General features: G+C 50.1%; 3 protein-coding genes and 1 pseudogene across 13 annotated transcripts; 1 reads left to right on the plus strand and 3 right to left on the minus strand.

Annotated features, from left to right (window-relative positions):
* Window positions 1-34,414: 34,414 nt before the first annotated feature.
* On the plus strand, window positions 34,415-35,250 carry LOC115897679 (annotated as a pseudogene).
* A 13,526-nt stretch (window positions 35,251-48,776) lies between these two features.
* Window positions 48,777-50,980, minus strand: CHST14 (carbohydrate sulfotransferase 14). The gene has a single exon (XM_010359768.1). It carries the CDS (start codon window positions 50,724-50,726, stop codon window positions 49,596-49,598), a length of 1,131 nt encoding a protein of 376 aa, XP_010358070.1. The 5' UTR covers window positions 50,727-50,980; the 3' UTR covers window positions 48,777-49,595.
* A 2,715-nt stretch (window positions 50,981-53,695) lies between these two features.
* Window positions 53,696-84,126, minus strand: BAHD1 (bromo adjacent homology domain containing 1). 6 transcript variants are annotated; one of them, XM_030930011.1, is made up of 8 exons: window positions 82,711-83,067; window positions 78,197-78,288; window positions 62,679-64,124; window positions 60,245-60,627; window positions 57,932-58,091; window positions 57,397-57,473; window positions 56,514-56,614; window positions 53,696-56,001 (listed from the first exon to the last, which is right to left on the minus strand). In XM_030930011.1, exons 3-8 carry the CDS (start codon window positions 64,108-64,110, stop codon window positions 55,812-55,814), a joined length of 2,343 nt encoding a protein of 780 aa, XP_030785871.1. In that variant the 5' UTR covers window positions 64,111-64,124; window positions 78,197-78,288; window positions 82,711-83,067; the 3' UTR covers window positions 53,696-55,811. The 6 variants fall into 6 exon arrangements, with proteins under 6 accessions (XP_030785871.1, XP_030785875.1, XP_030785872.1 ...); XM_030930015.1 differs by lacking the exons at window positions 78,197-78,288; window positions 82,711-83,067 and adding an exon at window positions 84,012-84,126 and having other exon boundaries at window positions 60,245-60,624; XM_030930012.1 differs by lacking the exons at window positions 78,197-78,288; window positions 82,711-83,067 and adding an exon at window positions 84,012-84,126.
* Window positions 84,127-85,200: 1,074 nt separating this feature from the next.
* IVD (isovaleryl-CoA dehydrogenase) lies at window positions 85,201-119,340 on the minus strand. 6 transcript variants are annotated; one of them, XM_030930018.1, is made up of 14 exons: window positions 119,087-119,340; window positions 117,357-117,446; window positions 117,097-117,148; window positions 113,996-114,165; window positions 113,448-113,541; window positions 113,110-113,246; window positions 111,467-111,563; window positions 109,631-109,724; window positions 109,134-109,215; window positions 108,434-108,538; window positions 108,255-108,327; window positions 88,521-88,586; window positions 87,975-88,037; window positions 85,331-87,422 (listed from the first exon to the last, which is right to left on the minus strand). In XM_030930018.1, exons 1-14 carry the CDS (start codon window positions 119,228-119,230, stop codon window positions 87,370-87,372), a joined length of 1,320 nt encoding a protein of 439 aa, XP_030785878.1. In that variant the 5' UTR covers window positions 119,231-119,340; the 3' UTR covers window positions 85,331-87,369. The 6 variants fall into 6 exon arrangements, with proteins under 6 accessions (XP_030785880.1, XP_030785878.1, XP_030785877.1 ...); XM_030930017.1 differs by having other exon boundaries at window positions 88,521-88,590; XM_030930021.1 differs by lacking the exons at window positions 85,331-87,422; window positions 87,975-88,037 and adding exons at window position 99,136; window positions 99,628-99,709 and having other exon boundaries at window positions 88,061-88,590.
* Between the last annotated feature and the right edge of the window lie 9,817 nt (window positions 119,341-129,157).

The raw sequence follows: 129,157 nt of genomic DNA on the forward strand, positions 1-129,157 counted from the left end.
TAGGCATGGTGGTATACACCTGTAATCCCAGCTACTTGGGAGGCTGAAGCAGAATTGCTTGAACTCGGGAGACAGAGGTGGCAGTGAGCCGAGATCGAGCCACTGCACTCCAGCCTGGGTGACAGAGTGCGACTCTGTCTCAAAGAAAATTAAAAAAAACCCAGAAACTCACAAACCTAATATAGCAAAACATTAGCAATTGGTGAATCTGGGTGAAGAGTATATAGGAGTTCATGGTACTATTGTAGCAAATTTTATGTGTGAAATTATTCTAAAACAAAAAGTTAAAAAAAGTAAATTAATCCTAAAATGATGTCATTTCCATATTTTTGGAATTAGAAAGTCTGTTTATTTATTAACTGATGGGATAGTAGATGGTGGTTTTTTGTTTTGTTTTGTTTTGTTTGAGATGGAGTCTCGCTCTGTTGCCCAGGCTAGAGTGCAGTGGCAGGATCTCAGCTCAATGCAACCTCCTTCTCCCCAGTTCAAACAATTCTTGGTGCCTCAGCCTCCCGAGTAGCTGGGATTTCAGGCACGTGACACCACGTCCAGCTAACTTTTGTATTTTTAGTAGAGAAAGGGTTTCACCATGTTGCCCAGGCTGGTCTTGAACTCCTGACCTCAAGTGATCCGCCCACCTTGGCCTCCCAAAGTGCTGGGATTATAGGCATGAGCCACCACACCCAGCCAACAGTAATTATTTTGAATGAACTTGCTTGGCAAAGTAAAAAGTTAGCCATCCCCTGTTGGCCCCTCCCTCCAAAGTCTTTCATGGTGCAAAAAATCCTCAAATGTGGGAAGCAGTATTTTTGTGTGAATTCCCAACACGATGGACTCCTGCTCTCATCCAGAATCCAGAGGCAGGACACAGCATGTCCTCAGTGATGGGCCAAGAACAACTGCAGAGGCCTCCTGGGGCAGGAGAGACCCATGAACACACACTTTCTTGGGCACATATCCACAACACACACCCTGAGAGCCCCTGGGAAGGGGAGACCAGCCTCCCTTGGCAAGTGATTAGCTGTCCAGCTTAAGATGTGGCGGGTACTCCAGAGCTGACCAGAGGGAGAGAGTTGATATCACTGTCTCTTTCTGGAAACAGCAATGACAGAGAAGACCACAGCGAGTGATAAAGGCAGGCTCTAATTAAGCCCTCACTGTGTAGGACTTGGGCCTTGATGGAAGGGGTAGGATTTAGTTAAGCCAAGAGAGAGGACAATGCTTTCTCCTTCTGGGAGTCCCTTAATATACTCAGTAGGTACTCAGACAGTGACGATGTAGTCACTATCAATTTTAGGAAACAGGAGCAGCCAAGACTCCGAAGATCAAACCAGCCTTTGTTTCCTTTACCAATTCTTGGCGGTATGTTTGGCTGACCCAATAGCATCCCTGGGTGTGCCAGGAGGAAGGATGAGGCTAAGTGCTGCTCCTCCTTCACCATGAAGGCTAGTAAAACTTCTGTCCCAGGAGGATCCAGGAGGATGCAGGACCCTTAATGGCAGATGAGATTAAGAAATGGGGTTCCAGCTAGGCGCGGTGGCTCACACCTGTAATCCTAGCACTTTGGGGGGCTGAGGTGGGCTGATCACTTGAGGCCAGGAGTTTGAGACCAGCCTGGCCAACATGGTGAAACCTCGTCTCTAGTAAAAATACAAAAAAAATTTAGCTGGGCATGGTGGCACCCACCTGTAATTCCAGCTACTTGGGAGGCTGAGGCATGAGAATTGCTTGAACCCAGCAGGCAGAGGTTGCAGTGAGCCGGGATGGTACCACTGTACTCCAGCTTGGGTGTCAGAGCAAGACTATGTCTAAAAAAAAAAAAAAAAAAAAAAAAAAAACAGAAGAAAAAAAGAAATGGGATTCCAATTCCTTCGGCAGAAGCAGCAGGAGCTGGAATTTGTTCTGTGGACTGTGGCTGGCAGGTTTGGGAGCACACATGAGGATGTAGGCCAGGGTTGGGGCCTGGAGCAGGGCAGCAGCTGGAGTCTCAACATGCGGACACCAGCAGGACACACAAACTCCCATCAGGCCAACATCAGAAGATTCTGTGCTGGGCTGGGCCAGTGATCCCAGATTCAAGTCAAGTGGGGGCCCCACTCAGGAGGGAAGGTCTGAGTCAGGGACCATGAAGACAAAAAAGTTGGAGGGCAGCATGTGGGGGCATGTTAAGGATGGAGATTAGTGAGCATGGGGAATAGAGAGCCAGAAATAACCACAGAATTGTGAAGTCTAAGAAATGACGGCAAGGATGGCTGTGAGAGTTGAATTCTAGGGTTACAGCTGAAGGAGCTGAGTGATCCTGGGCTGATGGTGGATGGTAGTTACTTTTTTTTTTTTTTTTTTTTTTTGAGACGGAGTCTCGCTCTGTCGCCCAGGCTGGAGTGCAGTGGCCGGATCTCAGCTCACTGCAAGCTCCGCCTCCCGGGTTCACGCCATTCTCCTGCCTCAGCCTCCGGAGTAGCTGGGACCACAGGCGCCCGCCACCTCGCCCGGCTAGTTTTTTGTATTTTTTTAGTAGAGACGGGGTTTCACCGTGTTAGCCAGGATGGTCTCGATCTCCTGACCTCGTGATCCGCCCGTCTCGGCCTCCCAAAGTGCTGGGATTACAGGCTTGAGCCACTGCGCCTGGCCCGGATGGTAGTTACTTTTAATGAAGTTGCTCAGGCATCAGGATTGGGGCTGATGAAGGGACAGGGGCGTTGGAAGGAGACTGGGTCACAGGGAAAACAGGGTGATGGTGAGGTGGAGGAGAAAGTAGGACAAAGACCAAGGTCTACGGCTAAAGCCAGAAGCCCGAAAAAAGAGGGCCCAAACACGTGTAGGGCAACCCCAGATCCTTGCAGAGGGACATTCATCAGGTGGGATGAGTTACAGCCAGGAGAGTTAATACTTATCCCCAAAGTAGAGGTTTGGGGAGCAGAGAGGAGGGCAGAGGCGGGTGGGATGCAGACATGGGAAGGGGTCGCGCTCCTCTGTGGGTTTGGAGGGCTGCCTGCCCGGGCGTCGCCTGCCGGAGGCTTGGCGCTCACCCACAGTTGCATCACCACTAAACGCACTGAGTCTGTGACCCTGTTTTTACACACGCCTGTACCCAGTTCAAGCGGCATCGGGAGAGTCGTCTTAAAACTCCAATCTAAAACGTTCTTTTCCGTCCGATCAGGCAGAGCGCAGGCTCCACGGGCCGAGGTGGAAAGCACATACAAGCCCGCACCGCGCGGCCGCCCAGCCCGAGGCCTCCGCTCCACCCTGCCGCCGGGTCCAAGCGGGCAGCCAGTCTCCGCCCTGGCGGCAGCGGCGGAACCGGCTGCGCGAGGTCGGCGCTGGGGCGGCCCGCACGTTCCCGTGGGCTCTGCGCCAGGGGGCGGCGCTGCGGACGGGCAGAGCCGAGACCTTGACCCGGACCGGGGCCCTGGGGAGGGAGCGTCCGGCCAGGGAACCTGCCCTTGCGCGCTCCTCGGCTCTCACGCGGCGGCTTGAGGCGTGAGGCCAGAGCCATGAGCAGAGGACGCACAGTGAGGACGCCCCCGGCCCGCCTGGGAGCTTGGGGCCGCGCTGGAGTCAAGCGGAGCGCACAGAGGCCTGTTATCGGCCGGGGTGAGAAGCCACCGTGGCCAGGTCCTCTGGAGCGGGCCCTGGACCCGTGCGGCCGCTGCGGGACAGGAGAGCGGAGACACGGTTCACTGCCCGGCGCCTACGACCAGCGTGAAGCTAAGTGGCAAGTGGAAGAGAATAATTTGCTTCCAAAAGAGGGAGGATTTGCTGGTCTACTGGCGAGGCGGAACTCGAACCCACTATACCCACATTCCCATTCACGAGCGCCCACCTTGAAGGCGCAGAGACGCCATGGTTGTCATAGAAACACTCGTGCTGGGCCGCTGACATGAGCCTGCGGCGTGGAGTGAGGCAAGTTTTTACCAGAATGTGTGCACACATATAACACGACGTAAAATGTCTGTCACTTATTACGCACATACCCTGAACCTAGGACTGTGCAAGGCACATTATAGAAGTAACTCAGATGTGGGTGTTTTGCAACCTACATTCCTCCCTGTGGTACCCTCGAAGCAGGGTTTACCAATTCTCTCACCCCTCCCAAAAGAATCCACTTGCACAGGTGGATTTTATTGAAGGCTTATAGCGGAAACCAAGGAAAGGAGATTTTACATACATATACAGCAATAGGGTGAAGCATTTCTTTACATTAAACATCTCTTCCCTTGTTTTCCTTTTTGGCTGTTTCTCATGGACCCTTTCTCTGATCAATCTCTGAATCTTGCGCAGCCCCGGGTGCTCCTTCCCGGAGCTTCCTCTGAACTCTCTCTCTCCCCTTTCCCTAAGATCACCCGGTCCTGCCTTTCCAAGACTGCTCGTGGGAATACACACTCTCACCCACACGAGACAGCCTGCTCAACAAGTACTTGCATCGCCAGCATCCACAGTCTGCAGAGGTCGGCAACAGTTTTTATTTCTGAAACACATAGCTTTTCTCATCCAACTTGCCCAGAAATCCAGGAGGTAGATATCAGTCCCATTTTACAGATGAGGAAACAGGAGCCTGGGGAGGTTAAGTAACTCCCCCAGTATCACATGTAATAAGTGACAGAACCAGCATTCAAACCCAGGGGGTCAAGATCTTTCCCCTCCCCAAGGAATCTCACAGAGCAGCAGTTTAAAGAACCATGTCTGGGTGGTATCTTCTGGTGCATCTATAAGCATTCATGGAATTGTTGCATATGTGATGTGCAGGTCATGAGAATGTGTGATGTGCTTGCATCATTTTATGCTGCTTTGGACTTGAAGCAGCATTTCTCAGATATAGAAATTATGTTGGCAAGTTAAGTTGGATGACCACTATCTACACTTGTATTTTCTTTTATTAATCAAATACAAATGTAGCTGAGATATATGGCCTCATTTGATCCTCACAACCCCTTATGAGACTGAAACAGTGGTAAAGTGATACCTCCTTCCAAATTGTGAATTTCCTTCATGGAAAATTCTGAACATAGAGTACTTCAAAATGTAAATCTTTTCCACAATGTCACAGATTTCAGACTAATTATAAATACTGTATGTAAATGCTGTGTAAATACTATATACACACACAATAAATCTATATGACTATTTATACGGTAACATCTATATGCCAGGTACTGCTCTAAACACTTTCCATAGTAACTCATTTAATAATTACAACCACCCTATGCAGTATAAATTATTTTTTTCAGATATTTTTAAATTATTAATTTTATGGCTGCATAGGTGTATCTATTTAGGGGTACATGAGATATTTTGATACAGGCATATAAGGCATAATAATCACATCAGAGACTGGGCGCGGTGGCTCATGCCTGTAAACTCAGTACTTCGGGAGGCCGAGGCAAGTAGATCACTAGGTCAAGAGATCGAGAACATCCTGGCCAACATGGTGAAACCTCATTTCTACTAAAAATATAAAAAGTAGCTGGGCGTGGTGGCGTGCACCTATAGTCCCAGCTACTCAGGAGGCTGAGGCAGGAGAATCGCTTGAACCTGGGAGGCGGAGGTTGCAGTGAGCCAAGATCATGCCACTGCACTCCAGCCTGGTGACAGATCAAGACTCTGTCTCAAAAGTAAAATAAAATAAAAATGACATCAGGGTAAGTGGGTTATCTACCACCTCGAACGTTTATCATTTCTTTGTGTTAAAAACATTCCAATTATACTCTTTTAGCTTTTTTTTTTTTTTTTTAATGGAGTTTCGCTATGTTGCCCAGGCTGAAGTACAGTAGCATGATCTCAGCTTACTGCAACCCCTGTCTCCAGGTTCAAGCAATTCTCCTGCCTCAGCCTCCCAAGTAGCTGAGATTACAGGCATGTGCCACCCCACTAGGCTATTTTTTTTTTTTTTTTTTGAGATGGAGTCTCACTCTGTTGTCCAGGCTGGAGTGCAGTGGCGCGATCTTGGCTCACTGCAAGCTCCGCCTCCTGGATTCACACCATTCTCCTGCCTCAGCCTCCCAAGTAGCTGGGACTACAGGCACCCACCACCACACCCAGCTAATTTTTTTTTGTATTTTTAGTAGAGACGGGGTTTTACCATGTTAGCCAGGATGGTCTCGATCTCCTGACCTCCTGATCTGCCCGCCTCGGCCTCCCAAAGTGCTAGGATTATAGGCGTGAGCCACCGCGCCCGGCCTAATTTTTGTATTTTTTGTAGAAATGGGGTTTCACCATGTTGGCCAGGCTGGTCTTGAACTCCTGACCTCAGGTGATCCACTCGCCTCGGTCTCCCAAAGTGCTGGGATTACAGGTGTGAGCCACTGCGCCCAGCCTCTTTTAGCTATTTTTAAATGTATAATAACTTATTGCTGACTGTAGTTACCCTGCTGTACTATCAAATGCTAGATCTTATCCATTCTATCTGAGTATATTGTTATACTCATTAACCCCACTACCCTCCCCACTACCCTTCCTAGCCTCTCATACCATGGTTCTACTCTTTAGCTCCATGAGTTGTTCAGTTGTTTTAACTTTTAGCTCCCACAAATGAGAACATGCAAAGTATGTGTTTTTGTGCCTGGCTTATAAAGGTATTTTAAGCTTATCTCTACAACAAATGAAAAAAGTAGCTGGCTGTGGTGACACATACCTGTAGTCCCAGCTACTCTCAGGAGGCTGAGGCAGGAAGATTGCTTGAGCCTAGGAGGTAGAGGCTGCAGTGAGCCATGATTGTGCCACTGCATTCCTGCCTGGGCAGCAGAGCAAGACTCTGCCATAAATAAATAAATAAATAAATAAATAAATAAATAAATAAAGGTACTTTAAATTTGAGGCTTAATTTACATACAGTAAAATGTACAAATTTTAAAGTACAATTCTGAGTTTTGACAAATGTATGTACTCATGTAACCATCACCTCAGTCAAGATATAGAACATTTCCATCACTCCAGAAAGTTCCCTGTGCTCTTCTCAGTCTGTACTATGCAAAGAAGCCACTGTTCTGATTTCTAATACAACAGATTAGCTTAGTGTTTTCAGACCTTCATACGGAACTGTACAGCGGTTTATTTAATTCAGTGCTTTTGAAATTCGTTCATGCTGTAGTACATATCAGTAGTTTGTTCCTCTTATTGCTAGTAGTATTCCATCATATGAACACATGACAACGTATTATGACTTTACTTGCTTATGGACATTTGGTTGTTTGTAGTCTTTGGCTATTATGAATAAACCTGCTATGAACATTTGTGGGCAAGTGTTTCGGTGGACATAGATTTTAATTTATTTCTCTCTCTTTCCCTCTCTTTCTCTGGTCTCCAACTCCTGGGATCAAGCGATTCTCCTGCCTCGGCCTCCCAAAGTGCTGGGATTACAGGCGTGAGCCACAGCACCCAGCCTAACTTTATAAGAAACTACCAAATAGTTTTCTAAAGGGATTGTCAATTTGGTATTACTACACAGAAAAAAGGAAACTGAGACCCAGCCACGTTAACTGCCCCAGAATAATTCGCCCAAGCATATGTGTTCTGGGGTCTCTCTAGGTGGGGAAAAGCGGAAATTTGGGGCTGGGAAAAGAAAAGGTTGTGAGGTGGGAGGGAAGAGATGCCAACCCGGGAGAGCCAGCCTTTACCTGTTCTGTGTGCTGGGGGAGGAGCCCCGGGTACAGGCAGGAGACAGGGCTGTCCCGGCTGAGCTCTGGGGTCCTGCCTGAGGTGGGCTGACATCACTCCTCACCAGCTTCTCGGGCCCCCTGGCTTGCCATGGCTCACCCAAATTCTCCCACTGGGAAGCAGTGAGCGGGGGGTGGGGGGGGTGGCGCACAGCACTAAGCTGTCTTCACACCGAGGCGCACGGGAAACGCGAGGCCCGAACAGAAAGCCCAGGAGGCGTCTGCAGATCCTGCAGGGGGAGCTGCTCCCACCGCCAGAGGCTGGCGGAGGGCGGGTTTCCACCGCTTGGAGGGGAGGCGGGAGCCCCCTTGGCCTTGGCGGGAGTGTTCCAGACTCCTGCTCCGCTGACACAGCCCCCGCGGTCTACACAGCGCGCTGGACTGTTAGGTCTTTTTCTCTTTTCTCCAGTAAGTGATTTTGTTGGAAGCTGCTTACATGGAGAAGTGAGATCACATCGAATCGTAAAATCAAACATCTCAGCTGAATTATCCTTTGGTTCCAAAGACACCAACTAGCAGATTCTACCAACAGAGTTGTCGACATTGAAACAGGAGTGGAAGAGAAAGATTTTTAAAGGTTGGCATTTTATACACACAGCCATTTGAACCACGAAATACCATCTAATATACAATGGGTAATTGAATAGAAAGCAAACACATTTTCATCAATAAGATGGAAACTGCCTTTTGTTAAAAACCTGAAGATACACTCTGAGGAGCCCCAATTTACCTGGCAACTATGTGCCTGTCTGACTTGTTCTTGTGCATTAATATTTTGATTTACTTGAAAAGAAAAGTTGAAAATATATGGTAAGTGTTATGATGAAATGGAATGAAAGTCTGAGAGCCCTAATCAACCAACCAGTTGTCCTTAGATATTCACTGCGTACCCAGGTTAAACACTGCAGAGGTTCCAAAAGAGGTGAGGAGGGCTAGCGACTGATTTCACTGGGAAGACAACACTTAGGCACAAGAAGCAATTAGCTATACAGGATGGTCTGTACCAAGTAATTATGTCACTAATCGTGAAGATTCAAATTTTCCTAAGACCACCATCATCCTACCAAAGTAGAATTAAAAGTTCACTGAGCCAGGCACGGTGGCTCATGCCTGTAATCCCAGCATTTTGGGAGGCCAAGGTGGGTGGATCACGAGGTCAAGAGATCGAGACCAAGTTGGCCAACATGGTGAAACCCCATCTCTACTAAAAATACAAAAATTAGCTGTACGTGGTGGCACATGCCTGTAATCTCAGCTACCCGGGAGGCTGAGGCAGGAGAATGGCTTGAACCCTGGAGGCGGAGGTTGCAGTGAGCCGAGATTGCACCACTGCAATCTCGCCTGGCTACAAGAGTAAGACTCCATCTCAAAAAAAAAAAAAAAAAAAAAAAAAAAAAAAGTTCACTGAAATCATGTGAATTTTTTACTTTTAACTTTTTGCATAGGCAATATGTTAACAAGATTCAATCGTCAGGAGATATTTAAAACATTTTCACAAAGTCTCCCTCCTATGGCATCTCTTAGCCACCCTTCCCATCTGTTTTCCTTCTACTTTATTAATCTGATCCCAGAGTTGCTTTATGCACCAACACACACATAGGAATAAGCTCCCCTCCTTTTTACACAAAATATAGCATACTCTTCACACTGTTCTATATGTTGCTTTTTCCCCTTAATATACTTTGAAGACTTTTTCATTTATTTATTTTTAAAATGTGTTTATCTAGAGACAAGGTCTCACTCTGTCGCCCAGGCTGGAGTGCAGGGGTGCAATCATAGCTCACCTAAACCTTAAACTCCTGGACTCCAGAGATCCTCTCATCTCAACCTCCTGAGTAGCTGAGACTACAGGAATGTGCCACCATGCCCAGCTATTTTTATTTTTTTGTAGAGATGGGGCTCACTTTGTTGCCCAGGCTGGTCTCGAACTCCTGGGTTCAAGCAGTCCTCTCGCCTCGGTCTCCCAAAATGCTGAGATTATAGGTGTTAGCCACCTTGCCCAGCTGAAAATATTTACTTATCAGCTTACAGAGAGCTTTCTCATTAAAAAATACTTTTCTCATAATACAATATTATCTCAGTGTATGAATGTACCATAAATGAATTATCCAGTCCTTTTATCTGTGGGCATTTAGATTGTTTCCAATGTTTTGCCATTACAAACAATAATGCAGTGAATAACCTATTATACATGTCATTTTACACATAAGTTTACCTTTGAGGTAAATTTCTAAAGTGGAGTCTGCTGGATGGAAGGAAGTGCATTTTCAGTTTTGACAGATATTGTCAAATTGCTCTCTGCAGAGGCTGTCCCACCTCGCCCTCCTATGCCCTCACCTACAGAGTGTGTTATCAAAGGTTTGGATGTTTGCCAAACTTTTCGTGAAGAAGGTTTTCAGTGTAGTTTTAATTTACATATATCTTACAAATGAGGTTGAACATCTTTTCATATATTTAAAGCTCATTGTGTTTTTCCTGTTTATAGATTCTTATACCCTTTGCTCATTTTTTAATGGGTTATTAGTTTCAGGGTTTTTTTTTTTTTTTTTTTGAGACGGAGTCTCGCTCTGTCGCCCAGGCTGGAGTGCAGTGGCGCGATCTCGTCTCACTGCCATCTCCACCTCCCAGGTTCACGCCATTCTCTTGCCTCAGCCTCCCGAGTAGCTGGGACTGCAGGCACCCACCACCGCACCAGGCTAATTTTTTGTATTTTTAGTAGAGACGGGGTTTCACGGTGTTAGCCAGGATGGTCTCAATCTCTTGACCTTGTGATCTGCCCGCCTCAGCCTCCCAAAGTGCTGGGATTATAGGCGTGAGCCACCGCGCCCAGCCTCGGGTTTTTATTTCTAAGAATTCCCATGTAACAGATAAATTAAGTTTTTTTGTTTGTTTGTTTTGAGATAGTCTCACTCTGTCGCCCAGGCTGGAGTGCAGTGGCGTGATCTTGGCTCACTGCAACCTCTGCCTCCCAGGTTCAAGTGATTATCCTGCCTCAGCCTCCCAAGTAGCTGGGACTGCAGGCATGCACCACCACACCGGGCTAATTTTTGTATTTTTAGTAGGGATGGGGTTTCACCATATTAGCCAGGCTGGTCTCGAACTCCTGACCTTGTGATCTGCCCGCCTCGGCCTCACAATGTTGATCCCTACTCCTGCCCTACATTAGTACATAAAATAAATAAGCATATGATATGATAAAATGATCCAAGGTGACTTTTTTTTGAGATAGGGTCTTACTCCGTCACTCAGGCTGTAGTACAGTGGCACGATCACGGCTTACTGCTGTCTTGACCTTCCCAGGCTCAGGTGATCTTCCTGCCTCAGCCTCCCAAGTAGGTGGAGTAGCTGGAACTATAGGCACATGGCACCACGCCTGGCTAATTTTTTTTTTTTGTAGAGATGGAGTTTTGTCATGTTGCCCAGGTTGGTCTCAAACTCCTGTGCCCAAAGTAATCTGCCCACCTCAGCCTCCCAAAGTGTTGCGATTACAGGCATGAGCCACCATGCCTGGCTGTGACTGCCTTTTTAAATAAATATCCATCTTCAGATTTTTAAAAGATAATTTTCTTTGTTATGTTCTAATTAACATAAAAACCAAATTTAATTCCTTAGCCAATCACCAGATTCAGAGCTGGAGAGCAGATTCAGAACTAAAGACATGGTGACACCTCAATTTAGAGGACATTTTTATAGAATGAACTCATTTCACATCAAAGAAAGAAGTATCCATGAAGAGAATTGATGCCTATAACATATGTAAAACTTAAATATTTTAGAACAGAAGACTCAGATAAAGCACAATCATAACAAACTGGATCCACTTACATCCACCAAAAATCAACACACATCTAGCAGGTGCCTGCTGTGGTAAGGCACTGCTAGGCACTGTGGGGAATATAAAGAAACGAGGGGTCATTGTTCATGTTTACCCTTTCATAGTTTACATAAATGTGCACATAATTATATGACATATGACAATGTGGGTGTTAAGCCATCTTTCCAAGGTTTTCAGCTAGCAAGTCATCTAGAAACTTTGGCCAGGAGAGAGCAAATACGAATAACCATATGATTTTTGTTAATAAAATTGAGAGGAAAAGTTAATACTTCTTTACTAATTTAAGAGCAATAAGGAGACCAGACTACAGCCTCCCTCATATGGAATCTTCTTGCCCTGTCTTTGCATCTGCCCCCAATTCAGTGAATGGATGTGAAGATTGGTCACCCTGCCACTCCTTTATCCTCCTATGCCTCCTCATTCCATCTTGGTGGTACACTTTTATGACCACTGCCTTTGGTGCAATAAATGATTACACAGTCTTTTATTATCCCTATTTTATGCAATGCATTTTAAGGGTTATTTAATGTGTTTAGGGGCAGTGATGATAGGTAATTTGGATGGTGAAGTCTGGAACACATCTCAACATTTTGCATTCATCCTTATAGAAATAATTTCCATGTATAAGTTGTAGCAGAGGACAGACATGGCGGCTCACACCTGCAATGCCAGCACTTTGGGAGGCCGAGGCGGGCGGATCACCTGAGGTCAAGACCAGCCTGGCCAACATGGTGAAACCCTGTCTCTACTAAAAACACAAAAAATTAGCTGGATGCAGTGGCACATACCTGTGGTCCTAGCTGCTCAGAAGGCTGAGGCAGGAGAAGTGCTTGAACCCGGGAGAAGGAGGCTGCGGTGAGCCAAGATCGTGCCACTGTACTCCAGCATGGGTGACAGAGTGAGGCTTCAAGTAAAAAAAAAAAAAAAAAAAAGCGGGCCGGGCGTGGTGGCTCACGCCTGTAATCCCAGCACTTTGGGAGGCCGAGGCGGGCGGATCACGAGGTCAGGAGATGGAGACCATCCTGGCGAACACGGTGAAACCCCGTCTCTACTAAAAAATACAAAAAATTAGCCGGGTGCGGTGGTGGGCGCCTGTAGTCCCTACTACACAGGAGACTGAGGCAGGAGAATGACGTGAACCCGGGAGGCGGGGCTTGCAGTGAGCCGAGATTGCTCCACTGCACTCCACCCTGGGCGACAGAGCGAGACTTCGTCTCGGAAAAAAAAAAAAAAAGGTTGTAGTAGGGATGGAGAACTGTTTACCAGACTTTATGCTCCTCTTTGTAGTGTAGTGTGTTGCTAGGAAAAAGCTTCCCATCCAGGAACTGTCTTTCCGCTCCCCTTGTGGCTAGGTGGGGTCAAGTACTAAATTCACATGATAGAACATAAATAATTGTGTACAACTTGCAGGCCAGTTTAAAGAAACATGGGCTGTGCATGGTGGGTCACGGCTATAATCCCAGCATTTCGGGAGGCCGAGGCGGGCGGATCACAGGGTCAGGAGTTCGAGACCAACCTGGCCAATATGGTGAAATCCCGTCTTTTACTAAAAACACAAAAATTAGCTGGGCGTGGTAGCAGGCGCCTGTAGTCCCAGCTACTTGGGAGACTGAGGCAGGAAAATCCTGTGAACCCAGAGGCAGAGGTTGCAGTGAGCCGAGATCATGCCACTGCACCCCAGCCTGGGCGACAGAGCAAGACTCCATCTAAAAAAAAAAAGGAATATGTGTGCCCTCTCCAAGTTCTCTCTTTGGTGACTGGCTGCATGGATGACAAAGCCAAGGAGATAATGAAGCTATGTGATGAGGAATTACCTGGGCCTGCATCACCAGAGGAAAGGTACCCAACTGACCAGGAATGTTAGCACTGGATTGTTACGGGAAGTAGAAATAAACTTGTTATATTAAACTTGTTATATGTTGGGATTATGTGTTACAATAGCTAGTGTTACCCTAAAGAAAACAAAAGTAAACAAAAAATCCTTTCATTGTTAATTGCATTTTCTTGGAATTTAACTTCAATATGGAATGTAGACCAGTCCTCTATTTCAGGTATATAAATTTGGGCCCTCTGTCCTTATGGAGATTATAATTTAGTTAACTAGTCTATCTTTAGTCATGTCTTCTTTTATCATTTAGTGTCCTGAAGGAATTACAGAAAGTATAAAATGAAATTTGCATAAAAACGTAAGGTAGAAAGGGATAGTATGATGTTCATTGAGAAAATCAGGATCCAAAAGTATCCAGGCTGGAATGATGGGTAAAAGTAAGAACACAAACTTTAGGCATGCCTTAAAATGATATGCTTTCACAGATGGTGGTTTGAAACAGTAAGGATTCAGGCATTATTCTGAATTGGAATATGCAACATTTGATAAGTAATGTGGCGGGTGGGAGGGAATGATTTCCACCATGTGCAAGGGAAAAGTGATTCTGTGCTCAAGATGAAGGTTACTCCCCAGTTACCTGAATAAAGTATGTGGGTCAGAATGTTTTAAATTGTCATTTATATATTTGAGTGTGTTAATTTCTCCAGACATAGGGACTTCTGTCTCCTTGGAAGACTCTGTGTATTTGAAAAATGACAATAAAATACATATGAGAAGGACTGGATTCAAAAGATGAATCCTTACAATTTTTTTATATACTAAAACTCACATTTATAGAAAAATGGGGACACATTCTAAGGCAGACTCAGCCTAGGTGCTGACCTCAGTGACGAAATGGAATACTGTTCTGAGTGAAATTACCGTAACAATAATAAATCATATTTACAGGGCTCCAGAGCAGTGCTGTACAATAGAAATGTAATGTGAGTCACATATGTAATTTTAAATTTCTAGTAATCACATTTAAAAGTAAAAAGGAATAGGTGAAATTAATTTTAGTAATATATTTTATTTAACCCAGTATATCCGAAATATTATCATTTCAACATGTACTCAATATAGAAAAATTATTGAGATATTTTACATTTTTTCCCACTAAGGATGCAAAACCCAGTGTATTTTTTACACTTATAAAACATCTCAATTCAGACTAGCCACATTCCAAGTTCAAAAGCTACACATGGTTAATGGCTGCTGTATCAGACAGTGCAGTTCTAAAGCATTCATCCACACCGTCTCATTTAATCTTTGCAGAAATATTCTGCCATAAGTGTTATTATTCACATTTTACACATAATGTTTTCACAGAAATAAGGTAAAGACACACAGCCATAATGGAAGAGCCAGGGCTTGAACCCAACTTACCTGAAAACCAGTGTATCCCAAGGTTAAGTGGCTTGATGTCGAGTCCAACAGAACTAGCTTCAAATCCTGGCTCTGACATTTATTAGCTGTGTTACCTCAGGCACATTTTTTCACTCTGACACTTGGTTTCATTACGGAAAATGTTGATAATAAGAACCCTAGTTGGCCAGGAGAGTGGCTCTCATCTGTAATCCCAGGGACTCAGAAGGCTGAAGGAGGAGGATTGCTTGTCCCAGGAGTTTGAGACCAGCCTGGGCAACATAGCAAGACCTGTGTCTACAAGAATTAAAAAAAAAAAAAGGCCAGGCGTGGTGGCTCACGCCTGTAATCCCAGCACTTTGGGAGGCCGAGGCGGGCAGATCACCTGAGGTCAGGAGTTTGAGATCAGCCTGGCCAACACGGTGAAACCCTGTCTCTACCAAAAATTAAAAAATTAGCCAGGTGGGGTGGTGCACACCTGTAATTCCAGCTTCTTGTGAGGCTGAGACAGGAGAATCGCTTGAACCCAGGAGGCGGAGGTTGAAGTGGGCCGAGATCACACCACTTCACTCCAGCCTGGGTGACAGAGTAAGTCTCTGTCTCAGGAAAACAAAAAACAAACAAACAAATCTTAGCTGGACATGATGACATACACATGTAGTCCCAGTTACTCAGGAGGCTGAGGTGGGAGGATGATTTGAGCCCAGGAGTTTGAGACTACATGAGCTATCATCACACCACCGCATTCCAGCTTGGGTGACAAAGACCCTGTCTCTAAAAAAGAAAAAAGAGAAAGAAAGAAAGAAAAAAAAAACCTCATAGATTACTGTGGGGTTAAATGAGACCATGCATGCAAAGTGCTCAGCACAGCACCTGCCCCTGGCCAGTGTTCCATGGAAGTGAATGGTTATTGCCTTGGCAACAAGACCCTTTCCACCTTCACACACTGCTTCCCAGGAGCTTCTCCTTCCATTCCACAAGGGTTCATTCTCAATCTGTGCCAAGAACCAATGAACTGGATGATGTTTCTGACTCCAAGTCTAGCCTCATCCATCACATCACAACCGCTTTGTTGTCGTTTTTGGTTAACATATTATCATTGGCCAGTAGCATCCAGTACGATGACTTGACAAACTACAAAGCAAACCCGGAAATATCCAAAGTCAAACCATACACTCCCATTCTGAGACCCCCTCCAAAGAGCCCCCTCATGACTTTGGGGATTGCAGGAATCCGTGCCACTCAGTGCTCAAACTGCCTATATCCCTTCTTCAAGCCCTCTGCAATCTGCAAAACTGAAGGCAGGGAAGTAGTATTCTCCAAGCAGGAGCTGGGCATCCTCACAGCCTCCTCCCTGCCTGGCACTGGTATCCTCACCTGTCTGCAGTGTGATAACATGACCCCTTTCCCCCAGAGCCAGGTTGCCCGCAAGCCAGTAATGAAGTGTTTTTTTACAACCCTGAAAGAAATACTTTAATAAAGTATGTGGCTGGATTATCAAACCCACAAGTATAAAAATATTGTGGTGCTCACACATGCAATGCATGCTGGTTAGTGACTGCCTCCAAAAATGTTTTACTTGACATCACAGAGAAATGGGTTTATTGAAGATAAACGTTTTTAAAAGACCAACACATAATGAAGTGAATCATAGTTCATTCACACCTTCAACAAATACTGAGCCCTACCATGGACCATATGAGCAGCATGCTGGTGATGCAGTGGTAGGCAAGAAAGACAGAACTGCTGCCTCTGATGACCTCACCTTATTGAGGGGGATACAGATATGCATCAAATATAGAATTACAAGCTGTTGTAAGAGCTACAGAGGAGAGGGACACAGTGATCAGGGAGCAAACCACGGAGATCTGATCTGGTCTGCAGATCAAAAGAGGCTGCCCAGAAAAGTAATGACTGAGCTGAGGGGGCATAGACTATGTGATAGAATGGGGGTCTAGGAGAGGAGCCTCAGCATAGGCAAGAGTGTCCAGGGATTATGCTAGGGTCATCTCGGGGTCTGGGATAACAGAACTGTCTATCAAAAATGTCTTTTATCCAGAGGCCCACTGGGGTGTCTTGGGAAGTGGCAGAGAGGATGCTGAGATCAAGGCTGGGTTCTGGGGGCCAGGCACGGTGGCTCACTTTGGGAGGCTGAGGCAGGTGCATCACCTGAGGTCAGGAGTTCAAGACCAGCCTGGCCAACATGGTGAAACCCCGTCTCTACTGAAAATACAAAAATTAGCCAGGCATGGTACCGCACGCCTGGAGTCCTAGCTACTTGTGAGGCTGAGGCAGGAGAATCGCTTGAACCCGGGAGGCAGAGGTTCCAGTGAGCCAAGATCGTGCCACTGCACTCCAGCCTGGGTGACAGAGCGAGACTCCGTCTCAAAACAAAGGTTGGGCTCCTAAATAAGAAAGGTAGAAAAATGCTGCCCCAAACTTCTAAGGGAAGCAAACTGGGTGGGCAGGAACTCATCCTAAGGTAGGAGAGTGCTGGGCCACATGAACGCCATCTGGAAGAGCTAGCTGGTGTCTTGTTCACAAGCCAGACTATTCAAGGTCTGGCCCAGACTCAAGAGAGCTGGGCTTGATGACAGTGGAGAAACCATCCCTCCCCTCGCATTAGCAGAGATGGCAGCTGCAGTTGAATGTCACAAGGGCCAGGGTAGTGGCCCTGTCTCTTTTTGGCAGCCAGTGGCTAGAGCAGTTAAGAAAAGGGCAGCTATACAGAGTGGTAGACATGAGAGAGGCAGGAGGAGTAAGGGCAGCTTCAGCTGAGAGTGAGCTGGCAGAGTCAGCCAGGGAGAGGAGGGGCCCATGGTGCTGAGGTCTTACCCAGTGACTTCAATGTGCTTAGAGATCACGGAATTGTTTTATGTCATTAACTGAGCTGTAGGTTGTTAGATTATGAAAACATGATGATACAGCTTAGAAAATGTCCAGAATTGGGAGGTAACATGGCTCATGGTCCCTCGAAACAAGTGGCAGTCTCTTGGGGAACATTTTCAGCAGCAGTGATGAGTCAGAAGTGCAACAACACCTGTGACATTCAGGGTTTAAGTAAGACCTGGGACATCAAAAACCTCATATACCGCAGGCTCTGGCTCTTTGGGTGCCTACCACTTCCTCCCTTTTTGTAGATCCATTCACGATTAAGAAATGTATCAAAAGGGGCAAGTAGAAAATCTTTATATTTATTGTTATTTAAGGAAATGCAAATACAAACCCACTAAAACATTTATTATTATTATTTTTTTTAGAGACAAGATCTTGCTCTGTCACCCAGGCTGGAGTGCAGTGGTGCGATCATAGCTCACTGCAGCCTCTAACTCCTGGGCTCAAGCGATCCTCCCTCCTCAGCCTTCCAAGTAGCCAGGACTACAAGTACATGCCATCACACCTGGCTAATTTTTAAATTTTTTTTTGTAGAGAGGAGGGCTCACTATGTTGCCCAGGCTGATCTTGAACTCCTGAACTCAAGCGATCCTCCTACCTTGCCTCCCAAAGCGCTGAGATTAGAGGCATGAGCCACCTTGCACAGCCACTAAAATACTTTAAAGCAAAATTGAAAAACCGCTTTTATTGTTCAACAGTTAACATTCTTAGTATTTGCAATAGCTAAGCTGAAGGCACAAAGGTAAGCAGAATTAGATATATGGTGTCTATCTGCTTCAAATTCATTGGCTAACTGGGAGCCAGCCATTAATTAAATAATTGCCCTAGGAGATATATAATCACACATAGACAGGAGGGCCATAAAGAAGAGGCACATCTCACTGTGAAAGCTTATGGCAGGCCAACTTATCTACTGGAGGGGGTCAAGGAGGCTCCCCTGAGAAAGTGACAATTGGGAAGGTCTGAAGGATGACAGGCAATGAGGCAGATGAGGGAAAGCATCAGAGGGAACAGCATGTGCAGAGGCTCTGTGGTAGGCAGGGAAGCAGGTGTAACTGAGCACCTGAAAGGCCTATGTGGCTAGAGAAAGTGTCCTAGGAAGTGGAGGTCAGAAAGGAAGACAGGGTGGACCATGCAGGGTCTATGGCTGTGCTGAGTATATAGGTCTTTATCCTAAGAGTGGAGGGAAGCTATTGAAGGATGTAAGCAGAATTGGGCTGGAATGGGACAATGGAGATTTCGGAAGATAGAAAGGAGGCTACTGCAATAGTTCAGACACAAGACAATATTAGTCCTTACCTTAATTGTGGCACTAGAGATGAAGTAGAGATATAGAGAAGTGGAAGCATCTTGAAGATAAAACAAGATTGACGACCGACTGGAACATGGGGAGAAAAAGGGGTTAAGCAAGATTCGCAGGTGTGTGGCCTGTGGAACTGGATGAATAGAGGTCTTGTTCATCATGATAGGAACAGAGTACAAAAGCAAGACTTGGGCTGTGTGCAGTGGCTCATGCCTATAATCCCAGCACTTTGGGAGGCCGAGGTGGGTGGATCATGAAGTTAGGAGATCCTGGCCAACATGGTGAAACCCCGTCTCTAGTAAAATACAAAAATTAGCCAGGTATGGCGGCGCATGCCTGTAGTCCCAGCTACTCGGGAGGCTGAAGCAGGAGAATCGCTTGAACCCAGGAGGTGGAGGTTGCAGTGAGCCGAGATTGTGCCACTGTACTCTGACCTGGTGACAGAATAAGACTCTGTCTAAAAGAAAAAAAAAAAAAAAAAAAAAAAACAGAATCTGGCACCTTCTCTCTCTCTTGCTCCCTCTCACCATGTGATGCACGTGCTCCCCCTCCTCCTTCTACTCTGAGTAAAACCTTCCTGAGATCTCACCAGAAGCTGAGCAGATTCTGGTGCCATGCTTGTAGAGCCTGCAGAACTGTAACCCAAATAAAACTCCTTCCTTTGTAAATTACCCAGTGTCAGGTACTCCTTTATAAGCAATGCAAAACAGAATAACATACTTCCTCCTCTCCTCCTTTCTCTTGGGGAGAAAAGCATGAATTTTGAACATGTCTAATTGTAAGTACCTTTGAGATGCCTAAGTGGTGGTGCTAATTAATTAGCATCTGGATACACGACTCTGTAACATAGAGGGTGAGCCCTGGGCTAAGGATCTGTATTTGGGATCACTGGCATATACGCTACTTGAAACATGAGGCATTTGGCCAGGAATGGTGGCTCACACCTGTACTTCCAACACTTTGTGGGAGGCTGAGGCAGGAGGATTGGTTGAAGCCTGTAGTTTGACACCAGTCTGGGAAACAAAGCATGACTCCATTTCTAAAAGAAGAAAAAAAGAAAATTAGCCTGGTGTGGTGATGCACACCTGTGGTACAAGTACTCAGGAAGCTGAGGAAGGACTGCTTGAGGCCAGGAGTTGGAGACTCCAGTGAGCTAATTGTACCTCTGCACTCCAGCCTGGGTGACAAAGTGAGACCCCATCTCTAAAAAAGAGAAGAAAAAGGAAACACTGGGCAAGAATGAGAGAGCTGGGAGAAAACATACAGTAAGAGAAAGAGGACTGGGGAAGACCTTGACAAGCCTCAACATTCAGTGACTGAATGTAGGAAATAACCCACAAAAGAGCCACAGGAGTAGGAAGCGGTCAGAGAGTGAAGAGCAACACTAGCAGAGGGAGCTGCCCAGAAAGCTAAGGGAGGAGGGTGTTTCAGCAGGGAGAGTGTGATTCTCAGGATTGAATACTGCTGGGAGGTCAAGAAAGAAGCCTGAGGATGCCCACCGAATCTAGTAAGACAGAGGTCACTGGTGACCATGAGGAAAATGATTCTATGGAGTGATGGGGGCTGGAGTCGAGGAATGAATAGGAAGTTCAGAAATGGAGACAATGCATATAAACAACTCTTTCTAGAAGCTTGGGTATTCTATTAGCACATGCAATTGTGACGTTGAAACCACTGTATTAGGATTCACTGAGGCGAATAACATATTTCAATGGAAAGAGAGCCACTGTTAGTCAATGGGAAACCCACATACTAAAACAGAATTGGTGCGCCTCCTGATGAATCTGTGGAGCACTGATTCTGGTAGGATTGCTACATATATCCTGACAGCAACAAGACAGATGTTCTTCATTTTGGGTATGCACCTGTAAACCTAAACAGCATGATCTATACGTACAGATGGTTTGGTAGACAATTACTGATACAGGGCATTTTTAGCCCTTTGATCTACTAGGAACAGGAAGTGGCAGAAAAAGAGACTAATCACAGCGATGGATGTTTCATCAGAACTACTGACTCACAGTACATATCAGCACCCAGTTCTCGCCACCATTGCCTGTGGCACTTCAAACAGCATGGAGACCACTTCAAAACCACGAGGCAAGGTCTGCTATGGAAACACAAGCATGCGGCATTCATTCAGTCCACAACTACGAGGGAATGGGAGATTTGGGGACCGAAACATACACTAAAACCCACACTTTGACACCTGATCATGTCAGAAGCAGGAGATTATTTCAGTCATTCTGGATCTCAATACTTGACACATTTTGACCCACTTGAAGACACTGACAACATTCACTTGGTACCGAACAGGAATCGGCACACTTTTCTGATCTGTGTTCATATACCAAAAATCTCCTAACCCTAATTTCTGATATCTGAAGTTTCTGTTTCGGTGGCAGGCAGCCCTCCTTTTATTTTATCCTTTTTACCTAAAAAGCAGATCCTGAAAAGCTGAAATACATGTCAGGAGCATAGAGTGTTTGAAACTTTCAAACTGGTGTTCATTAACGCAAGTATCTCACTGGCACATCATACTGACAGCAGCAATGCCTCGCACAAAGAGCGTTGGTACTTAAAAACGGCTTTGGGCACACTTGAAACATATTTACTCATAAGCTGAGCATGTATTAAAGGGAAGGGTTTTCAGAGACAGTTATTTGACAGTCACAGTTAACTATATTCATACATCAGGTATTTGCTTCTCCCCATCTGTTAGCTCCTCCCTGGGTTTAAGAAACACACCAGGGGTGTTTCACACATGTAATGTCAACTTTGGGAGGCCGAGGTAGGAGGATACTTGAACCCAGGAGTTCGAGACCCACCCAAGAAACACAGCAAGACCTTTACTCTACAAAAAAAAAAAAAAAAAAAAAAAATTTTTTTTTTTGAGCAAAGGTCTGTTACCCAGGCTGGAGTACAACGGTGTGATCTTGGCTCACTGGAACCTCCACCACCCAGGCTCAAACAATCCTCCCACCTCAGTCTCCTTAGTAGCTGGGACCACATATTCAAGCCAACACGTCTGAATTTTTTTTTTTTTTTGGTAGACACCAGGTTTTGCCATATTTCCTGGGCTGGTCTCAAACTCCTGGACTCAAGCGATCTGCCTGCCTCAGCCTCCCAAAGTGCTGGGATTACAGGCATGAGCCACCGTGCCTGGCCTCAAATTAAAAAAATAATAATAATAAGCCAGGCATGGTAGCATGTACCTGTGATCCAAGCTACTTGGGAGGATGAGGTGGGAGGATTGCTTGAGCCTAGGAGGTCAGGGATACAGTGAGTCGAGTCTGTGTCACTGCACTCCAGCATGGGTGACAGAGTGAGACCCTGTCTAAAAAAATTTTTTAAAGAATATCTGTTAACGTTTATTTTAGTCAGAGTTCTCCAAAGAAACAGGACAAATGGAATATATACATAACATAGAAAGATTTATCCTAATGACAAGTCCCAAGCTCTGTAGTTGGCAAGCTGGGGACCCAGGAGCATCAAAGGTATAGCTCCAGCTGGAGTCCAAAAGCCTGAGAAGCAGGAGAGGCAACAGTGTAAATTCTAGTCTGAAAGCTGGCAGGTTTAAGACCTATAAGAGGGCCGGGCGCAGTGGCTCAAGCCTGTAATCCCAGCACTTTGGGAGGCCGAGACGGGCGGATCACGAGGTCAGGAGATCGAGACCATCCTGGCTAACATGGTGAAACCCCGTCTCTACTAAAAATACAAAAACTAGCCGGGCGAGGTGGCGGGCGCCTGTAGTCCCAGCTACTGGGGAGGCTGAGGCAGGAGAATGGCGTAAACCCAGGAGGCGGAGCTTGCAGTGAGCTGAGATTCAGCCACTGCACTCCAGCCTGGGCGACAGAGCGAGACTCTGTCTCAAAAAAAAAAAAAAAAAAAAAAAGACCTATAAGAGCTTATGTTTCAGTTCAAGTGTGAGGCAGGAAAAGACCAGGATCCCACTCAAGGCAGTCAGGCTGAAGGAGTTACCCCTTTACTCTAGAGGAAAGGTTAGCATTTTGGTTTTATTGAGGCCCTACACTGATTGAATGAGATCCACTCACGTTAGGAAAGGCAATCAGCTGTACTTAGTCTACTCATTCAAACGTTAGCCTCTTCTCAAAACATTCTCACAGACACACCCAGAATAATGTTTGGCCAAATATTTGGGCATCTTGTGGCCCAGCCAAGTGGACATTCAAAATTAACCATTACAAAAGTAGAGCACAGGAAGACCTGCTGCTGCACCTAAAACCAACAGTCACTCATTCTACCTGCCAGTTCACAAGATTACATTCAACAATGGTGCTGGTAAGTACTTTATAAAAATGGCTGCAATTTATAGAGTATTACATGCATTATCCCAATCTAAGTCTCCAAACCCCGTTCTACACATTCAGAAACCAAGGCTGCAAGAAGTGAAGCAATTTACCCAATGTCATACTGACAAGTCATGAACTGTGAATCTGAACACAAGTCTGCCTGATTTCCCACTCTGTGCTCTTAACCACTATGCCAGACACCCCAAGGAGATTATGTCTTTACAAGGATAGAGGAGGAAATGTTCTATTACGTGGTATACAGTTAAACTGAATAATATTTACAGGCATTCCAAGCATCAAACTCTTCTTATGCATAGTTTGAAAAAAGAAATTTAAATAGGTAAGTGAAAAAAGAATTTTTTTTTTTTAGCACAAACCAAAAATGGTCAATGTTTATTATAATTTAAAACTTGAGGCCAGGTGCAGTGGCTCACGCCTGTAATCCCAACACTTTGGGAGTCCAAGGAAGGCAGATCACCTGAGGTCGGGAGTTCGAGACCAGCTTGACCAACATGGAGAAACACCTCTCTACTAAAAATACAAAATTAGCCAGGAATGGTGGCACATGCCTGTAATCCCAGCTACTCGGGAGGCTGAGGCAGGAGAATCGCTTGAACCCGGGAGGTGGAGGTTGTGGTGAGCAGATATCATGCCATTGCACTCCAGGCTGGGCAACAAGAGTGAAACTCCGTCTCAAAACAACAACAACAACAAAAACAAACTTCAGGAAGTTCATTCTCCATTTCTATTTATTTATTTATTTATTTATTTATTTATTTATTTATTTATTTATTTTCAGATATGGTCATGCTCTGTCGCCCAGGCTGGAGTGCAGCGGCACGATCATGGCTCCCTACAGCCTCGACCTCCTGGGCTGAAGAAATCCTCCCATCTCAGCCTCCTGAGTTGCTGGGACTACAAGTCCCGCCACTACTCCCTGCTAATTTTTGTATTTTTTTGTAGAGATGGGGTTTTGCCATGTTTCTACAAAAAACGAGACTTCTGGGGTCCAAGAAGACTTCCGCCCGCCTCGGCCTCTCAAAGTGTTGGGATTACAGGCATTAGAACCAGGCGCCCTCCTGGTTCTACATTTTTGAAGTCAACAAATAAAGCATGTGTATTGTAAAAGCTCCGGTGATTAATATTAAAGCAAGAGAAAAACAAAACCTTTTTTTTTTTCTTTATTAAGGTGATGTCTTGCTTTGTCGCCCGGGCTGGGGTATGGTGGTGCAATCTCGGCTCACTGCAACCTCCGCCTCCCAGGTTCAAGCGATTCTCCCGCCCCAGGCTCCTGAGTAGCTGGGATTACAGGTGCCCACCACCAGGCCCGGCTAATTTTTGTATTTTTAGTAGAGACGGGTTTTCGCCATCTTGGCCAGGCTAGTCTCGAACTCCTGACCTCAGGTGATCACCAGCCTCAGCCTCCCAAAGCACTGGGATTACAGGTGTGAGTCACCGTGCCCAGCCTAAAAACCCAACTTTTGGGGAAAAAAATCCATTCAAAGGAGTACACATAAAATATACGCACAGTTGGAAGAATAATACAATAAAGGTATTATTTCAGGTAGAGGTAAAGGTACCCCCTCTGTCTACCTGGGCGGGAAGGCTGCCTAGAGGTTGGCACTCAATCACCTGGGGACCGGCTTCCTCCAGCGAGGCGCTAGTGAGTACCTGCTCTGATTGAGCCTCTCCGCAGGCTGGTCTCGAACTCCTGCCCTCGGGCGATCCTCCCTGGAGCCTCTCCTGGAAACAAGGAAGTTTCCAGGGCCGGGGATAGCAGTCCACCCACCGCCCCCTTTGTCTCTGCCAGTCCTGGGGATGTGGCTCCTCTCAGCAGGCACCACGTTTTCCATGGCTGAGGCAAGGACAGGCCTCCTGCCAGGAAACCCAACATGGCGGGAAACCTGGTTGACACTTGGGCCTCACTTTTCTCACCACGGAACCCAGCACTTTTCTCACCACAGAACCCAAGCGCCGGGGGAAGTTTCCCCGTGCCTGGTTCCTGGTGCAGGGCTCAGTGGCGGAGAGGGGCGTGGCGGCTGCGGCGGATGTTGCGGCTGTGGAAGCCCGATTTTCCTACCGCCTGCTCGGAAGATTTTCACTTCTCCGTGTCCCCGGGATCTGTCTCATCCTCTAATCTGAGCTCTAGGTTGTCACTGGGAAAATCTCGGGGTCGCATACTTGTTTTTGGCTTTCCGGAGGGCGGGGAAGTCAAGCCACCATTTTAAAACCGGAAATCCTTTCTCCCTGAATCATCTGGCTCAGCCAGAAGTTAGAAGATGGAGGCGCTCACTGGGTTCACGCCTGGAATCCCAGCGATGTGGGCTGCTCAGGCGGGAGGATCGCCTGAGGGCAGGAGTTCGAGAACAGCCCCGGCAACATGGAGAGACACCCTCCCCCTGCCCGCCATTGCACCCCGTCTCTACAAAAAATACAAAAATTAGTCGGATGGTGGCGCGCGTCTGTAATCCCAGCTACTCGGGAGGCTGAGGTGGGAGGATCGATTGAGCCCAGAAGTTCGAGCCCAGCCCAAACAACAGCAAGCCCTCACCTCTACAAAAACAAATTTGTTTTGGAGACAAGGTCTCACTCCGTCACCCTGGCTGTCGCCCAAGCCGCAGTGCAGTGGCATGATCTCGGCTTACTGCACCCTCCGCCTTGCGGGCTCAACTAATCTTCCCTCCTCCTGAGTAGCTGGGACCACAGATGTGGGCAGCCACGCCTAGCTAATTTTTTTGTTTTGGGTTGTTGTTGGGATTTTTTTTTCCGTTTTTTTTCTTTTTTTTTATGGGGGCGGGTAGAGACAGGGTTTCACCAGGTTGTTCAGGCTGGCCTTTGTAGTCCTGGACTCAAGCGATCCGCTAGTCTTGGCCTCCCAAAGTGCAAGGATTACTGGCGTGAACCACGGTGCCCAGCAAATTTTTGTATTTTTAGTAGAGACGGAGGTTGCACCATGTTGGTCAGGCTGGTCTCGAACTCCTGACCTCAGACGATCCTCGCGCCTCAGCCTCCCAAAGTGCTGGGATTATAGGTGTGAGTAACCGTGCCCGGCCGAAAAATACAACTTTTGGGGAAAAAATATATTCAAAGGGGCACACATAAAATATACCCACAGTTCGAAGAGTAATACAATAAATGCTCAGGTGCCCACCCCCTCCGTCTACCTGGGCGGTGCAGGGCTCAGTGGTGGGGAGGGGCGTGGCGGATATGAAAGCCCGATTTTCCTACCGCTTGCTCGGAAGATTTTCACTTCTCTGTGTTCCCGGGATCTGTCTCATCCTGAAATTTGAGCTGTAGATCGTCGCTGGGGAAAATCTCGGGGCTGCATATTTGTTTTTGGCTTTCCGGAGGGCGGGGAAGTCAAGCCGCCATTTTAAAACCGGAAATCCTTTCTCCCTGAATCATCTGGCTCAGCTAGAAGTTAGAAGATGGAGGCGCTCACTGGGTTCACGCCTGGAATCCCAGCGATGTGGGCTGCTCAGGCGGGAGGATCGCCTGAGGGCAGGAGTTCGAGAACAGCCCCGGCAACATGGAGAGACACCCTCCCCCTGCCCGCCATTGCACCCCGTCTCTACAAAAAATACAAAAATTAGTCGGATGGTGGCGCGCGTCTGTAATCCCAGCTACTCGGGAGGCTGAGATGGGAGTTATCACTTGAGCCCAGGAGTTCCAGACCAGCCCGAACAACATAGCGAGACCTCACCTCTACAAAAACAATTTTTTTTAGACGAGTTCACACTCTTGTCACCCAGGCTGGAATGCAGTGGCGTGATCTCAGCTCACTGCACCCTCCGCCTTGTGGGCCCAAATTATCTTCCTTCCTCCCGAGTAGCTGGGACCACAGGTGTGGGCAGCCACGCCTGGCTGATTTTTTAGTTTTGGGTTGTTGTTGTTGGGATGATGACAATTTTTTTTTTTTTTCGTAGAGATGGGGTTTCGCCATGTTGCCCAAGCTGGTCTTTGTAGTCCTGGACTCAAGCGATCTGCTAGCCTTGGCCTCCCAAAGTGCAAGGATTACAAGCGTGAGTGGCGGTGCCCAGCGAATTTTTGTATTTTTAGTAGGAACGGGGTTGCACCATGTTGGCCAGGCTGCTCTGTAACTCCTGACCTCAGGTGATCCGCCGGACACAGCCTCCCAAAGTGCTGGGTTTATAGGCGTGAGTCACCGTGCCCGACCGAAAAACCTAACTTTTGGGGAAAAAAAATACATTCAAAGGAGTACACATAAAATATACCCACAGTTCGAAGAGTAATACAGTAAATGCTCAGGTACCCACGCCCTCCGTCTACCTGGGCGGGAAGGTTGACTAGGGGTTGGCGCCCAAGCACCTGGGGACCGGCCTCCTCCAGCGAGGCGCTGCTGAGTACCCGCTCTGATTGGCTACAGAGCAGTTTCCAGGGCCGAGGATGGCGGTCCGCCCACCGCTCCGTTTGTCTCCGCCAGTCCTGGGGATGTGGTTCCCCTCAGCAGGCGCCGCGTTTTCCATGACTGAGGCGAGGACAGGCCTCCTGCCAGGAAATCCAACATGGTGGCAAACCTGGTTGACACTTTTGCCACCACTGAACCCGCGCACAGAGGGAAAGTTTCCCGGTGCCTGGTGTGGGGCTCAGTGGTGGGGCGGGGCGCGGCGGATGTGGAAGGCTGATTTTCCTACCGCCTGCTTGGAAGATTTTCACTTCTCCATTCTCTCGGGATCTGTCTCATCCTCAAATCTGAGCTCCAGGTTGTCGCCGAGGAAAATCTCAGGGCTGCATATTTGTTTTTGGCTTTCTGGAGGTGGAGGGCGGGGAAGTCAAGCCGCCATTTTTTTTTTTTTTTTTTTTTTTTGAGACGGAGTCTCTCTCTAGCCCAGGCTGGCGTGCAGTGACGCCCTGTGGGGCTCACTGCAAGCTCCGCCTCCCGGGTTCACGCCATTCTCCTGCCCCAGCCTCCTGAGTAGCTAGGACTACAGGCGCCCACCTCCACGCCTGGCTAATTTTTTGTATTTCTTTTAGTAGACATGAGGGTTCACCGTGTTAGCCAGGATGGTCTCGATTTGCTGACCTTGTGATCCGCCCTCCTCGGCCTTCCAAAGTGCTGGGATTACAGGCGTCAGCCACTGCGCCCGGCCCAAGCCGCCATTTTAAAACCGGAAGTCCCCTTTCTCCCTGAATCATCTTCTCGCTCAGCCAGAAGTTAGAAGATGGAGGCGCCCACGGGGTTCCTGCCTGGAATCCCAGCAATGTGGGAGGCCTAGGAGGGAGGATCGCTTGAAGGCAGGAGTTCGAGACCAGCCTGGTCAACATGGAGTGACCCCCTCCTCCAGCGCCCCCCTCCCGTCTCCACAAAAGTTAACCAGACGGTGGCCCGCATCTGTAATCCCAACGCTCGGGAGGCTGAGATGGGAGTATCGCTTGAGCCCGGGGGGTCGAAGCTGCAGTGAGCAGTGATTGCGCCACTGCACTCTAGTCTGGGTGGCAGAGAGGGACCTTGTCTCACCACAAAAAGAAAAAAAAAGTATGTGAGAACAGTTATTACATGTATTTATCTATAGGAAACAATAAAAATGGCAAAGCTGGTTTAGGAGACGATGTGAGTCTCCTAGAAACTTGTCTTTCCCAAGGCGGATTCAGAGGAACTCCACATTTGTGAAAAAGGGATTACCTGGTCAAACAAGTTGAGAAGAAGAACCGTGTATGTTCTGTTGTCTACACCTCTCATGCAAATATAGGAGACACATTAACGTATTAGGAAAAAGAAACATTCTGCAGTCATCTTTTAAATGTTGTGTAACTCTGGATTTCCCAAACATATTTGACCCCCAAAACTTCTCTTTTCACGAGGCCTGTCACCAGAATGCAACTTGTATTGTTCCTCCGGGGAAATGCTAGTGCCTGGCTCAAGGTAAGCACTCACCAATGACCCTGGCATGCATGAATGGTTTTCTGACCAGTGATGCTCGTGACAGCACACTCTGAATGGTAAGGTAGCTCTAGACCCCTGAGAAAAGTTGTGGCTCTGGAGGGAAAAGGAATGAGGACAGAACAACAGCCACTGTAGTCAGAGAGAGGGGCAGAGGGGGAAAACCAACACAAGATCGGCAAATTTGCTTTGTGGGTACAAGGAGGCATCATTCTAATGTTTGCAACATTATCCTAATGTTTCAGGTGGTGCTTTCCAGGAGCAAAGGAATGTCTTGAATTATGAAAAATAAAGCATAAGATCTTATTTCACTTGTGTTTTAACTAACAAGAGTCTCATTAACAATTAAATTAACAATTATTTTAAAAATGTTACTGTTCCAATAGCAGTTTAAGAATACAAGCTATTGGCCGGGCGCGGTGGCTCAAGCCTGTAATCCCAGCACTTTGGGAGGCTGAGACGGGCGGATCACGAGGTCAGGAGATCGAGACCATCCTGGCTGATACGGTGAAACCCCGTCTCTACTAAAAAATACAAAAAACTAGCCGGGCGACGAGGCGGGCGCCTGTAGTCCCAGCTACTGGGGAGGCCGAGACAGGAGAATGGCGTGAACCCGGGAGGCGGAGCTTGCAGTGAGCTGAGATCCGGCCACTGCGCCCCAGTCTGGGCAGCAGAGCAAGACTCCGTCTCAAAAAAAAAAAAAAAAGAATACAAGCTATTGAGCAAAATGTGTAAACACATTGTGAAGCTGCTTCCTAACCTGCTGGACATGGCCAGGGAACATACACACAAGAAACATTTTCATCACAAAAACCTACACTTAACAAGATTAGAGCAAGGACAATTAAAACTGATACTGTAGGCCGGGCGCGGTGGCTCAAGCCTGTAATCCCAGCACTTTGGGAGGCCGAGGCAGGCGGATCACGAGGTCAGGAGATCGAGACCATCCTGGCTAATATGGTGAAACCCCGTCTCTACTAAAAAAATACAAAAAACTAGCCGGGCGAGGTGGCGGGCGCCTGTAGTCCCAGCTACTCCGGAGGCTGAGGCAGGAGAATGGTGTAAACCCGGGAGGCGGAGCTTGCAGTGAGCTGAGATCTGGCCACTGCACTCCAGCCTGGGCGACAGAGCGAGACTCCGTCTCAAAAAAAAAAAAAAAAAAAACTGATACTGTTAGGCCAGGTGCAGTGGCTCATGCCTGTAATCCTAGCACTTTGGGAGGCCGAGGTGGGCGGCTCGTGAGATCAGGAGATCGAGACCATCCTGGCTAACACTGTGAAACCCCGTCTCTACTAAAAAATACAAAACATTAGCTAGGCGTGGGGGCACACACCTGTAGTCCTAGCTACTCAGGAGGCTGAGGCAGGAGAATTACTTGAACTTGGGAGGTGGAGGTTGCACCACTGAACTCCAGCCTGGGAGACAGAGCGAGACTCCATCTCAAAAAAAAAAAAAAAAAAAAGATACTGTCAGGGCTAGGCGCAGTGGCTTATGTCTGTAAATGTCTGTAATCCCAGCACTTTAGGAGGCCAAGGCAGGCAGATACACTTGAGTTCAGGAGTTCAAGACCAACCTGGCCAATATGGTGAAACCCTGTCTCTACTGAAAATACAAAAATTAGCTGGACGTGGTGATGCACGCCTGTAATCCCAGTTACTCCGGAGGTTGAGGCACGAGAATCTCTTGAACCTGCGAGGCAGAGGTTGCAGTGAGCTGAGATCGTGCCACTGCACTCTAGCTTGAGCAACAGAGCGAGACTCTGTCTCAAAAAAAAAAAAAAAAAAAAATACTAGCGGTCCAGAGAGGTGGCTCACCTGTAATCCCAGTGCTCTGGGAGGCCAAGGCACGTGGATTGTTTCAGTCCAGGAGTTCAAGACCAGCTTGGGTAACATAGCAAGAGCACGCCTCTACAAAAAATACAAAAATTAGCCTGGTGTGGTGGTGCATGCCTGTCGTACCAGCTACTTGGGAGGCTGTGGGAGGATTGCTTGAGCCTGGGAGATTGAGGCTGCAGTGAGGGGTGATTGTGCCACTGCACTCCAGCCTGGGCTTTTAACAGAGCAAGATCCTATCTCAAAAACAAACACAAAAAAAATAAAATTGATACTGTCCAGTTCCTGTGGGACTTACAGCCTAAGACGATACACCACTAGAGAGCCAAACAGAAAAGGGACAGGTTTTGAGAAAAGTGGACATCCATTTTAGGGCAAAATACTATCCATTGCAATAATCAGTTAATGTTCCCTATGTAATAAACTCTTATATGAGTGTATAGATTAAGACAGCAATATTTTCCCCAGAGTGTCACAATGCTAACTGAACAAATCCAACAGCAACAATAGTAAGTAATAATAAAGTCAGATTGGCTGGGCATGGTGGCTCACACCTGTAATCCCAACACTTTGTAACTGAGGTGGGAGGAATACTTAAGGCCAGGAGTTCAAGACCAGCCTGTACAACACAGTGAGACCCCCCCCATCTCTACAAAACAATTTTTTAAAATTAGCCAAGCACGAGCCAGACACGGTGGCTCGTGCCTGTAATCCCAGCACTTTGGGAGGCCAAGGCAAGTGGATCACAAGGTCAGGAGATGGAGACCACCCTGGCCAACATGGTGAAACCCCGTCTCTACTAAAAATACAAAAATTAGCTGGGCGTGGTAGCACGTGCCTGTAATCCCAGCTTCTCGGGAGGCTGAAGCAGGAGAATTGCTTGAACCAGGGAGTCAGAGGTTGCAGTAAGCCAAGATCGCACCACTGCACTCCAGCCTGGCAACAGAGCAAGACTCCATCTCAAAAAAAAGAAAAAGAAAAAAAAAATTAGCCAAGTGTGGTGGTGTGCACCTGTAGGCTTAGCTACTCAGGAGGGTGAGGGAGAAGAATCACTTGAGCCTAGGAGTCTGAGGCTGCAGTGAGCTATGATTGTATCACTGTACTCCAGCACAGGTGACCGAGAGACCCTGTCTCAAAAAAAAAAAAAAAAAAAAAAAAAAAAAAAAAAAAAAAAAGCCGGATTTGTATTCCATGAGCTTCTTTGAATTTGATGCTTATATGTGATTTCCCCTTGCATCATGACAAATCCACTGCCCATGGCCATTACTCTTGACTTTGTGAAGTGTGGAATTAGGAGCCTAGACTGTAGGCTCCTGGGAACCTACATGTCTCAGCAGCGACCAGATAAAAATGCTTATCAGCAGAAACACAAAGTGTCAGGGGCCCTCAGCACCCTCAATGCCATCCAGGGATTCTGAGACCACAGGTTAAGGAACCCTGGTCTACCAATGGCATGTTTTGCAGAAATAGAAAATATCATCTTCAAATTCATATAGAATCTAAGAAGACCCCAAATAGTAAAAAAAACAATCTGAGAGAGAAGAACAAAGCTAGAGGCCTCCCACTTCTGGATTTCAAAACATGACAAAGCTATAGTAAACAAAATAGTATGGTGCTGGCATAAAGATAGTCATATAGACCAATGGAACAAAATAGGGAGCCCAGAAATAAACCCACACATATATGGTCAAATGATATTCAGCAAAGATGCCAAGACTACACGATGGGGAAAGGGGAGTCTTTTCAACAAATGGTGCTGAGAAACAACATCCACATGTAAAAGAATGTAGATGGACTCTTACCTTATGTCATATACAAAAATTAACTCAAAATGGATTAAAGCCCTAAACATAAGATCTTAAACTATAAAACTACAAGAAGAAAACATAGGGGGAAGGCTTCATGACATTGGAACGGGCACTGGTTTCTTAGATGTAACACCAAAAGCACAGGCAACAAAAGTAAAAATGAGACTACATCAAACTTAAAGACCTCTGCACAGCAAAAGAAACAATAGTGTGAAGCGGCAACCTATGGAATGGGAGAAAATATTTGCAAAGCATATATCTGATAATGGGCTAATACCCAGAATATATAATTTCTACAATTCAGTAGCAAACAAACAAACAAAAAACCCTGATTAAAAAGTGGGCAAAGGTCTTGAATAGACATTTCTCCAAAGAAGATATACAAATGGTCTACGAGCCTATAAAAGGCTAATTAGGGAAATGCAAATCATAAGCCACAGTGAATTATCACCTCACATCCGTTAGGATGTCCACCATAAAAAACAAAACAAAACCAAAAAACAATGTTAGTCAGGGACAGTGGCACATGCCTGTAGTTCCAGCTACTCAGGAGGCTGAGGCAGGAGGATTGCTTGAGCCCAGGAATATGAGTCAAGCCTGAGCAACCTAAGGAAACCTCATCACAAACAAGTGTTGATGAGAATGGAGAGAAATTGAAAACCTTGCACACTGTTGGTAGGATTGTAAATAGTGCATCTATTACGGAAAACACTACGGAGGTTCCTCAAAAACTTAAAAATAGAGCTACCATATGATCCAATAATCCCACTTCTGGGAATATATCCAAAAGACTTGAAATAAAGATCTCAAAGAAATATTTGCATGCCCACATTCATTGCCGCATTATTCGCAATAACCAAGATGTGAAAACAACCTAATGTCCATTGTTGGATGAAAGAAAGAAAATGTGGTGTAATAATGGAATATTATTCAGCCTTAGAAAGAAGGAAATTCAGGTACGTATTACAACATGGATGAACCTTGAGGATATTATGCTAAGCAAATAAGCCAGTCAAAAAGGACAAATACTGTATGATTCCACTTAGATGAGGTATCTAAAGTAATCATACTCATAGAAACAGAAAGTAGAGTGGTGGTTGCTAGGGGATGGTGGGGAGGGAGGGGAAATGGGGAATTAGGGTTTCGGTCATGCAAAATGAAAAGGTTATGGAGCTCTACTGTACAACAGTGTGTACGTAGTTAATACCGTGCTGTACTTTTTTTTTTTTTTTTTTTTTGAGACGGAATCTGGCTCTGTGTCCCAGGCTGCAGTGCAGTGGCCGGATCTCAGCTCATTGCAAGCTCCGCCTCCCGGGTTTACACCATTCTCCTGCCTCAGCCTCCGGAGTAGCTGGGACTACAGGCGCCCGCCACCTCGCCCGGCTAGTTTTTTGTATTTTTAGTAGAGACGGGGTTTCACCGTGTTAGCCAGGATGGTCTCGATCTCCTGACCTCGTGATGCGCCCGTCTCGGCCTCCCAAAGTGCTGGGATTACAGGCTGGAGCCACTGCGCCCGGCCCGTGCTGTACATTTTTAAATTGTTAAGAGGGTAAATTGATGTTACATGTTTTTTTATCACAAAACAAAAACAAAACCATGGTCTAGAAACATCCTGTCTTTCTTTGCCACGTCTACTGTGAGAATGAAGACCATTTTCAGCAATCAGACTATCGACATTCCAGAAAATGTCGACATTACTCTAAAGGGACACACAGTTATCGTGAAAGGCCCCAGAGCGGCCGGGCGCGGTGGCTCAAGCCTGTAATCCCAGCACTTTGGGAGGCCGAGACGGGCGGATCACGAGGTCAGGAGATCGAGACCATCCTGGCTAACATGGTGAAACCCCGTCTCTACTAAAAAATACAAAAAACTAGCCGGGCGAGGTGGCGGGCACCTGTAGTCCCAGCTACTCGGGAGGCTGAGGCAGGAAAATGGCGTGAACCCAGGAGGCGGAGCTTTCAGTGAGCTGAGAACCGGCCATTGCACTCCAGCCGGGGCAACAGAGCGAGACTCTGTCTCAAAAAAAAAAAAAAAAGGCCCCAGAGCAACCCTGTGGAGGAACTTCAATCACATCAATGTAGAACTCAGTCTTATTGGAAAGAAAAAAAAAAGAGGCTCTGGCTTGACATATTTGTAGTCATGTACAGAACATGATCAAGGGTGTTACACTGGGCTTCTGTTACAAGATGAGGTCTGTGTATGTTCACTTCCCCATCAACATCATTATCCAGGAGAATGGGTCTCTTGTGGAAATCCGAAATTTCTTGGGTGAAAAATACATCTGCAGGGTTCAGATGAGACCAGGTGTTGCTTGTTCAGTATCTCGAGCCCAGAAAGATAAATTAATCCTTGAAGGAAATGACACTCAGCTTGTTTCAAATTCAGCAAGCCACAACAGTTAAAAACAAGGATATCAGGAAATTTTTGGATGGCATCTATGTCTCTGAAAAAGTAACTGTTAGGCAGGCTGATGACTAAGATCTAAGAGTTGTCCAGCTACAGAAACAAGATGGCAGATGGCTCCTAAAACCTACTTGTGATATTTAAATGATGCAATAAAAGACCTATTGATTTGGGAAAAAAAAAAAAAAGAAACATCCTTTAATGCTCTTCTGGGTGATGTTCCTCAAGCTGTATCCTCCAGCCAGGTCCTGGAAGACTTATTTTCCAGGTTGCTTCTAGAAAAGGAATGTAAAACTGAACTTTCTAGACACTTCAAGAACTGGAATGATAGAAGAGAAACCACCCGATATCAAGGAGTCAGGTGTGGTGATACAGGGACTTGTATTTTTGAGTAAGGACACGACACCACAGAGAAAGATGGCAGAGAAGAGAGTGTCTCCTGAGGGCAGGGAGGAGGCAATGCCAAGAGGAAGCTACCCGCAAAGAAGGGCACAGTCATGGGACTAGAGCACTGTCCAAGACTGGCCACCACTCCACAGACTGTTGAGTAGCACAGAAACATACAGTGAGGTCACCAGAACAATTGGAAAAGCTACCATGTTGTCGGGGGGCAATGTGAGCAGCTGGGATGTTCAAAAGATTAGTGGGGGAGCAGGACAGAGAGGAGTCTGCACTTCTGGGAATGACAATGCCATCTTATTGGTCTTAGAGTCCGCTAAGGGCTACACACCATTTAAAAACACTAACTGGTAAATTGCTTGATATTTGATCTTTGAGGGGGTCAAAGTGAATCACTACTTTCTGAGTCCTTTGAGACAGACTTTAAAGTTGAATCCTCTGACATTTCGTAGGTTTTCTAATTTTCATTATGACAATTATAGGCCTGGCCACAGATTTAAGAAAGAATATATCGGCTGGGTGCAGAGGCTCATGCCTGTAATCCCAGCACTTTGGGAGCCTGAGGCGGGCGGATCATGAGGTCAGGAGATCAGAACCATCCTGGCTAACATGGTGAAACCGCATCTCTACTAAAAATACAAAAAATTAGCCAGACATGGTGGCGGGTGCCTGTAGTCCCAGCTACTCGGGAGGCTGAGGCAGGAGAATGGCGTGAACCCGGGAGACGGAGCTTGCAGTGAGCTGAGATCACGCCACTGTACTCCAGCCTGGGCGACAGAGTGAGACTCCATCTTAATAATAATAATAATAATAGTAATAATAATAATAAATAAAGAGGGAAACATGAAGAGTTATCAGTAAGTAACAGAGTGCAGCATTTCTCGTGCATGAGTTAAGTACCCCCAATGAAAGAATAAGAAAAAATGCCCAGATCTCTGGGCATGTACTCAAGCAAGAACAAACATGAAGCTACAGACACATATGCTAAGTAAAAAAACCCAAAACTTACAAATTCAAACAAAATTACAACAGAAACAATTCAGATTAACATCATTAACTTTATATGGCAAATGATACTGTGTTTTCTGCAACTGAATTCTACCCACCTGACTGTGGTGCCAACCGGTAGAGTACACGTTTTTTGAGTTTAGCAACTTCGTTATGCTAAGGGCTCAACTTCTCCACCACTTTTTTTTTTTTTTTTTTTTTTTTTTTGAGGCAGAGTCTCACTCTGTCGCCGGGGCTGGAGTGCAGTGGCCGGATCTCAGCTCACTGCAAGCTCCGCCTCCCGGGTTTAGGCCATTCTCCTGCCTCAGCCTCCCGAGTAGCTGGGACTACAGGCGCCCGCCACTTCGCCCGGCTAGTTTTTTTGTATTTTTAGTAGAGACGGGGTTTCACCGTGTTAGCCAGGATGGTCTCGATCTCCTGACCTCGTGATCCGCCCGTCTCGGCCTCCCAAAGTGCTGGGATTACAGGCTTGAGCCACCGCGCCCGGCCTGCACCACTTTTTAAATATCATCACCATTTACTTATTAGGTCTGCCCGTTTTTTTCCTAATTAGAATGGAACAATTTGGGTGGAACTGCTTGGCTCCACCTCTGTTGTCAATGTAAACTCAGAAACGGCAGTGGAGTGGCAGTGTATAAGGCAGTCATTCCAGCTACTAGGAATATTATATAATAATTTGTTTAATTACTATCAATATTTAAAGTTCAAAAGTAGAAGACTCCCAAAAATACTTCCTTGAGTCCTCGTTTGACAAAAACCCAAGACTCTTAACCTTTTTTGTACCACAGCCCCCTTTGGTGGTTTGAAGCCTCAGAAAAATGCCTTGCATAAAAAACACATCAGATTGCAAATGAAACTAATTATATTGAAATTATCAAAATTTAAAAAATATTTTATATAATACTATATTGATATGTATAGCATTCACTGTCCCCTTATCTGTGGTTTTGCTTTCTGCAATTTCAGTTACTTGCAGTCAACCATGGTCCAAAAATATGAAGTGGGAAATGCCAGAAATAAACAATTCATAAATTTTAAATTGCACACCATTCTGAGTAGCATGATGGAACCTGGCACCATCCCACACTGTCCCTTTCTCTTCACAAGAAGAACACAAGAATATAGTACAATAAGATATTCTGAGAATAAGAGAGATATATCACATTCATACAGTTTTTATTACAATATAATTTCTTTATTTTATGATTGTTATAGTTGTCAGTCTCTTACCATGTCTCATATATAAATTAAACTTTATCATAGTTACGAATGTATGTATAGAAAAAAACATAGTATATATTGGGTTTGGTACTAGTCACAGTTCCACTGGGGCTCTTGGAAACATTTCCCTCGTGGGCAGAGGGGACTACTATACCTATGAACACATGAAGGATCTCATGACAGATTTAATAATTCCCGTAATTTCTTTTTTTCTTTGTTTGTTTTTTGTTTTTGAGATGGAGTCTTGCTCTATCGCCCAGGCTAGAGTGCTGTGGCGCAATCTCAGCTCACTGCCATCTCCGCCTCCCGGGTTTACGCCATTCTCCTGCCTCAGCCTCCTGAGTAGCTGGGACTACAGGCACCCGCCACCACGCCAGGCTAATTTTTTTGTACTTTTAGTAGAGATGAGGTTTCACCATGTTAGCCAGGATGGTCTTGATCTCCTGACCTCGTGATCTGCCCGCCTCGGCCTCCCAAAGTGCTGGGATTATAGGTGTGAGCCACCGTGCCCGGCCAATTCCCTTAATTTCTAAGTGGTGGTGAGTATAATTGACATTTCAACAACTGTAAAGTTATATAAAAAATCTATGATTTCTATAAATGACAAAGTCACAGATTTTACTATTTCATAAAATATTTTATATATTTCAGAAGACGTTAGTGAAAATGGGTAACTCCCCCCCCCCAACTTTACCAATACCCTGAATTCTGTCCACAGACCCCTAAGGGGTCCTGAACACCCCAGGTAATGATGCTTGGCCTAAACTTTACCCAAACAAGAGGGTTAAAGTAATACACATATATTCAAGAGTAACTGCAGACTTGGATAATTAGGATCTGCCCAGGCATATGGACCATCCATCTCTCTCCTTTCACGGAGCAGCATGGCCAGGCCCCAAACCCAGCACTCCTGGCCAGCAGGTCTCTGAATGTCTGTGGAACCATTCTGTGAGAAGCTTAACTCTCCTGACATGATGAGGTTCTTACCTGGATCTTCTCCTTTCACCCTTTTCTCTTAAAGAGTCACTGCAGGGGGAGGTGTCATCCTCCCCTTAGCTCTCAGGCACTCTGCCCAGAGAGGAGCTCCATATTCCATGGCATACTTGTGTGGCTCCCAACCCAGGAGGAAAGACCTTAAAGAGATTGCTCATCCCCTGGGAGTAGGAAGGTAACTCCCCAGAGTGCAAGGACCACCGTGGCTGTTAAGCAACTGATCATGAGGAGACCCCCAGAGTAAGAAGGTACCAGCCAGCCATGTGGTTGCCCCCTCCACCCACTCTCTGGCTGGAAAGGGCTGAAATGTCCTAGGGTTGCTAGGCAACAGGACAGAATTCAGTGATGACTGTACCCAGAGGATTGTTACATCCTAAGTACTGTGTGTGTGTGTGTGTGTGTGTGTGTGTGTGTGTGTGTGTGTGTGTGATACATCGCTTTCCCTGGAGGTCTAGAAGGGTCAGAGAAAGTCATATTTCTAAGGTAGCCTAAAAGTACCATTTGGGGTGGAGGGGTTCCAGACAGGGCTGACTATGGAGGCCAGGGCTCACTGCAGATGGTATGTTGCAGGTGTCCCCTGCCCTGGATTACCTTTCTTTCTCCCAAGCCAGACCCTGTCAAACTCTGCTGTTCATTTGTGGCTAAAGGGGGCTGTTCAAGGTGCTAAAGGGGGCTGATAAATGAAGCCATCATAAAAAGAATCCAACTGCTAAGACATCACAGCTGTATGACATATGAGGGCACAAAGCAAACTACCAGCATCCAGTCCCAGGGCAGCCTCTTAGTAGCATGGGACAGCCCTCTCTGAGCCTCAGCCCCTATTTCCATAAAATGGAGTCAAAAAACTTGTCAGAGTTACTATGAGGATGAAATGTGCAGGTCCACCGGAATCTGACATGAGGAAGCCATCAGAAAATCTAAATTAAGGGATGTTCTGCAAAACAGCAGATTTGAATGCTTCAAAATGGCAATGGTATGAAAGACCAAAATAATAATAATAATCAAATGAAGTCTGTTTTCGATTAGAGGAGGCTGAGAAGCCGTGACAACAAAATGTAGTACATGACCCTTGATTGAAAGCTGAATTTTTTTTTCTTTAAGAGATAGGGTGTTGCTAAGTAGCCCAGGCTGGTCTCTATCTCCTGATCTCAAGTGATCTGCTCTCCTCGGCCTCCCCAAGTGTTGGGATTACAGGTATGAGCCACCGTGCCCTGCCTAAATCCTGGATTTTTTTTAAAGTCATAACACATGTTATTCAGGCAACTGGGAAAATTTTAATGTGGACTTATATAATACTGTTGTATTAAGGTAAAATGCCTTAGTGTTGAGTACGGTATTCAGTTAGATAGCAGAGTGTTCTTTTCCTTAGGAGACACATGCAGAAGTTTTTTGGGATGAAGCATCATGATGTCTGTAATGGAGTCTGAAATGGTTTAGCCTAACATACATATAGAGAGAGATAAAACAAATATGGCAAATGTTCAATGGTGAATCTAGGTCGTGGATGTTCATTGTTATAAAATAGTTATAACTATAAAGTAGTTCAATGGGCATCTTCAAAATAAAGAAAAGGGAAAAGGTGTCCTGACCCCTCTTAGTGCAGGGTCTGACACAAAGAAGTAATCGGCAAATGGTGGCTCCTTACTATGATGAGCTGACTTTTGCATCGACATGGGGATGATTTCCTAAACCAAGAGAACAATGCCGTAGAATGGTGGAATGACAGGCTTCTGGCATGGGCTGGTGGCAGGACTTTGAGTGCTGGAGCTTCCCACTCTGCCTGGCTCTTTAAGGAATGTGAACAGTCCTCCCAGATACAGAGGGCTCCCCCGCCTCAGATGGCGGCATCATGATCTTCCTACTGTGGGAGGAAGATGTCTGGGCCCAACCAGATTAGGTCATCAGCCAAGTTCAGAGTCTGGCCTTCAGACTTCTCTGTGGAAGGTAAGGAATTAGAGCTGAAGATGATACTTTTCATCCCAGCCTTGTTGGAGGCAGCCCCCTAGGTGCAGAATTCAGAGAGCAGACAGTACCTTTGTGAGAATGAGGAGGTGTTCCTTCCTTCCTCTGGAGACCCAGCCTGTGTCCTGGTGTCAGCTGCACAGATACACACAGCAGCCCTGATCAGTCCATTGTATGTAATATTGGCTTCCATGTATTGGATGTCAGGCACTTTCTGTGACTTATTTTGAAACCTCACAACAATTCGTCAAGATAGATATTATTTTGCTCATTTCACTTGTGAGGAAACAGAAGGTTTAAAGGCTTGTTCAGCTGGCCCAGCCAGTAAGTGCTGGAGCAACAGAGCAAGAATCTGAATCTAGGACTTCCTGACTCCTAAGCTCTCATGCCACTGCTGCACTCCATTCTTCTGTGCGTGGAGTTTTATGCTGTGCAAAACTCCCTTCCTCATGTGGTCTGCAAGATCACATAAGGTGGTGAAGGTGACAGGTGAGGAGACTGAGACTCAGAGAAGGGACTTGCTCAAGATCATCAGAAGCTTGTGGTAGCGCCTGGACTAGAATACCAGAATCTGCTTGCTCTGTCTCCTTTATAACCAAGAGACTCCAACAACCATCAGAAGCCAAGCCCAGGACCCAGCCCTGCCTTGACCACTTCTTCCATCCTGGACCCCAAGCTCCTGCTATTGCTTCTTTAGTGGAACATCTCTCCTTCCTTCCAGTTGTCTCATTTTAAGAGGCAATATGCCAACCACCAGATGTTCATTGAGATTTGTGATTTCTCTTCCTGCAGAAGTTCCTCTTCCCATCCATCATTCCATTAATCCATTTATCCATCCAACTACTTATCTACCTGGTCATCCATCCTTCCATTCACACGTGTTACACACATACCTCTCCCTCCATCCAATCAATCATCAGGCCTTCCACTGATTCAACATTTATCACACACTTGCTACTACTATGTACCAAGTACAAAGAGAAGACCTGGCTCTTGCCTTTGGAAAGCCTCAGTTTGTAGGATAGACAAGTAACAGCATGGGTTGAAAGCTGTCCTAGAAGTATGCACTAGGAACCATGGGACTTCAGAGGAAGAAAAGGCTAACTAGTCAGTAGCTGAGAAAGGCCTCAGGGAGGGCCAGCATCTGAGCTGCAATTATGGGCCTCCTTCCTTTTCTCATCCTCCTCTGTGGCCATTGCTCCCCCAGTCCTCTATCTAGTCATTTTTTTATCTGTTGGTACCTGGTTTGAGGATAGTCTCAGTGGGCAAAACTCAAATACCCCTCCCCAAAAGTTGCACAGGGGCTAGCGTTTTCCTTTCTGGCTTTCCTGCCATAGTTAGGCCAGCTCATTCTTTCATCTGTCAGAAAAGCTCTCTTTTTTTTTTATTACTGGACACCTGTACCCAGGCAGCAGAACTTCCAGGAGACTGGCCTGCCACTGTGTCTGTCAGCTCCTACGGAAGAGGCTTATTATAAATTCTCATGGGGGAGAGAGGGGTGCCTGTGCTGCCAGGAGTCAGCTGACCCCCAACTCTGCTTAGCTCCTCAACCAGAAAGACTGGCCCCACCCAACCAACCCCCCTATTCTTGGGTCTGTTTCCAGTGCCTTCCACCAGGCAGCCTGTGGCCCTTCAAAGCAGCACATTAAGAGCCCAGCCTGATCTCCACTTCTCACGGACTCCTCTGCTCTGGTGGCCCCTCTGGCCACGATGCTTGGATTCTGAGGACTCTGCTGCCCGTGGGCTCTGGTGGGATTCACAGAGGCAGCTCAGTCTCTCTAGCACTGAGAACAGAAAAATAATCAGGTGATGCTTGGTGGGCTTCTGCTCCTTGGGCTGCTGTGAGGCTGAATATCTGCTTTTCTCCATCTGCAACCAGGCAGTGAGGCAGCAGCCCAGCAAGTCTGGGGCCACTGCTGGGTCACTGGCAGGAATGGCTCCTCCTTCTCGAACCCTTGAAGTTCCTCATCTCTTTCTGCTCCCCAGTGCCCTACCCCAAGGCTGAGGCTGGCACAGCTTTCCTGCTAGAGGGCTCAGGGGGCAGTAAATGACCTGGCCTGAACTTGGTCCTCCTTGTCCCCTCACAGTGGCAGATCAGGGCTGATCCTGTGACTCCCTTTGCCTCTATGAGTTCTCCTCTGTAGATGAGTCCTCTGCTGAAGCAAGGATCAGGCAGTGATGAGCTGAAGAGCTCAGTAGAAGGACGCTACAGAAAATCTGACATTCACATGTATGCAAGTCCCTGGACACTCTCTTTGAGGGAACTTCCCTTCCCTCTCAGGCTGTCCCTGGAGTTTAAGTCCAGCCAGATAATCACATTGAGAATAAGATTGGACTATATCCTGGAAAGGTCCATGACACTAGCATCTAGATTTGGCCTCTGAGTGAGTCTGCTCCCTCCACCCCAGCTAAGGATGTGAGCCTATGAGAGAGGAAAGTAGACAAAGGTGAGCATCAATATCCACCAATTAATGACAAAGACATAAACCAAACATAATCAAAACCTGCAGTGAGTTGGGTAAATTGCAAAGAAAATGTCCTGAATATTATAGCATGAGTATTTCAGCACAGTGATGGTACATGTTTTCCATGGTCAAATGAAGGGCAGAGGCCAGGCGTGGTGGCTCACATCTGTAATCCCAGCACTTTGGGAGGCCAAGGTGGGTGGATCACTTGAGGTTAGGAGTTCAAGACCAGCCTGGCCAACATGGCGAAACCCCATCTTTACTAAAAATACAAAAATTAGCGGAGCATGGTGGCACACACCTGTAGTCCCAGCTACTCGGGAGGCTAAGGCACAAGAAATGCTGGAACCTAGGAGGTGGAGATAGCAGTGAGCCGAGATCATGCCACTGCACTCCACCCTGGACAACAGAGCAAGACAGTTTCAAAAAAAAAAAAAAAAAAAAAAGAGGGCAGAGGCAGTGGTCCAGCTATAAAGCCAGGGGATGGCCATGGGGGAGAGTTTAGTTCGGTACCCCTAGGACACCGAGAGCTCTTGCTAGGCCCACAACTGTTTTCTGGTTGTTCGAAAGGTCACTGTGTCAACAAAACCCCTGGGGGCCAACTCCCATAAGTCACAGCAGACATGCCAGGTCTGCGCAGAGGTGCACTGCTCAGCTTGTTCTTCAAGAGAACTTGCTGTGAGAAGTGCAGCTGGCTGAGAGCCTCCGGCTGCCACACCTTTCTGTCTGGCTCAATATTCAGGTTTCCCCTGGCTGCTTCTATCCAACGCCTGAACATGCCTGGGGTGCTAATGCTGCACCATTTCTGCCCACAGAGAACCCCTCTAATAGGCAATGTTTGCCTGTGATTCTCCACTGGCCTTACAGAGACTTTCTCAAGATGCACTGTAATCTGAGACTCTTCCTACCCAATGCTTCCTTCCTTCTCTCCTTTCACAAATGTAGGCTCTTTCTGCCACTGCTCCTCCCTTCTCCTTTATCCTTCACAGGTGTTTTCTCCAATAAACCTCTTGCACATCTAATTCTGTCTTTGTATCTGCTTCTCAGAGGATCTGAACTAATAGTCTAGTACATTCATGGTCTGGGTCCAACAGTACTGGAAAGCTGATCTTCAGGTAGGCAAACCTAAGGGATTTTATAATAGCCGGAGAGACTTGTGAACAGAATCATTTGTGCAGTGTTGAGAAGGAGGGCTGGAGAAGGGTACACAAATCAGAGAGAAGGAACATGAGGCACATCAGCAAATCCAATAAGCTGGGTAGTTTATAATGCATATTCATTTTGAGGGGAACAAACCTTAAATGGACAGCAGTGGACTGGTTAAAGAAAATGTGGTACATACACACCATAGAATACTACACAGCCATAGAAAAGAGCAAAATCATGTCCTTTGTAGCAACATGGATGGAGCTAGAGGCTATTATCCTAAGAAAATTAACACCAGCAACAGAAAACCAAATACTTTACAGTCTCACCTGTAAGTGGGAGCTAAACATTGAGTAAGCATGTCCGCAAAGAAGAAAACAGTGGGCACTGGGACCACTTGAGGATGAAAGGTGGGAGGAGAGTGAAGATCCAAAAACTGCTCAGTGAGTACTATGCTCATTACCTGGGCAAGGAAATAATTTGTATACCAAACCCCTGCAATACACAATTGACCCATGGAACAAATCTGCACATGTATCCCCTGAACCCAAAAGTTAGGAACAAAAGTAGAAAAAGAAAAACCTTAACTGGAGCTGAGTTTTAATCCCAACCCCGCCATCAATTTTGGGCAAGTCACTTTGGCTCAATTTCCTCATCTAGAAAATGGAAATAATTTTACTTACCTTGTTGGGTTGTAAGAATGGAGAGGATGACGCATGTAAAACACCGGCATGGGTACTCTCAGTTCACAGTAGCTACTGTTCATTATTAGTCTTTCTCTTTAGGAAGAGAAAGAATGTCTTCCTCTTATTTAGAGCCAGGCAGGGGCTCGTTCAAAAACAAAGATCCTTGCAGCCTGGGCAACACCAAGTCTCTAGAAAAAATAGAAAAAATTAGCCGGGCATAGTGGTGTACACCTGTAGTCCAGCCACTCAGGAGGCTGAGGTGGGAGGATTTCTTGAGCCTGGGAAGTTGAGGCTGCAGTGAGCCATAATTGCACCACTGCACTTTAGCCTGGGCAACAGGGCAAGACCCTGTTTCAAAAAAATAAAAAAGAAAAGAAAAGAAAGATCCATCCTGAGCGGGGGTCTTGGGAGCTTGGCCCTGTGGTGATAGGCCCATGGAAAGGTGAGGGTTCAGTGTTCACCCAGGGGGGTGGGTCAGCTGCCCGCCTCTGCCCTTATCGTGTTGTGTCCTGAAGGGGCCCTGTGTGGTGTGTTGCTCCTGGGGTGTGGGGGCAGAGGCGAGAGTGGGAAAAGGAGCGGGAAGAGCCTCCAAATTTAAGGTGGTTTCTGGGCAGTACCTTCAGATGAGATGAGAAATGGACGAGAAGTGGAGCCTGGAAGTAGAATCAGGGTCGAGACAGGAAGGCCCGCCTGCTTTGGGCTCCTCCCCTTCCCTTTGTTCATAGGCCTCAGCTGTGAGAGAAGTTAACTGCCCCTGTGCCTAGGGGACCTGGGTTGGGTTGTCCGGGGAGTAAGTTCTAAAGGGGCCCCTTGTCTTTTGAGGGGACAGGCGGTAGGGTAGGGCATGGCTCCAGAGGGTAGGAAACCAGAGCAGACGCAATGAAGAGGATGAATCCGCCAGGTGTGGTGGCTCACGCCTGTAATCCCAGCACTTTGGGAGGCTGAGGAGGACAGATCACAAGGTCAGGAGTTCGAGACCAGCCTGGACAATACGGTAAAACCCCATCTCTACTAAAAATACAAAAATTAGCTGGGCACAGTGGCAGGCGCCTGTAGTCCCAGCTGCTTGGGAGGCTGAGGCAGAGGAATTGCTTGAACCTGGGAAGCGGAGGTTGCAGTGAGCCGAGATTACACCACTGCACTCCAGCCTGGGTGACAGAGCAAGACTCTGTCTCAAAAAGAAAAGAAAAAAAAAAGGAAAAGGAGGAATCCCCAGAAGACACAGTCCAGGCGTCCAGTCCTGAGAATGCCCCCACCCCCGCCCCGGTGACCCACAGCCAGTAGTGCCTCCAGCTCTGGCCTGGGTACCCAGCATAAAGCAGGTCTCACCAGGGCCCGCTGGACGCCACATTTCTATGCCACCTCCTTGGCAGCTTCTTTTAAGAAGTCTGTTTTCCTGAAAGGAAGCTAGATGACAAATTATTTTCCTCAGGGGCTGACTAGAGGAAAAATAATGACCCAGAAGGTGGCATTTGTCTTCCCTGTCCCTCTCTCTCCTCTTCCCCACACACTTCTCCCCACACCACAGGTGTCCAGTTGTGGCTGTCAGGATGCTCTATGGCCCAGCACCCCTTTTCTGCCCTGGGAGGAGAGTAGCCAATAAATTAACCACATCAAGAGCATGCTCTGTCTCCCACTCCTCCAGGGCAGGAACTGGTAAAAGTCAGCTGGGCTCAACTGGGTTCTTTGCAAATGAGGGAATGAAAAAACTGAGGAAGGAGAGTGTTTGCAAATACTCCTGACTACAACCCCACCTACCCTTCCTCTAACTTCGCTTTCCTATTCCTTCTTCTCTTTACCCACACCTTCCATAAGCCTTCTTCCTTTCCTCCCTGCCTCCTATTTGGGAGGCAGACAGACCTGGGTTGGACACTTTTGGCGGGTTATTTGTCCTCTCTGCGCCAGTTTCCATGTCTGTAAAACAGAATGACCCCACCGGCACGTGACTGTTGTGAGGATTAAATGGAGTGAGTACAGCAGCTGGCCCCAGTGTTTGTTCTCCAGGTTCTCTGTTTGTGCTGCAGGCCCCAGTTAGGGGGACTGATTAGCTGCTGTATGTCTGGAGCCACTAAAGGTCCCAGGCAAGGAGGAAAAAGAGGGTGCAGTACGGGGGTCCTGAGGGGTCGGAAACTCAGAGAAGGACTGACTCATTGGTAGAGGAAGTAAACCCAGAGGTCAAAGGGGCCCTGTCCAGAGGTAGTAGTGATCTCCAGTGCTGGGCCGGACACAGTGTCCTGGCTTCTCCCTCATCCCCACAGGCCTCTGAGGGGTCAGGTGTTCAATCAGCATCCAAAAGAACATCCACTGAGCCAGGTGCAGGGATGGGCCCTTTTATTCATTTTGTTTTCATTAACTCCCTCCTACCCCAGCAACCTGCATGAGATCAGTGTTTTCATTCCCACGACACACTGGAGAAAACAGAGGCTCTGAGAGATAGGTAGGCAGCTGGTGAGGAATAAGGCTGGGACTTGATCGGTCTAGGTAAAGTCCCCAGAGCCAAGGGGACTCTGAAGAAGGACGTCTGAGCCAGACAGGGGGTCAGGTAAGGCCTCCTGGAAGCAACATGGCCTGATGAGTCATGGTGGAGAGCCATAAGTGCCCATAGAAGCCCCCTACCCCAAATTTGGGAAATAGCATTAGTTTTCCTCTCCAAAGTCCAACCAATAGCAAAGCTAGGGACAGGCAGCACCTGTAAGGGGGCCCTCCCTGCCTCCCTTCCTTGGACCCCACCTCTTACCATAGCCTCAGGTCCCTAAAGTACAGCAGTTCCCACTAGGGGTATGTGAAATAGGGCTAACAGAGAATGGCCATGTCTGCCCTTGCATCTCTCCCATGGGCCCAGCAACTCCTGGTGGGCCTGGGATCTCTGGAGAGCAATGGGGCAATGGGCCATACTGAAGCCTGTCCTCTGCTGCTCCAACTGTATTCCTTCCACAACTTTCTCTGGACCTAAGACAACAAGAGCCTGACCCTCACTCAACCTCTTTGCCTGCCTTCCTTGTAATGCCAGAAAAAATCTCCTTGCTCACACAATTTTTTCTTTTGAAAATGGTCCGGGGCCAGGTGCGGTGGTTCACACCTGTAATCCTAGCACTTTGTGGGGGCTGAGGTGGGCAGATCACCTGAGGTCAGGAGTTTGAGACCAGCCTGGCCAACATGGCAAAACCCTATCTCTACTAAAAATACAAAAATTAGCCAGGTGTGGTGGCATGTCCCTGTTGTCATCCCAGCTACTTGGGTGGCTGAGGCATGAGAATCACTTGAACCCGGGAGGTGGAAGTTGCAGTGAGCCAAGATGGTGCTACTGCACTCCAGCTTGGGCAACACATTGAGACTCCGACTCAAAAAAAAAAAAAGAAAGAAAGTGTTCTGGGGGACCTTCTTGTTCAACTCTTATTGAATAAGAGGAGGAGGATCCTGTATCTCCTACCCACCTACTTTTTTAGGGAATAATGCAAGTAGGTATGCCCTGGACCTGAGACCATTCCTAACTGGGCCTGCCCTTTGGTGACATCCCAGAATCTGAGTCTGTGATCTGGTATAACCTATTAGAAAGCCCCCAAAGTCTCCATGGAAAGGCAATGGCCCACTGGACCAACCCAACCAAGTTATACCTTACTTTCTCTACCTACAGGCTGCCTCCCCTGACATGGGGAGACAGATATCGAGGAGATCTGCTGGGCCCACAGGAGCTCCAAGGGAAATCACAGAAATGTTCACCTTATATATAAAACTGCTTTATTAAAAAGTCAGCTACTAGGAAAACAAAGCCCTTACAAGGGTTCTATCAAAAAGTACAAATTTTAAATAAATGCATCAGAAAAATGGCAGCCAGATATACCAGCCATAGTCACAACCTCAAAGGCCTTGTAGGGAAGGGAAGGGAGAATTAGGGAAGAGGTTCCTAGAATTCAAGGAAGAGGCTGGGCACAGCGGGTCTTTGGGTGCCTGCACAGCTGGGTCCTGGAGCTACCAGGCAAGGACCCTGCTTCCGTTTTCCTTTCGTTGGAAAAATGGAAAGAACTGGCAGGTGCAGGAAATTTTGAGTCTGGAGCAGAAAGGCACAAAAGTCATTTATAAGGTATGATTACTCACTCCAGTCCTGAGGCACATGGGTTGAATAAATGGGGGATCAGAGCCACAGGGTCCCCTGGCTCTGGTCATGCTTGCCCCTGGCTGGTACCATCTCTGAGTTTGGCCACAGGTTAAATTAAGGTAGACCAAGTGGACTGCGTAATCCCAGCAGCCTGGGATCTGGAGCCAGTCTTTAGATCAGGTATGTTGCTTCACTGGCAAACTGGTGTCTGTCCCCCAAGAGACCCCCCACAATGAGGAGCAGCAAGTCTCCTGCCTAGCCCTGTCCTCTGAGTCACTGTGGGCACCCACCCTGGACAAGGAACTTCTGAGGGCAGTCTCTGCCATCCAGGCATCCTGAGAAGCCCCAAGCCCCAGAGCCAGGGTTTCTCCGAATGACAGGCAGAAGCACAGGAAGCTGGCGTTGAAACCAGTCCCCACCAGCTGCTGGCCCCACAGCCTGTGGTCACTGCTGACATGCCTCCTTGGTGACATTAGGCAGTGGGTAGGCAAAGAGGGAGAAGTCCAGGATATACTTAGGCAGCACATCGTGCAGCAGGGCCCGGGGGGCACTGCACAAGTGGTAATGCAGGCTTTCGGGACTGGCCGGCCGGTACCAGGCCTGGCGAGCTGGAAATTGGACGTGGGGTGGTGCCCGTACCCACTCCAGCACCTGATTGGCATCAGCCTCCAACCTCTCATAGGAGCCCACAAAGTCATAGTGCACGGCACAAGGCTGGCACAGGTGGTACACGGGCATCCAATGCTCATTCATGCGCTCAGGGTCTTCGTCCACCAGGTATCTCAGGAACTCGGGGAATGTGACATCGTCGCCTGCGGGGCTGGGCCCCGCTCCAGCCCTGTACCGCCTCACTATCTCAGCCCCGTAGCGTTGCTGGTACTCTCGGATCTCGCCAAACTTGTTGCGGTAGGCAGAGAGGAGGCGTTCCAAGGGGTCCCGCACAAACAGGAACTTAAAGTAGTGCTGCAGGCGGTAGCGAATCTCCTCAGGCCGCAGGTCTGCCAGGAACACCAGGTCACTGCGGTGGTCCATCTTGAGGCGGACGTCCACGCTGTCCAGGACACCCGCCAGCACCTTTAGCACCCGCTTCCAGTTAGAGCAGGCCACCTTGGGGACGTAGCAGTAGAGGAAGCGGTAACGGTCACTTACGAGGATGTGGCGCAGCAGGGTGCGCCGCTGCCCCACCGGCAAGTCCCAGGGGTCCCGGGGCATGCCCGCCTGTCCGCACACCGCCCGCAGGGTCCTGTTCCGGACGTCCTGCCGCACTTGCAAGTCCGCGTCCCCAGCACTCAGGGACAGGCCCCCAGGCTTGGGGGCTTTCCCGCGCCAGGCTGCGCCCTCGCGGCCTGGCGGGTGCAGGGGCAGGGGCTTCATCTCGGCCAGGATGCCCCGCTCGATCATGAGCAGCAGCCCGCTGGAGGCCACGATCACCGCGAACATCAGCATGGACGGCAGCAGCAGGGGCGGCCCCCCCAGCCCCGCCCGGGCCCTGCCCAGAGGGGCCCGCCTCAGCGCCCGGCCCAGGGGCTCGGCGCCATTTGGGGCCGCCAGCGGGGTCAGCGGGCGGGGGAACATGGTGCTCCTGGGGTGGGGGCCTGCGCGGGCCCGGTCGATCCGAGGGCGGCCTGGGCGGCGGGCTCGGTCTTGGGGCGGGAGGAGGGTCTGGGCCCGGAGGGAGTTGGGGAGGGGAGGGCAGGGGACGGCCCTGGCGCGTGTAGGGGTGGCCGGCTCCCGGGCTGCGGCGCTGAAGCGGGCGGCGGGCGGAGGGCGGCGGGCGCGGCGAGGGACCCGGGCCGGATGTCCCGCCCGGCCGCTCTCCACCCGCGGCCTCGCAGTGACACAGGCGCGGGGGCGGGCCCACGCCGGGGGCGGGGAGAGGGGCGGGCGCCCCTGCGGGGCCAGGGCTGGGGAGGGCGCACGCGGACCCCTACCCGGAAGAGGGCGCCTGAGTCAGGGCCACCCCTGTCCTCTGGGCTTGGGGACAAAAGCTGCTGAGACCTCGAAGGCAGGAAAGACTCGAGGCCGCTCTCGTGCAGCGTGTGTCTATCGGGAGCTGGACCAGGGGGATCCACCACAAACTCAGGCCTGCCCTAGCCCTTCCTCCAGCAACCGGTCTGGAGGCAGGGAGACCCGCAGCGCTCTCTCCGAGTCCAGACATGCCGGAGGCTGGTCTTTCCAGCTGGAAGCAGAGTCCTCGGTGTGCCCCCCCTTGCCACCCTTACCTCCCTCAGTCCCGCAGGTCGTGGCCACTCCAGGAAAGAGAAGCAGGACTGTCAGACACTGACCAGGGTCTCCATGGTGACCCTTGTGTTTAGCAATACCTGGGGACTGACTACAGTGCTTGTCCACTGGGTAATGCTGAAACATCTGGAAATGGTATCTCCCCTCCTCTACCTTCTCTTCACCAGGCATGAGGCAGTGGGATAACTGGGCACTCTGGGGAGGGGCTGACGCGTTGGTCTGTCAGCTGCTGGTGTGGCCAACACACATTTGGAAGGGTGAGGAGCTGAGGGCACAGAACAGCAGGGAAACAACACGCTGTCTCCTTGTCTGGAGCTAAATGTGTGCTCCATGGCACCAGGCTGGTCACTTGGGCAGACAGCAGACCCCAAGGGCTTTGGATGTCAGCAACCACCATTTCCCACTGGGAACCCGGCTCAGTAGCCTGACTTCGTCCAGCTACGTTCTTGCTGCCTGTGGAGAGTCAGCAAGGCTCTGAAGCAGCAGAGCAATACGATTAGAGCCCAAGTGTACTTCGGACAGTGGCCGCTAAGTGTTTTGTATTCATTATCTCCTTTAGTTGTTACAGCCACCCTGGCAGGGAGCTAGTGTGGGCATTCTCTTTGTATAGCTGAAGTAACAGAAGCTCAGGGAAGATGAGACTCAATATGGGTGGTTCTGATTCTAAAATCTAAATTCCTAATCTTGGCCCTTGAGAGATTAATGGGGCATATCATGGAATGGCTAAAAGGGAGGAAGCAGCTGACTTGAGGGCAGACTGTACAGAGCAGGTGATGGAAAATAGAAGATACTACTGCGAGAATGGAGCTACCAGTGATCAGATGAATTCAGAAGGATTAGGGGACTTGAGGGATGAGGTGACACCAGAGGACTCATTGATGGCCCCCCAATCCCAGCAACAGGAAAGCACACGGGATGAGCCAGGGGAAGGAACGGCAAAGCCTTGCAGCCTTCCATCTCTCCAGGGCAGGCTTTCCACATCCGATTGCCCCGGTGCATCTGCAGGCTACCACCTGTCCATTTGCTGCATCAGAAGTTTGTGTGAAGGTTTTGCCTTGATTCCGCTGCTCCTTGCTTCCAATAGTCCTAAAGGTATACATTTCTGGTGATAGGATTTTCTATTAAAATCGTATTTTCCAGTAAGTATGTCTTTTAAACCAGGAGAGGAAAAAAAGACCTTAGACCTTTAAAATTTTTTGATAATGTGGCTACATGTGCTCCCTTCTTTAATGTTAGAGGGTAGTTTTCCGTGTTAGCAGTCAGGGTGAGGCAGTGAGAGTCCTTGGACCTGGAACTTATCTCCACACCAATGTCTGTAAGATGAGGACAGGCTACCACTCACCTCAAGGGAGTCTTGTGGACAACACACTGAAGGCAGAACTAGAAAAAGCATGGTGGTGTCTGTGCCACCAATAACTTCTGAAGAAATGTTCCTGCCCACATGCACCATGCGTTAGCAAAATGCAGAAGACGGTGCGGGGTGTGCTGTGTGCTGTGGCTCCCAGGAACCTCTATGGCCTTAGAGCTGCTCCACCTGGAACATGGTCAACACTGAGGCTTCCAGACTGGGACCAGGGCTGGGCTGAAGCAGGGGTCAGCTGGCCACAAACCTTTGGCCCCATGATGTGGCCTTTATTTCCTCAGCAAGCAAGAAGCACCAGCTGCAAGACAGAGGCCCTCGTACAGTGCTGGCCAGTTCCCCAAGGTGATGAGGAGGGATCTTTTTTTTTCTTTCTGAGACAGTATCTCACTGTCACCCAGGCTGCAGTCGTGTGATCACGGCTCACTGCAGCCTCGGACTCCTGGGCTCAAGCAATCCTCCTACCTTTGCCTCCCGACTGAGACTTATATAGGCATGCACTGACAGGCCTGGCTAATTTTAAAATTTTTGCAGAGACATGGTCTATGTTGCCTAGGCTGGTCTTAAACTCCTAGGCTCAAGTAACCCTCCCGCCTCTGCCTCCCAAAGCACTGGGATTACAGGCAGAAGCCACTGCGTGAGAGAAGGTAATGTACCGACTTGGGGGCCAATTTCCAAGTCACTGGCCAGGTGAGGGCTGGCAACCAAAGTATTTTGCACAGACCTAAGCAGGCAGCTGTGGCCACCATGAAATCAAGAAGTCAACTCCAAGTTCCCAGTCCCTCTGTCTCCTCTACTCACTCTCTTTCCCCCTGCTTCCCTGCCCTCTTTGCTCATTGGCCTCAGTGAGCATCCATGCCACAGGGGTCAAAGAGGGACCTCTGAAATAAGAATAGTGAGTCTTTCCACACCCACACACCAAAAGATGAAAGGACACACAGGAAATGATCCTTTTCTAAATCAATACAATTTCTCAAATTTATTTTTTTCTTAAAGAAGTACTTCTAATCTCTGTCAAAAGGGAGGTGAGGAAAGGTCCTTCCTCCCTTGTAAACACTGAAATACAGATCTGGGAAACCAGGATCAACACACACAAAAAGTGCATTTTACAAAATATCAACTAAAATATATTTTACATGGATTATGCTTCCATTGAAATTCTACCAGCTGCATTTTCAGGTTCGAAAAAATATTTCCGCATCTAAGAGATTTCAAAAGCATTTAAGTTCGGGGCAGCAGACCCTACCTCCTGGGAGGAGGGCTATGATCTCCTTTCCTGCTAGGTGAGGCTGCGCTCCTCGGCAGCAAGGGCTCAGAGTGAGCAGGCTCCAAGGCTGGCTCTGCGGAGCCCCCACTGCCACTCTGCCAACCTCATTTATTGCCCCATCCTCCCAGACGGACACCTTCCTCCAAACAGCTTATTCAATACAAGGAGACCCAAGTCCCTTCCCTTCAGGTTTGGGATCAGGCTTCCCAAGCATAAATTCACCTCTGACGCCTCCAGGCCTCACCCAAACCCAATGACCAATCAGGAGCAACTCATCTACTAAGGGGGACAGGGCAGGGCATGTCGGGGGAGCCCTCAGGGTTCATTTCTACCTCCCTCTGCAGCCCCTGCCCAACTGTCCTCACCCAGTGCCACCTCCTCAGCCTGCTGGGTTCGTCTGCCCCTCCTCCCTAAGGGAAGACCCAGGGCTGCAGTTCTCAGCCCTGGCCCCTGCCCCTGGGAGTATGCCCTTGTGGAAGTGCTCAGCTAGCAGGTTCCCAGCGCCACGCCCAAGCCACACTGCACTCCACTCCCTCTCCCACCATGCTCCTCTTTGGTACAAATAGGAAATAGCCAGGCTGCTCCAGCCCCCTCACAAGAGTCTCAGGGCCAGGGCCAAGGCCTAGTCTCCACAAGGACAACAGGGGACTGAGCCTCTTAGTCTACTCTGGGGAGCAGCATGAGGTGAGAACAGGGCCTCTGGGCAACAGGAACAAACTGAAAATGCAGGTCCTTAGCTCCTAGAGTAAGTGGCTGCAGCTCAGCAGGTCTGTGGACTGATACAGTGTTGATTCTCGCTGGGATGTAAATTAGTGCAATCTACAAAAGACTAGGGAAAAGGTGGCAGGGCAAGGGGAGCCACAGCACTCCTTTGGTTTGATTTCAGGTGGGTGTGGCTTGAAAAATCATGTGTGAAGTTCTGCAAGAGGTTTACTGGAACCTCCATGTGTAAGGCAAGAGGAAAAATCTCCAACAAATCAGGTAGCAATTTTCCTTGCCCCCTGCCCCCAACCCTCTCCCAGCACCCATTTTCCCTCCCAGACATGCCAAACCCCATAATCACCAGCTAACTTTCTGGGAAGCCAGACCTGCTGGGTGGCCCTCTCTGGGAGGTGGACAGGAGACTCCCTCAAGCGGGCCACACCCTTGACTGTGAAGGGTGGGTCAACTTGTCCCAGCACCAGTTGCTACTGCAGGGCAAAGGAGGAAAGCCAGACAAAGGCCTCAAGTCTAGGAAGAGGAAGTCAATGCTCTGGAAGCCAGACTCTGGCTCTCCATGCCTCAAAGGAACAAGCTCAGAGCTGTGCTGGGATCTAGGAAACCCTGGTCCCAGGCTGAAGGGGAAGCGGCGGGTCACAGTGGGTGAGGTAAAGCTGGCTCCCACTCCCCCTCTGAGGGCCCGGAGGAGGCTACAGAAGGGCCTGTTGGGTCTGGTTCCTGAAGGACCTTGCCCCTCCTTGCCACCCCCACCCCTCCTAGGGCCCCATGTCTCTCAGGCTTGGCCCAGCCTCAGAGAAGACTACTTCTTCGGAAATCTCCACCCAGGGGAACCACAAAAGGTACCCTGGGCCAAGCTGAGAGCTCTGATGCTTTTCTTATACCCTGGCCTCCCCAGCTCCCTCCCCTGGGGCCCAGAACCCACGGGGGGCCCCTGCCCTCCCCCGCCCAAGAAAACCACAGGCCAGCAAACTTAGGCCTCTGTGGCCCCCTAACCAAGTGCTGTGCTTCAAGCAGTGCCCCCTACCCCGAGCCCCACTTGCCCACGGGTAGCCCCAGCGTGGGCATGAGGAGGCTACTGGGGGTTCTTAAGGATGCGCCCGTGGCGGAAGTCATAGACATGGCGGCAAAGGAACACCAGCTCAGGGTCCGTGTCCTCTGGCACTGTGCGGTGGGGTGGGGTGGAGTAGTCTGCAGAGGGGGGAACCAGTGCTGTCTTTCGGCTGGGAAGGCCTTCGCCTCGGCGCTTGGCCATGGCACAGAACCTGCAGAGAGATACCATTCACTGTCTTTACTACAGTCACTTTTGCAGGAAGACCAACTCCTTCCCTACCCTACCCTACCCTACTCTACTCTACCCAGAGAGCTAGGCTATCCTAGCTCCCCAAGGGGTGGTGCTGTCTCCACCCATTCCAGGGGTGATGTCTGCTCTGCCAACCACCAGGCTATCTTCTCTGTCACTGGAGAACCACACTTGCCAGGGCCTCCCTCCATTCACCTGCCAATTCGCCTAAATTTTTTCCAAGAGCAGTAATGTTACCCCCCAACTCTGCTCCAACCATTCTACCTCAGTGTGGCAACAATTTTTCTTTCTTCCAAAAAAGAATCAGATGGTAGAGGCAGGCAATAAGGAAGGAAGTCCTGGGAGATTAGGCTCAGTGAGTAAGATCAGGTAGAGAGCAGAATGAGATCCTCTCGGGAAATTCCAAGCAGCCCCCAAATATGCCTGGGGAGCCTGAGGGAAGAGGCCAGCCAGAGGGTGTAGGGAACCACCCACCTGCAGTACTCGGCAAAAGTCAGCACATAGCACTTCTCCTCGATGCAGGCCACACTGTTCTGGTCCTGATGTCGCGATGCAAAGACTTCATTCTGCAAGGGCTCAAAGGGAGACAGGTGGAGGTTGTTACCAGGGCTGGAAAGCACCTCATTCCAGGAGCAAGGCGTACATTAACCCCTCTGCTGGCCTGAGATGACTCCAGCAAGCCAGGAAGCTTCCCTGGAAATTCAGTCTAAGTATGCCTCACCTACTGCCTCCAGGTATTCCTCCTGAGTCCCTTCTAGGTCCCCGCCTTCTCCAGAATAGCCAGGTATCTGCTCCAGCCCCTGACTGTCACTGACCTCCCAACCCCCAGCTCTGCCTAGCGTAGGAGAGGGGAAATGTTCATCTTTCCAGTTAGATGAAAAGTCCCTGCAAGGGAAAGTGAAATAACAGGTGAGCCCAGGGCACACACAGATGGCACTCACCTCTTTTAGCACACAGTTGGTGGAGAGCCTATGGGGTGTTAGGAGGAGTCTTTTCTCCCCTCCCCTCCCATACTACAGACAATACCAAAAGTGACCAGCTATGCAGCTCCACCTCACCTCTCCTGTTGCCAGGAGAACACATCCATTTGCTCTCACTAGCACCTGCTACCTTGAGGGTTCCCTTTCTGTTCCCCTTTTTAAGACAAAGGTGATTATTTCCTTTGAAACATGAATTGGGGCAGTGTTGGAAAAAGAGAATAAATCCTGGGTCCTTTCCCAGGTTCTCTGGAGTCCAAAGTGACAAGCGCAGGGATGTGACTACAGCCCATGGCTGCCCTCCCCCTACCACGTCTTAGTGCCATAACCTTTCCCTCTGTCTCTCCTGCCCTCCCTGACCCATCTGCCGGGCAGCTCACCTCGTGCATGCTGGGACTGCGGCCTCCCTGTAAGTGCTCAGGTCTGTAATACCACAGGAGGCTCATCATCAGCTCTCCTGGGGGGACAATACAGTGGTTATAGCTTGAACTGGCAACTTGTGTTACTTAGGCAGAGAGGCTGGCTGGTTGCCCTGGAGGTTCATTCAACCTCAATGCCTGGCCCAATCCTGCAGGCTCCGGCCACCCATGTCCCCTGCCCCAGGCCAAGCATTCAGTGGCCTGGAATGCTGTTAGGCATGGAGGGAGAAGGGGGAGAAGGCACTGACAGGTGAGGTGGGGGGACAGGTGCCCAGGCTCTGCTGGCTGCAAAGGTTAATGAGCTGATCCAACCCAAGCCACAAGGTCACCCACAGCCCTCGGCAGCAGACAGACCCCGGCCGAGTGGAAGGCAGACTCTGTGCCAGGAACACAGGGAGACTCATGCCAGGTCAAACTCCAGGCAGGGGCCAATCTGGGGCCTACAGTTCTGCTGAAGACAGCTGCCCCTTGGGTACCCAGCCAGAGGGAGAGGTACCTGACTCGGGGTTCTCCCAGAGGGCAGAGATCTTGGCCACATAAGGTGTGGAGGTCTTTCGTGGGCCTGACTTGAGGAGGACAGTGTCCCGGACTCGGATTGTCTCCCCATGCCGCTCTACCGCCTGGTAGCTCTTTCGGATGGCTGGTTCCGGCTCATCCTAGGCAACAAACCAATGACACAAATAGGCTTGCAAGGCCACACTGAGAGTAAGGACAGAGGGAGGGAATGACATCCTCTCCATCCTTTCCTCAAGGTAGTCAAACCACTACCTCGGTTTTATCAAACCACTATCCCTGTTTAGATGGGGCTGGGGAATTCTCATGGTTGGAGAAAGGATAGGAAATGGGAACAGGGGTGGAAAAGTGGCCTGATGCTTCTGGGGCTGAGGTCTGACCACCACACCCTTGACAGCTGACTCTCACTCTAAGCCCCCCAGTGCTGGGTAAGTGCTCATGCTTCCTAATGGAACAAGTCTCGGTCTGAATCCTTAAACCACTGTTATAAGGGGCACAGCCTTTGACAAATTATTTCAAGTATTGCTAAGCCTCAGCTCCCACATCTGTAAAATGGAATTATAGGAAGATGGGATATATATCACATAGGATAGTGGCGAGGATTAAAGGGAATAATACTTACAAAGTGCTTAGCTCAGTTCTGGCATCTAAGATGTGCTCAATAAATTTTATTTATTTGTTTATTTATTTATTTATTTTTAGAGACAGGGTCTCACTCTGTTACCCAGGCTGGAATGCAGTGGTACAATCATAGTTCACTGCAGCCTCAACCTCCTGGACTCAAGCGATCCTCCTGCCTCAGCTTCTCAAGTAGCTAGGACTACAGATGCATGCCACCATGCCTGGCTAACTAAAAAAAACGTTTTTCTGTAGAGACAGGATCTTGCTATGTTGCCCAGGTTGGTCTTGAACTCCTGAGCTCAAACAATCCTCCAGCATCAGCCCCTGAAAGCTCTGGGATTATATGCATAAGCCACCTTGCCCAGCCTCAATAAATTCTAGTTGACATTCTTTTTAATTAATTAATTACTTTTTTTTTTTTTGAGGCGGAGTCTCGCTCTGTCACCCAGGTTGGAGTGCAGTAGCCGGATCTCAGCTCACTGCAAGCTCCGCCTCCCGGGTTCACGCCATTCTCCTGCCTCAGCCTCCGGAGTAGCTAGCTAATTTTTTGTATTTTTAGTAGAGGCGGGGTTTCACCGTGTTCGTCAGGATGGTCTCGATCTCCTGACCTCGTGATCCGCCTGCCTCGGCCTCCCAAAGTGCTGGGATTACAGGTGTGAGCCACTGCGCCCAGCCAATTAATTACTTTTTTTTTTTTTTTTTTTTGAGACGGAGTCTCACTCTGTCGCCGGGGCTGGAGTGCAGTGGCCGGATCTCAGCTCACTGCAAGCTCCGCCTCCCGGGTTCACGCTATTCTCCTGCCTCAGCCTCCGGAGTAGCTGGGACTACAGGCACCCGCCACCTCGCCCGGCTAGTTTTTTTGTATTTTTTAGTAGAGACGGGGTTTCACCGTGTTAGCCAGGATGGTCTCGATCTCCTGACCTCGTGATCCGCCCGTCTCGGCCTCCCGAAGTGCTGGGATTACAGGCTTGAGCCACCGCGCCCGGCCCCAATTAATTACTTTTAAGAGCCAGGGTCTCACTCTGTCATCCAGGCTGGAGTGCAGTGGTGCAATCAGCTCACTGCAGCCTTGAACTCCTGGACCTAAGCAATTCTCCCACTTCAGCCTCCCGGTACACAGCACCATGCGGCTAATGTTTTTACTTTGTAGAGATGAGGTCTATATTGCTCAGGCTTCTCTCGAACTTCTGGCCTCATGTGATCTTACCACCTCCATCACCCAAAGTACTGGGATTAAAGATGTGAGCCACTGCACCTGGCCTCTTTTCATCATCCCAGATGTTCTCTGTATCACTAATTTTCTCTGTGCATTCCAACTTCCTCTATACACTTATCCAGAAAAGTTCTCCATTGACAGTCCTCCATTTTACAATCCAGGGTATAAGGGACAGAGTGAGCAGTGAGGGGAGGGGAAGACACTCACAGAGATGGCAGCTACCAGCTATGACTGTGTGTCTCCTGACCTCCCTGGGGTGTCTGGTACAGGATCAGTAGGGGGCTAGGAAAGCAAGCTGGGTGGGCCAGCATGGCTGATTCCTGGGATACAAGTAAACTGGAGTCCCTTGTCACCTCTCAGAGTAGCTAGAACCAGGTGCTCCTAGCACCTACCTCACTGCAAGTCATGTGTCCCCACTGCCTCCCTCCCTCTTGTCATCAGCTAAGAGCTGGCACTTACCAAGACATACACGGCCTTCTCACAGGCAGCCCCAACAGGTACCCAGCCATTAGTGCGGCGGCGACGGCGGCGGCGAGGGCGTGGGCGCTGGACACGTGGCTGCTTGGGGTGACTGGGCCTGCGGGCTGCCTTGCTCCTTGCAGTGTGCCTGCAGCTGGAGCCCGTGCGCAGACCTGACTTAGAACCACTGGGTGGTTTGGCGCTCTGAGGGCACGCACGGGCTACTGTCTGAGGCTCCGAGGTGGGTGTCTGAAGATGGGGGACGGGCTCTGCTGCAGGCGGTACACTGGGTACAGGGCATCCCAGGAGTGGGTGGGCGGGTGAGGCTGGGTGGCCAGCTTCTGGGAGAGGAAATTCCAACTGGCTCAGGGATCTGCAGCCTTCTAGGAAAGGGAGAGAGTGGGTCAGGACAGGACAAGCAGTGACCCCCATCACCCATCTGTTTCAGAACCTGCTCCTGTCTTAATTCTAAGTGTGCAACCAAAGGCCACTGAGGTGGCCAATGGGATCAGAGGCCTTTTTATGGATTGTCAGAGTGACTCTCTAAGGGGACGGGGTGTTTCCTGATCTTGGAGACTGGCCAGCTCCCCTTTTAGTCTGAAAGAGAGGTGGTTGGAACATCCTTTTTAACTCTAAACTTTTTTTTTTTTTTTTAAGACAGTCTCGCTCTGTTGCCCAGGCTGGAGTGCAGTGGCCCTATCTTGGCTCACTTCAACCTCCACCTCCCGGGTTCATGTATTTCTCCTGCCTCAGCCTCCTGAGTAGCTGGGATTACAGGTGCCCACCACCACACCCAGCTAATTTTTTTGTATGTTTAGTAGAGATAAGGTTTCACCACATTAGACAGGCTGGTCTCAACCTACTGAGCTCAGGCAATCTGCCCGCCTCAGTCTCCCAAAGTGCTAGGATTACAGGCATGAGCCACCGTGCCTGGCCCTGATATTAATTTTCTAAGGCTTTCATAATGCCTGAGAATAGGGTTCTGGAATCGGACAGCCTGGGTTCTGCCACTTACTAGCCATGTGACTTCAGGCAAGTCACTTAACCCTCAGAGCAATATAAATAGTAGTTACAAATATCACATTTGGTAACTGGCTGGTTTTTTTATGAACACATTAACTCATTTCATCCTTACAAAACCCCTATGAGGTAGGTATCATTACCCCCATTTTATAGTTAAGAAAACTGAGACACAGAGCAGTTACTGACTTGTCCCATAGTCACATGGCTAGGGAAGTGGGGGAGAACATTCTACTCCAGGCAGTCTGGCTCCAGAGTCTGTGCTCCATTACATGGCAAGCAGCCTCCCATATGTAAAGCACTGAGAACAGTGCCTGGTACATGGTGTCTACTGGTGTCCTTATTATTAGGGGGAGAGGATGAGGGTCTAGACTTGGGGAATGGCACAAAAAAAGAAGGAAAACCCTCAGCAGCAGCCTGTTCTCATGTCAGAAGAATTCTAACTCAAGCCACAACCTGAAATAACCAGTCTGGCCAGGGCCAACTGGTCTATAAAGTTGTTTTATAGACCCCTACAAGAAAGGATGTGGGGGGAAGGGAGATCTGGAAGGTCCAGCCCTCACCTCCCCAGCAGCAGGCCAGACCTGCTGGCCAGCATGTCTCATTTCCACCCAGGAGGCAGGCAGGGAGCCTGGAGAGGCAGGTGAGGATACCTCTGCCAGTTCAGGGAAGAGAAATGATTCTGGGAGTGTCTCAACAGCCAGAGCATGGGCAGGTGTCTGGGTCTTGTCAGGCAGGCAGACACCAAAGCTGTGGGCCCTGATTGCATTCCATCCACGTCAGGGAACTGTTTGTCTGTTCTCGTGGTGTACCCTCTCTATCCACACCCAGCAAAGTGATGCTCAGTCTGGGCACTTCTTTTTCAAGGCCTGTACAGCCAGGGCAAAGCTGCCCTGTGCAGTAGGTACCACCTACTGAGTCTGGTACCTACCACTCTTCCCATGAATGCTGAACTTCGCCAGCACGCAGAGAGTACTGGTTTCTAAAAAGTAAGGAATTCTAGCTTTCCTCGAGGAGGGCAGAAGGGCCGGGCCATTAGAACAGTTTGGTAAAAGTCCTAATTCCAATAACTAACCTGCTATTCAGAGTCTAAGAAGGGGTATCCCAGGATGAGGAGGGAAGAGAGGCCTTTCTGTGGCCTGTACCACTGCAATGCTACCTAACTGCCAGGCCAAGAATCTCCACAGGCAGCCTGGGAAGAGCAAGGCTGTCCACAACCATAGATGGGGCCCTGTTCTTGGGAATGCTCCTCTGCTTGGGGCACAGACTACGGGAGTTCTCGCTTCTGAAAGCCCCTACCTTCCAGTTAGCAGCCAGACCCCAAGGGAGACCTCTGCTCAGATCAACAGCCCAACCTCCTGGGATGCCATGTCTCTGAGACTCCCCAGTTTATCCCGGACCCAGGACGCCTTACCTGCTGCAAAAGGCATTTTGTATGGGCAGCCGCCACAGGCAGTGCCAGCGCGGGTGAGAGACAGGGGCAACACTCCGCAGATGCTGTAGCCACTCGCTCCAGTGTCCTCACTAGAGCAGTAGCGAGAGGAGCCCCAGGGAGGGTGCTGAAAAGGGGTGCCTGAGGGCACTGAGCTCGGGGCTAAGAGGAGCCCCTCTTCTTGAGGTGCAGCCACTGGGGATAGCTTGCCCTCTGGGAGCATGGGGCAGGGCGAGTAGCCCCCACACTGCAGCCCCTCTTGGCCACAGTACAGGTAGAAGCTGCCTAGTGCAGTGAGCTCGGGCCCAACACACAGGCCACTATAGTCGGCAGGGTTGCCAGGCATCGGCAGCGGAGACAGCTGAGGTGTGGGGAACGAGGGCTGATGCAGTTCCTGCTTAGGGGCAGGTGACTCCTCGCCTGGGCGCCCAGGCTCTGGCTTCAGAGCCGCCTGTCCACCCATCAGCAGGGGTAGGTGAGGGCGCAGTCCCAAAGGGCTCTCCAGAGCCTTGCTCAGGGGCTGATGAGATGGCTGGACGGATGGTCCACGAGGAATTGTAGATGGCCATGGCTCATCAGGGCAGCCTTGCCAGCCGGGTGGGCCTGCAGCCTCCCCAGAGCTGGCCCCCTGCCAAGCCTTGGGATAGTTCTTGCCAGTGACCTTGGGCCACTTTGGCCTCGGGGCCTTGGGTGCTGGGGGCTCAGTGGACCGCCCATCTACTTCTGCATGGGCACGAGGCAGACGCAGGGGTAGCTCCCGCTCCTGGCTCAGCTTTAGGAAAGCAGCTGCATTCAGGCTAGCCAGTCTCTTGGGAGCTGGGTCTCCATCTCGGCGGGGACCTTCATCTGGTGCTGGCTCTGGAGACAGGTCCCGACTTCCTCCTCCAAGGTCCCCCAGCCGGGGCCGCTTCTTGGAGGAGGACCAGCCCCCAGTAGCACGGTCACGGTCACGGCTGCGGTGGGGATCCGCTGCTCGACTGCGGCGGGTGCCTGCCAGGCTGCTGGTGTCCTCTCGCTCCAGCAGCAGGTTATTGAGAGCTTCGGCATTGAGGGAGGCCAGGCGCCGCTTGCGGGGCTGGGCAAGGCCAGGGTCCTCACTGGATGGGGCTGGGCTGGGGGGCTTGGGCAGGTCAGGCGGTAGCTCATCAGCCTCATCTGCACTCCGGGGACCGGCCACATTCTCCAGGCGAGTCAGCAGCACTTTGCAGGCCTTGGGCTTCTCAGGAACCAATGGGCGCTTACGAAGTGGGTAGTTCTTGCGGCGCCCTGTGAGGTGACCTGGGCTCTCGGGCACGCCTGGCTCCACACCCTCAGCCCCCTGCTCCATGTTGCTGTCTTCCATCTGCAGGGGCTCTCGGCGGCCACTGGGGCCCGAACTCAGCATGGGAAGAGACTTTCTCCGAGTGTGTGTCATGGAGTACTTCCAACCTGCAGGACAGAAGGTGGGCAATGAGAGAAGCCCTCTCTGGCCTGCCCCTGCCTGCTTTCTCTCCCATTGCAGCCTACCCAGCCCCAGGTGCAGTGACCCTGGCCTCCAGTATGGGTTTTCCCAGGACTCCCCTTCCAGAGTGTGAAAGTGCAGTGGAATCAGGCTACCAGCAGCTGTGCAAGGACTGGTTCCTCCTTTTTCCTTTTAGCCTAGGGTTATCTCTGAACTAAGCCCCTGAAAAGCCTAGGGAGCAATGCAGACCCCAGGGACAGGGGATAGGAGGAGCTGGTGGCAAAGCTCTTTGTTTTCTTTCCGTCCTTCTCTCACTAGATACTCATCACTGCATAGGAGGAGGCTCTGAAGATAGAGCCTCCCAAAATGGGGGCTTGGGTGGTAGGAGTCCATCTATTCTTTATTATTTTTATTATTATTATTTGAGAGACGGAGTCTCGCTGGAGTGCAGTGGCGGGATCTCAGCTCACTGCAAGCTCCGCCTCCCAGGTTCATGCCATTCTCCTGCCTCAGCCTCCCAAGTAGCTGGAACTACAGGTGCCCGCCACCATGCCCGGCTAATTTTTTTTTGTATTTTTAGTAGAGGGGGGTTTCACCATGTTAGTCAGGATGGTCTCGATCTCCTGACCTCGTGATATGCCCACCTCAGCCTCCCAAAGTGCTGGGATTACAGGCGTGAGCTGCTGTGCTTGGCCAGGAGTCCATCTATTCTTTCAAAAGTATAACCAAGGCATTAACAACCCCCTCCCCAAACACAGGGCTTCTGAGGTTGGCCACAGGAGGATAAGAAGACAGATAGTGAAGAGTTGAGATGGGGAACCCGCCTGCTGGGCCATGAAGAAGGCAAAGTTCAGTCTCTGAGGACTCCTCCCCTGGCACATAAAGCAAGACCACCACAACCTGGGTCTGGCTCGAAAAGCTCTATCAAGGGTAAAGGCCTGGCTTTGAGGGGCCCATGGTGGAGAGGTCTCAGCTTTGAGGGGCCCATGGTGGAGAGGTCTCAGCTTTGAGGGGCCCATGGTGGAGAGGTCTCAGCTTTGAGGGGCCCATGGTGGAGAGGTCTCAGCTTTGAGGGGCCCATGGTGGAGAGGTCTCAGCTTTGAGGGGCCCATGGTGGAGAGGTCTCAGCTTTGAGGGGCCCATGGTGGAGAGGTCTCAGCTTTGAGGGGCCCATGGTGGAGAGGTCTCAGCTTTGAGGGGCCCATGGTGGAGAGGTCTCAGCTTTGAGGGGCCCATGGTGGAGAGGTCTCAGCTTTGAGGGGCCCATGGTGGAGAGGTCTCAGCTTTGAGGGGCCCATGGTGGAGAGGTCTCAGCTTTGAGGGGCCCATGGTGGAGAGGTCTCAGCTTTGAGGGGCCCATGGTGGAGAGGTCTCAGCTTTGAGGGGCCCATGGTGGAGAGGTCTCAGCTTTGAGGGGCCCATGGTGGAGAGGTCTCAGCTTTGAGGGGCCCATGGTGGAGAGGTCTCAGCTTTGAGGGGCCCATGGTGGAGAGGTCTCAGCTTTGAGGGGCCCATGGTGGAGAGGTCTCAGCTTTGAGGGGCCCATGGTGGAGAGGTCTCAGCTTTGAGGGGCCCATGGTGGAGAGGTCTCAGCTTTGAGGGGCCCATGGTGGAGAGGTCTCAGCTTTGAGGGGCCCATGGTGGAGAGGTCTCAGCTTTGAGGGGCCCATGGTGGAGAGGTCTCAGCTTTGAGGGGCCCATGGTGGAGAGGTCTCAGCTTTGAGGGGCCCATGGTGGAGAGGTCTCAGCTTTGAGGGGCCCATGGTGGAGAGGTCTCAGCTTTGAGGGGCCCATGGTGGAGAGGTCTCAGCTTTGAGGGGCCCATGGTGGAGAAGTTTCATTTGAACTTCGGTTCAAATTCCAGGCAAGAGCAGCCCAAAGGGTGCCAGTACCTAGGGCAAGGGTAACAGTATGGCCGGGATCAGCATATTCCTGGGGGTAGAGAAAACCCAGGGGCTGCACACTAGACCTGCCAAACCGCTTTAAACCCCTGCCGGCCACAAAGAGTTGGGAAAAGAAAGTATCAAAGAGAAGCACTAACACAGGAGACAAACGCGCTGCCTTGCTAGTTGTGCTCAGTTCTCCCTCTTTGTAGGCAGGGGCAGGATGCAAGGAGATGGGGAAGAGTCTCAGGAAGCCCAAAGCCCCTGACAGGAAATGCATATGACCAGGCATCATCCCTTAACTTTGCTTGGCAAAATACTCCAACATACACCTGCGGCAGCCTGAGCCCCAGTTCTGAGTGAGAGGCCAGAGCTGGCTGTGCACTGGAAGCTGGCATAGCCAAGGCAATGAAGAACTGCAGGAGGCGGTGGTCAGAGACTACAGAGCTGTTCACTTCCTACCACTCAACCCAAAGCACAGGGGCTGGCAAGTAAGGTGCCAGACAAGTTCTGTCCCTCACCAGGCACCCCTGCAACCCATCCCCACCCAGCAGGCCCGGGCTTTTCAGCTTAATTTCCCCACTGCTATTGTTGTTCACACTCATTCTACAGAGGAACTGAGAGTGGTCCCTGCTGGGCCAGGATTTAACCCTGAAAGTCCCAAGCCTGAGGGCTCCCAGGCATTCCTGAATCTTCCCCTGTTAGCTCCCATGGCCTTGGGCCAGTGGGTGGGGTCACTGGACACCTCCACTCCAGAGACATGCTGCATTAGTTGAGAAAGAGTTCTCAGAAAACCAGGCTGAGGGTGGCGTGGGCAACCCTCACCCGAGAAAGGACACGGAAAACTGGAAAGGAGAGGCAGCACGCCAGGCTTTGCTCTGGCCACGTGCGGGGACTTGCCACTGCTCAGAGACCAGACCCCGGGCAAGACAGAGTCACAGAAGGCAAATCCATTCATTCCTGAAGCACAGACGGAGAGCTCCTAAAAAATCCCAGGCATCTGCTAGGTTCCATAAGTCTCTTTCCTGCTTGTAATCAGGGTGACCACCCGTCCCTGTCTGCTCAGCAGGCTTACTGGCAATGCCAGGCGTGGTGGCTCACGCTCGTAATCCCCACACTTTGGGAGGTCCAGGCGGGTGGATCACGATGTGTCAGGAGATCAAGACCATCCTGGCTAATATGGTGAAACCCCGTCTCTACTAAAAATACAAAAAAAAAAAAAAATTTAGTTGGGCATGGTGGCCCATGCCTGCAGTCCCAGCTACTCGGGAGGCTGAGGCAGAAGAATCACTTGAACCTGGGAGGTGGAGGTTGCAGTAAGCCAAGATTGCACCACTGCACTCCAGCCTGGGCGACAGAGCGAGACTCTGTCTCAAAAAAAATAAAATAAAATAAAAAGCATCCCATTGCTTATAACCCACAGGCCCTTCTCTCATATCCAGGCACCCCTGTGCTGGAGGTGGAAGAGCAAGCAATGAGAAGCAGCAGAAGCACATCAGTACTCCCTAGGAAGCCCAGGTCCAGCCCTCTCCAACTCCCAAGAGGCCTGGAGATGATGGATGAGTGAACAGACCATGCATCTGAGCAGGGGCCAAAGCCCCTCAACAGGCCCCAAGTTACCAGAGGTGCTGGGCCTAGGAACGGCTGGGAGGCAAGGTCGAGATCACCTGGGCTTGTGGTCTTTGAGGATAAGAACGCGAAGTACAAAGTGAGGAGAAGGCAGTTGGGAAAGACAGCACAGGGAGGTGCTGTCAGGCCTGACTAGTGGAAGCGTTCTTAGCAGGGGGATGATTGGCCACCCCGACCTCTAGTTTGCTGGGAGACTGGCTGCATGGGCAGACGGTCCTCGATCTCGGGATAGTTGTCCCCACTCAGTCCTCCCCTCTCAATACACAGAGGTCCCAAGCAGAGAGAGGTGGGAAAGGAGTCAGTGCCTTGACTACACAGCTTCCACTTTCAGGAGTCTGAGCCCAGAACCTTTGAGAATCTGTTCCCTGTGGACCAATGTTGCTCTTTAACCTCTCATTCAGCTTTCCAGTCCCTCAGGGACATCCACTGCTCCCCTGGGGGGTAGGGTGCTGACCATCCCGGGAAGCCTCTGAATCACAGGGTGCGAGTCACATTTCCAAATCGAGCAGAACAGCCTCCTGCTAGCCTCCCTAAAATCTGCCAAATCCTCTGTCACTCACTAAAAACACCCAAAGCCATCAAAAGCATATCACAAAACAACTCCTAGCTTTCCTGTGGTGCAAAGTCCAGCCACTCAGCATCCTAAGGAGAGGCTGGGGTCTCTGCTGCCTGCCTCTCGCTGCACTCCAATCTAGGGAAAGCATGTGTGAGTCATGCTTTGAAGACAGACAAAGCAGCAAGAAGCTTGGCTGCAACTTTTTCCCTGGGGTGGAGCTGGGCGGAGGGGCTACAAGCCTGCCAGGGCCCCTCCAACCCACAAGAGATGGCCCAGCTACAGGGCTGGTTGGGGAAAGGGGATCCCAGAAAAGTAGTAGGCTTGGTTCCCCTCTCCTAGCCCTGCCAATCCTCCTGCTGCCCCTCCCACTTATGCACTAGCTCACCCAGAAACTTTCAACCACTACTGGGGGACAAGGTACACTGGGGTTCTCTCAGCACTATCCCCTCCTCTCTGGGAAGCTGTGTCCTCCCAGACACGAGTGGTCCATGCCCCCTTGGGAAGGTCTCTAGGAGGGATTCCCAGGGCACTTTCTTGACACTAGAAGATGTCAAGAAAACTCTCACTGGAGAAAACCAGTTTGATGGTCCCCAGCTCTGATACAGCTGCCAGGAAGGATAGTGGTTGGCTGGTGGGCATACAGACCAAAGACCCAGAGAAGTACAGGTTGAATCCCAAATCCTCAGACATGTACTCTAAAGACAGCAAACAGGCCACCTTCACCTCAGGGGCATCAGGATTTCAAAATTGAGGGGGAGGTCAGGCCCAGTTAAAACTGTCACAGTAGGGTCTGGGAGTAGTCATCTCCACAGCAGCAGAAGGGGACAGACAGATGCCCTGCTGTGGCCCTCAGGCTGCAGCAGCACCATACACCAACCCTACCAGCACCAGCAGAGCACAACCAAGGTGCTTCGCGCTGGGCTGAAGGTTCAAGGGAGAGTCAGAGGCCCAGAGGAGCACGGGGTGCTGGCACTGCTTTGGGGAAACAAGGGTGGGGGCCTGCAAGGGCAGGTCACAGCCCAGATCACTCCCACAAGCAGGGGCTGCCCAGGGCAGGAAGTGGCCCTCAGTTGTGGTTGCTGCTTTCCCCTTACTTACCCAGCTCTGGGTTGCACCCCGCACACCATCCTGAGGGTTTCAGGATGCACTTTAAATTTTGCTTTTCAGGCTTCTTTGGTTTTTCTTTTTTGTTGTTGTCTGAGACAGGGTCTTGCTTTGTTGCTCAGGCTGGAGTGCACTGGTGCAATCATGGCTCATGGCAGCCTTGAACTCCCAGACTCAAGTGATCTTTCCACCTCAGCCTCCCGAGTAACTGAGACTATAAGCGTGTGCCACCATGCCCAGGTAATTTGGTAGAGACAGGTTGCGGGGGGGAGGGGTGCAGAGGGCCTCACTATGTTGTCCAGGCTGGTCTCAAACTCCTGGGCTCAGGTAATCCTCCCACCTTGGCCTCCCACAGTGCTGGGATTACAGGCATGAGCCATCAGACCCAGCCCGGTTTATTTTTAATGAGAGGGAGGGAATCATGGCAGTCTTAGATAAGGGCAGACCCAGGTCATCTGAGTGAGGGCTGCGAAGGACCCTGCCCCATTAGAAGCCACCTCCTTCCAATTACAGCTAAAACCACAACTGGAGCTGAGTTCAGCATTGTCCTCCTCTGCATTCTCTCGGAATAACCCCTCCCCATCCGTGAAAGGAATAAAACACTTGTCATGAGCACTGAATTTCTTGAATCTTCTATCAGAGAAGAAAAGTGGAAAGGGCACAAAACCAGGCTCCTTTTCACTTAAATTTAGTTGCTGTTACTTTATGGAGAAACAGGTGAAGCTGCTGAAATTCTTATGGTAAAGCCACGTAAAGACACAACTGGTAGCTACTGAATCTCTTAAAGAGCTGGTAAGCCGGGTGTGGTGGCTCACACCTGTAATCCCAGCACTTTGTGAGGCCAAGGGGGGCGGATCACGAGGTCAGGAGATCAAGACCATCCTGGCTAACGCGGTGAAACCCCGTCTCTACTAAAGTACAAAAAATTAACCAGGTGTGGTGGTGGGCATCTGTAGTCCCAGCTACTCGGGAGGTTGAGGCAGGAGAATGGCATGAACCTGGGAGGCAGAGCTCACAGTGAGCCGAGATTGAGCCACTGTACTCCAGCCTGGGCGACAGAGCGAGACTCCGTCTCAAAAAAAAAAAAAAAAAAAAAGAGCTGGTAAAGCAGAAAGAACCAAAGCATTGAGTCAGGCAGACCTGGATTTAAATGCTGTCCCTCCTGAGCAATGTATTTAACTTTTCCAAACTCCAGATCCCTCATCTAAGATGGATATACCAAAAAGAGTCTTCCTTAAGAATGGTGGTAAGCAGAGGCAGTCAGGCCAACTTCCCCCAACCTTCCAACCCGACAGAGGAGGGAAGCTGGCCCTGGCTGGCCATTCCCCACAGCAGGAGCCTGGGACAGATTCCACCTACCCCAGTGAGAAATCTGAAAATCCAAGCTTGCACCTGAACTTTGCTCTGCCACTATTCCACTAAATACACTCTAAGCGCCCACCCCAAGGAAAGATAATGATGATGACACTCCTCCTTTTCCCTTGCAGGGCCCAGTGTGGGGTGAATTGTGGGGGGTTCAGTTTACAACTCAGCAAGAGGGCTGGGGCAGAAACTATCCCAACAGACCCTGAACAGCAGCTCTGTGCCTCTGAGAAACACTCAACTCTACAGTGAAAGGCCAGGTTCCTCAGATGCTAACAGCAGGGCTAGACCCACAAGGTGAGGTCAGAGGGTGTGCGTCCTGCCTGTCTGTGCCACCTGAATGAGGCTTCAGTGCGGGCACCCATGCAGAGCCGAAGTCTCAGCTACAAGGAGCACTGTCCTCAGAGAGAGCAGAGGCCTCAGCCACTAGCCCTGCCTCCTCAGTGCCCATTCAGCCTCACTTGCTGTAGGCACTCAATTCATTCTGCAACCAGACTGGGAGCCTAAAAACACCTGGGCAGGAGGCATGACGTACAGCTGAAAGGAACTGGCCTGATCCATCTGGACACAGGCTTGCTTTTACACTGCCCTCAGGTCTGGTGGCAGGGGCTGAGGTCAAGAGAAACAAGAGTATACCTTTCAGATCTAGAAGTTGCTATACAACACACAGATCCCTGAGTGAGGAGAGTGGGCAGAGAGCATTGTGTTTTGATCATACCAGTGTTCTGCCTTACGAACTTTAACCTGACAAATTAGAAGGTAATCACATGCAATAAAAAACTCATCTTTAGACGCTTTCTTAAAAGGCACATGTCCCTACTTTAGGCAATATGCCTTCCCCCAGCTTCTTTCCAGTAAACAACTCCCCTGTGCATAAGGTAGACCGGCATCCACAGGTGCTAGCCCAGCTAAGCCTGCCCCTCATTCTCAGGCACACAGCACCTCTTGTGACCTTTGCCCATTCAGCCAACATTTGCTGGCCCCCCACAGCAGACCCATGTGGGGGAGACCCATGTGGGGCTGGAAGCCACTTCATGCCAATGCTAATCCTACGTGGCCTTAGTCAACAGCTTGAACTCTGAGCCTTGGTTTCCTTGTCTACACAGCAAGGTTGTTGTGAGGATTAAGTTAAATAAGAATGCGTGTAAAGTGCCTAGCAGAGTTCCTGGAATACAGTAGGTTCTCAATACAAGCTCATTTGTTTTCTCTTTCCCCTACAAGCACCAGAGTAAGTGCTGGAAAAAATGCAAAAGACTCAAGAGTTGGAGCATGGGCTGGTAGGAAGACAACAAGATAGTGTGACAAGGGCTATAATGGACTGCTCAGAGCTTGGCTGAGGGTTCCCCCCCAAGGCAGCTTCTCAGAGGGTACATATGAGCCAGGCATTTAGACACTTACTGAGGGGCCTACTTTATGCTACGTGTACCGTGGGAACAAAAGCCCAGAAGGGAGTGGGCAGCACTCTGAGAAATTCATTTCATAAATATTTGGATGCAGGAAGGGGTGACAAACAAAAGCTAAAATCTTTTTTTTTTTTTTTTTGAGACGGAGTTTATGCTCTTGTTGCCCAGGCAACGGTGCGATCTCAGCTCACTGTAACCTCCGCCTCCTGGGTTCAAGTGATTCTCCTGCCTCAGCCTCCCGAGTAGCTGGGATTACAGTCGCTCGCCACCACAGCCAGCTAATTTTTGTATTTTTAGCAGAGACAGGTTTTCACCATGTTGGCCAGGCTGGTCTCGAACTCCTGACCTCAAGTGATCTGCCTGCTTCAGCTTCCCAAAGTGTTAGGATTACAAGTGTGGATTACAAGTGTGAACCACTGTGCCCGGCCCAAAAGCTGAAGTCTTTTTTTTTTTTTTTTTTGAGATGGAGTCTCACTCTGTCGCCCAGGCTGGAGTGCAGTGGCGCGATCTCCACTCACTGCAAGCTCCACCTCCCAGGTGCAAGCCATTCTCCTGCCTCAGCCTCCCGTGTAGCTGGGACTACAGGCGCCCACTACCGCGACCGGCTAATTTTTGTATTTTTAGTAGAGACTGGGTTTCACCGTGTTAGCCAGGATGGTCTCCATCTCCTGACCTCATGATCCAGCCGTCTCGGCCTCCCAAAGTCCTGGGATTACAGGCATGAGCCATGGCGCCCGGCCTGGAAAGCTGAAGTCTTAAAGCAGGAAACAAATGCAACTTTTCCCAAACTCACCCCTACTGGCTCCATGTAGGATGACTCCGGGCAGGGGTTGGGGGCACCCCCTTAACTCTGGGCTAAGGCTCCCTCAGACCCTCCCATCTAGATGCCACACTGCCCACGATCAGCCAGGGGCAAACCTACACCTGCAGCAAGATCCATTTGCTCTGAGCAGCTAACAATGTAGGAGGAATAAAATGGGAATAAAACAGGGGACAGGGCACCCCAAAGCACAGCAATGGGCCTCAGCAGAACCAAGGGACACCTTGTGCTACTGAAGCACCATTCTTCAAAAAACATGAACAGCTCACCAACCTTCTCCAAGCACCTGCCCAGGAATGGCAAAGAACGTCTGTTGGTTCAACCACCAGGATAATCCATGGACCAACAACTTAGATTTCTAAAATGGCTTGCCAAGACTACAGGTGCTAGCTCCAGTCCTGAACAGAAACTAGCCAGCCAGGCCAAGATGGAGCTCTGCCTCCAGCCTCCCCAGCAGAGCACTAACCTCCTGAAAGAACCAGCTGTGAGGAACAAGATCCAAGACCAGGCCTCCCCCACATTCCACTAGCAGGAGCAGAATCGCAAGGCAGATCCTATCGGAGTTATGGGCACCCTACCCAAATATCACTCACCTAACTAGTTAAGTGGCTAGTGCCACCTCCAATAGGATGCCAGCCCTATGGGGGCAGGTAGGCTCTGCCTTTCTTAACAGTAAATCCCACCCACGACTTAATGAGAGCTTAAGAAGAAGAAATGAAGATCTGGCTATCCACCTGCCCCACCCTGTATAACACCTTTATCCTAGACTTAGAGTACCACTTGAGGCCCAAGACAAGAGCCCTCTGACCTCAAAACTCTCCTCCATCCCAGGAGTCCACTGTGCATCTTCAATTTAATCCACAGTGCAACAAGGTTACAATAGGAAATCTCTTGTATTTTCACGGCACAACCCTCCTTCATTACCATCCTTTTTCATTTTCTTTTTTTTTTTGAGACAGGCTCTTGCTGTCACCCAGGCTGTAGTAGTGCAGTGGCACAATTACAGCTCACTGTAGCCTCAAATCCCTGGGCTCAAATAATCCTCCTACCTCAGCCTCCCGAGTAGTTGGAACTACAGGCCCACACCACCATGCCTGGCTAATTTTTAAATTTATTTTTATTTTTGTAGAGACAAGGTCTCACTATGTTGCCCAGGCTGGTCTCAAAGTCCTAGCCTCAAGTGATCCTCCCACCTCAGCCTCCCAAAGTGCTGGGATTACAGGCATGAGCCACTATGCCTGGCCTTATCCTCTTTCTTCTCTCTCCCAAGTTGCCCAGCTACCTCAGGAAAGCATTCCACTGGCTGCCCCTAAACCATTAAGCAAGTGAATGCAGTACTACAGACACTTGTATCAAGACAAAAAATGTCACAGGTAGGTGAAATCAGGAGCAAAGAACTAAAGTTAAAGTTAACATTATCAGTCCCCAGACGCCCTAAGTGTGCAGGGTTGGAAATTTCTGATTCACTGCAGAGGTGTCTACTGTAAAAGGATGGTCAATGTTTGTCAAGCACTCACTATGCTCCTGGGAAGGTCCTAAACACACTACATTCACTATCTCATTTACCTTAACAACAGCCTTATGAGCTAGTTGTTACCATTTCATCCTAACAAGGAAAAAAAACAGTTACAAAGAGTTAAAAGGCCCGGTGCGGTGCTCAAGCCTGTAATCCCAGCACTTTGGGAGGCCGAGGCAGGTGGATCACCGATGCTGGGTGGGAGTGGTGGCTCACACCTGTAACCTATAATCCCAGTGCTGTGGGAGGCCAGAGTTAAGAGACCAGCCTGGGCAATACAGCGAGACCCTATCTCTACCAAAATAAAAAATTAGTCGGGCACGGTGGTGCGTGCCTGTAGCTCCAGTTACTTAGGAGTCTGAGGTGGGAGGATTGCTTGAGCCTGGTAGGTGGAGGCTGTAGTGAACCATGATCATGCCACTGCAATCCGGACTGGGTGACAAAGCTGGTTCTTAAAAAAAAAAAAAAAAAAAGTTGCTAAAATCCTCCCAGGATTGAGGTGAGCCATCCCGGTGTCTACACCAAGGTCCACACTTCCTGCACTGCGACATGCTGCCTCTACTTAGGGCATCGCAGGACAGCTGCTGGATCACAGACCAAGATGCAAGATAACTTACACATTCAGTTTTATTTTTCTGTGCTTTAATTATTGGCATTACTACACATTATTAGTTTTCCTACCACAGAGGAACTGAAGATGTACTCCAATTAAATAGCATCTATGGGCTAGAACATAAATATAATTTAAAAAAATTTTTTTTGAAAGAAATTTTTTTTTTTTTTTTGAGATGGAGTCTTGCTCTGTCATCCAGGCTGGAGTGCAGAGGCACAATCTTAGCTCACTGCAACTTCCACCTCCTAGGTTCAAGCGATTCTCCTGCCTCAGCCTCCTGAGTAGCTGGGACTACAGGCACACACCACCATGCCCATCTAATTTTTGTATTTTTAGTAGAGACGGGGCTTCACCATGTTGGCCAGGATGGTCTCAATCTCCTGACCTCGTGATCCACCTGTCCTGGCCTCCCAAAGTGCTGGAATTACAGGCGTAAGTCACTGCGCCCAGCCGAAACAAACATTTCATATCCTAGAAAAAGGTGAGATGCTAAGAAGTTAAGTCAGGGCTAAATAAATAAATGAATAAATGAGAGAGCTTCTGGCCGGGCGCGGTGGCTCAAGCCTGTAATCCCAGCACTTTGGGAGGCCGAGACGGGCGGATCACGAGGTCAGGAGATCGAGACCATCCTGGCTAACACGGTGAAGCCCCGTCTCTACTAAAAACTACAAAAAACTAGCCGGGCGACGTGGCGGCGCCTGTAGTCCCAGCTACTCGGGAGGCTGAGGCAGGAGAATGGCGTGAACCCGGGAGGCGGAGCTTGCAGTGAGCTGAGATCCGGCCACTGCTATCCAGCCTGGGTGACAGAGCGAGACTCTGTCTCAAAAAAAAAAAAAAAAAAAAAAAAAAATGAGAGAGCTTCAAGGATACATTGTCCTGATTTTACAATAAATCCAGAAAAAGGTAACCCCCAACCAGGCATCTATCCGTATATCTTGACTCAGGTGAAATTCCCTTCCTCCAGTCCAGACTGCAATGAAGACTAAAAACTGGTCATCATGCTCTAAGCTGTCATCTTAACATGCAAAGACATATTACGCTCTAAACTGTCATCTTAACATGCAAAGACATATTAACTGCCCCTTGTCTACCTCTCTCTGGGCCAAATAAATTCAAGTCCTTTCAATTTCTCTGGAGATCATCTCTCAGTTATTCAATCCTTTTTATTTTTATTTTTATTTATTTATTTATTTGGAGACAGAGTCTTGCACTGGCATGATCTGGAACCTCTGTCCTCTGGGTTCAAGCAATTCTCCTGCCTCAGCCTCCTAAGCAGCTGGGATTGCAGACGTATGCTACCACACCCGGCTCATTTTTGTATTTTTAATAGAGACGCGGTTTCAGCATGTTGGCCAGGCTGGTCTTCAACTCTTGACCTCAAGTGATCCACCCGCCTCAGCCTCCCTAAGTGCTGGGATTACAGGTGTGAGCCACGGCACCCGGCCTCAATCATTTTTATAATTCTTTTTTATATTCTAGCCGATGTGGAAACCCCTCCAGGCACAAAGCAGGAGACAGCCCTCGCTACTGAGGAAGGTCCTGCTGGCCCTGACTATGGTGGAAACGTGACTTCACCCCCCCTTCTGGCATACTTGTCAGGATCTCCTGGCATCAATCGGCCAGATTTCTACATAGGTCCTCTAAAAAACAGTAATTGACCTCTAAACCACCTGGCCACATGAGAATGTGATTAACAATTATTCCTAAACATTGTGGACAGGGAACCAGAGTTGGAGAAGGGTCTGTGTGGGCTACCCCTCTCCACTGCACGCAGGAAGCTGAAAAAGCTCCACCGATGGAGGCTAGGAGTCCCTAAAAGGCAATGGAGATGGAACAAAAGCAGGAGCCATCAGCACCTCTCCAGGTGAGATCCCTGGGGTCAAGAGAACGGCAGAAAGACAGGTTCCATTCTCCTTATCCAAGGACAGGAGGTCAAACCACCTCTTTTCCCCAAACCCACTGGAAAAGGAACACATGCAAGCAAAAATATTGAGACCTAAGTTCCTGCCTGACATTGATAATACTGACTAAGAAAAGTCACTTGCTTTTTTCATTCAGTTAACTTGGTCATAGTGCTTGGAAGTAAGTTCTCAATTCAAATTAGCGAGGCTGAGAGACACACCCATTTTTTTCTCCTGGTGGACTGGACCTGCAGAGGATCTTAAAGACAATGTTATTTTTTTGTGTGGGGGGAACACTGAGTCAAGTGAATAACCATTCTTGCAGGCGTTTCCCACTGGGAAAAATGAAATCTGATGGTCCCACTCCCACCCACAGAAACACAACACCAAGTCCTGGAGGTGACTGTACTGCAGGGCCTGCTGACAAAGTCACCTGGGGCAGGACACCAACACCCCTGCTGGAACCCCAGGGCTGGGCTGGTGCTCAGTGGAAGTGAGGGTGCTTATCAGGCTGTCTGGCCCTGAGCAGACCATCTGCAGCTTCACTGCTGCTGGTACTCTTCCTCCTCCTCCTTTTTAGCCATTTTACTGCTCATTAGTGGCAGTACCAGGAGGTGGGCAGGGGAACATAAAGAAGCTGAAATTCAAACCAGCCTATTTTACACCAGTTAGGTGCCTCCCATAAAACCGGGCAAGATTTCATCATCCAAGACCTCCCTGTCCTCTGTCCGGCGGAGGTCTAAGTAGCATGATGTGTCAGGAGATACACAATCTCCGGACCCCAGGATGAGGAGCCTCTACCTCTAATTATCATGAGCTCTTGACTACACATGGTATTTTCTGTCACTTCAGGGTTAACAGGCATTTCCAGCCATGAGCTGGCCCATCAAGTCAAGGCCAGGAAACCTGCAGAGCGGGAGTGCTAGGGCTGCCCTCAGAACCAAAGCACACTTTCCTTGTCCCTCCAAAGTCCCCAGCACAATGGCAAGTTCACAAAGGAAGTGAGCCTTGCCAGACTGTGCTAGCAAATTCCCATAAATACTTGGGTCGGGGTAGTACTGCTTATGTAAAATGCTTCCCCATTGAGAGATGCTGCTTTATTTACATTCTTCACAACCCATTCATAAAAAGGAGGCCCTTTAATGTCGGGGCTGTTCGTATAATGCTCCATAAAGTCGGCAGCTTCGCCTGGCAGCCTTAGTTCAACACAGGCTACTTCTCAACTCCAGAGACTTTTTTTCCTTAAGGTTTTTTTTCTCCTTAATGACTCACCTTGCGACAGGGTGCTGAGGCCAGATGTTGCCGGAGCAAGGCCAAGAGGAATAAGAACAGATAAAATGAAAACACACAAGTCTTCCTGGATGCTGGAACAGAGAGATGAGGAGGAATGAAAATAATTTTGAAAATTCCCCATAGAACTCCAATTTGAAGCATGTATGCTAGGAGGCTGAATTCCTTCCAGGTTTACTCAAACTTCCCTTCTGGATGTGAAATGTCCCCCAACTTATACCTCTAACCAGACAAGGTGTGAAAGGGTTTTTTTTTGTTTTGTTTTGTTTTAACCCAAAAGGAGCTCTCTCTGGTTTTTAATTTGCACTGGGGATGAATAAATAAACAGAAATTTTCTCTGTTTCTTGATAGAAGTGTTCCAGGGGCTGCTGGCTCCAGAAGGGGCACAATTTGCTCAGTGAAGAAACTCAGGCAATCCCCAGAAAGAGAGGAAGGACTGTGTTCTAGGACACACAGCAAACACAGCTGAGGAGCTGAGAGCCCAGGAGATGCATTCAGAGGTGGCTTTTCTCCTGCTACAGTAGAAGGAGGAGAGAAGTAGTAGGGATTTTTTTTTTTAATTGACGGGGGAGCGGTCTGCATTGCCATGGCAACTGTGAGGGGTGGCCTTCCCGCGTAGAAGGGAAATGCTGGTCCATTAATCATCAAACTGGGGCACAAAAGGGAGGTTTGGGGGAAAGGGGATGGATGCAGAATATATTTTTTCACTATCTAGCCTCTAACCAGTCACCAGTCCTCTTTCCCGTTTCCCCCATGGTCCAGGGTTGATGGTGAACAAAAACAGAAGCCTGAGGGAGCAGGGATTGCAGCTTTCCTTTATGAGGGGTCCAATGTGCGGCTGATTGCGCCTCTTATGTTGGTGATGCCCCCATAAATACCTCTTCCAAACCAGCCCCAAAAGTCCCATCTATGGGCCAGACCCAGGAGTATTTGTCTTTTCTGTGCTCAGAATCGTGTTTTCTCCCTCATTTGCACCCAGTTTGAGAAGAGATAAAACATATGGATTCATTTAGCATTAACAAGGAAAACTGCATAAGAGCAGCAAAGCTGAGTAAAAAGAATGGTGGTCCGGTGAGGTAAGAAGAAAACAGGATTACAGCCCTTTTCCAATGTCTATATGGTATCACATAAGCAATCCATAGGACTCTTCACCAGCAGAAATATCAGAAACAGCAGTTAAATTTCCCATTTACAGCACCCCAAACATGCCCTATCCATATGCCTTTGACAGAAAGGGCTGGAAACCTCCAAGGACTCCAATATGAGCATTTCTGGAGAAGCTGAAAGGAAGGTCTCCTCCTTGTTCCTGCCTAACTCAGCAACAAACCACATTTATTCACTCAACAAAAATGATGTGCACAGCACTGTACAAGAAATACCAGAATATTCACACACACACACACACACACACACACACACACACACACACAGGTTTAACATTCACATTGCTCCTGTCCTTAAGAAACTTCTCCATCCTGGCTAACACGGTGAAACCTCGTCTCTACCAAAAAAAAATACAAAAAACTAGCCGGGAGAGGTGGTGGCGCCTGTAGTCCCAGCTACCCGGGAGGCTAAGGCAGGAGAATTTCGTGAACCCGGGAGGCGGAGCTTGCAGTGAGCTGAGATCCGGCCACAGCACTCCAGCCTGGGTGACAGAGTGAGACTCCGTCTCAAAAAAAAAAAAAAAAGAAACTTCCAACCTACAAAACCACTCAAGAGGATACCACGTTAGAAAATCCAGAGTCATGAGCTCAGGCGCAGATGACTGTTGGCCTGGAGTGGCCTAAGCAACAACCAGACTCAGAACAAGTGGGATTCAAGTGGAAGTAAAGGAAGGGGAGTGGCAGGAGTGAAGATGCAGGAAGAAAAAATGTCCTTGGTATGGCTAGGGAAGAGCTGAAGGGGACACTGTCTAGGGTCAGACTACAGGGAACGGGGAGCCATTGCAAGTTTGTGAGAAGGAGAGTGACACGGGGAAGAGGTGTTTTAGGAAGAATGACCTGGTAGTTGCATACAGACTGGATCAGAAGGGCCAAAGGAATCAAGAGGGAAAGGGAGGTTATAACAACAACACAGGCCTGACATGGGGACAGGAGGGCAACAGAAAGGGAGAAAGAGAGGGAGATATCAAAAAGAACCTAATCACTGGCTAAACTCTCTGGAGCAAACCCTCCTTAACCCCGGATCTGACACCCATGAGTCTCCTGCCAGGTAAGAGCCCCACCAAAGAGGGAAATGCTATTTGGGCAACTCCCCTTCATATTCCAGTGGCCAGACCAGGTCATCCCCTTCTGACTGCCACTAAAAGAAATCACATACCGTGTAGCCTCACAGGAGACACAAAGGCCTTGAGATTCATCATCACTGTCTGGATTTTAGACACACAATTAAATTATCTCAGAACAAACTTTAGCCTCCTGAGTGAGGTAATACCTCCCTTTCCCATATGCCTCAGCTCCATCCAGGATGGGGTCTAGATCATTCTCGGGAGGTCCATGGGGGGTAGCCATCAATAAACTCCCATGCCCATGCCACCTCTCTGACAAGACAGACAAGCAGCTTTCCCAGGTGGGATTACAGTCAACCACAGTTGAGAGCGGCATCCAACCAGTCCTACCTGAGGTGGGACTCGAACTCAGATTCTCAGCAAAATCCACATTCTAAAACAGCCTGAGTTTCCCTGTCCTTAGGATCCCAACTCTTCTTTTGGGTGTGGGGTTCACACGGGAGACATGGGAGCTCTGAATGAGTTTTTACAAGAAGGTAAACAACATCCAGCTCACAGCTGGTCACTGGTGGAGTTGGAGGCACTCACAGCTTAAGCCAGTGGTTCCTAAGCGTCCTCCAAGCTGGCCAAGGACAGTGGTGTCCCTCCAAGACATGTGGTCCCTCTAGGCCCTTTTTCTCCTTTTTTTGAGGAAGACAGCGAGGTGAAGAGCGTAGGGAGGAAAGTCTCAGGTGGCACAAAGTAAAAGGACTGGAAACCTTTTTATTTCATTATTAAATTCCTGCCTGGATTTATAAACTCAGCTTCTCATTTCTCTAAGTGGGTACCTTCGTGGCTAAGGAAAAGTGCTGGAGGCAGCTGTGGAGGGCTGGCGGGAGCCCACTGAGGGGGTGTCTCCTGTCCGAATCCAATTAGTCTTCTGCACTTCTAACACTGTCGACAATGGGCGACTAGGAGACGTCCCAGGTGGGGTTAGACTTCTGCCTGTAGGCAGACTCTGCCTGCTGAAAAACCCCTCATTCTTGACAGGCTCTAGAGCGGCTCACCGGGTCTGTCGCCTCGGTGAGTAGCAACCCGGTCGCCACCAGTCAGGACACATCAAGAGCATACACCCCCACCCGTGCCCCTCGGCCCCCGGTAAGTAGACCCCACTTCCCAGAGCCTCAAGGCCAACAGCGAGCGGCTAGAGCGGCGAGCCAGTGCCGCAGCTCCTCCCGGCGGGCGCCCCGGCCCCCGCAGTCCCCGGGGCAGAGTCCGGCCCCGTCGCCCGCCCCTCGGAGTGGGTGCCTCGGACCCGCTCCCCTCCCCGACGCCACCACCTGCGCCCGCTCCGGCGCCGCCTTTGTCCAGCGCTTCACCGCCGAGCGAGCCCCTCGGGCCCGACCTGACCCGGCCCCCAGCCCGGGAGGAGAGGCGGCGGAGCGAGCAGGGCAAGACCAGGCCGGGCCGCGAGCACGGGGTCCCGCTGTCACTTGGAGGCGGTCTGACAACTTCGATTTCCCCCGCCCCACCTCGGACTCGGCCGCCGCCCCGCAAGGTCCCCGCAGGGCCTCCCGCGGCCCACACTCGCTTTTCGAACCGGTCCCCTTCCGTCTTCGGCGCCTCCCTTCCTCTCAGCCCGATAGAGTCGGGTCTATACTACCCCCCCGCGCCGCCCCCGGCCCGGCGCGGCCCTCATCCCCCGCCCCCCATCCAGCAATAACCGGTCAGCTCCCAGCGCGGGAGGGCGCCCCCCACCCTGAGCGTGCGATCCCGCGGCGCCGCCCCCGGCCGCGGCCCCTTGCCTCGGGGACCGCGATGGGGGGAGGGGGCGCGGCGGGGGCCTCGCCGCCCGCGCACTCGGAGGCGAGCCGGCTCTGGGGCTGCGAGGAAAGACCGGCGTCCTCCCGCCCTCCGCAGCTCGGGACGCCCGCGCCGCCGCCGCCCGGCCGAGCTGCCACCCTGCGGACGCCACCCACCCCGCCCCCGGCCTGCAAGGCAGGCTGCCCCCGGGGGCTGTCACCTCGAGGCGCACCGCGTTCCCCGATGGCGGGACCGTGGTGCCGGACCCAGGGGAGGGAGGTGGCGCGAGCTGGCGGGCGGCCGCACCTGCTTCGCGTCGTCCGTCCGTCCGTCCCTTCCCGGGCTGGCGGGGGCGGGGGCGCGGCGCGCTCGGTGGGGCGCGCTGACGGGCGGCCGGTCCTCTCCCCCTTCGCTCCTCTGCCTACCTCGCTAGCTCCCTCCCTCCAGCTCGCCCCTTCCCCCTCCTCGACCCCGGCCCCTGACTCACCAGAACGGGCGGCGCGGACGGCGCGGCTCTGGGCGCCCGCAGGCCCCAGCCGGGCTGGAATCCGGCGGCTGGAACCCCCCGGGGGCGCTCAATTCCCGGGCTCCACGCTGCTGCGTCAGCGCCTCCTCCTGGGGGCCGGGGCCGGGCGGGCGGAGCGGGGACCGCGGCCGGGCGGGGCCGTCGGGGGGGGGGCGGGCGCGCCTGACCGGGGCGGGCGGACGGCGGAGGCCGGACGGGCGGGGCAGGCAGCCGGACGGGCGGGCGGCGGGGGCCGGGCTCCGGGATCCGCTACGCCGCTCGCGGTTCCCCCACAAACTCCCCGAGAGCGGAGCCTCCGCCGCCCTCCTTCCTGCTTCCTCGTCCCCAGCCAATCAGCAGCGCGCCCCTCGGCCAGCTCCGCCAATCAGCCGCCCCGCCCTGCGCTGGCTCCGCCAGCCAATCCGGCCCTCGGCTCCCCCTCCCGGTCTCCGACCAATCAGAACCGTGGGTCGGTCGTCCCAACGCAGGGGGCAGCACGAGGCGGCCGGGGGAGGCGGTGCGGGGAGTGGTGGGGCCTGGGGGGAGGGGTGCGGTGCCAAGGGTGGTGGCAAGGGGTGATTTTCTTTGCCGGCTTCTTGGATTTTTCTCTTAGTCTTCAGAACCTGAGCCCGTATCCCACGGTGACTCGACCCCAATCCCCCAGCTGCCAGCCCCCCGGAAAAATATCTACCTCCGCCCTGACCATCACCCCTCCACATCGCCTTTCCCCCATATCCTCTCCAGCACGCGCGGGAGAAAACTGTGGGCCGAGGAACACCCCACCCTCTCCGGAGGCTGCTGCCCCCAGGGCAAAGCTTCGGGAAGACCAGCCGAAAATGAAGCGAGAACAACCCCCCTTTCCTGCAGAAAGGGCCCCAGACTCCTGCAAAAGGGCCCCGACTGCTGAGAAGCCCCTCCCGCCCTTGCCTCATCTTTCCGACTTCCCTGCCTGCCACGTCTCCTTTCCTTTCCAGCAAGGTCGGTCCTGGCTCGGTAACCCCTCACCCGCATCTCTTTTTCCTCTTTCTGCCCTTCACCTACCGCCCCCAACCCCAGCTTCTAATTCACCCTCTTCAGAAGCAGAGTGTGGAGCCCTCATCCATTTCCAGCTGACAGCAGAGCCTGGTCTGTGAGTCCTTGACACCCACACACCCTCTTCCACCACCGCGGGGAACATCAGAGCTCTCCGGGGGAGGGAGAAAGGGGCGGGCAGCTTGACAGGAGCGGCTGGACTCCCTCCCTCGCGTCCCCAAGCTATGGGAGAACCAAGTGTAGACACTTACCTGGCTTCCCCCTAGTCACCGAATGCTGTGGCTCCGTCTCTCACCCCCACAGACGTGCCTTCCCAAGCCCGAGCACGCTCGCGGGGTCAGTGGGGTGGGTGGGCACAGCGGGCTGAGGTCACAGAGAGAGATGGGAAGTCCCTGTTAGGTGCGGGAAGGAACTGTGTCTTGGGCACCTGGTGGTGCCAGAGCCCGCCTAGGACTTCACTTCACTAAGCCCGGGATATGCACACAGTAGGTTCTTGAGAAATGCTGAGTTCACCCCTGAACAAAGCCTCATTCCCAATTCAGGCGGGGGAGGGGAGCTTTAGGAGGTAAAAGGAGCAGCGGCAGAAAGGGTAGTGTCAAGTCACCAGAGCGCTGGAGCAGCCCAGGGAGGGGCTGGGCCCCAGGAACGCCTTGGGCAGAGAGAGGCACCCGGAGTGCTGAGGCTGCCCAGGCAAGCAAGGAAAACCCAGCCTTGGAGTGTGGCCCAGGGGCTTCGGAGGGGCTCCTCCTGCACCACACACAGCGCCCAGCCTTTCCTAGACCTTGGGACTCCAGCGCTCACCCAGGCAGCCTTTTAAGACAATCAGGGCTGCTAGCCAATATGGCTGGGAAACAACCTCCCCCAGAAGCAGTTCCCCATCTGCCTCCAGAGCTGTCCAGGGGGCCCAGACTGTCTTAGCTATTTGGGGGGACACATTTAAAGGAGGGAAAGTGTGTGAATGGAAGCAAAAAGCTAAGACTGTGGCATGGAAATGTCTCGAAGGGCCAGGTTCTCCCACTGCCGCTTCTCCCACCTCCCACCCTTGGGGAAAGCAAAACCCCCAAAGCTGTAAAAGTAGGACACTGAAAGATTTCTCCCCTTCCTGGATAGGACAGAGGTTCCCGGCAGCGGCCCCCCAACACACAGCAGGCCAGCCCTACTCCCTGCCTCACAGAATTCCCCCTCTCCCTGTCCCAGTCTGTCTCATGGGCAAATTAACCCCATGGTGGCCCCCACTCGTCAGAGATTGGTGGTGGAGGGTACAGCAGTGGTGGCGGAGGGTACAGCAGTAGTGACCACGGGAGCAGAGCCATGCTACAGGCCAAGACAGAAGAGAGGCCAGGCTCCTGTCTGCAGCCCAGGCGGCATTGACCTTGGCAGCCACTTCAGGCCTGATAATGGGCAGGGATGGAGGCTGGGAGGGTCAGAAGAGGAACTTACCTGGTGGCAGGGAAGGAGACCCAAGTGGCAGGAAGCCCACGCTCAGCTGAGGAACTGGTAGCAGATGAGGTGGCAGGACTGGGTGTCTTCCTGGTGTTGGCATCAGGGGGCCCTGGGGTGAGCAGGGGGACAGTTGTCTTATCTGGGGTCTCGGTGGGAGGGAAAGGAAGGAATACCGACTGGAGAGGAGGCAGAGTAGTCATGACAGCCCACCCTACAAGTGCCTGCCTGGCCGCTGGAGGAGTTCTCTCCTCAGAGCTTCCCGTGTGGCTGACTGTGTCTGCTGCCCCAGGAGGCTCTGACTGAGTGGGCTATGGTGCGGGGACACAGGCTGGCTAAAAGCACTAAGTGTTCCTCCTGTGCCAGCTCACTGAGCCACCTCTGTCCCCCCTTCCTCCCTATTGCTTGTTAAAACAAGCCAGCAAAGAAGAGGCAGGGGCTACACCCTGTCTGTTCCCCAAAGGGATCTTTTGGCCTGTTCTAGCCTCCTTCACCCAACTTTCAGGGACCTCTGCAACTGGGCCTCCTTCTTTCCCAGTCCAAAGCCCTTCCACAGCTGGAAAGGGCTCCACTTCTTCCTCCTTCCTTCGGTCCTGTAACCTTTCCTGAGGGAATGCTGCCCCCACCCCACTTCACTGGGCAGCTGTGCCAACGCCTGGGGCCCATCACCTTTCCTCTCCCTGGTATGTTTGGCAGCCCAGAGGTCCCCCACTGAAAAAAGGGTTTGGCACTTGGTCTAGAAAGAGGAATGGGTCCATCAGGTCTCTGGAGTCTTCCCCCAGCGGCTGCCAGGCAGGGGCTGTCTCTCCCCAGACACCTCCAGACCCATCGGGAAGGGTTAACTGCCTCAGAGGGAGATGCCGGAGAGGAAAACATCCAGGGCCAGAGAGAACACACGGCGCACCCCTCCCCCACCACACACAACCAGACTGACAGCCAGGACAGACTGGCTGCTCCGTCATCTCCAGCCCAGCCCCAGCAGTTCCCCGCCACTGCCCGCTGCAGTCCCCCAAGACCACCTGGCCTGAGATCCAACCACCTGGCACCAGGCAGGGCACCCCAGCGGCAGTGCAGTCCCTGCGGTGGTGGCAGTGACCACTTTCTCCTCCCTGCACCCCTGCCCGGGTCCCATCTTCTTTCCTGGAAGTGGGGCAGTCCCCATCCCAACCCCCAGAGCACCTGAAGTCTAGGTCCCCGCAATACTTACTGAGCCACCTGGCTCCTCAGCCCCACTGGACGAACTGAAGAGCACAGCTCTTTGCGGGAGGGACACCAAGGCAACAATTAAATGCGGCAGCAGCACTTGCCCCTTCCCCCATCATAGGAAGACCCCGGGGGGTGAGGGAATAAAGAAAGCTGGACTTTTATAGTCCTTTTGCTGTGACCCCCTCCCTCTTAAAGGGATTGGAACACCCCTCCTTAAAGGGATCTCCAGAAATTATTTGCCCCCAGGCAGATCCTAGTGCACAAGTCTGGTCTTCACCTGCGGGGGCCCTCTTCCCTAGGGATAGGGAGGTAGAAGTGCTACTCCTGACTCTTGAGCTGGAGGGGCAAGGTACTCTCCTACCACCAAGGAGCCAGATGTTGAGCGCCCAGTGAGGAAGACCTCTCCCTCTCCTAAACGCACCTACGGCCCCGGCCTTGGGGGTGGGGAGGTCCCGGTGAGGTAGGGACTGTGTGGGACTCAGTCTCCGCACAAGAAGGAACAAGGGGGCTGCATGCGCTCAGACTTTGGGGGAACACATGTCCATGGCGCTGTGTCCAAAATCCCCATCTGCCCAGCGCTAGCCTCCAGATTGCCGGCCAGGGGACGTCTTTGCAGTCTGCCTCTCCCCGTAAAAGCTGTTTCTGCATTCTCCTTCCCGCCCTCTGAATCCCGTGTCCTACCCTCTTTGGGGCCCCATGCCTTTCTCTTGGGGTGCAGTCTCTGCCCTTCACCCCAGTAGCCTCCTCCGCAGCCCCAACAACTGCGGACTGCACCCTATTTCAGGCTCTCTCCAGACCTAATCGGAGTGTCCCCGGGGTCCTTCTCACCCCGCCCACACCCCCGACTACCGTCAAGGGGTGGGGGATGGGCACCCTCCCGGCTCCGGGAGCCCCGCAGAGTCGCATCTTGGCCCTTGGGCTCACTCGGTTCCCAGTCTCACCCTGCCTCTGGGACTGCAGAGTTCAAGGAGGGGGTGGGTGTAAGTGGGGGAGGAGGTGTCCGAGGGCACTCCAGCCTGAGAGAGGGACAGAGTCGGAAGCGGGCACTCACTGAAGCCACCCCCCTCGCCCCTCCTCCCTTCGCTGGGGGAGGGTCGACGCTGCCAGGGGAGAGGTTCCCCGGCGCTCTGGAGCCCCCCCCCCAAGACCCCCACCCCTACCACTCCCTGGAGGAAAGGCTCCCCCAAGGGCTGGAGCTCCAAGCCCTCCCCCCGGCAGCTGCGGCAGCCTCCGGCTGAGGTCAGGCTCCACCTCCTTTCTCCAGAGGGAGAGCGCGGAGGGTTGTTTGTTGTTGGGGTGTGAGAGAGAGAAGGTTCGAGATCACCTGGCCCGGTGGGCACGGCTCCGGAGCGGGAGCGGGAGCGGGAGCTGGGCCGGGTGGGCTGGCTTGGGCAGGAGCCCGCCACAAGGGTGAAGGACTCCCCTCGCCCACCCCCAGTCCCGGCTCCGAGCCCGCGGCCCGGCCGCCCCCTCGCCGCGCCTCCCCCCACCCCCCCCGCCGCTCCCGGGCTCTCCAGCCCGCATCGGGTGCCAGGACGCCCCAGGCAGAGGGCCTGCCTTAGGGTTACCACGGGGAGCCAGGCTTTCCTGCTCTCCAGGATCCTGCAGTCGGAGGCTGGGATGGGCAGGGGCTGGAGAGACAAGTAGACAGAAAACAGAGTGATAACTTTATGACAGCAACACGTAATGGCTGCTGAGGAGGAAGGAAGGCTGCCAGGGTCTGCCCCTGGCGAGGGGCTGGGTTGAGGTGCGGGGACGTTCCGAGAAGGGGCTAAGCCGAGAGCGGAGCCTGAAGGAGCAGGCACTCTTCGGGCAGGCTGCCATAGGTGGGGGAAACATGAGGACACCCCAAGCGCGAGTACCGATTTCAGCAAAGGTGCAGAGCTGTGGCATAGGGGTATAGGCAGCAGATGAGGCCGGAGAGGTGGGTAGGGCCACCTGAGCTTTGTAAACCCTGCCAAGGAGCTCTGTCCCAAAGGCGTTGGAGAACATAGAAGGAGTTTGAGGAACGGAAGCTTCTGGTCTGAGATCTGAGAGGCGAGTTGGGAGAGCAGCACGCGGGGTGTGAGTTCAGGCAGGAGGATCTTGCATCTCAGTTCCCTCGCAGTGCTCACCTGTTCCAAGGACTTCTGACCTTGGGTCTCGCCCTCCCTCCCAGGTGGGTGTTGGGTGGAAAGGGTCTGCCTTGGAGGAAAGAGAGCCCTCTTTTAGCGCTGCCCCCAACCCCAGCCGCTCCTGCCTGCCACCCACCAGTAGCTCTACCATCTCTGTCCCCAGGGAAGAAATGGAGAGACCCCCATGCTCCATCTCCTCCCTCAACCTCTAAGATAGGCAGCCCTCCCAGAATCCATGTCATTTCCAGAGCAGTAACAAGAAAAACATGGGGACGAGCTTCGCTTCGCCCTCCAGGTGCTTTTTCCCCACCCTACTGGAGACAAACTGGTGGTGGACATTTCTCATAAAAACCATACAGGAACAGGGGCAAATGACATCCTATATTGGTTTCTCATTCTCACCCCAATCTCAATAGGTATATGCAATTACTATCACCATTTCACAAATTAGGAAATTGAGGCTTAGAGCCATTAATGCCTGGCCTGAGCCACATTATACCCCAGCCGAAATTGTAACACTTGCCCAAGCCTCCAACACTGACTTCTGCAAGCTTGGAGAGGCTGACCCCACTGGACTTCTGAGGCCAGGGATGGCCAGTTTCAATAGGAAGGGGTGTGGAGGTGTCAGTGAAGCCTCGTGCTATAGCCCTGCCCTTTCCTGTGAGCCTTTTCCCATGACACCTGGAAGCAGATTCCCTGGGGCTTTTCTTTGGGGTCTCCAGCATAGGTCGTGCCCATTCATATTTGTTTATGGATCTCCCAGACTCCTCCAGAATCCTCATTCTCAGAGTCCAAGCCTGACTTCCTGGAAAGGTCTCCCGAAGCTCAGGTGAAACTCTCCTGAAGCTCAAGCCCACCTTGCTCTCTGCTGCCCTGAACTCCATCGACTCCAAGCTGTCTCCTCCTCACACATTCCTGACCATCTGCTGCTTTGCCTGTAAGTCTTTATTTATAAGATTATAAACCCCTGGAGGGCAGGCTTATGGCTTTGACATCGTCTTTATGGCTTCCTGTGTCTAGCACAGTCCTGGCCCCAAGGAAGGATGGCATTCTAAGTCTCTCATAAGCTGGCCCCAGGACACACAGCCCTCTACCTCTCCCCTTTCACAGGCACACTTAGGGCTCCCAAACTAGTAGCCTTTGAGCAAAAGTAAGCAGGCAGACAAGTTCTATTTAACTGTCTATGGGACTTTCAAAAAAGATTAAAATTAGGGGCCAATGCTGGAATTTTTGGAGATTTAAAATAAAAATGCAGGATTACAGTTTCTCTTGAAAAAAATCAGAAGATTTGCTACCCTTGGCGCACATTTTCACTTGCAACAATAGGTTGGTACTAAGTAGCAAATGCAGTCTTTATGGGGTAGGCATGCTCCAGTTTACCATGCTCCCGCTTTGCCCATGTGGGACATTTATTGGACCTGAACCCTGAAGGTTTTCAGGTGTGTGACCCTTGCCCTGCATTGTGGCCACAGAGACATGGATGGGTATCGTGGTGCAGGCCTTTGCAGTGTCTACTTCCCTTGAACCTACTCAGAGAGCCCTGTTGCATTCTCATGCCAATCTCTAGTAGTACCTTCATTAATGCCCCAGGAGCAGATGTTTACTGAGCACACTCCAAGATCCATGGACCCAGGCTGGAGACGAAAAGGGAAATTAAACATGGTCCAGAGTTTGTGGGCTCTTCTAGGTGACTCCTGAGAACATGGAATGATACCTGGCAAATATTAGTTGCCTAATAATGCTTGGTGAACTGAATAGTAAACAATTGATAAATAGAAACTGAATGGATAAATACACGGAGAGGGGAGAATCATTCCAAGAAACCTGACATTTCTGTGATGATCTAGGTTTGGGTTGCTTGGGACCTCAGCTTCTAGGGTCGCCTCCTTCACTGTTACCAGAACACTTGTCTGCTCAGATATCAACTTGGAGTATGACTTCTCCCCTGAGGAACTCCCAGTGCTGCGGACTGGAAGTCCAGGGGTGCATCCACTATGGTTGGTTCCTTTATTCCAGACATAGAGACCCCTGGGAAGATGAGGAAATCCACATCTGGAATGGACAGTGTATTGAGAACCTCCAAAGCCAGCAGGAGGTCCAGAGGGGGCAGGTGTCTTACAGAAGGCATGAACAGGCACTCAACATATGTTTCTTTATTTAACCCTCAAGAACTCTGGTAGGTAAGTGTACTCTCAAATTTACAAACAAATGAGGAAACTGAGACCTGGAGAATCTAAGTAAGTGCTCAAAATCACATGGGCTTGGAGTGGCACCAAAACCTTCGCTTTTTTTCATGCGACATTTAACATATAAAATAGAGGTCTAACCCTTTATAGGTCTAAAACCTTCCTTCTTTCTACATTTCACATTGCGTAGTGGTTAAGAACGCAGACTTTCTGAGTACAGTCCTGGCTCTACAGCTTCTTAAAACACATAAAGTACTTAGAATAGCACCTGATGTAGCCAAGTACCCCCAGAACATTAGCAATTGTGAATCTACTTCATCATGTCCAAATCTGGCCATGCCTGAAGCCTGCCCTGCTTCCATGCTGGAATCAGTCTTCCACCTCTGTTTTGTACTCCTTATCTCCCATCTGGAGCACTGACAATGTAGTGCCTGTGGCTGTATTCTGTCCACCCAGCAGTGGGCCCCACTCTGGCTTCAGTAAGGCAGGATTGCTCCCTTTGCTGGGTGTGGGGGAGAGGCCAGCCCCTCTTCCCATGACTTCTCCACTCCACCCTCTCAAGGCCTGGGCCCTATAGCCATTTCCCTCTTCAGGAAAGATTCTCTGTGGCATCCCTAATCTCATTCCTCAAGGTGAGATAGTTCTATCTCCTACAGGCTCCCACCCACAGCCACTGACCTCTCTAGTCTTGCAAAACCCAGAGCAGAGGAGAGAATCACCTGCGGTTCTTTTGCCACCCTCACTTAACCTCAGTGAACCCACAGCAAGACCCAGGACCAGCCCTTTCCAGCAGACACCCTCTGGGGGGACTACAGTCTGGGCCACGAGTATGATGTTAACCAACCACAGTGCCACCTGTGCTCTGCACTGTTCAGACACCAAGAAGACTTGGGAGGCCATGCAGATAGCATTGCTTCTGACCTAGGAAAGCTACTCCACCTAGCAGAGGCATGATCCTCAGAAACTGAAGAGTGCATCAAAGAGTATATGACCTAAGCAAGACTGGGCTAGATGATTAGTAGCTGGAAAAGTGACATCAAGACTTAGATATGATAGGCCAGGCACAGTGGCTCACACCTGTAATTCCAGCACTTTGGGACGCCGAGGTGGGCGGATCACTTGAGGCCAGGAGTTCGAGACCAGTCTGGCCAATGTGGCAAAACCCCATCTCTACAGGTGTGGTGACACGCATCTGTAGTTTCAGCTACTCAGGAGGCTGAGGCATAAGAATCGCTTGAACCTGGGGAGTGGAGATTGCAGTGAGCCATGATTGAGCTACTGCACTCCAACCTGGGTGATGGAGTGAGAGTCTATCTCAAAAAACACAAAAAAAGACTTAGTTAGATATGAGAAGCCTGACAATTTTTCCCCTTGGCTTGTGAATATTATACTATATTTAAAAATCTAATAAGGGCATTTATAAAAATTACACTTGGTTATATGGACAACAACTCTTTTTTGTTGAAAGGGATTATGGGAAATCAGCAATTGCCTGCTTCGTTGCTTCCCTCTGTCAGGGTGTATTCTGTGATAGGTAATGTTCCTGGAGGGATTCCATGAGTTAGGCACTGCATTAAGCTCTTTACACATACTCTTAATCCCCAGCCAGTCTTATGAAATAGATAATGTTATTATTCTCATTTTACTGATAAGAAAACTGAGGCATAGAGAGGTTCGGTAACTTCCCAGGGTCACGTTAATAATAGTGGAGCCAGGGTTTAGATCCCAGCCTTGTCACTTTTAATGATTTCTCCATCCCTTCTTCCTAAATAAGCTTCCCCAAACAATTCTCTACTCTTACGTTTTCCAAATGTCTGTTAGCAACTCATTCGAATTTTACACATGAAGTTGCTGTGAGCAACATTCATCTTGCTGTTAGATTGGGGGCAAAATGTTGCAAGTCGATTGTCATATTTCTTTATAAAAAGATATTCCTTTGGCAAAGCCATTATCAAAAGTGCCCTTTCCCTGCCTTCTGCACTCTCTTTGACACTGAAACATCAATATGGGCTTTCAGGAACATCAGATACACTTCAGCCAACTTCCAGCTACAAGCAAACTCAGTGTCCTCCCAATGTTTCCACTGTGGGGTAAAGGCACTGGCAGTTTTAAAAGTCAAGAACCTTGGACTCATCCTTGGCACCTCCCTTTCCCTCCCAAGCCACCACCCATGGCTAATCCATCACCACAGCCTGTCATTTACTGGAGCCTCCAGCCTCGAATCTCCTCCTACCTCTGTGACCAACCACAGCCGGGCCTCCCGCATCCACTCTGCCCCAGTCAGAGGGCTCTCAGTCAGAGGGATCTTTCCAAAATAGACTGCATCATAGCACTCTCCTGCTTAAACCCTTCCGTGACTCCTGCTTACACTCAGGATAAAGATCCAAATCTGGAACTGACTGTTGTTGCCGCCCCAGCCAGGAGGCTCTCTGATCTCATCTCTCAGGCTCAGTCACACTCCGCAACCTGCAATGCTTTCTTCCTGGCAAGCCTAGCAAGCCAGTGATTCCTGGCTAAAACCTGCCTCCCTGGCTAGGCTAGGGTGAAAACCACATCTACGTCTGCCTGGGTCCTACTGTTTCCCCATGGCCCACAGGGTACCTGCACATGGTAGGTTCTCGGTAATACCTACTCAGTGATGAATGAATGGCAGAGAAATCAAGCCTTTGCCTGTGCCGCAGCGGCTCTGCAGCCTGACTGCTCTGCCAGGTGGCCACAGTGCTAGACTGCCATATTAGCTTAGAAAACTACCTCCTGCAGCCACACTGTGTGCCAGGCTCTGCCTCCCTACCTTTAAACACACTCATCCTGACCCAGTTTGCCTGTTTTCAGGAGTGATCACCAACATTTGTACTTTCTGTGACTTGTACATATTTTTACTATAAAATTTCCTGACCCAATTCATTCAACAACTGGATAACAATTGGTTATGGGTTTGACAAGGCAGACTCATTGAAATTTGGAGGCATAAACAGTTCTGGCTTTGGCAGTCCAGATGGCTTCCCCAAGAAGCTAGAGGCTGTGGCCCCAGAACTCTACTCTTTTAGCTGCTACTAAAAAGATGGGAGAATTTAGTTCAAGGCAAAGCCTTGAGATTCCCCCCTGCCCACTCCTGCCCTCCCTGCTCCAAGGCCGCCCTTGATGTTTTATTTAAATCTGATTTCATCTAGATAAGCTTGGTGGAGGGCAAAGGAAAGAAGTCATCCTCCCTGCAGCCTGCCACCCCCCCACCCCCGTCGCTTTGCATTCATTATGCAAGTATTTGTTTGGAGGGAGAAGGGCTCCACTGAGCCAAGTGCAAAGTGTTGGGGATACAGCAGCAAACCAGAGACAGGTGGGTATGTGGTGGGTTAGTGCCCATGCTGGGTCTTAAAGAATGGGTAACATTAAAATTGGAGTAATTGAGATGTCTCATAATTTTTATGTCTATCTCTCCAAATAACTCGTAAACTTTTTTGGCCCCATACTGTTACTAGTCTTTGAATCGCTGGCACCCTGGAACATAATGGTCCCTCAGCAAATGCCAGTTCTTAACTGAGCAGGGGATTGGTGGATGTGGGGGCAGGTCACTTGAGTGGGCTGAGCCTGGGGTGTGCCAGCTGGGGGACAGGTGCCTGAGTGAGGAGGCTGGCATCCACTGGCAGGGGATGGAGTGGTGGGCCACAGGGGCTTGGCAGACCCTCTGAGGCACAGAGAGATGAAGTTTCCACGGGGCAGCAGGGAAATGAGTCGTATGGCTGTTCCTGGTGAGTGGGCAGGCTGGGTGGGGGATAGGGCTTATCTAGGGAGCTTGTAGTGTAAGATGGCTGAGCCCACAGGAGTGGCCATAGCGGGTTTCCAGCCTTGGGGAAGAGGGGAATGCAGAATTGGGAGAGGGCCGGGTCTTCATTAGTGAGGGAAACGCTGTTGGGATCCACACAATGTGAGCTCTGAGAGAGCTGCAGATGTCCCAGGCAGGGCTGAGGAGCCTGCATTTCTCTGCCCGATCCTTCTTTGGGGAGGCCTCACAGTCAGTCCTACAGAGAGATTGTCTTGTTGCCCCTATTGGCAACAGGCTCCACACTCTGGGGCACCTCCAGGGCTCTTGCCCCACCCCCCACAGCCTCTCTCCAGGCTCAGGAGTTCCGAACATGAGGTTGCAGCCCCCTTGGAGGTGTGGGTGATCAGGTGGGAGGGCAGAAAAACTGCAGCACAAAGGTCTCTGACAACCTGGAGGGCCAGTGAATGGGGCACCGGGATGTGTGTGGCCGGGTTCCAAGCAGGTGGGCAGCCTGGCCATGGAAGGAGAAGACTACTGAGGGCCCCTACTTGCTCCTTCACTCTGGAGCCAAGCAGCCTCCCAGGGAGGGAGGGTACCAGGGGAGAGGGAGGTCCCACAGGCCAGCCTACTTCACAACCACCTGCTTCTCCAGCCTCAAAGGACCATAGGGTATACTCTGCCTAGGGGTACCTGGGAGGGAGGGGCTGGGAAGAGGTACAAGAGGAGCTGGGACTGGCTGAATCTCAGTATCTAGGTGGTGATTCTGAACTGCTGCCAGCCAGCTCTGGGCCTTGGAAGCAATCTTAGGAAGGGAGAGCAGATTCCAGCTCTCGCAAGCAGCAGCAGCCATACACAATCCCAAACAGTCCAGTCTTTTTTTTTTTTTTTTTTTTTTGACACAGAGTCTCACTCTGTCACCCAGGCTGGAATGCAGTGGCCAAATCTCGGCTCACTGCAACCTCCGTCTCCCAGGTTCAAGCAATTCTTGGAGAATTGCCTCCCGAGTAGCTGGCATTACAGATGCGTGCCGTCACACCCAGTCAATTTTTGTATTTTTAGTAAAGATGGGGTTTCACTATGCTGGCCAGGCTGGTCTCGAACTCCTGACCTCAGGTGATCTGCTTGCCTCAGCCTCCCAAAGTGCTGGGATTACAGGCATGAGCCACCATGCTTGGCAGTCTAGTCTTAATTAGCAACCTTGGGCTGGTCTGACTCCCACCCTTCCACTCTGGGCCACTGGTGGGCTTCTGGAAAGAAAGGAGGGGCTGGGCAGGATGCAGGCCAGTTATGAAGGACATCAAGTCTTCCTTCACTCCCCTTTTCTCATTTCAGGTTTCTCTTTCCCCCGGTTTTAAATCTTAATATAGCTTATAGTAAAGTTATCTTAATTTATCTTATAGTAAATTTCATTTAACTATTTTACTTCAGCAAGTAAAGAGACCTACTGTATGCCCAGCCCTGGCCAGCCTGTCAGCATCAGACAGGACTCAAATATGAACTAAGGGATTTTGCTACTCCATTCCTGTAAACAGAAAGATTTTGTGGGAGGGGGCAGCTTGCCTGAAAACACATATCTTTGTAGAGGTTGCCTCTTGGGAACCCAGGCAGATGTGCAAGGGGACTCTCAAGACAGGCCAGGCAGGCAGCCCCCAGTGCTGGGCTTATCTTCCACAAGCAGCTACGTGTTCACGCTCCTTGCCTCTGCTCCTGCAGCGTGTCTGACAGCCTCTCTGAAAGTGTGTGCGAAGGTATGCGTGTCCATGTGCATGCTCACCCATGTTTGCTTCTGGACGGGCACAAGGCAAAAGATGCATCTGAATGGATCTGGATGTGTCTCTCTCTGCCAGCACGAGCATAGAGCCCTAGTCTTCTTGCTTGCTTCCTTCCTTCCTTCTCCTGCCAGCAAGGGCAGCCCTCTGTACTTCCGCCACTGATCCACTGGCCACCTTTGAGGAGTGGAGGTACTGCCTGTGCTGAGATATTCCTGGGCCCAGAATACCTTTTTTCCTTCAAGAAAATTCCCTCTTATCTATCCGGCCCTTACTCTCTCGTGTCTTCCAGGGCAAAACTGGAGCATCCGGCTGCCTGGCAGGGTAAATGGAAACATAATTGTTCTCTCTGAGGCTGGTCTGTGCTAAATCATTATCGTCTCCCCAGCCCCTCGCCCAGTGCATGGGTCTTAGTAGCTTGCCTATAAAGGTTTGTTGAACATGTGGTTTATGGGCCTGGCTGGGGAAGCAGCAATGCACAGATGCACACTCTTTTGCCATCTGACTTCTCTTCCTTGCTGAAAATAAGCTCATGGGGTTGGCCCTGGGGCTGGCATTCAACTTTTACCCCAAGTCACCTCTGGTGGCATCGTTCTAAAAAATAATAGACCTACAACTACTTTGGAAAACAGTTGGGAATTATCTAGTAAGGTTGATCAGGTGCATAGCCTACAACAGAGAAATTATATTCCTGGGACTATGACTTGAGGAACACTTGCACATCTGCATCAGAAGATGCCCATGGGAATGGTTTTTTCTTTTATTTTTGAGACAGAGTGTCACTCTGTCACCCAGGCTGAAGTGCAATGGCACGATCTCAGCTCACTGTAACCTCTGCCTCCCAGGTTCTAGCTATTCTCATGCATCAGCCTCCAGAGTAGCTGGGATTATAGGCGTCCGCCACCACACCTGGCTAATTTTTGTATTTTTATTAGAGACAGGGTTTTGCCATATTGGCTGGACTGGTTTCGAACTCCTGACCTCAGGTGATCCGCCCGCCTTGGCCTCGCAAAGTGCTGGGATTACAGGTAAAAGCCACCGCGTCTGGCCAGGAATGTTTTACAATAGCCTCAAACCGCAAACAGCCCAAATGTCCATCGACAGTAGAATGGACAATTAAATTGTTATATTTCCACATTATGGAATACTACACAAGAAAAAAAATTGAAGAGATTATAGTCCTGCTCATTAACATGAATGAGGCTGGGCACCGTGTCTCACACCTGTAATCCCAGCACTTTGGGAGGCTGAAGCAGGAGGATGGCTTGAGCTCAGGAGACCAACCTGGGAAACATAGTAAGACCCTGTCTCTATAAACATTTAAGAAAAAAAAAAAAAAAAATAGCTGGACTGGGCCTGTAGTCCCAGCTACTGAAGAGGCTGAAGTGGGAGAATCACTTGAGCCTGGGAGGTCAAGGCTGCAGTTAGTCATGACTGCGCCACTGCACTCCAGCCTTGGTGACAAAGTGAGGCCCTGTCTCAAAAACAATAAAAAATTTAAAGGAGCTCAGCAGCTTTGGGAGGCTGAGGCAGGCAGATCCCTTAAGCCCAGGAGTCTGAGACCAGCCTGGGCAACATAATGAAACCCCATCTCTACAAAAAATTACAAAAAAAATAGCTGAGAGTCATGGCAAGCCCCTGTAATCCCAGTTACCTAGGAGGCCCAGGCGGGAGGATGGCTCGAGCCCAGGAGGTTGAGGCTGTAGTGAGCCATGATCATGAACAGAGTGAGACCCTGTTTCAAAACAAATGAAAAAAAAAAAAAAAAAAAAAAAACAAGAAAACAAAAACTGTACAATGATGAGCCAAAAAGCAAGACATGGAAGAATATATATATATATGGTATGAGTCCAGCTATAGAAGTTTGAAATCAGGCAACCTAAACAATATTGTTCAGGGATCTATACAGAGGCAGGAAGCCACTGAGAAAGGTAAGGGGAGGATTATTACCAAATTCAGGATGGTGGCTCCCCTGGGGAGAATATGTCAAGGAGGGGCACGTGGGCTTGGAATACTCTCTTCATTGACCTGCATGTTGGGTACACAGGAATTTGTTTTGTTATTTTTCACAATGTATATGTGCATGTACGTACTCCCCCATATATACCATGCATTTCACACAAGAACACAAAGGCTGTGTGGCTCTGTTCTGCCTCTTTCCCCTTCCAGCTCCCATTCTCATCCTTGGCTAGCAGGGGAAGGTCAGGGTCTTTTAGCACAGCTTCCTTCTGTCTCTGAGTGGGTCAGAGGAGTATGGGGGCGACGGCCTCCCTTCTGCGGCTGCGCCCTGGCTACTCCAGGGTGGGAAGGCCTGGAGAAAACAGGGCCAGGCAAAGCCGGCTGGCCCTGCTGTTTCTGCCAATGCTGGGATTAGTCCAGGGCTCTGGCCCACCTGTCATTTCACTCATTTAGCATGAACATAGCCACTGAGTACTTACTGTGAGCCCCGGGTGTTATTGGGAGAGTTCAGATAAGTGAGAAATGGTCTTTGACCTAAAAGATCTTACAGTATACTCAGAGAGCACCATATACACAAATAACTGTATACCAGCAAAATGTGAGCTAAGTGTCACGTGACTACTCATTTACTCTTTCTTTTTTTTTTTTTTTTTTTTTGAGACGGAGTCTCGCTCTGTCTCCCGGGCTGAGTGCAGTGGCCGGATCTCAGCTCACTGCAAGCTCCGCCTCCCGGGTTTACGCCATTCTCCTGCCTCAGCCTCCCGAGTAGCTGGGACTACAGGCGCCCGCCACCTCGCCCGGCTAGTTTTTTGTATTTTTTAGTAGAGACGGGGTTTCACCGGGTTAGCCAGGATGGTCTTGATCTCCTGACCTCGTGATCCGCCCGTCTCGGCCTCCCAAAGTGCTGGGATTACAGGCTTGAGCCACCGCGCCCGGCCTACTCTTTCAATAAACATTTGTTGTGCACCTATTACATGCCGGGAACTGTGCTGCCTGGTGATCATGTAAAGACAGTTAAATCACAGTCCTAGTCCTCAAATTCATAGCCTGCCTAATGCTGGGGAGACTGGAATAAACACAACTTTGTGGCAAGCCCATTAGTGCAGATATGCCCAGGGAGGAGGAGGAAGGGGACCCGTCCAGAATGGATGAGATGGAGACAGAGGAGTGAGGAAAGGTTGGAGAAGAGAGGTCTTCCTGAAGGAGGCAGGCCCTGGCCTGAGGCTTTAGAGATAAGGAAGCAAGAGAAAGGTTGAAGGGCTGGCAGGACTTCCGGAGCTGCCCCAGACCAAAGGCACAGGGGTGAGAAACACAGCAGTGAGGACTCCTTGCAACAAGAACATGAACATTGAGCAGGGAAGGAGGGAAGCAGCAGAAGGGGAAGGCCCAGGGGGATTAGAGTCATATTTGCCTTGCCAAGCCTTAGATCTTACAGATGCTGGGAGCCACTGAAGAATTTACGGGGAGCTTGACAGTTCACTGGTTCAGTGTAGAGGAAGGGTTGAGGGGCATGGCCTGGAAGAAGGGAGGCAAGTTGGCAGGATGTTGAAGGTCCAAGAAATATTTAAGACATATCAGGCTAGCCTCTGAGAGTGGCTGGGTGGTGGGTGAGGGAGAGAGGCCGAATTCTGGAATGGCCCCCTGCAAGAGTAACCAAGTGGTGCACATAGAGAGAAGAGAGCTCCCACTCGGCACTAGCGTGGCTGTAGGCTCTGGGTACCAAATGTGACAAGGGTTGGGGACAGCCAGGAATGTGGATGGGGCTCTGTACCACCTGATTTCAGGGCTTCCAAACACTGGCCCATGGACAGGGCTGGCCTGAGGAGGTGAAAAAAGTATGGGCATAACTTCTCATAAATCAAATGTATGCACTTCAAAGAACTATCCTTGGGCTGGGCATGGTGGCTCATGCCTGGAATCCTAGCACTTTGGGAGGCCGAGGCAGACGGATCGTGAGGTCAAGAGTTTGAGACCAGCCTGGCCAATATGGTGAAACCCTGTCTCTACTAAAAATACAAAAATTAGCTGGGAATGGTAGTGTGCACCTGTAGTCCCAGCTACTCGGGAGGCTGAGGCAGAAGAATCAGTAGAACCTGGGAGGCAGAGGTTGCAGTCAGCTGAGATTGTGCCACTGCACTCCAGCATGGGCGACAGAGCACAAGATTCCATCTTAAAAACAAAAACAAAAACTATCCTTAAAAGTGCTTACAATTATATCAATAAGTAAGCATGTCACTTAGAGGTATGAAGTGAATTATCAAAATAAGCCCCTTAAAGATTCAAAAGTGGTTTTGTCCTGGGAGTGGGAATGGGGATAGGAGGGACAGGGGACTTTTATTTTTTTAAATAAGCTTTTAAAAATAGTAGTATTTTTTAAAACCATGAACATAAAGCATATACAAAAATTTAAGGGCTGGGCACACTGGCTCAACGCCTATAATCCCAACGCTTTGGGAAGTGGAGGCGGGAAGATCACTTGAGCCCAGGAGTTGAGCCCAGCCTGGACAACATGATGAAAGCCTAGCTCTACAAAAAACACAAAAATTAGTCTGGCATGGTGGTGCACACCTCTAGTCCCAGCTACTGAGGGGTTAAGGGGGTGGCTAGGGGAGGGCTGAGGCCGGAGGATCTCTTGAGCCAGGGAGGTCGAGGCTGCAGTAAGCTGAGATCACGCCACTGCACTGGGCGACAGAGTGAGATCCTGTCTCAAAAAAAAAAAAAAAAAAAAAATTCCTGGCTTAGCTGGGCCCCGTGGCTCATGCCTGTAATCGCAGCACTTTGGGAGGCTGAGGCCAGTGGATCACTTGAGGCCAGGAGTTTGAGACCAGCCCGGCCAACATGGTGAAACCCCATCTCTACTAAAAATACAAAAATTATCCAGCCGTGGTGGCACATACCTGTAATCCCATCTCTTTGGGAGGCTAAGGCACGAGAATCGCTTGAACCCAAGATGCAGAGGTTGCAGTGAGCCGGGATTGGGCCACTGCACTCCAGCCTTGGTGACAAAGTGAGACTACGTCTTAAAAAAAAAAAAGCCGGTCGGGCGTGATGGCTCACGCCTGTAATCCCAGCACTTTGGGAGGCCGAAGAGAGCGGATGACAAGGTCAGCAGATCGAGACCATCCTGGCTAACAGGGCGAAACCCTGTCTCTACTAAAAATACAAAAACTTAGCCTGGCGCGGTGGTGGGTGCCTGCAGTCCCAGCTACAGGGACTGAGGCTGAGGCAGGAGAATGGCGTGAACCGGGAGGTGGAGCTGGCAGTGAGACGAGATGGCGCCACTGCACTCCAGCCTGGGCGACAGAGCGAGACTCTGTCTTAAAAAAAAAAGGCCTTGTATGAAATGATGGTAATAGAGGATAGCATTCCCCCAACCCCCCTTCCCTTTAATGTCCTTATTTGCTAAAATAAAACGTCGTTGAGTCCTGAAATCCCAGACTGGGGGCCTTGGGACCAGAACCCCACGCAAAGGCCGGATAGACTGGCTCCGCGCGTCTGCAACCACGCGGCAGCCGGCAGGGGTCAGGCGAGCTCCATGCGACATCCGAGCTGCGTCTGGCGAGCCAGTGCTGCGCTCCAAAGAAGCGCGCTGCCTCGAGGGAGAGGGTCAGAGGAAGGACTCTTGACCTGCCCTAGGCTGGGGGTCGCGACAGATGACCACCCGGGTCTTAGGTCCCAGTTCCCGCCCGGCAGGCAGTGGACTGGGCACCTCTCTCCAGACAGCTCGCTGCGTTTACACCAGGTCTGGTCCCATCCCGCGGAGGGCAACTCACCTTACCGGTCTTCTGAAAGCGTGCCCTGCGCGAAACCTTGCCTCCTGCACTCGGTTGTGCAAAGATCAAGGAGCTCAGACTTGAGAGAGTTACATGGGCAAGGGATTGTTATCACTGGATTATATGGATTTAGAATTAGGACTCAGGCTCCTGGGGAAGCCTGCTCTAGGACCCAGATGGTAGTTGTAAAAGATTACCGTGTCTAGAATCACCCTTGGGGATGTGATTAGGTCTGGGGCAGGATCCAGGAACCTGCATTTCTTTCAGGTTGCCAAATTCTGATAAGGGGTGTGCTCAGACCACGCTTAAAAAACATCCCAAGGTTCTGTTGCCCTCCCACAGGGCAGGCAGCATCAACAGCAGTGAGCTGCCCTGATAGTGTGACCTGCCTAAAATTGGAGTGGAGTAAGAGCCAGCCGCAGGAAGGAGCAGTGCTGGCAGCTGGTGCTGCAGATTTGCCCAATGCATGTAGGCAACCAAACACGCCCACCAGAACCAAAGTAGACGTGCCCCTTGTTCGTCCATTTACCACTCAGGCTACATGGTTCATTTTGTTTTTTTTTTTTTTTTTTTTTTTGCTTTTAATTTTAAAACATTTCTTTTGCTTCACATACAGAATCAGGAAAGAAATCACCTCCCCAAGTCGACAGGGTTTAGACAGACTGGATGAAGCGCCCCATTTTGCCACATTGTGTCTCCAGGCTGGTCGTTCCAGCCACACATTAAGCCAGCAAGATGGCCCTTTCAGTCACATTCATCTCCAACACAGCAGGGAGCATGACGGGGAAGTGAAAGGGACTGCCTATGAGCCCAGGATCTTGCCCTCAGGATGATACTGAACTGGGGTTGGTGAGGAGCTAACCCCACCTGTCTCAAGCCTCAGGCTAGGAACAGCAACTTGGCTGCAGGCCAGGACCAAAAGTCAGGATAGGCGCTGCTGGGCTGAGAGCCAAGAAAACCAGTTACCTCTTTAGGGAACTCGGAAGGGGTGGAACAACCTAGACCCATTCCCTCCTTCTCAGACCACACTCTATCCAGGCTGTACAGTGGGGCCCAAGGCTGGAATTCTCAGAACACCCCCATTTTTGCCACTAGCAGATCTGGATTCTAGTTCATTTTGACCTTGACAAAGTCAAATTGTGTTGATCTTTTTAAAAACATAGGCGTAGTTTTCAGAAATCTATAAGCTTCCTTCTGGCTGTAAGAACTTAGCACTCTGGGCTCCCTGTTTCTTTTAAAACTCACTGGGAGATCTGGGAAAGGGAGGCTGAGACGTCTATCCTAATGGCTGATGGTTATCTTCCTGTCCCTCATAAAAGAACAGGCTGGAGGGCAGGAATAGGACCTGGACCAGCCACTCTCCAAGGACACAAGCTGGATCCAGAAAGGAAGCAGCGGCAAGTAGATTGTTTCTCCCCAAAATCACTGCTTTAGAAGCAGATGGGTTTGTTTCACAATATATTTAATACAAAATGGCAGCAGCCACTGTGCAGTAATAACAAAATTAGCCATAGGGTATCTGGAGAAACGTACACAGGCAGCCTCAGCTGGAGTCAGGCCAGCCAACTCCGGTCTGCTCGGGTAGGGCCTGTGCCTGCTGCCCAGTCAGCTGTGGGTGGTCACATGGCCAGGACTGGATGGTGCCCGTGGCAGGGTGGGGCAGTGCACAAGGGCTCAGAGGTGCTGTACAGGAGGAGCTAGTCTTCCAATAGCACACAAAAGCACACTGTCTTCTGCTCTGCCACACAGCAGACTCTTAGCAGCACGTGTGTTCATTTATTTTATTATTTTTTGAGACAGTTTCACTCTGTTGTCGCCCAGGCTGGAGTGCAATGGCATGATCACGGCTCCTGCAACCTCCGCCTCCTACGTTCAAGTGATTCTCCTGCCTCAGCCTCCAAAGTAACTGAGATTACAGGCATGTGCCACCAGGCCCGGCTAATTTTTATATTTTTAGTAGAGACGGGTTTTCACCATGTTGGTCGTCAGGCTGTTCTCAAACTCCTGACCTCGTGATCTGCCCGCCTCGGCCTCCCAAAGTGCTGGGATTACAGGCGTGAGCCATCGCGCCCAGCCTATTATTTTTTGAGACAGTCTCACTCTGTCACCCAAGCTGGAGTGCAGTGGTGTGATCTTGGCTCACTGCAACTTCCACCTCCCGGGCTCAAGCAATTCTCTGACTCAGCCTCCTGAGACTGGGATTAGCTGGGATTACAGGTGCCTGCCACCACGCCTGGCTAATTTTTGTATTTTTAGTAGATATGAGGTTTTACCATCTTGGCCAGGCTGGTCTTGAACTCCTGACCTCATGATCCACCTGCCTTGGCCTCCCAAAAGTGTTGGCATTACAGGTATGAGCCACTGCGCCTGGCCTATTTTTCTTTTCTTTTTTGAGACAGAGTCTTGCTCTATGGCCCAGGCTGGAGTGCAGTTGTGTCATCTTGGCACATTGCAACCCCCGCCTCCCAGGTTCAAGTGATTCTCCTGCCTCAGCCTCCTGAGTAGCTGGGATTACAGGTGTGCACCACCACCCCTGGATAATCTTTGTATTTTTAGTACAGATGGGGTTTCACCATGTTGGCAAGCTGGTCTCAAACTCCTGAGCTCAAGTGATCCACCTGTCTTGGCCTCCCAAAGTGCTGGGATTACAGACGTGTGCCACGGCACCCAACCATTATTTATTTTTATTTTTAGAGACAGGGTCTCACTTTGTTGCCCAGGCTGGAGTACAGTGGTCTCATCATAGCTCACTACCGCCTTGAACTCCTAGGCTCAAGTGATCTTCCCGCCTGGGCCTCCCAAAGTGCTGGGATTACAGGCACACACCACCCTGTCTGGCCAAGCATATGTGTTCATAAGTTGCTAGGAGATGATACTTCTAGAAACTGGAAGAAACAAGGGCCAGGTTTTTGTTTTGTTTTGTTTTGTTTTTTGAGACAGAGTCTTGCTCTTGTCGCCCAGGCTGGAGTGCAATGGTGCAATCTTGGCTCACTGCAACCTCCGCCTCCCGGGTTCAAGTGTTTCTCCTGCCTCAGCCTCCTGAAGTAGCTGGGATTACAGGTGCCCACCACCATGCCCAACTAATTTTTTTCTATTTTTAGTTGAGATGGGGTTTCCACATGTTGGCCAGGCTGGGTTTGAACTCCTGACCTCAGGTGATCCACCCACGTTGGCCTCCTGAAGTGCTGGGATTACAGGCGTGAGCCACCACGCCTGGCTAGGCTAGGTTTTTTATTATTTTTTTCCCCCAGAAAAGAGACTGCAAGTTGAATATGCCTTATCCAAAATGCTTGGAACCAGAAGTGTTTCAGATTTTAGGATTAGGGATACTTAACCTGTTCCAAGTTCCAATTCATGGAGGGGCCATGATTCTGCTGTGCTTGAGCAGAGAGATCATCCTACCACTCAAGAGAAAGAGGTGGGTATCTGCATGCCCCCAGGTGCCTACCCTGGGAAGTGGGCTCAGAAGTTAGAGAGCAAGGGCACAGAGTCACCAAAACCTGTCCCAACAATCCCCAGACAATATGCTTCCTGCTGAGTTCATTTTAAGTCACAGACCACTAGTCCTGGCACTGGCCCGGCTGTGAGGCCCATGATGCTTGGGAGCTGTTGTGGAGAACTCAACCTCATCCAGAGGCCAGAGGGCTAACAAGACCAGCTGGGCAGGAGGGCCTGCTGCGGGCAGGGTGGGAGAGCCGCCACATCTCTACTTGCCAAGAAAGGCTACTAGGTACAGGAAAAGGGGGCGAAGGGTCTCAGGACTAGTGAAAGTCTGCATTGAAGGCTCTGCCGATGACCAGCCGCCTCACCTCGCTGGTCCCAGCCCCTATCTCATACAGCTTGGCATCTCGAAGAAAGCGGCCCATGGGAAAGTCATTGATGTAGCCATTGCCACCTGCAACAAGGGTTTGGGCAGAGAAGAAAGGAAGTGATTGACAGTGGGCAAAACAAAGAAAGCAAAGAGAAGGCCGAGTATATAGAAACAGGCCACAGGAGGAGAGACTGATTAAAGAAAAGCAGCAAAAGGTAGCAAGATGAAGGGGTGTGGGGAATACACTAGTCCCTTCTTATCCTTGGGGGATACATTCCAAGACCCCAGTGGATGCCTGAAACCGTGGATAGTACCAAACCCCATATATATGTTGTTTCTTCCCCTATACATACAAATTTATGAGCAAGTTTAATGTATGAGTTAGGCACAATAAGAGATCAACAATAATAACTAATACTAAAACAGAACTATTATGACATGCCAGCATCACTATTCTTGCACTTTGGGGCCACTGAGTAAAATAATAAGAGTTACTTGAACACAGGCACTGTGATACCAAGACAGCTGATTGGATACTCTAGATGACTACTAATAGGCAGGTAGCACACATAGCATGGATAGGCTGCACAAAGGGACGTTTCACGTACCAAACATGACAGAGCAGCATGGCACAATGCTTCATCATGGTATTCAGAATGGTGTGGATTTTAAACTTATGAACTGCTTATTTCTAGAAATTTCCATTTAGCTTTTTTTTTTTTTTTTTTTTTTTTTGAGAAGGAGTCGTGCTCTGTCGCCCAGGTTGGAGGGCAGTGGCATGATCTTGGCTCACTGCAGCCTCCGCCTCCAAGGTTCAAGCAATTCTCCTGCCTCAGCCTCCTGAGTAGCCGGGATTATAGACGCGCACCACCACACCCGGCTAATTTTTGTATTTTTAGTAGAGATGGGGTTTCACCATGTTGGTCAGGCTGGTCTCAAACTCCTGACCTCAGGTGATCTGCCTGGCTCGGCCACCCAAAGTGCTGGGATTACAGGTGTAAGCCACCGCGCCTGGCCTTTTTTTTTTTTTTTTTTTTTGAGATGGAGTTTCACTCTTGTCACCCAGGCTGGAGCGCAATGGCACAATCTCCGGTTACTGCAACTTCCGCCTCCTGGGTTCAAGTGATTCTCCAGCCTCAGCCTTCCAAATAGCTGGGATTACAGGCTCCCGCCATCACACTTGGCTCATTTTTTTTTTTTTTTTGTATTTTTAGTAGAGATGGGGGTTTCACCATGTTGGCCAGGCTGGTCTCGAACTCCTGATCTCAGGTGATTCACCCGCCTCAGCCTCCTAAAGTGCTGGAGTTACAGGTATGAGCCACTGTGCCCAGCTGCACTTTTTTTTTTTGAGATGGAGTTTTGCTCTATCACCCAGGCTGGAGTGCAATGGCACGATCTCGGCTCACTGCAACCTCTGCCTCATGGGTTCCAGCGATTCTCTTGCCTCAGCCTCCCAAGTAGCTGGGATTACAGGCATGCACCACCACGCCCGGTTAATTTTTGTATTTTTAGAAGAGACGGGGTTTCTCCATGTTGGCCAGGATGGTCTCAAACTCCTGACCTCAGGTGACCCGCCCACCTTGGCCTCCCAAAGTGCTGGGATTATTGGTGTGAGCCCAGCCCCATTTAGTATATTTGGACCTTGGTTGACCACAGTAAATGAAGCTGTGAAAAGCAAAGCTGAGGAGAAGAAGGGACTGCTGTACCTTGTTGGGGGTAGGGTGGGCCAGAGGTTGCAGCTGAAAGGCCACTCAGAGTGCTAAGGATACCAGACAAAGAAAGAGGGGTGCCACTGACAGGCATGGCAAATGGGGATGAGAGGACGCCAGCATAGCAGCTCAAGGATTCAAACCTCAGCTGCTCGGCTGGAGTCTGTGCTCTTAACCACCGCACAGCATGGAAAAAAGGCTGGTCTATACCTCTGAGACATCTCCCTTTCCCCATTTCCTAGTGTCTATGAGGCAGGGAGGATGAGGGGGGGTGTTGCCGATGGCAGCAGCAACTCCTGGCATCTAGCAGTTTTCTCATTTGCTTTCCATTTCCTCCTTGTAACTGGGACAGAAAGAGCCCAAAGGTCCCAGCTCATGTGGGCCTAGCATAACATAGTGAGGAGTGGAGAGGAGACTGCTTTTTTTTTTTTTTGAGACAGAGTCTCGCTCTGTCACCCAGGCTAGAGTGCAGTGGTGCGATCTTGGCTCACTGCAACCTCCACCTCCCGGGTTCAAGCGATTCTCTTGCCTCAGCCTCCCAAGTAGCTGGGATTACAGGCATGCACCATCACTCCTGGCATGGGGTTTCACCATGTAGGCCAGGCTAGTCTCGAATTCCTGGCCTCAGGTTATCCACCCGCCTCAGCCTCCCAAAGTGCTGGGATTATGGGTGTAAGCCACCACGCCCGCCCTGAAACCGCTTTCTGAAGTAGCCACAGGCCCCAAGAGCGAGGGAGCCCTGGGAGTGGGGAGTGGGGATCACTCACCAAAACACTGAATGCCATCCAGGGCTACCTGTGTGGCGCACTCAGCTGAGTAAAGAATCACACCTGCACAGTCCTACGGGAGGAAGCTCGGGTCAGCAGGGCCCTGCGAGGCACGCAGTCAGCAAGTCCCAGCCGCCGGCCCACTGCCCCCCTCTCTCCCGGACTGAGGCGGTCCTCACCTTGGGAGTGCAGTGGCCCTCATCGCAGGCCTTGGCAACATTGTAGACGTACTGCCGACATGCCATGAGGCGGGTGTACATGTCAGCCATCTTCCCCTGCATCAACTGAGCACAAAGGGATGTCACAGGTCAACATGCTGGAACACTCTCCCAGTTACCAAAAGCAGGTCAGCAACGGCAACAAGACAGCCAAAGATGAGGAAGCAGGGGCGTGGAGAGGAGATGGGATTTACCCAGGATGACGGAGATGGAGGCAGGTGTGGGAGTTAGGGCCAGAGAGTGGCCATTCCACGGCCCACATTACACCCTCAAGTGGCCATCACTGCCCCGGAAAGGCACAGCTCCCAAGGCACCATTTACTCCAACACTTATTACCTTCCAGCAGCTTCTTCGGACCAGGTGGTCTAATTACAAATAGCAACCTCTTTCCCTTCTGCCCCCATAACCTGCACGCTTTGCTCTCCAACCTTACAATGTCTAGTTCATCCACCTCACACAGGAATCGAGGTGGCAATGTGATGAACTTCCTGATGACTTCCAGAGCCGGGCTGCATGCTGAGGAAGACTGCATTCCAAGCAGTCAAGCTCAATTTGCTAGAGGAGACAGTAAACATCCACGGTGCCCACCTCACTTCCTCTCTTTTCAAAGAAAACTTCAGCCTAGTCGAAGCGTACATGTCAGCAAAAGCACGCAGCTCACCTGGAAGTGGCCGATCTTCTGGCCAAAGGCTTCCCTCACGTGCAGGTAGGGAATGGTGTGGTCCAGGACGGCTTGCATGAGCCTGTCAGAAAGGAGAAAGGTCCTATGGGCACCTCCTCATCCCACCACTGGGCGTGGTGGCAAAATGCTAGCGTGGGAAGGCCGGAGTCCCAGGGAGGAGAAAAGCAGCCTCAGAAAGTGTAGCCGCAGTTATGGCACTGACTGACCAGAGGTGCAGGGGTGTGACAGCCCAGGTGTCGTTCCATAGCCGAGTAAGCCACCCTGCTCCTCAGGCCTTTGGTCTGTCACTTAATGATATTTCCCTGCTGTGGGAAGAAATTCAACATGGGAGGAGGTGGTTCTTTTTGTCTCCCAGGAGAGTGCAGGGCCAGGAGGCAGCTCCCTTTGGCCCCCAAAGGGAAGGATGCTGCTGCTCACGGTGGGCCACCGGCCAGGAAGGCCGACAGAGCCCAGCTTCCCCCAAGCCTCACACTTACCCGAGAGGCCCCCCGGCCAGCACCAGCCGCTCCAGGTCCAGCCCACTCATCAGCACGTAGACACCCTTATTCTCGTGGCCCAGGATGTTGGCAGCTGCCAGGATAAGTGCTGGTCAGAGGGAGAGAGCTGTCCACAGCCTCCTCACTTTTATCAAAGGTACTAGATTTGGAAACATGGCTCTCAAGTAAGGCACTAAAATATGTCACTTGACCTTTATTCAACCAAGGTTCCAGGTAAAAGAAAAGGATCAAGTGAACCCCTTCCAGTCAGAAGTGGAGCTGCCAGGACCCCACCCCATCCACAAGGCCAACCACAAAGCCCAGCGTTGTTAGATCTTTCCCTTCCCTCTCTGGACTCCCTTGGATGGGAAAGAAGAAAAGTTAATTGGTCTAGAAGTCACCCAATCCCTCCCTGACTCTTTCTACACAGGCACCTATAAAGAAACCAGAGAATTACTCTTTGCCCCAGGTGGAGTCAGCTCTGGTCCAGTGTCACCTCCCTGCAGGGTAGTCCACGAAAGCTTCTTTGTCCGGGAGACAGGCCATTCAGAGATAGTAACAGAAGCTGCTGAGCACCTCTCCACCCAGTAAGCCAGACTGGATGGCCTTGGGAGGTGTGGGCAGGAAAATGAGTTGACACCACTGACCTGCCTTTAATGCTAGTTGAATTTTTTCCTGTCAACAAAGGAGCTGCACAGGTTCCCCTCCCTGGATGCTCCCTGTAATTAAAGCACACTTTTTTGGGCTGTCAGTGATAGGCATGGTATATGGCTGAGGCAGACAGCAAACCCAACTGGTGATCAAATCCATGCCCCTGGTCAGGCGCGGTGGCTCAGGCCTATAATCCTGGCACTTTGGGAGGCTGAGACGGGTGGATCACCTGAGGTCAGGAGTTGAAGAGCAGCCTGGCCAACATGGTGAAACCCCATCTGTCTACTAAAAATATAAAATTAGCTGGGCGTGGTGGTGTGTGCCTGTCATCCCAGCTACTCAGAAGGCTGAGACAGGAGAATCACTTGAACCCAGGGCGCAGAGGTTGCAGTGAGCTGAGATCGCACCATTGCACTCCAGCCTGGGCAACAAGAGTGACACTCCATCTCAAAAAAACAAAAAAAAATTAGCTGGGCAGGGTGGTGCGTGCCCATAATCCCAGCTACTCGGGAGGCTGAGGCTGAGGTGGAGGCTGCAGTGAGCCGAGATTACGCCACTGCACTCTAGCCTGGGTGACAGAGCCAGGACTCCTTCTCAAAAAAAAAAAAAAGAAAAAACCCAAACAACAAATCCATGCCCCTGGTCTGGTTAGTACATGACGGCTGCGCTGGCTCTCCCACAGTGCTCCACCATGTCACATTTCAGTTACACCTCGGGGGAGAAAATACTCATACTCAAACAGAACTGCCTTCTCTTCACTGAGTCTGGTTTCCATCAGTGGATTCAGATGTTTTTTTTTCTTAGCATCATTAATGCTACAAATGAATAACTCATTTTTAAATTTTTTTACAAAAATGTGAGTTAATGAGTTACTTACACGCAGTGGACGGGCAAAAGTACAGGAAGACTGAAGGACATCAGTGGGAAAGGGTAGGTCTGACCCTTCTCTGGCTACTGAGTACAGACTCTATGCGGAGCGTGTGATGCCAGTCAGGCATGCCGCTGCAGGGCCCTGGACAGGAAGGAGTGCTGTCCCGCAGCCCCAGCTCACAGCCTAGCCACGTGTCACTGAAGAGCTAACAATGCCAAGCCTGTCTAATCCAGAGGCTTTCTCAGCTTGAGAACAGCCAGATCAGCCTGGAAGGGGGTCAGGAGAGGGGCTCCCCGATTCTCGGTGCTACTTACCAGGAACCTTACAGTCTTCAAAGATTAGCTCACAGGTGTCAGAGCCCCTCATCCCCAGCTTGTCCAGCTTCTTAGAGGTGCTAAAGCCAGGCATACCCTTTACAGGAATCAAAAGGCAGTCCTGGTTACAGATTAGCCCCAAGGGGGCCTGTACCTGCACAGCATGGCAGCATCCTAGTCCCATGCTCCCCCCAGGTCCTTCCGGTGCTAATGCCCCAGACTGATCCCAGCCTCCTCTGCCACTAGCTTGTGTTCTCCCCAGTTCTCAAGGGGACAGTTCTTTCTCAATGATATGCTCAGTTCTCTGAGCCCTCCTGACCCCCCTGGCCTTATTTCCCTCCCCCAGGGGACATTACTTCCAAGACACTGTCACCAGCCCGGTCAGTTCCCTTATCCTCTGTTTTCTCCTGTCTGTACCCAAAGGGATCCCACTAGGGCTGAACTGAGCCTTCTGTGCTTTGACCTGGACTACTGGATTGCAGCATGTTTTGGCAAGTGCCCAGCAGAGTGCTGTAACATGCTGCCCTTCAACCTATAATGAGGAGGCCGCCACGCAACCTTGAGATTTCCAATCTCAGCCAGGTCCCTACTGCTCCAACTCTAGACAGCTACTTTCCCCCTCTCTATGGAGGGTACCGCAAACCTTTACAATACTCGCTCGTGAAACTCTCTGCCAACTCCCCCACCTGTGGCCCCAGCCCTCACAGGGCCCCTGGCTTCCTCCTCATGATCATTAGGCAGGTGGTTCCTGCACCATCACCTGTAACCCATCCTTCTCTCTCCTGTCCCCGCTCACCATTGTGTTCTGCCCACTCATTCCCAGACGCCTCAATTTCTCCCTGTATTTTCCTTTTTCTTCCCTTTTTTTCTTTTTTCTTTTTTATTTTTTTGAGACGGAGTCTCGCTCTGTCGCCCAGGCTGGAGTGCAGTAGTGCGATCTCCACTCACTGCAAGCTCCGCCTCCCGGGTTCACGCCATTCTCCTGCCTCCGTCTCCCAAGTAGCTGGGACTACAGGCGCCCACCACTGCGCCTGGCTAATTTTTGTATTTTCAGTAGAGCGGGGTTTCACCATGTTAACCAGGGTGGTCTCGATCTCCCGACCTCGTGATCCGCCCGTCAAGGCCTCCCAAAGTGCTGGGATTACAGGCGTGAGCCACCGCGCCCCCTTTTTTTCCCTCCTGACCAAAAACTTTGCTCAGTTCTCTCTTTCCTAAAAGCACACCCAAACTCCTAACTTTTTGTTTGAACTCCTGCTCTGCTTCCTTCTTGCTTTTGTTGTCAAGGCTGTTGCAGGGGCAGTCTCCACTTATATCCCACCCATACCTCAGTCTCCCACGGCCACACTCATCAGGTCCACCAATGTACCCTGACTGTCACGTCCTGACCTCCTTTCAGTCCTTCCCTTTCTAGACCTCTTTGTGTGGCCTGGCACTGAGGACGGCTCCACTGTCTTCAGAAGTGACCCATCTGCCCTGGACTTCCTGGTTACCCTCCTTGCAGTTTGCTCTCTGCCTCATCCCCACCTCTGGGGGCCTTGCAGAACACACAACACTGATTGCATTTGAGATCAGGGAAGGGACTATCTCTGGTACCACTGTCAGGAGGCAGAAGCCTCCCTGGCCCTACACGCATCTATACTCACCTTCTCTACAATGAAGGCCGTGATGCCCCGAGAAGCCGGCATAGCAGCCAGATCCGTCTTGGCATAGACAATCAGGACGTCAGCATCAGGGCCATTAGTGATCCAGAACTTGTTGCCATTCAGGATGTAGTGATCTCCTAAGGGCAGGATGTTGGCTATTTGCTCAAGCCATCTCGGCCTGTCTCAGCCAGGCCATAGACCTTCTGCTGAGCAAGTAGCTGTCCAGCTCTGAGAAAGTTCTGGAAACCCAACAGGGACCACCCCCAATTGTTGCTCCCTCACCCTGATAATGTCTGAACTTCTGCCCACTTTGGCTCCCAAGTCGAGAGCGGCCTCACCTTTCTTTTCCGCTTTGAGCTTCATAGAGACAACGTCAGAGCCTGAATTGGGCTCACTCATGGCCAGGGCTCCGATGTACTCACCACTGGTCAGCTGCAAGGAAAACCCCCAACAGGCCTTGTTACAACCTCGGAGTACTCTAGAGCAGCTCACTGATACTGCTGCTTCCTGTCCACATTACACCCCTTCAAACTTCTCAGACCAGGGTATCGGCAGAGTCCTAGAAGTCGCTTCTAAGAAGCCCAATGGCTACAAGGCTGAAAATGCCTCTCCTTTTTCCATTCCCTTTGCAAAGGAAGCTAGTCCTACTCTTCATTTCTTAGAGTTCTCTTCAAATGTTTTCTGTCTGTTGTTCAATGCAAGAGATCTGGTCCTATTTTTATTTTTGGCTCAAATATTTTAAAGCAATCCATGGCCCCTTCCTAACCACACTGGGTTCATGGCAGCATGCTACAGAAAGCAGGTCTCACTGGCCCTCACCAAGGGGAGACAGTGCCTTATAGTTGGCACTGTGAGATTAGCATGTATTACATTTCTATTTCCTTACCTTTGGGAGATACTTCTTTTTCTGGGCCTCATTCCCATTGCGCACAAGCTGGTTGATGCAAAGGTTGGAGTGGGCACCGTAACTGAGCCCCACTGCTCCAGAAGCTCGGGATATCTCTTCCATCACCAGCACATGCTCCAGGTAGCCCAGGCCAGAGCCGCCATACTGAACTGGGAGTGGTGTGGTGAAAGGGAATGGAAAAGGCAGCCCAGATTAAATTGGGATATTCCATTTGTTGGCAGAAGGGAAACACCTTGTAGCACCTATTCCAAATTCCCTCTAGCAACAAGAATAAGCTGATGCCACAGACCTGCTTACAAGCTCACTGGACTGGTTTTGCCTGCTGCTGCTTGTCAGCTGAGGGGTGATTCAGAAGGCAATCATTGCAACTCCTGCTTTATCCCAGACAGACCTCTTGGTGAAGATACGTGAACAACCTGAGCACCCACTACTCAGAAAGTTACAGAAATGCAGAGGCAGATGAATAAATGAAGAAAGAGGGCCTGGAGTTTAACAGAGAAAAACAAAGACATTGGGATGGAGGTGGTATCCAAAGCACCAAGAACAGATACAAAGCCAGAGGATGTGATGTGTCTGCAAAAGGCCTAAAGAAGGTGAGATTTTATAGCATAGGGCTGAACCCAAAGAAGCAGGACTGGTAACAGGACAGGAGAGCCACAGCCTCAGGGACAATCTTCAGGTGGGCTGTGCAGCAGAGGGAAGATGAGATGCTGGCAGAGAATTTCAGAACTCCTCATAAAATATACGGTTTTTCCTTCACAGCAGATCCAAACTCAAAGTGGCTGGGTCACCTGATACCACCCCCAGCCCTGCTGATTGGGCCAAGCCTAACAAGGTCCTATACACATGTTCACTCTGACCAACAAGTCAGGCTTGTCCTCGGCTCTAAGGAAAGCTTGACCTGCCCCTACAACTGCAGGAAGGAAAGTTTGAAGGCAGGTGACATTAGAAACAGCCACCATGACATCATGCAGAAACCAGAACTTATATCCGGCTTTCTTTTTCAGGTTCCCTAGAAAGAGTTTTCATCGAATTTTTTCTTTTTTTTTTTCAAGAGGCGGGCTCTCGTTCTCTTGCCCAGGCTGGGGTGCAATGGTGTAATCATGGCTTACTGCAGCCTTGAACTCCTGGGCTCAAGTGATCCTCCTGCCTTGGCCTCCCCAGTTGCTGGGATTACAGAAGCCCACTACCACACCTGGCCATTTTCATCTGATTTCTAACTGCCTCTTTCTTCCATAAAATACAATCTGATTCAGAAGCATATTGTCTGCAGGGAGTGGGGTACATAAACCCCCAAAACACAATAGGAGAGTCTTCCTTAGGAGTGACCAGCAGCCTTTCCCCCGATGCTTTTACATTAAGATGGTTGCAATTAATCTTTAAGTGGTTTCATTTTATGAAAGATGATGTAACTTTCTAGGATGTAAGGAGAAGTATTGGGTTCCACTCATACTCTCATGCCCAGAGTGAATACAGGCCGAAGCAGGTTGGGCTTTTTTTTTTTTTTTTTTTTTTTGAGACGGAGTCTCGCTCTGTCGCCCGGGCTGGAGTGCAGTGGCCGCATCTCAGCTCACTGCAACCTCCGCCTCCCGGGTTCACGCCATTCTCCTGCCTCAGCCTCCTGAGTAGCTGGGACTACAGGCGCCCGCCATCTCGCCCGGCTAGTTTTTTGTATTTTTTAGTAGAGACGGGGTTTCACCGTGTTAGCCAGGATGGTCTCGATCTCCTGACCTCGTGATCCACCCGTCTCGGCCTCCCAAAGTGCTGGGATTACAGGCTTGAGCCACCGCGCCCAGCTTTTTTTTTTTTTGAAATGGAGTCTTGCTCTGTTGCCCGGGCTGGAGTGCAGTGGCGCCATCTCAGCTCACTGCAACCTCCACCTCCCAGGTTCAAGCAATTCTCCTGCTTCAGCCTCTCGAGTAGCTGGGATTACAGGTATGTACCACCACGCCTGGCTAATTTTGTATTTTCAGTGTAGAGAGGGTTTCTCCATGCTGGTCAGGCTGGTCTCAAACTCACAACCTCAGGTGATCCGCCTGCTTCGGCCTCCCAAAGTGCTGGGATTACAGGCGTGAGCCACTGTGCCTGGCCTAGGCTTATCTCTTTACTGGGCACTGCAAGCCAGGCTGGGCCTCCTTCAGAGGTTAAGAATATCCAAACCAGGCCGGGTGCGGTGGCTCATACCTGTAATCCCAGCACTTTGGGAGGCCAAGGCGGGTAGATCATGAGGTCAGGAGATCGAGACCATCCTGGCTAACACGGTGAAACCCTGTCTCTACTAAAAATACATAAAATTAGCCGGGCGCAGTGGCGGGTGCCTGTAGTCCCAGCTACTCGGGAGGCTGAGGCAGGAGAATGGCGTGAATCCGGGAGGCGGAGCTTGCAGTGAGCCGAGATCATGCCACTTCACTCCAGCCCGGGTGACAGGGAGACTCCATCTCAAAAAAAAAAAAAAAAAAAGAATATCCAAACCAGAGCCTGCCAGATCCCTGCCTTCTCCCTCCAGAGAGCCTAGTAAACACATCATCTGGCCACCTCACCTGGAACCCCAGATAGACATCTCTCTCCCCTGCCCACCCCCCACCCTACTCCCCCTGCCATCTGCTCCCAAATGAGCTCCAAGGTGTGGGCAGAAGAGGACACAGGCAGTCCCTGCAGGGACACCCTGCCCGGAGTGCTCCTGCCGAGAGGCCACAGGTAGGACAAAGCTTATAGGGATTAGGGGAGGCAGTAGGACTGAGGTACCATGAAGACAGCCACTTGATCCAGAGTTTTCTAAACTTCCCAAATCACCTGGGTGAGCCTGTTAAGTAAGCAGAGTTCAAGAGTTGGACTGATCCTGATCCAAGTGAGCCACAATGACCAAGTTAATCCCTCTGCCTTCTCCACATCACTGTCTAATAAAATAGAAGAGTGTTCTGTTCTCTGGGCTGACAATCAATGGGTGCTTTCACAGGTCCAAAAGATGCAGTTCTGGGTTTCTTTAAACACAATCTTTCCCTTCCCTTCCTGCTTCTTTTGGGAACTATCTTAAAAGGCACACAAGAAAAGTTCTCTTTAGGGAAATACACTATACTCACCAGGGGCTGTGATGCCCAATACGCCCAGGTTCCCCAGCTGCTTCCAAAACTCCTGCCAACAGAATAGAGTGGAATGAGTGTTGAGGGGAAGGCAGCCAGTCACATGTGGCTGGAACAATGAGACGCCAACACTTCAGAGAGAGGGGCTGCATTCTTAGGGAGGCTTCATTTACCAGAAAACTGCGTGAGCTCTTCCAGGCAGCAGTGAAGCTCAGCCCCACTCCCAGACTGCCCCCCAATGCCCAGGCCTCCCAACTCACTCGCAGGTTCTTGAACTCATTGCTGCGATCAATCTCCTGCGCCTTGGGGGCCAGGTGCTCCTGAAGGAACTTAGCCATGGTCTGACGAAGCTAATAGGAGAGAAGTAAACGGATGCCACTGCGGAAGGCATCTCCACTACCAAGGCACACTCAAGAGAAAAGGCCACAAGCAACTTCACCAAACAGCATCGGACTGAAAGTGAGAGGCCTCAGTAGTTTATGTCTCCTCAGAGATGATCTTCTTTCTTAAGGTCTTCAGCCTAGATAGCTTGATGGTAATTTTTAAAATGTCACACCCTATGTAAAAATCATTCCATTGGTTTCCACTATACTTAGAATGAAACACAAGCTTCTCACCCAGGTCTGCTAGGCCCTGCAGGAGCTGACCCCAGCTGACTCTCCCAGCTTCCCCAGCACCTTCCCACCTCCCACCCTCTGTGCTCCAGCTGCATTCCAGGCAGCCTCAAGATCTCAACAGTTGTCAGCCTCTTTCAAGCTCCTGAACCTTTGACTAAAAGGGACTGATTACCCAAAGAGATTAGAAACTCCTCTTGGTGGCTGGGCATAGTGGTTCACGCCTGTAATCCCAGCACTTTGGGAGGCTGAGGCAGGAGGATCACCTGAGGTTGGGAGTTTGAGACCAGCCTGACCAACATGGAGAAACTCCGTCTCTACTAAAGATAACAAATTAGCCGGGCGTGGTGGCGCATGCCTGTAATCCCAGCTACTTGGAAGGCTGAGGCAGAAGAATCACTTGAACCTGGGAGGTGGAGGTTGCGGTGAGCAGAGATCGTGCCATTACACTCCAGCCTGGGCAACAAGAGCGAAACTCCGTCTCAAAAAAAAAAAAAAGAAAGAAAAGAAAAGAAAAGAAAAAGAAAGAAACTCCTCTTGCCAGGAAAGCTTGAGAACAGGGATTGAACCCTTTCTGCCTGAGGTGGTTCATGGAAGCTCTGAGCGTTCGCTGGCTGTAAACATAAACTATGGAGTTGCTGGGAGGCTCACACCTCCACCAGCTCCATCCAGCCTCCAAGTGAAGCCTCAGGAAGGACTCTGGTTCCGCTCCATTTGTAAATACTTCTTCGTCTTCTTCTTTTCTATTTTTTATGAGATGGGGGTCTGGCTGTGTTGCTCAGGCTGATCTCAAACCCCTGAGCTCAAACAATCCTCCTATCTCTGCCTCCCAAAGCGCTAGGGTTACAGGTGTGAGCCACGGTGCCTGGCCTTTAATTGCTTCTTTCAAGTACTTGTTCAACTTTGTGTTTTGACCCAATGGGCTGAAGAGCGATAGGAGAGCTCACTGTAGCTTTTTAAAACCCTCAAACTGTTTATACAAAAAAGACTCCCTGGTGATTACGATGATCACCCAGGTGCCAGAAGCATATCTCAGACTGTTCAGGTTAAGTGAACTACATACAGATTGAGGGCCCTTGTGCCACAAGCAGTAGCCTGGCCAATCCTCCACCAAAACACCATCGGTCTCCCAGGAGCTCTCCCAGCCTGGACTCCTCTCTACTTCCAGCAGTACTGCCCTGCTGTCTCAAATCTTCACCCCACAGACGTCAGGCTGAGGTCAGAGGACCGGCCCGAGGCCGGAGGCCCCCCATCCCGCCCGGGCGCTGGCGCTCCCAACGGCCCACGGGCAAAAGCCAAGGCTGGGTGGACGCTGGGCCGATGGGGACCATGCAGGAAGGAGACCTTGGGGCTAGGAAGGGGGTCAGTCTCCTCACCTGCCTCTGCTCTTCGCTTAGCCCGTTGATTGCATCGTCCACCGGTAAAAGCGAGTGGGCCCGCTGAGAAACGAAGCCGGCAAGCGGCGGCCGCAGCCTCCAGCTCGCCACACGCCAACCCAGCAGCCGAGTCGCAGTCGCCATCTCTGCCCTGAACCAAGAGCTTGAGCTGCTGCTGAGCCAGCTCTTAGCTCCACCAATCCAGGCTTCGCCGACCCGCAAACCGACGAGGGGGTGGGTCTGCAGCAGCCAATCACTCTAGGCGGCCCGCCGAAGGCGGTGCTGCCCTTGGACCGCACCCGAGCCGATCAACCGTGATCGCCCGCCAGCTTCCAGCCAATGCAACGGCTGCAGGCCGGGTGGCCCTGCCCTGAGCGCTAGAAATGCTGGCGTGCTCCCTAGGATGGGTGTTTTTAGGGGGGTAGAAGAGCAAGTGTTTTTTTTTTTTTTTTTTTATCTCCCTGTGTTGAAATAGCAGCCCCTAACTGCGGAAATCTCTCTGTGGGAAAGCAAAGTGTGGAAACAGCAATCAGAAAACTGCCCACGTGCTCAGTAAATTAGTCAAGCATCTCTGGAATAATTAAGATCGGAAAAGTAGTGCTTGCTCTAATGTGCACACTGCTTATAACTTAGTACACCTTTCTTTATTTGCTTTATTATATGACAAGGTTTGTAGATTTTGATTCACGGTTTTGGTGTGTGTGTGTGTGTGTGTGTGTGTGTGTGTGTGTGTGTGTGTGACAGAGTCTCGCTCTGTCGTCCAGGCTGGAGTGCAGTGAAGTGCTCTGTCGCCCAGGCTGGAGTGCAGTGATGCGATCTCGGCTCACTGCAAGCTCCGCCTCCCGGGTTCACACCATTCTCCTGCCTCAGCCTCCCAAGTAGCTGGGACTACAGGTGCCCGCCACCACGCCCGGCTCATTTTTTTGTATTTTTAGTAGAGACGGGGTTTCACCGTGTTAACCAGGATGGTCTCGATCTCCTGGCCTTGTGATCCGCCCGCCTCTGCCTCCCAAAGTGCTGAAATTACAGGCGTGAACCACTGCGCGCGGCCTTGATTTATGTTTTATGGGAAAGGGGTTATTAAGGAGTAGCTGCCTTCCAGATTGGAGACGCGCCTCGATTTACAGTGGGGTTACTTCTCGATAAACCCATCGTAAATGGAAAATATTGTAAGTCAAAAATGCACTTTAAAAATACACCTAGGCCGGACGTGATGGCTCACGCCTGTAATTTCAGCACTTTGGGAGGCAGAGGTGGGGAGATCACGAGGTCAGGAGATCAAGAACATCCTGGCTAACAAGGTGAAACCCCGTCTCTACTAAAAATACAGAAAATTAGCTGGGTGTGGTAGTGGGCGTCTGTGGTCCCAGCTAGTCAGGAGGCTGAAGCAGGAGAATGGCGTGAACCTGGGAGGCAGAGATTGCAGTGAGCCGAGATCGCGCCACTGCACTCCAGCCTGGGCGACAGACTGTAAGTTGGGGACCATTTGTATTCAATATGTGTTAAATATTAAATGGTACATATTTACGTATTATACTATATATGTTAAATAAGATGTATTAAATAGGCTGGGCGTGGTGGCTCATGCCTGTAATCCTAGGACTTTGGGAGCTTAGGTGGGAAGATTGTTCGAGGCCAGGAGTTCAAGACCATCCTGTGCAACATAGGGAGACATTGTCTCCACAAAACATTTGAGAAAACAAACAACAACAAAAGATGTATTAAATAGTAAATAATATGTATTTAATACACCATAGGAATAACAGTCAGGACTTAGAAACACGGGTTTGGGACACAGGGAAAGGAAGAGTGGTGAGGGGAAAGAGGAGAGCTGATGGAATTAAGTCTCTATTCCCTCCCCACTTGCTCTATTTACCTCCTCCATGTTGTGTCAATGTTCTTTATTTTTTAAATTTAATTAATTAATTAGAGACAGGGCGGAGGGGGGACGGTCTCACTATGTTGCCCAAGCTGATCCAAAGGCTCATGTGATCCTCCCGCCTTGGCCTCCCAAAGTGCTAGAATTACAGGCATGAGCCACGGAACCCAGCCGAGTCAATGCTCTTGAACAACTCATCTCAGGTTGGTACGCTGAGTCCAGGAACGGGTCTATGCAATCCCACTACATAGCTGTGGGACTTTCAGCAAGTTCCTTAGATCTTTTCAGTCGCTGCTTTATCCTCTTTAAAATGAAAACAATACCAGCCAACTTTAAGGCTATTATGAGGAATAAAGGCGATTGCATACTTAATGATTCAGCACAGTACTTGGCACATTGCTCTCATTTTCAGATCATTCATACCACATCCAACTTCCCTGCACCCATTCCTCAGCTTCTAACTTACCCCCTTACCATAATTTGAAGTCCTATTGAGAAGTTAACGCCCGATCATAGCACTGCTTTTTTTTTTTTAATCAGGTTGAAATTAATTTTTTTTTTTTTTTGAGTCAGGATCTCTGTCACCTAGGCTGCAGTGCAGTGGCAAAATCATGGCTTACTGCCATGACTGGATTCAAGCAATCCTCTGGCCTCAGCCTGCCAAGTAGACGGGACTACAGGCATATGTCACTGGCCTAATATATATATCTATACACATATACATACACACATATATACATACATATATATATGTATATATGTATATTGTAGAGATGAGGGACTCACTATGTTGCCCAGGCTGGTCTCAAACTCCTGGCCTCAAGCAATCCTCCTGCCTTGGCCTCCCAAACTGCTTGGATTACAGGCATGAGCCACTGCACCAGCCCACCTTTATTAGTTTCTTGAATATTCCAGTATTTTATGTAAATACAAGCAATTATGAATATATATTCTTCTTACACTTAACAAAGTATCTTGGAGATCTTGGCATATCACTATGTTAAGAGCGTCCTCTTTTTTCTTTTTTTAAAGACTATTCCACTGTATAGACACACCATAGTTTTTCTTCTTATGAATGAGGTGGAGGATTTTTTCATACAGAAAGCCCTTATTTTTCTGTGGACTGTCAGATCATGTCCTTTGCCTATTTATGTGTTGCACTGTTGGCACTTAACTCAAACCTACAATAAATGTGTAGATTCACTGGAAAAGAATCAGGTCTGAGAGGAAAGACTTTGAGCTTGTTTTGGGCACAATTATGTTTGAAGCACTTTTGAGTCATCTTTTTTTTTTTTTTTTTTTTTGAGATGGAGTTTCGCTCTGTCGCCCAGGCTGGAGTGCAGTGGCCGGATCTCAGCTCACTGCAAGCTCCGCCTCCCGGGTTTACGCCATTCTCCTGCCTCAGCCTCCTGAGTAGCTGGGACTACAGGCGCCCGCCACGTCGCCCGGCTAGTTTTTTTGTATTTTTTAGTAGAGACAGGGTTTCACCATGTTCGCCAGGATGGTCTCGATCTCCTGACCTCGTGATCCGCCCGTCTCGGCCTCCCAAAGTGCTGGGATTACAGGCTTGAGCCACCGCGCCTGGCCATGAGTCATCTTAAAAAGTAATGTGGGCCAGCCATGGTGGCTCACACCTGTAATTCCAACATTCTAGGAGGCTGAGGCAGTAGGATCACTTGAGGTCAGGAGTTCGAGACCAGCCTGAGTAACACAATAAGACTGGTTTCTACAAAAAATTTTAAAAATTAGCCAGGCATGGTGGGTTGTGCTTGTAGTGTCAGCTTCTTGAGAGACTGAGACTGGAGGATGGTTTGAACCCAGGAGTCTGAGGTCACAGTGTGTTATGATCAGGCCACTGTACTCCAGTCTAGGTAACAGAACAAAACACTGTCTCTAAAAAAAATTAAAAACAGAAAATAAAGAGATTAACAAAATTAAACTGGGTGCTGTGGTACATACCTGTAATCCTAGCTACTGAGGTGGCCAAGGTAGGAGGACTGCTTGAACCCAGGGGTTGGAGTCTAGTCTGGGCAACATAGCAAGAGCCTATCTCCTAAAATAAAAAAAGATTTTAAAAATTGATAGGCCGGGCGCAGTGGCTCAAGCCTGTAATCCCAGCACTTTGGGAGGCCGAGACGGGCGGATCACGAGGTCAGGAGTTCGAGACCATCCTGGCTAACATGGTGAAACCCCGTCTCTACTAAAAATACAAAAAAAAACTAGCCGGGCGACCTGGCGGGCGCCTGTAGTCCCAGCTACTCGGGAGGCTGAGGCAGGAGAATGGCGTGAACCCAGGAGGCGGAGCTTGCAGTGAGCTGAGATCTGGCCACTGCACTCCAGCCCGGGCGACAGAGCAAGACTCCGTCTCAAAAAAAAAAAAAAAAAAAAAAAAAAAAATTGATAAACCGCTAGCAAGACTTATCAAAAAAAAGAGGAATTGCAAATATTTGATATCAAGAATTAAAAAGGGGACGGCTCTCAAATCCTACAGATATGAAAAAGATAAGGATATTTTGAGCAATTTATGCTAATAAATTTGATAATGTGGATGAAATGGACAAATCAAACTGACACAAACTGACATAACAGAAAATCTGAATAGTCCTATATCTACCAAATAAATTGAAATTCACAATGAAAAACCTTCCATGAAGAAAACTCCAAGCCTAAAAGACTTCACTAATGAATTCTTCCAAATACTTAAGAAATATGGGTATAGGCCGGGCACGGTGGCTCACGCCTGTAATCCCAGCACTTTGGGAGGCCGAGGTGGGCGGATCACGAGGTCAGGAGTTCAAGACCAGCCTGGCCAATATAGTGAAACCCCATCTCTACTAAAAAGACAAAAAATTAGCCGGGCATGGTGGCAGGCACCTATAATTCCAGCTACTTGGGTGGCTGAGGCAGGAGAATCGCTACAATCCAGGAGGCAGAGCTTGCAGTGAGCTGAGATCACGCCACATCACTCCAGCCTGGGTGACAGTGTGAGACTCCGTCTCAAACCTAAATAAATAAATAAATAAATAAATAAATAAAGGTATAAACCTAAGAGAAAATAAATAAGAAGAAATACCAAACTTATTATTTCAACTCATTTTATGAGGCCAATATAACCCTGACACCAAAAATCTTACAAGAAACATTACAAAAGTAAGCCGGGCGCGGTGGCTCGTGTCTGTAATCCCAGCAATTTAGGAGCCCAAGGCAGGTGGATCACGAGGTCAGGAGATGAGACCAAGCTGGCTAACACAGTGAAACCCCATCTTTACTAAAAATACAAAAAATTAGCTGGGCATGGTGGCGGGTGCCTGTAGTCCCAGCTACTCGGGAGGCTGAGGCAGGAGAATGGTGTGAACCTGGGAGGCGGAGCTTGCAGTGAGCTGAGACTGTACCAGTGCACTCCAGCCTCGGCGACAGAGCGACACTCCGTCTCAAAAAAAAAAAAAGAAAGAAAGAAACATTACAAAAGAAAATTACAGGGTGGGCACGGTGGCTCATGTCTGTAATCCCAGCACTTTCAGAGGCCTAGGCAGGTGGATCACCAGGTCAGGAGTTCAAGACCAGCCTGACCAAGATGGTGAAACCCCATCTCTACAAAAAATACAAAAATTCGCCGGGCGCGGTGGTAGCTGCCTGTAATCCCATCTACTCAAGAGGCTGAGGCAGAGAATTGCTTGAACCTGGGAGGTGGAGGTTGCACTGCACTCCAGCCTGGGCGAGAGTGAGACTGTCTAAAAAAAAAGGAAGAGGCTGGGCGCGGTGGCTCAAGCCTGTAATCCCAGCACTTTGGGAGGCCGAGGCGGGTGGATCACGAGGTCAGGAGATCGAGACCCTCCTGGCTAACACGGTGAAACCCCGTCTCTACTAAAAATACAAAAAACTAGCCGGGCGCGGTGGCGGGCGCCTGTAGTCCCAGCTACTCGGAGGCTGAGGCGGGAGAATGGCGGGAACCCGGGAGGCGGAGCTTGCAGTGAGCCGAGATTGCGCCACTGCTCTCCAGCCTGGGCGACACAGCGAGACTCTGTCTCAAAAAAAAAAAAAAAAAAAAAAAAAAAAGAAGGAAGAGCCGGGCGCGGTGGCTAAAGCCTGTAATCCTAGCACTTTGGGAGGCCAAGACGGGTGGATCACGAGGTCAGGAGATCGAGACCATCCTGGCTAACACGGTGAAACCCCCGTCTCTACTAAAAAATACAAAAAACTAGCTGGGCGAGGTGGCGGGCGCCTGTAGTCCCAGCTACTCAGGAGGCTGAGGCGGGAGAATGGCGTGAACCCAGGAGGCGGAGCTTACAGTGAGCTGAGATCCGGCCACTGCACTCCAGCCTGGGAGACAGAGCCAGACTCCGTCTCAAAAAAAAAAAAAAAAAAAAAAAAAAGGAAGAAAATTACAGGTCAGTATTTCTCATGAATGGACACAAAAATACTAAAAGATATATTATAAAATTGAATTCAATGTGTGTGTGGTTTTTTTTTTGTTTTTGAAACGGTATCCCTCTATCACCCAAGCTAGAGGCAGTGGTATGATCTCGGCTCACTGCAACTTCTGCCTCCCGGGTTCAAGCCTCCAGAGTATTTCAGATTACAGGTTTGCACCACCATGTCTGGCTAATTTTTGCATTTCATTAGAGAATGGGGTTTTCCCATGTTGGCCAGGCTGGTCTCAAATTCCTGGCCTCAAGTGATCAGGCCGCCTCGGCCTCCCAAAGTGCTGGGATTATAGGTGTGGGCCACCGTGACCAGCCTTGTTTTTGTTTTATAGAGACAAGGTCTCACTCAGTCGCTCAGTCACTCAGGCTGGAGTGCAGTGGGGAGATCATGGCTCACTGCAGCCTCATCCTCATGGGCTCAAGCAATTCTCCCACCTCAGCCTTCTGAGTAGCTGGGACTACAAGGCGTGCACCACCATACCTGGCTAATTTTTTCGATGTTTAGTAGAGATGACTCCTGGCTAAATTGCCCAGGCTGGTCTCAAACTCCTGGGCTCAAGTGATCCTCCTGCCTCAGCTTCCCAGAGTGCTGGGATTATAGCTGTGAGCCACGGCACGGCTGAATCCAATGTTGTGTGTGTGTGTGTGTGTGTGTGTGTGTGTGTATAAATACATTATGACTGTGGTAAGATACGAAATATATTTGGTTTTTGTCCCTGGTTCCTGTCACAAAGCTACTAAAACCCTTAGAATATTCCAATAGAAATGTCTTTATTAATAATGAGCCTCTTTTAGAAATAATACCACACATCTACAGCCATCTGATCTTTGACAAACCTAACAAAAACAAGAAATGGGGAAAGGATTCCCTATTTAATAAATGGTGCTGGGAAAACTGGCTAGCCATATGTAGAAAGCTGAAACTAGATCCCTTCCTTACACCTTATACAAAAATTAATTCAAGATGGATTAAAGACTTAAATGTTAGACCTAAAACCATAAAAACCCTAGAAGAAAACCTAGGCAATGCCATTCAGGACAGAGGCATGGGCATGGACTTCATAACTAAAACACCAAAAGCAATGGCAACAAAAGCCAAAATTGACAAATGGGATCTAATTAAACTAAAGAGCTTCTGCACAGCAAAAGATACTACCATCAGAATGAACAGGCAAACTACAGAATGGGAGAAAATTTTTGCAATCTACTCATCTGACAAAGGGCTAATATCCAGAATCTACAAAGAACTTAAACAAATTTACAAGAAAAAATCAAACCACCCCATGAAAAAGTGGGCAAAGGATATGAACAAACACTTCTGAAAAGAAGACATTTATGCAGCCAACAGACACATGAAAAAATGCTCATCATCACTCTCCATCAGAGAAATGCAAATCAAAACCACAATGAGACACCATCTCACACCAGTTAGAATGGCAATCATTAAAAAGTCAGGAAACAACAGGTGCTGGAGAGGATATGGAGAAACAGGAACACTTTTACACTGTTGGTGGGACTGTAAACTAGTTCAACCATTGTGGAAGATGGTGTAGCGATTCCTCAAGGATCTAGAACTAGAAATACCATTTGACCCAGCAATCCCATTACTAGGTATATATCCAAAGGATTATAAATCATGCTGCTATAAAGACACATGCACACGTATGTTTATTGTGGCACTATTCACAATAGTAAAGACTTGGAACCAACCCAAATGTTCATCAGTGATAGACTGGATTAAGAAAATGTGGCACATATACACTATGGAATACTACGCAGCCATAAAAAAGGATGAGTTCATGTCCTTTGTAGGGACATGGATGAAGCTGGAAACCATCATTCTCAGCAAACTATCACACGGACAGAAAGCTAAACACTGCATGTTCTCGCTCATAGGTAGGAATTGAACAATGAGAACACTTGGACACAGGAAGGGGAACATCACACACTGGGGCCTATTGTGGGGTCGGGGGATGGGGGAGGGATAGCATTAGGAGATATACCTAATGTAAATGACAAGTTAATGGGTGCAGCACACCAACATGGCACATGTATACATATGTAACAAACCTGCACATTGTGCACATGTACCCTAGAACTTAAAGTATAATAAAAAAAAAATAATAGTAATGAGCCTCTTTTCATCACACTTGAATTTATTCCAATGAGGTGACTTAGAGTGGAGCCCCTACATAACTTCAGGATGGGGCTGGTTACCAGAAAAATCAAATGATTAGGGAATTGTAACTTCCAGACCCATCCACCAACCTCTGGGAATGGGGGAAAGCTGGAGATTAAGCTCTATAAAAACTCTTGAGCCCGGCATGGTGGTCCACATCAGCAGTCCCAGCTACTTGGGAGACTGAGGCAGGAAGATCCCTTGAGTCGAGTAGGTTAAGGCTTGTCTGGGTGACATAGTGAGGCCCTAGTTTTTTTTGTTTGTTTTTTGTTTTGTTTTGTTTTGTTTTTGAGACGGAGTCTCTCTCTGTTGCCCAGGAAGCTGGAATGCAGTGGCGCGATATCGGCTTGCTGCAAGCTCCGCCTCCCGGGTTCACGCCATTATCCTGCCTCAGCCTCCCGAGTAGCTGGGACTACAGGCGCCTACCACCATGCCCGGCTAATTTTTTTTGTATTTTTTTTTTGTTTGTTTGTTTGTTTAGTAGAGACGGGGTTTCACCGTGTTAGCCAGGATGGTCTCGATCTCCTGACCTCGTGATCTGCCTGCCTCGGCCTCCCAAAGTGCTGGGATTACAGGCATGAGCCAAAAAAGACCATTCTTCCCCTACTGAATTGTAATGGAGAGTTCATTATGAATCAAGCAACTGTGGGTCTATTTCTGTACTCTTTATTCTGTTCCATTGATTTCTAGCACCAATACCACAGTATATTAATATATATACATATGTGTGTGTGTGTGTGTATATATATATATATATATATATTTTTTTTTTTTTTTTTTTTGAGACGGAGTCTCGCTCTGTCGCCCGGGCTGGAGTGCAGTGGCCGGATCTCAGCTCACTGCAAGCTCCGCCTCCCAGGTTTACGCCATTCTCCTGCCTCAGCCTCCCGAGTAGCTGGGATTACAGGCGCCCGCCACCTCGCCCGGCTAGTTTTTTTTTTTGTATTTTTTAGTAGAGACGGGGTTTCACTGTGTTAGCCAGAATGGTCTCAATCTCCTGACCTCGTGATCTGCCCGTCTCAGCCTCCCAAAGTGCTGGGATTACAGGCTTGAGCCACCGCGCCCAGCCTATATACATATATATTTATCTTTATAAAATATCTGTTTCTGGTAGTGTAAGTCTCCAACTTCTTCAAAATTTTGTTTGCTATTCTAGGTCTTTTGCATTTCCATATACATTTTAAAGCCAGCTTTTCAATTTCTGTTTTAAAAAGGCTTGTTGGGATACTGATTAGGATTATAGTTCATCTACAGATCAACATGGGAAGAGCTGACATCTTAACAACACTAAATCTTCCAATCTATTAACATGGTATACCTATTTATTTATTTAGGTCTTTAATTTCACTCAGCAATGTTCTTATAATTTTCAGAGTAGAGGTCTTGCACATACATCTTTCATTAGATTTATTCTCATGTGATTGAAGTTCTTGCTGCTTTTGTAAATTGTATATATATATATATATATATGTATCATCTATATTTATTTTTAAATCAGGCAGTCTCCCAAACAAGAATAGGTTCAAAGAGATTCCCAGATTATATTTTTAAAATCTTACTTTCAGCTGGGTACGGTGGCTCACGCCTGT

This window comes from Rhinopithecus roxellana, chromosome 5, assembly GCF_007565055.1.
Source record: "Rhinopithecus roxellana isolate Shanxi Qingling chromosome 5, ASM756505v1, whole genome shotgun sequence".
Lineage (NCBI taxonomy): Eukaryota > Metazoa > Chordata > Mammalia > Primates > Cercopithecidae > Rhinopithecus > Rhinopithecus roxellana.

What these genes read in the sequence shown, in the direction of transcription:
- CHST14 (XM_010359768.1), bottom strand. Translation starts at nt 50,726, where the DNA reads ATGTTCCCCCGCCCGCTGACCCCGCTGGCGGCCCCAAATGGCGCCGAG.
- BAHD1 (XM_030930012.1), bottom strand. Translation starts at nt 64,110, where the DNA reads ATGACACACACTCGGAGAAAGTCTCTTCCCATGCTGAGTTCGGGCCCC. An exon ending in AGAAGGCCGTGTATGTCTTG is followed by an intron (nt 58,092 to 60,244) that starts GTAAGTGCCAGC and finishes TTTGTTGCCTAG; the next exon opens with GATGAGCCGGAACCAGCCAT. An exon ending in GCAGTCCCAGCATGCACGAG is followed by an intron (nt 56,615 to 57,396) that starts GTGAGCTGCCCG and finishes TCTCCCTTTGAG; the next exon opens with CCCTTGCAGAATGAAGTCTT.
- IVD (XM_030930017.1), bottom strand. Translation starts at nt 119,230, where the DNA reads ATGGCGACTGCGACTCGGCTGCTGGGTTGGCGTGTGGCGAGCTGGAGG. An exon ending in ATTGGGCATCACAGCCCCTG is followed by an intron (nt 114,166 to 117,096) that starts GTGAGTATAGTG and finishes CACCACTCCCAG; the next exon opens with TTCAGTATGGCGGCTCTGGC. An exon ending in TGAAGACTGTAAGGTTCCTG is followed by an intron (nt 109,725 to 111,466) that starts GTAAGTAGCACC and finishes TTATCCTGGCAG; the next exon opens with CTGCCAACATCCTGGGCCAC.